The following is a 144,179-nucleotide window of genomic DNA, read 5'->3' as shown; positions in this document are numbered from 1 at the left end:
GGCCACTCATCAAAATCTTTGTAACTGCTTTAAATCAAAATGATGGAAGCATATCTATGGCACCTATGCAGATAAGAATTTTCTGGGACCATTGTTATCCCTTTAATCCAACTCTTCAAACTTCAGACTTAATTATGGACAGATGATCATGACTGATCACACATATTACTTCTAAAGAGTAACTCATGCTTTCAGGAGAGATAAAACATGTAAATCTGACCTCATATTCTAAAAGGGATGCACCACAAAGTATCACGTTCCATCAAGGCATATTTGGGGGCATATTCATGACATATTGTGTCTAATTGAAAGTATCATCATAATTTAAAAAAATTAAAATCTTAACTTCTAATGGATTGTGAGACTTTACCATGTGAGAGTAAAAAGTAATAATAATACTGCTGTATATGCAGAAACTGATCACTGATTCAAGCACCAAATGGCTGGTTCTCAGACTATCTCATAAGAGCATTGTGATGATAAAGGTGATATTTGTTAGCAAATTAATCCTGTCAAGACTCTAAATGAACCTTGTTTCTTCAATTCTATTCTCAAGAATACTATGAGATATTTCTGTTTTCTCTGAACTGGGATTCAGCTTTTATTATTGCTATTATTGCTGTATTCTCACTCTCATCGACCAGCTCTTTGGTACATTCTACTCATTTCAGCTCTACAGGAAACAGGAAAACAATACCTGCAACAAGACTATGAAGAAGAGAGAAAAAAATCCCAACACAATTTCAGGATGCAGAAAAATGTCTACCATGACATGACAGTTAGAGCAGATATTGTGTTTTTTACAAAAAGATCAGTTTTTTCTGCAGCAATTTTAAGAACATGTTGAAGTGCTACTATCATTGCAGGTGCTACCAACTTTTGATCTGTTTTAAGTGAGAATGTGTGGAGCGATGTTAGCTGACTACAGTAAGGAGAACAAAAATGTGAAAAACTGGAATCTACTCATTCCATGAAGCATCCCATAGGTACTGGAGTATAAGGTCACACTTGTATACTTTCTTCCTCAAAGTCCTTAAAGAAAGAGGCACGCAGCTCTTTAAAAACTTAATTTTCTGTTCTTATGTATGCAGCATTTGATGTTGTTCCTTTGTGCAAATGATATGATAATGTTTCTACCTTTGGGAGACAAGTTTCTAATAGCTGAAGGGAAATACAGTCTCTCAAAGGAACTGATCCAAAATCAGTTTGAGTGTAAACAGATTCAACCAATTGTTTTCATTGGAGTTGTATGAATTTTGAGCTAAATTAGGCCTATGATTAGTCCAATACTATAATCATCAGGCAAAATTCCCATTATTATAATCAAAGTTTGTAGGATGTAACTGTAAAAAAGATGACTCAGAAAGCTGCATATCCTGTTTGTCTTTCAAAGGCAAATTGTGAGCATTTTTCCCTTTGATCACAAGGTCAAAAAATATTTTTGTCACTTGAAGCAACATGAAAATACAAATAATGAGCCAAATCTGTAACTGGTGAAATTAAGTACAAATTCAATTATGCCATATCTGAGTTTAGCCTCTTAATCTTTTGACTGGAATTATTAGTGATGACATAATTATTCCCCCCCCCCCCCATAAATGTGAAAAAAAGCAGATATAAAACAAAATAACCTGTCCTCTTAGCTATAGTCTCAGGGTTTGTACATATCACACTTCATCCATGTTATTTAACTATTAAGTACAGCAGTATATATGATTTTTTGCCTATGGAAGCAATTGTATTGTTCTGTTCTCATAGACTGCACCATCTTTTCAAGTTAAGAACTTTTCTGTAGTAGTGTTGTTATGATTTTATTCCAGCTCTCATGGTTTTCCTTACCTTTTTTTTTTTTTTTGAAGCTCCAGCTTCCAAAAATGAATAGCTATGTAGAAATCACTTTTTTTTTTTTTTTTTTTTTTGCTTTCAAACTAAAATTATTGTCCTCTTGGTTATAATAGTGTGTGAAAATAGGACCTCAGTGAACTTCAAAATAAATAAGAAGAGATAAAATATTTTAAAAATCTATTTTAAAATACTTTCATTTTTTAAAGCCAATTTTATTTCTTATTAAAACCACACTTGAGATTTTTTTGAAGACTTGAAATTGGTAAACTTCTATCTCCCCACAGCTTCCAGGTTGAAAATCTTTCCTTACCCATGACTGGCAGATATTGAGAGAGCAGAAAATGAGTATGCAGTCTCCCAGTTGGCTTTCTGTGATTTATTTATAGATGACAGAAACATCAGAGAAGTCCAGACAGCTGGACTGTGTATAAGACTTTCAGGGAATGATTTCATTTAGAATGTTGTTTCAGGGAGATAATGTAATTAATGTAGTTGGGAGATGAGAAATCTCACACACTGCATCTGGAAGTTTCTCCTCAGGAAATCCTTGTAGCTCGCTGTTTCTGTCAAGCAGGGTAATGTGCCTGTAAAACGCTTTTGACAGAAAACATATTACTGCATCAGCAGAACCAGAAAACGACAAAACATACACAACATGGAATAGTGAATGCCAGTGTCTTTGCACCAAGCAAACACACTCATGTAAGAAAAAGAAACCTAAATCAGCTGGAATCTTGTTAAGGGAATTGAAGAAACAGCCTTAGACAAGATGTTCCTCTGGTTCTCTTACTAGGTAAACAAAACACTTTGAAGAAGTGAGGAATATCATTATTAGCACCATAAGCACCTTTTTTTGCACAGAAAATGACAGAAAGCCACTACAGCAGGTAGTAGGTTTGGGTTTTTAAAATTTTTAAAAATTTTGTTTCTTTTGCCATTGTAGCTGTGAGGAAGCAAATAAATCTGAGGGCAAGTACATACATTTTCAGAGAATTAAAATTGTAAATTTATAAATCTCAGTATTCAAAAGGCTCCAGAGAAAATAATCTGTATTTAACTCTGATATTGGCTATTGGCTTTCCTGCCTTTCAAACCACATTTTCAAACTTTTACTATTAGCCATGAATTCAGAAATTTAACATGATCGTAAGGAAATATTTGAAAAATTTAAAGAAAAATCAAAATTAGAATATTCTGCTCAAGGGCCAATGACTCTCTTCCTTCAAAACAAAAATACCCAGCCCCCCATCAAATTCTAGGCTCTACTAAAGCTAAATAAATGCTCTATGCATGCAGTTTTTTAATGTATAAAGATTATATGAAAGAAAAAGAGCAATATAATAGTCACTTATGCAGACATGTTTCTGATGGTGGAATTTGAGCATATGGTTAACTCCAGTTCATTACACACAGAGAGAAAAAATATCATCCTTATGTGGAAAGAAAAAGGCAAAACCAAACCTATGGAAACCTCCTACAAAAAGATGGGGTTTTTTTATTAATTACTAATTTTTACATCCTTTATGTGTTATACGCTTTAAATGCTCAACTTCCACAACAAGAGAAGAAGAAATATTTCATTACTCTGCTTACCCAGATCTCTGAAAGAGCAAAAAGTTAAAACAGTAGTCTAAATGAAAGGACACATTTTTTTAAGCAGCAATCTCACATTTCGGACTGTCTGTAATAAAAAATTTAGTCTTTTTAGTAACAATAATAATTATATTTAATAATACTTGGTTTACATATTATGCTTTCAGACTATATTCATCTTTCTTAAACATATTCAGAGCTCTCTTGAAATAATCCTAATTTGTTATAACCAAAAGATGGCAGCACTCCATGCAATATGCACTGCCTTCCACTCTTATTTATATTCACTTATCTCTCTGCAAATCCCATTTTATAGTGCTGTAGTTTAAGTCATCCTAGCCAGAGAATTATTTAGAAAGCTCTCAAAAGAGAACACATGCTTATTAATTTGGGAAGGTTAACATGGTTTTGGAAAGACTAAAAATTATTTTCTTTAGTATAGTTCCAGACTAGTTAGCCATTGGTATTAAATAAAGGGGTCTGAGAAGCTCCAAGCTGAAGTCCATTTTAGGGAAATCTATTCTCATTTTCTGGAGACTTAAGCACCAGGTGTTTTGTCTCATCTAGGTCTCCTGACTATTTTCAGAACACTTTTTTCTTCTTTTTCTTCCATATCTTCTTTTTGCTCTTCTTTTCCTCCTTGTCCTGTCTCATTCTTTACTGTTCCCTGGCCTTTTGTTGCACAGATCTCAGCATTTGTGCCCAATACCAGCTCTGTGGTGTAAACACCTCCTTTATTGTATGCCACTACCCATCCCGTGGCTGTGTGTCATCTGATGTCTGCACACTGTTGTACCCACAGTTGTCTGAATTCATGTTCCTCTGTGAGACTGAACATAAACAAGGCACTTCTTCCCCAGTGAGAACAGAGTTTGATGGAGGTAGATGCTTAGTGGCTGTGTGGCCTTGACCATGTAATGCAAAAACAGTAATGAAGAGGCTGGTGGCTTCAGTGCACAGTCCTTGCTTTTTTTGGAATGAGATTAAGGGGGCATATACAATGGTCACTAAGAAGGTGGATTGTTGGTTTGGTTTTAAAGATGAAATTAAGAACTGAACTGGTTTACTGAACAAATCAAGGAGTAAAAAGGAATGTAGAAAAAGAAACCAAGATTTACGATACAAAAGGAGCAAAAAAGTGGAATTGTTAATAAATGAACAGCACAAATTTTGCACAGTCACCCTAGAAAGTGCCAAAGACTTAATAAATACTGTGATCCTAAATAAGAGGATAAAACAATGAAGTACATCCTTATATGAAGCCTTTGACAGAATGGAACCATTAGGCAGATGGATGTGAGAGCCCACATGTAAAATTTTGAAAATATACAAAAATTTAATAATAAATGACTATTCTCTACTTTATTCCCACACAGATATGTCCAAATAAGCAAGAGTTCTCCCAGGTGGCACAGGCTGCTAAGCTGTAAAGTGAACAGGTAAAAGCAACTGAGAAGCCAAAGCACAGTGTAAAATAAGCCCATCCAAGACAATCCCAGAGGCAAGACAAAGATAGGTCACTCCAATACATAATTCATTGTACATAAGGATAACTGCATGGAGGAGTAAAAAAAAAATATATATGGAAAATTTTCAGTGGAAAGAGTATGAAAACTTGAGTTTTCAGCTCCATAACATATGAGAGAGAATAATGTGAGAGACTGCAGAATGTGTAAGTACACACATTGTTGGGTTTAGGGGTTTTTTTGCTTGTTGTTTTGTCATCTATGTTTTCCACTGACTCTAACTAGACTCAAGACTAATTTTATTCTTTTCTGATACTTATGCTTATTATCAATACTTGTGGAAATTGCTGATTTTCAGAACTGTTACCACCCTCATCAAGTGAGGATTCTCCTCCACTCTGTCATAAAGTTCTGACTTTTAACAGAGGCTGTGCTGAAAAAGTGTGATTTACAGGCCTTTCCAAACTGAAGTTGGTTTCACTTAATGAGCTAACAAGTGTTCTGACCTTAAACATTGTGCCATGGCCAACCTGAAAAACAAGGCTTTGGTAAAGGGGACATAGAAAGAGGGCTAACCTTGGATATTCTGTGGCCTTAGTCCATGTTAATGTAATATGCCTTACGTAGTTCCTTTGCTATCTGGAAAAATCATGACGTTTTTTAGTGACAAAGAGTCTCATGAGAAAACAATAAAAACACCTAACAGTATCTTTCCTTTTTATATAGAAATAAATATTAACAACTAATCTAATTAAACCAAATTAACAGCTTCATTTTCCGCACAATATTAAAAAAACTAGCAACAATGTAGAGTAGAAGAAAAACCAAAATGGTGAGATTTTAATTATGTTTAATAAGACGATTCTGAAGGTAGGAAGTAGATATTCATATTATGAAAAACAATAATGATCAAAAAATCCAAGGCATGTGAAATTTGTGACGAGTGGGAATCTGCTTTTTGTCAAAAGATGGTACAGGCAGTAGATTTGATGATAATATTTAAGAATAGGTCCCGTCCAATTCAGAGTACTCTGTGAAGCTGTGATTCGGTGAAACCATGTGCTGCTGGCTTACTTCCCACTCCCACCCTGCCTTCCCCTGTGGTGAGCTGGAGAGGAGAATTAGAGACAGAAAAGGTAAAGATCATGGGTGGAGATAAGAACAATTTACTGGAAACAGCAATGTGGTAAGAAAACGAACAGTAACAGCAACAATGTTAACAACTAAAGTGTACGAGAAAGGCAAGTGCTCACCACTGTCTCTGACAATGGCCAAATGCTGTCACACTACCCTGACCTGGAAGGGACCCCCTTACCCCGCTCCTAGAAAATGATGTGAGGTGGTATAGGATTCCTATTCCTAGCCATACCCCTGGCTACTGCAAAAACTAACCCTGTCCTGGACAGGGAACCTGGACATCTAGGTAATGCAATCATGCTATGTAAAAGAACCATCACCTGAGGAGGTATATATTTACATTTGTCCTGGGTGAAAAAAAAGTGCTTTACTTATGTAACTTAGAGTGAATAGGATTATCAAAAAACCTGAGTGTAAGTATAGGACTGAAAAATTAGCTGGGCTTTTGAGAAATTTGCATCTGAGAAATTATGCTGATTACATAATCCTGTGAGAAAATGGTCTTAGTAGTCATTAATTGTCTATGACTTGCTGTATCTTGTGTAACTGTGGTTACACTATGAAATGTCAAGAATTAATCTGAGGACCAAAAAAAGGAATCTTCTTTAGTAACAAATAAAATTATTACTATCATTAAAGATGATGTCCTGTGAAGTCCAGCTCTGGAAATTTTCATGTGCTGGGACCCAACATTTTCTATGCAATACAAATATATCTCCATCATATATTTCTATGAAATCTATGGAGTAAGAAATAATTTCATTTTATTTCTATACCATAAGAGTACAGCAGGTGACCTCCTGAAGGGAATATCAGTGAACCAAATGAAGCAGAAGAATGGTCCAGTCATGCTCCATGTAATAGTGGCCATTAGCCTGGGGAGCAATTATCTCTTTCAATCCTTAACATTTAAATTTGCAGAAAATATCTGGCATTTAAGAATATCAGCATGTGAAAAGAAACCAGAGAGCAGACTATGATGAGAGAAATGGAAAAGTCCATTCCATTTACGCAGCATCACTTTACCATTATATTGAATAAAGTGCATTTTAATTTTTAATCAACTTTGAGTCTGCTCTCTATTGTAACTCAGCACAAGATAAATGAAACAATTATTGTATTGCAAAGTGACCCTCTCTGAAAAGACAATTGTGCTATAAATCCTGAGTACATGCTATGTAAACCTACTTTTGTTCCTGAACTCAGCCCTTTCCATACTCTTTGTTTGTAATATACCTTTCACCAGTTTACCCACAGTAGTAGCTGTGGTCGTAGTAATCAGAAAAGACAATTCCTTGTGAAGATATTCAGATAGGAGATATTAAAGAGGGCTTAGCAAGAATTCATTAACATAGGGACTTTGAGTACCTTTACATAATCTCTGCAAGTTCGTCTGCCTCCTGCTACACTTCATTCTGGATTTTTGTAGGTAATATTAAAAAATACATTTTCACACCATGTTCTGTACACTGATTTTCCCCTAACTGCCCTCATGTGTTTCAAATGTAGATGTTAGCAGTGCAAAACTCACTGAAATAAAAAAAATCAAACTTTCTGTTAATATGATCTCTTTTCTATCTGCCTTCTGAATAGAGAGACTTAAAAAAATGGAAAGCACTTTGTTTTAGTTTGAGGGTGAATGAAGATAGATACTTTGTGTTTTTAAATTAAATAACATCTTGAGACATGTTCCTGAGCTTTCCTCTGCAAGCTTTTCTAAATTTCCCTTGCTAACACTGAGGATTAACAGGTTATTATTGGCTCTTTGTTTTACTGCATATATAACTGTAAGTATTTTTTATCTAAAATAAATATTCCCAGGAGCTTTAGTTTTGACACACAGTTGTTTTTATTAGTTTTCTTTCTATGTAAGCATTACCTAAATTGTAAAGATAGTCTCATGAATAAGTGATTGGCTTATGGTCTGGGGGATTGAGATTTAGAGTCAAAATACAGCTTTCTGTGAAAATCAGAACAAATCCATTGAACTGCCTGGGCTTCTGTTTCCTGAGCTTCTGTTTCCTTTTTGTACCTTTTGGATAGTAATTGCAAGTTTTTATGTGTTTACACGTTAACAGTATAGCCAAACCCCAAGTTTTAAAAAAATAATAAGTATAAGCAAAAATAAGGATAAAAATCTGTCTTTTTTTTTTTTTTTTTTTAGCACTTATGCTCTGTTTTTTGAATCTTTAGATTGTGAAGTTCTTCTTTGTAGCAAAAAGGCATGGAAAACTCATTTTAGATTATTTCTTTCTCAAAGAAATTAAGATCTTGCACCTTCACATAACTTCAGACACCAAGGCTGTAAAAAAACCACTATCTGTGACTATATTTCTAACGAAGTCTTTACTGTTGATGTTCATGATGTCTCACATATACTCTGACCATATCATCCTTGGCACCTGTGAGAACAGCTATCACAGAAAAAATGTGTTGAAAGTACTCTGCTCCAAACTGGCTATGGCCATAGAGCCACTGAGCAACTCCTGAAATTTCTAATTTCTTCCTTTTAATGTAGTTAAATTAAGTAGAAGGAGAAATTCTTTTTTTTTTTTTTTTTGGCAGGGAAAAAATCCTCCAAACCACCAAAACCCTCAGCATTGTTTAGAAAAAAACTCCTCTCATGCATAACAATGTAGCAGTTCTAGTAGAAAAAAGCAACATCTCCACCCAATTTAAAAAAACGCCAAGAAAACACCTTGACTTTATTTCTCTGGTTGTTAACCTTGCAACAGTAATATGTGCCTTGTGATCAAAAGGCATGTTTACTATAAATCTCTAATAGATTATGCAGGCTTTTCTGTTCCCTGCAGCTCCTTGGAATGCAGAAACATGTTCATTTCTTTATCTGAGCATCTCTGATACCACAACCCCCTACCAGCACTCTCTAAATTTGCTGCCCATATTTGTAGAATAATTTCAAGATGGTACTGTTAATTCCTAAAAACTTTTAAAAATTGTTTTAATGAGGTCTGTTAGAGATTTCCCTCCTCTATAGCTATGCTCATCTTTATAGGAATTTTGGTGTTACCTCTTAAATTAGAGCAGTAAGAGTATACTTTAGGTGTTGTAAGCCTGTAATTGAAAGCATATTTCATTCTGGCATTTTTCGGTTCCTGCTTGTCCTTTTTTTGCACAACATCTGTCAATTTGTCACTCGGAGGGTGTTAAAAACTACTGTTTTAGTTGGGTTGTTCTTTTATGAACAGCCTCTTAAAATCCCAAGTGTCCTCCTTTCTTTCATGACACATTATTGATATTGTTCTTACTATATACATATAATTTACTGACCACATTTAGGGTTTGTTTACCCTGATTCTCCTTTACATGAATATACTGAAATTACAAGGTTTTTTTCCAGATCAAATGTCTGCAGCAATGCAGTGCACTCTTCCTATGGAGTATCCTCAGACAGCTTCAATATTGTGAGTCCAGAGATAAATAACCAGAAGGAAAAAGAGAACATATAGTGATGAAAACAATATTATATCATTTACAGTAAACCAGAGAATTCCTATTTAAAGAGAGTAGCTTCTTGCCCAGCTGCCATCAAACAGGTGCACAGTCTGTAAGAAATACCAGAAGAAATGCTACACCAGAGGCAGCTCTAATCTAGTTTGTTTAAGCGTAGAAAATGAATACATGGCAGCTCAGCTTCCATGAAAGTTTTGCAATGCATAACTGGGATTCTGAGTACTGAGGAGGTTCAGTCTTGATCCCAGCACACCCACAGGCAAGATTACACCTGCATCACTTACACTGACCTTCTCTGGAATCAAAACTTCTTTTGCTGAGTAGCTAAACCACAGATGCTGTAAGGAAAAGTAAATGTTCCAGGCCATGCTTGATAGATACAAGGAACAGGCCAATGCAAAGCAGCAACGAAATTGGAAAATGAACCTAAACCAGACAGAATTTGAAATTGTGGTCTCATGAGGTGGTGGCAGAAAGGGCAATACTTCACCCAAAGCCTACAACATGGATACACAGCATTGTGGATCTCAGCAGAAACTTTGCAGTTGATTGGTATAACACAAAGCTTTACGGCCTGCAGAAATAGTTTTACCCTTGCTAATATCTCTTTAGACAAAATCACGTCCATCTCAGCTACTTGAGGATTCATGTAGTATACTCTGATCTTAGTCCTTTGCTCTATTTAGGGAAGTTGATCATAATAACCAAAAGAAAGAATTATGCCTTTGTTGGAATGCATCATTAATTTCCATTCCATTATGAAAGAAGAAAATCTGTATCCCCTCTGCAGGAAGAAACTGGGATCCATTGTGGTTTTTAAAAACACTAAAATAAGTAGTAGATAATGTTTTTGTCTAATGTGAATTTACACTAGAGAGTATAGAAACATTTTGTTTATTGCTGATAAACCTAGCCTAAAAGATATTATGGACATCCTATATATACACGACATGGGTATTATGTATACCTTATTAATGTTTACTTAATGTTTTGATATCTGTACAGCCAATAACTAAAGTTCAATTTAATTATGAGCAGCCACACGAGCATGTAAACATCTAATCCAGAATCTCTGAAATTACATTAATCTGAAAGCCTCAAATATCCTTCATTCTATGCTCGTAAATGTCAGCCCTAGAAATTATTAATGTGTGGGATATGAGGCAATTTAATCCCCAGCTGGCACCAGCACTAGATGCAAAAGAAAAACAGCAATATCTATTATGCCATTTTGCATCAATTGTTAATGATCCGTTTTACTAAATGAAGAGCACACTTACTGCATGTACTTGTCCTTCCTGAAAAGGGAAAATCTACCACCATGTATAGGCCTAACAAATTAATTCAATCAACAAGTATGAAATGAATGAAATGGACCAAACTTCTTCCTTTACTTGGCAGAAGCCACTGAGTTGTGCCCCTGTAAAGAGAAGCAGCATCTTCTGTATGTTATTAGTGCTTATGCTTCTGCCCTCTCAAAAGTGAGGATTTAGTCACTAAGATGCATTTAAGGTTAAGCCCGCTGAAAAAAATGAGAGCTGAAACTTACAGTATGTTGTCTCTTATAGTCATATCAAAATGAAAGTAAGTAGAACTAAGGAAAAGCTTGAAAGGTAAAGAAGGAATAAAAATATTTTTATAAGACTGGAAGATTAAGGATACAAACTTTCTACCTTGCATACAGAAATACAAGGAATAAATATGCTGTGCCCCTTCAGATCTCAAGATAAGTGACCCTTATCTACTGAATTGTGGAAAGAAAACACTCATGCCATTCTGTCAGACCAAGGTCTGGCCTTGCCTCTGCTACTGCCATGAGGAAGCACAGTTACTCAATCATGTAGGCAAGTATTAATTATAAGACTAATGCAAAGTCTGACACAAAATTATTGCTAAGGAAAATCTTAGCATCTTAAAGCACATGCTCAAACAGATTGCTAAATACAAAGGTTCTGCTGGACTTATTAAATTGGAGGCGATTTGACACAACCTTTAAGGAAACCACCCTTACCAAGATCATTTGGAAGCTTTAGGAGGCAAGGTGTGAGAGGAAAACTGGCTCTTTAAAATGAGAAGTGCCTGCAGTACCAGAGAATGTTGGAAAGAAATTAAGTGGAGCAGAATAAACATGAAAATGTGTAGAATAAATCATATAAGAATGTAGTTCTGAGAGGAAAGGTGTGAGGGAGAAACATGAGTGAAAGTCTTGAGCAGAGTGAATTTTCATAATCATGGGAGAAGAAAGAATAAAAAAGTGCTGATAAGTCACTCTCCAGACTCACCAGTACAGTAGGATTTGGTGGTTCAATATGATTTGGTGATGTATACTGGGGCTGTGGCAAAGTCAAAGTGGGTCTGCACAGCTGCACTGGAGTACATTACAACTAATCTGTGTGTTTATGTTTTCAAGTATATCAGAAGAAATTTTATTGAATAAACAACTCTGAACCTCTTGTACCTTTATTTTGTGCTGTGATTATTTCAACACTTATTGCAAACATATCTGATCTCAATTTGTGTTTACTCTTGTATTTTGTCATTATGACACTTGTAATTATAGGCTCTTGAGCTCTTTCTCTTGTTGTTTGCTCTTCTGCTAAACACAATATTAGCCCTTCAGAAATCCATTTATTTCTACTAGCTAGCTATGAACCACTTATTGGCTGTGTCACAAATGAGTAGTCTCTAATTAGCCCGTCCATTAATTGTTCAGATTCTTGAAACTTTGTTTAGACTACCATTGCATACTCAATGGTCAGTGACACCATCTGAGAGCATCTGAGTTTTGTGTGAAAAAAACCCACTTTTGCTCAAGCAGTGTGGAAAACTTACACAAGTAGAGTCATCAGACAGAACTACTATCTTGCACTCCCACAGCTTCCATCTCACTTCCTCCATCTGCTAAATGCTGTCAGCCACAGCTGAGTCTGCCACAAGCAGCTGCAGGGTGACAGAGGCTGTGGTGCCATGCAGAGTATGTTCAAAGCAATCAGAGAACAGATTCTGGGGCCAAAGTCCCCAGATCTTATAACTGTCACTGGTGATGCAAGGCATAGGACATTTCCATCCTGGAAACAGTGGTGGAAAAGTGTGCCTTTTCCAGAATCTTGATTTTTTAAAGTAATACAAATTGCTGAAATTTTGCAATCTGACTCATGTTTTTGCTGAAAAACTCACAATTGCAAAGACAGAAATTGTTTACATCTATTATGAAATAGAGGACTCAACAGGATCTTATTTTTTGCCAGTAGTATTTCTACCAGAACAAACATGGAATTACCTTGACTGTTTCCTTCAGTTTCCTCTCAGACCAAAGGAGCAAATGGCTTCAATTTAGTCAGTTTTGACAGATAATTTGACTATAATCATTCAACATCATCAGGCATATAAATGGTTAATTGATTGCCATATAAAGCTAAAATGTGATGATATTATTTGAGGTAACCCATAAAAATAAAGATGCTACAGATGTAATGACCATGGTGTAGCCACTGTAAGCTCTCCAGAATTCATATGGTTAGTACTGATAGCACTGTAAACCATACAAAAGATGGTTTACTTGTCTTAAATTATCTGAGTATTTATGCTGCATTTAATGGCATTAGGTTTACAGTCTATCTCTTTGTTGTTCAGACTGGTCTTTTCTCACTTACTATGGATCTCATGTTAGCTTTTCAATTACAGATTTCAGGGAATGGCAGTTTATCTTTGAATGTGACTCAGCAATTCATGAATACATAACCTTGTCAGAGCAGCTGGACCATATCTCTTACCTGCTCTGTGGCATGTGCTAAAGACTTTTTTCACAAAGTGAGAGTTTGTTAAAGTGTGACTCCAATGCAGTAAAAATCGCCATACAGAACTGACCTTGGAAGCGGTATTTTAAAAATTTTTTTAAGTCTTTAATGCTTTATCTTGTTCTGAAGGCCTTTAGAAAAGATATGGTCATCTGAAGGTAACCAGAACTCTGTCTTGAATTTAGTTATCTTAAATTTGGTAACATTCTGTTCAACAGAAAGTTGAAAACAGCTGAATTGAGAACATTTCACAGGGAAATGTTCTAATTTTTCAGGAGTTGTTTTGGCAATGTTTGACAGCATTTTTCCTTTCACCATTTTTTTTTGCAGTGAATTTGCAGTGGACATGGCACAAGATGTTGCTTGTACTTACCCAGAAGCTGAATCCCTAATTGCTATGGCTTACAGCCAAGTCTGAATAGCTTCACTGCCACTCATACCTGAACTTTCTGCAATTAAGACCAAATTTTTCATTTGTACAAGAGAGATTTAATGGTGTCACTGTCAACTATCAGACAGATCTGTTAATAAGGCATTCCCAGCATTTCTTGTAACCTACCATAAGTATCAAAAATGAACTTGTTCTGAATTGTGAATCTCTTTCAGTCATACTCTGATAGCTCTACAGACACGTCTCTGAGTGTAGGTGACAGCAGGATCAAGATCTTGCCAGCAAAAAGTCTGTCCTGCTGAAAACTTGTCTTTCCCTATTTTTGCAGCTTTTCTTCTCCTGCCTGCAAGAACATTCCTTCTCACGAGCGGTTTGCCACTACCAATAAGGAATGCCGCAGAAGGTTGCATGTGCCGGATTCCACTTGGCCAAGATAACTTACACGCCTGCCATTGTCATCTCTCTGTTAAAAGAGACAAAAGTGACTTCTGCCTTCCATTGTCACCAACATCACCAAGACTAGTCTTATTATTATCATCACTGCAACTTTTCAGAAGGTCGGGTTCAAATCTAAGTTTTCTCCTAAGGCAGTAAAGCAAACTGGACTGATGTCTCCTGCAAAACCCAGGAAGGAAGAATATCTAGTTTTAGCAGGCTGTCCCTCTCCTTTTGTAGATTTAGAGTCTGCATATAAGACAAGAACACTTTCTCTGGTGGGAGAGGACATGGTAAGCACAGCAAAAACAAACTGATAAAATATAAATAGTATTTGTAAAGTTATACTAATTCTCAAAACCCAACAATGAATGAAAAAAAAAATCAGTCCACACATGATACTTTTTAAACCTAGCAAATTTTAGGTCAAGTTGTATATGATTTGTGAAGGCTTGGGTTTGCAATGCTGTTAATATTTTCAGCAGCTCATGCTAACATTCTAATTAAGGTTAGAAGTGTGTCTAAGCAAATTGATTTAGGTGAAATAGCAGCTTACAATACATACATGAGAGGAGAAAAAATATGAGTTCTAGACACAGACTCCGGGAAACTTTTCCATCCTTATTTTACATTGGAAAACCTAAACACAGTTGAAGGTTTGTATTCCTAAATTTTACCATCTTTTTTTTTTTATATATATAATTCTCCTCTGCAAAATTTTCTGAGTTTTTTCTTTTTCTGATTGTGAATCTATGAGTGAAAATAAGGAGTAACAAAGTAGAAAGTTGAGCTTTATATCAGCTCTTAATTGGAAGCAATTGAGTAATCTATAAACATCTCCATCGGGCTGGGGCAGAGATAATACAGTAAAAAAAATTGTTATTTAGGTGCTAAGGGTGAATATACAAAGATTTAGTTAGGAATAATTTCACTGAGCAAAATTTTAAAACAAAATTTTATTTTAAAAATTTAAAAATTTAAAATAAATTTTGCAAGGTATAGATATCTTACCTATAGATCTCATTTGTTTCTGTTTTGTATCTTCAGCAAAGATATATTATTAACTTCTTTTAAAAATATTCAGAATGAAAAACCTGTTCAAGTACTTCTTATTTATATGTTTTTTTTAATAGAACAAAGGCTTAATTTTGACATCAGAATATATCAAGTAATGTCTCTGATGCTATTAAAACACATATTTTAATGTAATTGCAAGGTAGACTAAGAGAAGCAGAGGGCATGCATTAGTAGAAGCAGCTACTGGAAGCAGCCCAAATAATAGAACACCTAAAGGTAATTGCAAGGGAAATGAATCCATGTAAGAAGTAAAATACTTAAAGCATTCCCCAGTGTGAAAGTCCTCTTTAGCTGTAATGGTGCTAGCAAGTGCTCCTCTAGTACTTTCTTATTCTGTATGTTTTCTACCATCAGATAAGATAAATGGAAATGTCTTTTTGTTCATTGACAGTATTGTCCCTTCTGACTGAAACATTTTATCCAAGTCTGAAATTTTAACCCTACTGACATGAAATCATAGTTTTCTGTCATCATGTCAGTGACCCACATTAATGTTATAGAAGTGTTGTAGAGCAGCAGCACCTGAGTTCTAGTTTTTGTAAAATAAACCTTTGTGGAAACTGGGCCAACAGCATAAATTTAGCACAGACCTTACTGCTAATGCTTTATCAGGGAAATGCTTATCTTGAAAGCATACTGCATGCAACAGACAGGCCATGAAATACCTGGAAGGATTAATTTTTTTGGTAATCCACTTATATAGTATAACAGCATATATATGAAAGGATGCTCTGGGGAAATTTATTTATGTTACAAAATAATTCATTTTTAACAATTCAAATTACATTTTTTGTAGAGTTATATTATTTTCAGTAAGAAAATTATCCAGTACTTGGCAAATTATGAAGATGATTTTACTTCCTTTGGTCACATGAAGTAGATCTTACAAACATTTCAACAAGTACCAGAGTTGTTATTTAACTATAGCTGTTATTCAGATGAGTGGGATACTTCCAATGTAGGCAAGTTTGGAAAGATCATATAGATCTAATTTTCTTCAAGAACAGACTGTTAAGGTTCAAATTCCTAATTTCTGCTCCCTCTTCCCTTGTGTCTTATAGCAAACAATGCTCTACCTTTTTCACACTAAAATGCATGTTCATAGCAATTAACAACTACAATAACATTTTAAAAATCCCAAATGAAGAGAGTTATTATGCACTCCTTATTTACCTGCGTATGAATAGAAACCAATTCTCTCACAGAAAAATGTGGTTTGTATTTGGCTTTCACCTTTACTCTTTATCAAAATGTCTTCTCTACTGCTAAAAAAAATTGGCTTGTTGTAGTATCATTTGCAATTCAGGTGAATTCTTGCAGAAATGCTGCTTTTCTACAGTGTGTAGTATATCTGTTTAACATATTGATGATAAGGAAGTTCTGACAAGTTTAGAATGAAAAGTGTGAAAAACAAATATCCAATTTCTATAATATTTTGTTTACTTTCTTATTCCAAGCGAAACGTTTCCCCATCGTGCAAGTCAGCAAAAGACACGTGGAATTCACAGAAAAAGAATCATGGAATGGTTTCTGTGGGAAGAGACATTAAAGATTATCTAGTCTCAACCCTGCAGTCATGAACCTTCCTCTAGACCAGGTTGCTCAAAGCCCTATCCAACCTGGCCTTGAATGTTTCCAGGGATGGGGCATCCACAGCTTCTCTGGCAACCTGTTCCAGTGCCTGATCACCATCACAGTAAAGAATTTCTTCCTAATATCTAATCTGAATCTACCCTCTTTCAGTTTTAAAGGGTATTCTGTTAGCCTGTGTCCTGAGCTGAAATTACCATGAAGTCCTACTGAATGGGAGACTCTTTCTACCTTACTTGTTACAGCTGCTTGAAGAATCATCCCAAAGCTGGAAACTGGCCTGTGCATTTTCCTAATGGAGTAAACTGCATGCATGTCTCTTCATTTTCCTGCACAAGGCATAATTCTATCAGCACCTAACTTTGTTCACTCTTTAAAGGGCTGGAAAATTTTTCTGTAAATAGTGAGAGAAAAACAGTGAGAATCTTAGGGTGAAAGGGGTATGAAAATCAGACTGATTTATTGGCTAGTTTAAATTTGTAGAACTCTACTGCTGTCCATGGTTATAATTCCCTAGATAAAATAAACGGAATAGTTCTTCTGCTTTGCCTACCTGAATGTCTGGTCCAAGATTTTGCTTTGTAGAAGAAGTGACAGACTAATAGTGTTTCTCTTATTACCATTTGTGTTTTCTTGGTTTTTTATGAAACAAGATGAGGCTCAAAGTAGTAACTGCTTTTAAAAGTCACTCTGTACAGATTAGTACAATTTCTATTAGAATTAATTAAATTGAAAACAGTAAAATGAGTAAATAAACTCAAAATCCAGGTAGTTCTAACTGGTCTGTGTATGTAATTTTGCAAATTTGTTTCTCTAAATGTACAGGGTAGGATAATCAAGAGTGAGTTAACAGCAGACCTGTGAGGGGGTGAGCGACTGGGCTGACAAGCGAAGGATTGGAGTGAGGTGAACACGAAATCACCAAGATCGAACTCCAGTGAGCCACCTCCTGCACTTCCATGCAAGCAAGGAAGTGCCTGTTCTGGGGCAAACACCACTACTGTCCCAACCCTTTCTAACAAACCAGCATGCTGGGGTGCCCCTCTGAAGTGCCTGCACACTAATGCGTACAGCATGGGGAACAAATATGAGGGGATCTGTGTGCAGCTGTAGGGGTACAATCCTGTTTGGATCACAGAAGCTTAGTGGGATGTCTTCTGTGGCTGGAGTGCTGCAACAGAGGGATATATGGTTTTCAGGAGCAATGGGCCTTTATGTGAGAGAACAGATGGAATGCATGGAGTTCTGCCTCAGGATTGATAGGCCAACAGAAAGCTTATGGTTAAGGATTAAAGAGAAGATCAAGATGGATGTAATGTCTGCTAAAGCCACCTGATAAGAAAGAATAAGTGGCCGAGACCACTGGACCTCACGGGTGACTTCAGCCACCCTGGCACCTGCTGAAGGAAAACTCAGCAATCAAGGATGCTTCTGGAGGGAATCCATGACAGCTTCCTGACCCAAGTGACAAAGAAGCTGATGAGTTGAGATGCTCTTCTGGATCTCATGCTCACAAACAAGGGCTCATTGGAATTGCAAAGGTTGGAGGCAGCCTTGGCTGTGGTGACCATGAGGTGTTGGAGTTTGGGATTCAGAGAAGAGGGAGTAGAGCAAAAAACAAGTTCACAACCTGAAAGTTCAGAGAGCAGACTTTGGCCTCTTTAAGGATGTGCTTGGAAGGCTTCCATGGCATAAGGCTGTGGAGGGAACAGGGACCCAAGAATGTTGGTTCATATTCAAAGCTAACCTGAAAATCCTGTTAGGGTGATTGGGCACTGCAACAGGTTTCTCTGAGAAAATGAATATCTCCATTGTTGAAGATATTCAAAAGGAATCTAGACACAGTCTATGTGTCCTGCTTAAGAAGTGGTATTAGATAAGATGACCTCCAGATGTCCCTTCCAACCTCAGCCATTCTTTGATTCTACAATTCTAAGATTCTGTGAACTGGTATGTAAAGATTAAGAAAGAGTTTACTTGACCTACATTTTGAAATATACTCAAGATGGCATGCAGGATAATAAATTTAATAAGACAAATATCAATCTTACTTAAACTGATCACACTATTCCCTTCCAAACTATCCTTTAATCCTATACTTGATATTTGGGTGGTTTTATGCTAAGAATTAGTATCTATTTCTAAAAGACAAAAATAATGTGCAGTATCGAGATAAAGTGATCTATTCTCTTTTTAACACAAGTTATCCTCCAAATGAAATTGAAGCAGGGAGATAATCAGAAGGTAGAACTACAGCTGTGTTTGGTATATGGCAAATCAAAGAAAGAAACTGCTTTGATTCTTATCCTGCTGCCCTGTAAAGAATTAATGCAAGCAACTGACACTCTGAGCATTTACTTTGTAAATGGGGAAATCAAGGAAAAAGACAAAAAACACAATAGCACAATTACAACTGTCCCTGAAAAATGGAGTAACTTAAACAGCAATGTATTCCCTCAAGTTTCAAGGTTTAAAAAAAAAAATTACATCTGAGCAGAGTTATTAATGCTCTTTATTATTTGTTCATGGCCAAGGTTTCTCATATGTAAAAACTCACCTTTAAGTTACATAAAACTTCCCTCCCTAGTGAAAATAATCCCAGAAACCTGAGAGTAGTAGCAATGAATAGCAAACAGAACACTGAACTGTGTCCCAGTTCTGCACAGTGGACATATGAATATATACTGATAAAGCCAATCTGAACTCTTCTCTTAATCCTTCCTGAAGCATTATATTTTTGTTATTCAAACTGGAACTGTTCAGTCTCCTAGGTACAAGGGTCTATTATTCTGTGCGTATGTTTATATTTTTGTATGGATGTAAATATATAAATATATAAATAAACCACAGAAGAAACTAGGGCTCACTGTTCTAAAGACTAAATGTTCCAAAACTCCTTGGCAGTCAGTAGGCCAGATGTGTGTGCTTTTTAAAATAATTTTTTTTTTTTTTTTTTTAAGAAGTGAGATGTATAAAAACAAACATTTTCACAGTCTGGAGAATATGAGCCCATTTCCAAGGTGTGGCAGAGAAATGCATAGATGCTTGTAAAACCTCTTTTTTGGCACTCAGATGCTGTTGTAAGCTATCTAAGTACCAGTGAAAGGTATAGAACTGTACATCCAGAAGGAAATTAGGGCCCTAGCACAGACAGACTAGGAAGGTTTTGAGAAGTAGCTCCATACTGTCATGCACTCTGTTCTGTAAGCTCTATTGGTTTTGTATTTTTTTCACCAAATTCATGCCTGATTTTTTTCCAGTAGGGCAATAGATGATTAAGGCAGTATATACCATGAAAGACAATATCTAATGAGAAACTCAGAGGAAGAGTTGCAATAGAGGGATTCTTGCAGCCTGAACTCCCAGCCACAATATACCTGTCAGGCTCCTGAGGGCACTATTAGGCTACAGTAGCCCTGATCAGTACACATTATTGCCATCAAAATTTACATGTTTTTCAGTGACTACAAAGAAATTTCTGACTCCTTCACTGTTCCATAACTATTTTGGAGAGCTAGAGACCATCTGGCAGAGCAAGAGAAGAAACTGGGGTGTGACAGGGGCTGCAGACTTGGGCTCTGTCTGGTCTGAGATTGAAGAGAATTTAAGAGCAAGACCGAAGGATTTACCAAGTTGTCTTTGTTCATAGCTCAGACTGTGCCCATGGCTGGGCTCAAAGTGTTACACTCATCATCAGATTAGGCCCCTGATGCACCCACCATGAAGGTGTTACTCTCCCACAGCCCCAAAGCCCTCAGTCTCTGCACCTGAGGGGTCAGGTCCCCACAACAGGGTGGTCACTCCTTGCTCCACAGCTGTTCCCCTCTGGCAGCTGGGGCAGTTCATGGACTCCCCTCCACTCCCCCAGTCCCCCCACCACGGCCTGCCAGGGTGCCAGTGCTGTGGGAGGACAGTCTCCATTCTCAGGGGTTTGAAAGCAGCTGATGCTTCCCTCCTGGAGAGGAGCCGCAGGATTCCACAGGTGACAAGTGCGAGGTGAGTTTAATTCAGGCACCCAGGCTGAGCTGGTACTGTGTGTCAGCCATAAGGACACCTCACCCTGTGGATCAAGGGTGTGTTAAATCCCATGTTCGGAGTACGGATGTCAGAAACAGCAGCCTGCACAGGGTCTGTGGCGTGGGATGGGCTTCGGGAGACAGTGGCACACACTGCCCTAGAACTGAATATTTTCATATTTGTGCATGCTGAGCTGCCTTGGAAGGTGAATGAGGAATTGCTCTTTCCTTCATTTATGGGCAGAAAAATTCATGACCAGTGTAACTGGACTTTATTATTTTTTTCTGCTAGAAAACCTAATAAACCTGCAGTAGGTCTTGTCCAGCTCCTGAGTGCAGCTCCTGGGGCTGGCTCCTGTAAAGCCTAAAAAATTTCTCTCTCAGCAGTGTGGTCAGTCGCCCATCAAACTGTGAAGCCTCTAAGACCCTTAATACACAATAAACAGAGACAAGTCTCCCTTTAAGATCAGTTTTCATGCTTTTTGCAACAATGCAGAGAACTGTTAAACATTGCAGATGTCTCTGAGCTAACTATTTGTCAGGGATGAAATTGTGACTTTCCAGTACCTTCACCTCTATTAATATGCTTCTAAGCGAAGCAGAGCTTGAAAAATATGTGAAACTTTTTTTTTTTTTGCTGCGCCATAAAATGTCTTAGCTCCCATTTAATTTTATCCATGATTATTTACAATAAAATTACTTTCATCTACCTATAAATCCTTACCTGGTACATTCTTTTTCCAAATTGCTTTATTAATCCTTAGTTATTAATTAGAAATGGCACAAACAGCACAATAATTTCCTTAACTCTGGCCGACAGCTGGGCTTTAATTGACTACAAAGCATGACTTTGGTATCTGGATTTTATTTCTCCTCTGCATTAGCAATGCCACATGGTTGCAGAAGGCAAAAAAAGAGAGGAGATCTATTTCTGAGTGTCATTTTTAACTATATAGAGACAATGTTTTATTATAACTATAATGGATTAAAACTCGTGGTATACTCTGAAATAATGCAGGCAGACAAAGCAGTTAGCAGCTTTGTATTCACAATTATTAGCTGGGGTTTTTAAATAATTTTTCTAAACCCTCTACCATAGGTATAAGTTTACTTTGCTGCTGCCATCACTGGTCTCTCTCTGCCATGTTTGTGGGACCCACAGATTATATGATGTGTGAAAGAAATTGTGTAACTTCCCTGCAGTGACAATTGAGCTGGCAAAATATTTATGTTTAACAGTGCAAGATTCTGGTAATTGCTTGGTTTGGGAAGAGCATGAATTTTCCTTGGATACTCTTCATGAGCTTGCTGACTGTACTTCTTTGACTTCTTTTAGCCACCTACTGGAAGTCTTATTAATGATATAAAAATCATATAAATTGACGGATGGAGGAGCTTTCAGCTTCTACATCTAAATTGTAAGCAGAAGACTGGAAGCATGCTGATAACACTGAAAATATCTGAAATATTTGCATTTTGCGCATATCACAAAATGTGTGTTTTTTCCCTGAGCAACAGTGTTATTACTTTTACTGATATGTTGCATCTAGACTGTTAACCCACAGGTTAAAGGTGAGACTGGTTTCTGAGCTGATATTACCATATTCTCAAGTTCACTGTATATCTTTCTTCAAAACACAGAAGAATTAAAGAATCCTGATCTTCTTCTCTGTCCAAGCATTTGAAGGTGCTTTGGAAATTTGAGAAAATGACCTACTTCTGAATTAAAGAAATGCTTTAAAATTGGATGTGGAGTTTTTCTAATGTAATCAGGACAAAGGATATAAAACTGTGCAAAATAGAAAATCTGTCAATTAGAGAGATATGAATATACAATGCAAATGTAAGAACTATGGCCCAAGGACTATGAAAGTGATCTGATGAAAGAATTATAATGGAATCTCTTATAAAGGGGTCTGTGTTATTGACATCTAAGACATTTACATAAGTTTTCAAGGAAAGGCAAATGAGGACTAGTCCATATAAAAGAGATTCATTTCAAGAAAAATGAGAAAACACAGTAGAAAAAAATTATTAAAGTCTCATGAATCACCAAGATATAGGAACTTGCTATTTCTTTTAGACAAGGAAACTTAACTTCTTTAGAATAATTTTTAAAAACCTTCCTATTTCATAAATTCTTAACTAAGCTAATAATTTTTATATTGGTTCGAGAAGCAGGGTTTCAGACCTAAGGCTAGGAAAAGTCTACTGTTGCCCCTAGCTGCTTGTGTGACCTTGAACAATTTAATTTTTTCTGGATTTAATATTCTGATTCCTAAGGTCTAAGGGGCATATGCTTAGTAGTAAGGTAAAGATTGTTGGTGAATTGTTGAAATGTTAAAATAATGGGTTACATGTGCCAATACAGCTCACTCAGTGGATGAATAAATATTATTTAACTCTTGTTAAAAATGTTAACATTATTAACGATGAAAGTTAATTTATGTAATGTTTTAGTTCTTCCCACTCTTTAACCATCTTTGCTAATGCAGTCTTAGAAAAGTAAACCCTCTAAAAAACCCCAAACAAAACCAGCTTCTCTCTTCTACCTACAAATTGGCAGATTCACAGAAGTCAATGGTATTGTTGGAGTGCCCAGATAGTCCATCCTCCCAACACTCCTCATTCTATTTTGTATGTTTTGAATTGTACTTTTGTATGTTTTAAAACACGTGCTGCAGATTAAGAGATTCTGAGAACAGAGACTCACTTCCTAGCTCTCTGTAAAACAAAACCTACTATAAGGATTCAGTCCCTGAACGAAGCATATACACTCGTGCTAAAAAGTAGTTACTCAGTATAACAGTATTTCATTGTAACATATATTCATGTGCATTATGTACTTTTGGGCTCAATTTTTGCTATTTAAAATGGGTCTAAAAGGATTTATTTACACCTTAGATGGGGTTCTTGTGTTAAATTTGTCCACTGTATCTGGAAAGGACCAAATATTAAGAGAGAAAGGTAGGATCAGAGGGACTACAGCTACACATCGAATTCCTTTTCAGTACATACAATTCCTGTTTTTGAAAACTAGGAATAAGCTTGATGCTTTCAACCAATTATTCCTGAGACTAAAAATGGGAATTTCCCCCCAGTTTTATTAAATCAACTGAAGCTATATGGAAGAAAGAACCTTCTTTCTATATACAGCCTTGTGCAGAATGCTGTAAACTGTCAGAAACACTTAAGTTCATGCTGAAATGTTTTATACCTGCTCTGTTCCTCTCTTGATATTTGCTATTGTGAAATGGAAAGGACAAGACACCACCCGCACACACACACACACACACACACACAAAGAGAAGAAAAAAAAGAATAGAAAAAAAAGAATGTTTTCAATTATAAATAGTGAATTCTAAGAAACAGCTGCAACATGTTTCTGGATTCTTTGTTTCTGACTGCTTTCCCTTCATGCCTTGAGCAACCAAAAGGATTAATTCTGGGTAGTTATTTAAATATAGTTACTTGCTTAAAATCCTCTGCCAAGATCAGAGAAAAGGGATTAGGATTAAACTGTTCTAATCAAAAGTAGTGTGGGTTGGTTGATTTTTTTTTTCCCTGATAGGAACTCTATTGCTCCAAGAAACAAGTATTAACACTGTAGGGACCTCAGTGTTGTATAGTGCATATATCTCAGTGCCAATAAATATTAAATACAGAAAATTGTTTTTATTTATTTTTTTTTTCTATAGATGTCAGTAGATGTATTGAGGGATGTTAAGGATAGGAGTAAAATACCATGTTGCAAAATAACATCAGCACTAGGTGTGTTTCTATTTTTACCAGTTTGTAGAATGACTTTGGCTTGTTTGACATCCTTACAGAAGTCACACACAGCAAGTATGCAACTAACTTCAGTTAGAGCTCATCCCTGGTGTGACTGTAATTGTAATAACAATAACCAGAATGTTTTCCTATCACATTTACTTTGCTTCTGTAACGGATGAGGTACAACAAAATTGTATACACAAAAGATGTCAATGTAAGGATAACATCCTAAGATCATGCTGTCTCTTTGGGTCTTCATTTCCATTATTTTATACTTTTTTCATTTTTTTGTTTGAAAATGACTGCTAGTGACTATTTGCAGACATAATGATTCTTATTATATTTAAATTAAATTTAGGTATTTAGTTAATTGTTATTATTTAGTGTGCGTGGGTGAGAAAACACTTATTTTAATGAGGCATAATGGACATTTTAATGAAGAATAGTGTGGACATATTGGTATAAGCTGCACTTCAGAAGGATATACTGCATGTTACAGCGGTCACAGTAGGTTGAGAGCTTTTTTCAGTTAAACTGGTTGAACTGCTGCAGAGATCATGTATTATCCATTCCTATGCAGCATGGAAATCAGGAACAAATTTGTATTTCTGGAACAAATAGGAATTTTTAGTGCTTGGCTACCAAAACATCATCTCCATTTAGTGCTTCCTGAAAGAAGTGTTACTGCCTTTATTTCTCTAGTCTTTTGCATGGTCTTGCACCCACAGAGGCAGGTTTTAAGGATGCTTCAGCCAGTTCTTCTACGCTTGGAGAGGAGAACTTACTGCAGATTATTTTCAAGTATTCTATTGCCCATTTATAATCAGAGAATGAAGGGTCAGTGGACAAAAGGGCAGTGGTTGGGGTAGCTGAATTGTTCTCAACTGTGACCATGGAGTGAGGAAGGTCCTTGCAGATTTGGCACTAGGATGTAGTCCCTGCTAATATTTAGAAGTGCTTTGTCTGATGGTAGAAGATTGTCTGAGAGGGCAGAACTGGTGGAAGATAACTGCAAGCATTTTTATTGAGCATCTATGTGAAAGAGAAAAATTGTGCATCTCAGAGTTGTTCTTCCTTAATTTAATAATATGTGTGGCTATAAGTCTGTGTGAGTACACTATTAAAAGTATACTTCCTTTCAGAAATTAATTTAAGAAAATTGAAGAAATTGAAACTAATCTCATTGAAGATAAATACAAAATATGTCCCATCATGTTGCTGAAACATCTTCTAGTAGTAGATGACATTTGGGTCAGATGTTGTGGAAACATTGTTGGGATCATTGTTGATGAGGGAGCAGGTTGGAAGTGAGGTTTGGAAAATATTTCTATGGTCCCATGCAGCCATCCAGCAATCAGTTGGAGATAACTTAGATGTTAATTTCTTGGGGAGAGAAACTGTCTCTTTCACAGCACGTATGGATCAGAATCATGACTGGGCAGCATTAGCAGTATTACAAGTAATAACAATGTTGTTTAGCTGTCCATTCTGTCCTGTGATAGTTGACTAATCTGGCCTCTTGATAGTCTCATTTTGGTGGAGAAATTGATAGGGGAGTTTTTTAAACAGTCTATTGTTTCTCTGAATTGGAAAGTTTCAAACAGGAAACTATCTGTGTTTTTCTCTAAAGTTTTTTTCTAGTGATTTTTTTTATGTGCTTTCCTGGTCTTTCTTGGGCTCTTTTTTTTTTTTTCCCCTGCCTTCCTTTTGTTTCTCTTACAGAGACCTGTGCAAACTTAACTCTTACTTGTGATGCTTGGGTGACTGCCTGAATCCTGAGGCTATCTCATTACTGATTTTTTTTTCAGGAGAGGCTCTAGATAATGTTGCTGTAAAGATCCCCTTTCTAAAAACAATGGGTCCTGATGTAATATTTTCCTTCTTTCAGCTTTATAGGAAAGAGACTCTGATTTTTGGATAATGCTGCTGGATTCTGTACTGCTGGGCTCTAAACATATAATTTTATATGTGCCAGCTCTGTGGAGTTAGTGCATCTTGAGCTTAAATCTTTGCACTATGATTTTCTTGCTCTAATATCATCTAGGTTTAGCATTGAAACAAAATTAAAGTTTATGTAACAATGCTGCTTGTACAAACCCGAAAAGAATTTTAGAAACAAAAATTTAAGTACTTGGTAGCTGGATAACTTTTCAGTTACTTAACCTCTTGTCTAAAATCCCATGCTTTTATCCTTTGAACCAGAGTTTCTCTCAAAACACCTTCTTACCATTGCCCCCTGCTCTGAATAATCTTTCCTGGCATTTCTTAGGGAGGCTCCTTCAGAGTTAGGTTTTGGGACACAATGCAATTGCCTTTAGTTGTTCTTTGGGAAGCCATGTGCTCTGTTTTTGGGGTTCTTGTCAGTCCTAGTGGGCAAACAGATCACAAACAGTGGAGATTTTTTGGTTATACTGAGGGGTGGTTTGCTTCTGCATGAGTGGTCACTTGATATTTTCATGTGTTCTGAATCTCAGAATCTCTGGAACAATACTGGCACAAGCCATATTATTGAACTAGACTGCTTTAATTAATGTTATATGTGTTTTTTGGTAAGGGTGTGAAGAAGAAAACTGCCTTTCCCGTCTCTTGCTGCAGGTTCATGTCACATAAACAGACATTTTGTTTGTTATATTTACTTTATGTCAGAAAATGGCTTCTTGTTATTGTCTAAAATGAAGGATGATACCTTAATCTATCACTACAACCGATACTATTCTTCCTCCTCTTTTCTGTATAGCACAATTCTTACTAAATTGAGCAAGTAAGGTGTCAATTATGCCCTTATATTTGTAACCAGTTGGGTGAAGGAAAGTTCACACAGAGCAGCTTTTTTTAACTTCCTGTTGTCCTCTGTCAAAAGTCCAACAAAAAAAAAAGAGTCCAGCATTTCCTTAAAGAATTAAGTGTTATCCATGTCACAATAACTGGCACAGACTCGCATTATTTGAATAGCTGGGACAAGGCTCTACATATATGAAAATTCTCCTAGAGAAATATATGGGACATATTTAGCTGCTTTGGACTTCCTTTGGCAAAGTAACTGATGTCATAATGCACAGAAGGTGATGTGTCAGTCTGCCCTTCGATGGGAACAAGCATATCTACAAAAGGCTTTTCCTTGGGTCAAGTGGTTGTACCTCACCATGAGTTATTAACAGGAAGCTACAGACATATATTTGGTCTTCTGGCTTATGCATACACTTTCACTGACTTGTTTAGAAATTAATTAAATCACTTTTTATACTGGATGTATTCTCAGTATTGCCAAATGCTTAGTTTCATTTTCATGCATCCAGATGTTTGAGTCTTAGTGCCTTTTTCTTGGAGCCAGATGGAATTTATCCAAGATATGACTAGTCCTGCTGAGCCTTGGCACCTGACTACTCTTATATTGTCAAAAACCTTGGTAGCTCAAGGTCCTTCGAGAGCATACACTGCTCTATTTTCTGACTTTCTGGCAGTGTTTTTATTTCGTGTAGTCTGTCCCTGAAGAAAATGTTACTTTTCCTCTCTAGGAATGGAAACATGTAAGTTCTTCTACCCAATGTAGTTGTGTAATTTTTGTATATTTAATTGTGGTGTGAGATGGTGGACTTGTATAAAATTAGACATGATGGGGAATTGTCCTATGGTGCAGCATTCCCTAGCTACTGAATAGCTCCAATGTGGATGTCAATTAACACTTGAGAATGTTTATATCAATGAGCCCTAAAAATGATGAGTTTAGTGCAGGTCAGACTAACAGATTGTCTTTTTCATAACTCAGCAAGGTTTTGGGATTTTAAAACAGGTGCATAAAAATATTTAGTAGTCTAGCTGAGTCCTTCAGGTTTGCTTTTCTTCTCTTGTAGCCATACCAAAGATGTTATCGGGAGTTCTCAAGAGGTTACCTGGTGTATTCAAGCCTCACTGAAACTGAACAGATGCTTCTCAGCTTTGTTGAAGCTAAGTTCCTAGGAAATTCATTAGCATTTCACACGAAAATCCGTTGCCTTTATATCTGTATCCAGGTGACAGTGGAAAAATTGGGAATGTAGTCTTTGTTTTGCATGACTTATTTCTTGTTTATTTAAAGCTCTATTTTCCTCCTCAGATTTTCTGTGCATTGATGGCTACAGTCCTATGAGCTTCTACCATTGTGAATTACGGGTAGATTGTATGTGAGATGTTATGAGACAATGTGGTGTGAGAGCTTGCTGCTGAGTCTCAAACCTCTGGAACCTATGTTGCAGAGATTTTTAGCTGCCCAGCATGTAATCCCTGTTGAATGCTAATAAGAGCATTGTAGCTAGTGCATCTGTGTCCTTATTTCTCTATAACATGATCTTTAATATTGTTCACATATGTTGGCAGTACAGGTCAGGCCCAAAGGAGCTGATCATTGTTGAGAAGAGTAAATCATGAGGTAGTCAATTTTCTGGACAAAGTGGCAGTGTTCTGGCAATGGGGAATACTTTGAAGCTGTGAAAGCTCGTTCTGAAGTGACAGAATCAATGTCCATGCCACAGATTTGAATGCTTTCCTATTAAGCAGTCAGACCTGTTGCTAGACTACCAAGGGATCATCTTAGCTAATCACTGACATTACCCATGACAGGAGTCTTTGAGGCCATAAATAACTTACCCAATCTATTTAAGTGGGAAATATTGTTGGACAGAGTTGTTCTTTCAAAGTATTATGTAGATTCATAGTACTCCTTACCAGAGCATCAGAAATTCAGACATAGCAGGACCAGTCTGGGAAACCATTTTCACTGTTCAAATAAATCTTTCTTCCTTTATCAAATGCTGCTCTCAGTAACACGGTAAAAACCATAGGGAACTGGTGAGAACAGACCGGACATCTCATGTGTGGTTTAAAAATACTATAAGGCATTAACTCAATGGTGTCTGACCTGCAGTAAAACCCCAAACCAATAATATCTCCATCTCAAGTTTCAGCTCATCTGCACAGATGTATCAAGTCCACGCTTGCTGGCATTGTTGGATTTACTGTACCTGCCTAAATCACTTACTTCACTGTACATGTACATACACAAAGCACATTCCACTCCCCAGGTTCTACCTGAAGGGTCAGTGGAATGCCTTGACAATGGAAGGAGGGACTTGGGCACAGGCCACCTCATGTAACCAAACCAATGCCCAGAACCTTCCAGACTCTCCTCTGTGGGGTGGGGAGAAGGAGCATACTAGATAAATTATTGCGATGATTGCAGCTTGCAGTATCTTTCCTGAGAAGCCTGTGGAGCTTCACTTGTTATGACCTGGTAGATTACCAGATGGATGCACAAACGTGTGGAAAATACATGCACACTAATCTGTATTCATATAAAATGCACTAACTTAAAAGGAAAAAATCTGGCCTCATACTCCAACAGAAAGATTTTGTAAAACTAACATTTTGAACGTATATGATATACAACAGAATGATAATGTTGCACTAATAGAAAAAAGGAAAATGATATCACAAGCTATTTTACTAAAGCAAGTTAAAATAACTGTAGGAACACCATTGGATAGATTTCCAGTTGGGTTATATTGTTTAGTTCCATTGATTTGAGTAGAATTATTCCATTAAGAACTGAGTGAATAATTCACTAGGATTTAATTTGTGAGCTAAAATCAACACACAAAGAAATTATCATAGTTATGTTCAGCCTATTGCTGCAATCATCCAAAAGCCTGTATCGAAGGAAAGTAGGTAGATTTCCTTTGCCATAATTAAAGCAACATCTATGCACCACAGAATTAGTCCATGTATTCACATTGAAAGGTAGATCTGGATCATGAAAGTCGGGTTATCTTCTTATTTACAGAGATTGTGTAATAGACTGCTGAACTGCTAGCATCTTACCTTTGCCAAGACCTTAAAAAGTATAAAAATCCCTAAAAGACATGATAAGTATTTAAGTTTATAACTGATTAAAATATTTTGAATTAAATTTATAGAGCAATTAAATTTATATAATTTATACCATTAATATTTATACTCAATAAATACCTTAAATATGTTATTAAAAGGTTTTTAAAGTTTTTTAGGTTTTTCTTTTTTTTTAAATAAACATATTTCCTACCATTCAGGAAGGCTTCTGTTCTTTTTCTTCAAAGGAAAGAAGACTGTCAAAATACAGTATTGAAAAAATATATTATGTTCCTTTATTCTCACAACTTCCAGATTAATTAATTCAGTTATAAGCTAGATCTTTTTCTGTGTCTGGTAAACTGGATTTTTTTGGATTCTACCCTGAAGCCATACATATTCTTTCCATTCAATCTTTCTGCTCAGATTTATGCAAACTCCTTCAGTCATGGGAAAAGCTTACCCCAAAGGAGTCTAATTTGACTGAAGCACAACATGCCCATGCCTTCTTCTGTAGTTGATTATGTGCACTATGTATTTAGTTCGGGAAAGCATTCCTCCACTGGTTTCTAATGGCTAATTTATGGCCCACGCTGTCCTGAGCAACATATATGATTCAGCACTGGATGTGTCTGTTCTTAAAATACTCAACAGTTTACAGACAAAAACTTCTGAGGGAAATGAATATGAACACTACGAACAGGACCTGTGAAGTCTGGCTTTTGCAAAGTATCTTTGTTCTGTTATCTTTGTGCTTGAAGTTTTTGCACTAAGTTTTTCTTTTAAAACCATTGTTAGAAAATAAACAATATTTTTAACAGTTGCACTTTTTCAAAGGAGTGTTCCACCTCCTTCAGGACAGATGACTGCTCAGCAATGGGTATGGTTGGAAGGGACAAAGGTGGGGTCATCTGGTCCAACCACCCTGCTACAGAAACTTAAGAGAGAAGCAAAATTCCATGACTTAGTAAACTGAGATCATGCACAACTTACTGTTCTGCACAAACTCAGGGGTAGACCGGTTGACCCCCAGGCTTTAATATTTATGGAGGAAATATGTATTTAGTTATAGCAACAGTTAAGCTACAAGGTATGTTTAAACTAATACAGAAGTTTATTTGTGTAACAAATGTGTTTAAGTAATAACTGATGCTGGATCACCTTAAAATATGACCTTAGAAACCATTACTGATGAAATGCTAAGCCCATTTCTGGACAGAGTCTAACACTGCCGCACCACAAAGTACCAATGAAGCCATCCAGAGTGTACACTCCTTATATGCTGGACCTCTGCATCAAAGTGTTAAGAATAAAGTTGGTGGAATTTACACATGAAGCTGCTCCTTTTAGCCCAGTGAAAAAAAATTGCAGCCTTTTTTTGTGACTTACATTATCATTGATTTATTATTTTCAAGTACTTATTGGCCTTTGAGGTAATTCTTATTAGCGTGGAGAAACTGTCTGATTGTCTTAATTTCCTTGTCCAAATGGACATTTTTCATGCTGGCATCTCTGAGAATGGCCACTGGGAGTCTTTTTTTTTCTCTACTTTTTGACTTCTGTCTGTTGTGTTGTGTTTGCAAGGCCTGTTGCTTTCCTCACAGCCCACCAGCTGTCTCTTTTTTCAGTTGCTTGCACAGACTCATGGGATGAAATTATTTCAGAAATGTTCATTCTAATAGAGTTGTTATTCCTATGCAGTGTGTGTTTATTTGGAGGCCTTTGAATGTAAAGACCTGAATGTGTCATTTGATGCATGCTGCTGGAGTCCAGGTTTCATGTATTTTTAAGCCTATGGCATTCTCTGTTATTCTGAGTTTTATCTTTGATGCACTTGAGATATCCTTGTCTCATCAGGTTATGCTGAACTTTGCAAATACTGATATTGCAAAAGCAATTCTACTTTTGATTTCTGCTTCAGACTTTCCTTTGTGATGCTAATTCTGAGATATCTGAATGAATCCACTCATTCAAGTTTCTGAACTTTGATGTAAATTTCTTTTTGCATATGAGAATTTTTTTTTGTCCTTTATGTATTTTTTTCTGTCCTGTTTGATCACCAGTCCATGCGTAGCTTTGTTTTTAGATCTGCTAACTATGGTTCTTTTTCTTCCAATCAAGTTGATACAATCTACAAAGTAGAGATTATAGATCTTTTACCACTAGCTGAAAACTTTGTCCTACCAGAATTTTCAAGCACTTTGGATTTGCTACATTCAAGGAGAATATAAATAAAGATGCTGCCAGGAGAAATTTTTCAGTCAATTCTTGTCAGAATCATTTACTTAATATGTACCCTGTGAAGATTACACTCTTTTAAAGCTTTTAAGTTCTAATGCAATCTGAACTTGCAGGTTTTTAGGAGGGAAATATTTGCATTTGCCTGTGAAGTTGAAGGAGCTGCCTTTCTATCTTCTGTATTGATGGAATATTGCTTTACATAAACATTTCTAATTTTACCTTTGCTCTTCATTTATTTTTGAGGCCTGAAGTATTTAATAGAGCTATACTCCTATGTTTACTACAAGGAATTTAGTGACTCACAATATGCTTTATATCAGCATTCCCTTCCAACCTTAATTGCTGTTAGGTGGAACCTATGCTCTTATCTAGTATGTGGAGCAGGTTCTGAGATCCACATCTGCTTTGGGAAAAGAACACTCTAAGAGCAGGTTATACAAACACTTGCAGCCCATTCTATGCCAAGCCCTGTATTGGCCTGTATTAATCTACCTCACAGGAGAGAAACAGAGTTGTCACTTCTAAATAATCTATACTTCTGTGGTTAGGGCACGCTTGGGCTGGTAGGCAAGGGGTGTGATTTCTAGTCAATGGAGACAAAAAAGGGTTTAAGCCGGGATCTCCCAAATCCCCAAAGGCTGTACTAACTTAGGGGTATTTATTGAGTTAATAAAGAGGCAAGAAAATGGGGCAGTGATGCTGTTTACTTTTTCTCCTTTCTTGAAAGGTCTGACCTGATTTCATTTAATAACCTCAGGAGATGGTTTATAGCTGTGGTTCTTGGAAAATGATGGACATCTAGCTTTATCCAGGTGCTGAGTTTACAAACAAAAAAGTTTGTAAGCATGGTACATAGAGTAGCTCAAGCACGGCTGGTGCACACAGTGAGTGATTCTGAGATACTTGTATGCTCTAAATGAGATATTTATTTTTATATAGGACTGCAACCAACCTTAAAAGTCTTGACTGTCAGCCAGCTCTCCTGCTTAGTGAGGCATGCACGCACATGCACTACTACTGACGTGGTCTAAAATACATGCCTTGGCCTGGTCCTCTTCATGCTCATAATTCTGAGTCTGGACTTAAGTCCCCTGTTGTCCAGATCCTAATGTTTGCTATGCCTTTTAAAGACTGTACAGCAAGGCAAGTTCTCTCCTGGCTTTGGAGACTATGTAAATATACTTGAGTTGATGAATCTAACACTAGTCCAACCCCTCCTACCATTCTCAGTTTGATATAGGCTTATTTCAAATTTCTTCAGTTTTTATGCAGCTGCTACCCAGATTAAACATTGGACAACAGTGATCCTCAGTATCAGTCATGCTTAGCTCCTACTTTACAAGTTGTCATATGCCTGCCCATGCAGTGAAAACCTCACAGATTTTAAAATGATTTATTATTAGTGAATAGGTGAGAATTCATGTACCTGTGGCTTGGAAAAAAAAAGAAGCTATTGAGAATTAACAATTTGTTTGGCACTCAGCACTCATGAGGGAGGTGATAGCAAGAGGAAAAAAATAAAGATCAGTGTACAAAAGTTCAGTGCAGTCCCCCAAATCTCACTCCAAATTCTGACCTCAGTTCTCTTTCTCTAAAATTTGCTTATTGTCTATCAGTCTTACTGCATGTTTAATAATCACTAACTTGCTGAATATAGTCAGTGATCTCTTAGTTGATGTACACGGAGCAGATGATGGAAAAAAATAGAAAAGATTGGATTCATCAAGGGCAATATTTGTGCCCTGGGCTCATAGTCAGTGGGGATGTAGTCAATACAGTGAGTAGAGTCTGAAGTGCAATTTGTCTCATCCTAAAGCAGCTGTCTAAGAGAAGTGAAATGAATCAAACCTTGAAAGTGCTCATTACTCTCCACTGACCTGAAAGGGAGCCGAGGGGGACTAGCATCCAAGCTTCCTTGTAAGCAGACAGATATCAAGGATTAAATGATTTGAGTCCATCCCACACAAATAGTATTATTTAACAGATGTGGAAAAGTGTCTGTGAATTTGTTACAAACAGGCCTATTGTGTGACCAGGTCAGTAATCCCAGTTTGGACAGAAAGTATCACACATGCAATGCAAAGCACTTGAGTTCGGGCACAGTTAGATTCCTTTCTGTTCTAGATATGGGTGGTCAGCACCGATTTGGGAAGAGATAAAGGGGACAAAGCAGAAAAAAGGAATATTATTCCATGTAGTTAAACATATCTGAGTTGTAGCTATGAGATTTCAGTAATACCTTACAACTAGACTTGTGTAGCTAATGTTTAAAATTATGGCTGATCTGAATGCAATGCCAGAATTCTTAGACACGTAGTGCTTCTCTTGCCATGCAAAGAGGTTTAGAGTTATAGAATTATGATTTTCTCTTTGGGACTGCATTCCTAAAACTTGAGTTTTGTTTAGTAATGAAATGTGTATCTACTTCAAGTTCCTCAGGTTAAACTTCAAAACTTGTAAAACATGCTTTTTGTATGGAAATCACTTTTCTCACTTCAAAAGCAGAAAAGGAAAGAAAGGTTAATGTAGAAATGTAATTTATATCAAACCCTTTGCCCCTTATAGTGGTCTTCTGTAATCTGAAATTTATGTCCTTTTTCTCCCTTTGCTAAATAAGAGGGAGAAAAGGCAAAAATACCCAAGCCCCTTGATTTTATGATGTTAGGAAATAATGACAGGAAACAAAAATTTTTGTTTGTTCTTTGGTGTGAATTGGCACAGGCATTATGATGAAGTTAAAATGCAGAGGTTAATTGAAAAATGTGATAAACAAAGCCCCTTGAAAGTATCGGAATAATTTTGCCTGGCAGCATTGTCAGTTTACTCCTGTCAGGCACTAAATCTACTGCAAATTGCTGGAGAGAAAAGGGAAGGGGAAGGAAGGGGAAGGGGAAGGGGAAGGGGAAGGGGAAGGGGAAGGGGAAGGGGAAGAGGGAAAGGGGAAGGGGAAGGGGAAGGGGAAGGGGAAGGGGAAGGGGAAAGGGAAAGGGGAAAGGAAAAGGAAAGGAAAAGGAAAGGAAAGGAAAAGGAAAGGAAAAGGAAAGGAAAAGGAAAGGAAAAGGAAAGGAAAGGAAAGGAAAGGAAAGGAAAGGAAAGGAAAGGAAAGGAAAGGAAAGGAAAGGAAAGGAAAGGAAAGGAAAGGAAAGGAAAGGAAAGGAAAGGAAAGGAAAGGAAAGGAAAGGAAAGGAAAGGAAAGGAAAGGAAAGGAAAGGAAAGGAAAGGAAAGGAAAGGAAAGGAAAGGAAAGGAAAGGAAAGGAAAGGAAAGGAAAGGAAAGGAAAGGAAAGGAAAGGAAAGGAAAGGAAAGGAAAGGAAAGGAAAGGAAAGGAAAGGAAAGGAAAGGAAAGGAAAGGAAAGGAAAGGAAAGGAAAGGAAAGGAAAGGAAAGGAAAGGAAAGGAAAGGAAAGGAAAGGAAAGGAAAGGAAAGGAAAGGAAAGGAAAGGAAAGGAAAGGAAAGGAAAGGAAAGGAAAGGAAAGGAAAGGAAAGGAAAAAGAAAATGGAAGGAACTCTCCCTAAAGTTAATTGTCTTTCTGTTCCTTCCACCTCATTCCAGCCCAATTATCACTGGGAAAAGTACTTCTGTCTAATTTGCATTAATACAACTCTATGGAAAAATAGCTCATACAATAAATTTGATTTTTTTTTTTTTTTGTTTCCCTGGTTTATTATGGAAATATTTAAAATAAAAGGAAATCCTGCAGAGCAAATTGCTATGGAAAACTCATGGAAAAGATTCTTGATTTCTTTCAGTTGTTATGCTGTCAGATAAATTCTAAACATTTAATGTTAGACAGTAGACAGTCTTTAATCACAGGATAGAAAATGTTGAAATACCTGCTGCAACTCCTTCATGTCTGGCTAACTCCCTGTTATTATTAAGGCAGAAAATGTTCTGAGGTTTGTGATAAACTTAGCTCTTTGCCTGCAGTTGTATGTTTTTCATAATAGCTTTCAGAAAAGTTCCATAAATCCACACTTATGCTGTGTTTTGAAAAGAAGTCCAATGCGTGATCCTACTGCATGTAAAGCCTAGTGGTGTAAAAGAACTCAAAAGAGTGTCTGTCAGATTCATATGCAGCACCATGTTTCCACTCAGCATTTCAATTCCCATTTTAATAAACACATTAAGGAGGCTGAGTTGTTGTCAGACCCAGGTTACATCTAATTTCTCATTGAGATGGTGAAGAAAAACAGTATATTTTGCCCTAAATTGTCAGTCAGTATATGAGCTCGGTCTGTCTCTTCTCAGTGCCTTTTATATCAATAGGTAGATTATCTACACAGACTTTATTTACAATGTACTGTGTTTATAGTCCCCACTTGTACTTCTTGCTGGGGCTAACATTTTCATAATGATGACGAACAGCTGGCCACGAACCACTGCTTCTCGTTAAAAAGATGTCTCCTGAGCTTTTGGGGATTCTTTATACTAAACCAATACAGACCACTGACATTTTGCCCTTTTCATTTTCCTTTAGCTCTTCACTTGTGGGATATCTAAGGTTCAGGATTCTAAAAGAATATCAGAAATGCTTTTGAGGGAGAACCGAGGAGAAACCTACTTTGGGTCATTAAAGATCCCAGTGAACTCTGAACAATAAAAAATGTGACCTGGACAGATTCCAGCTTGTAAGCTGCACTGTTATCTATTTAATAATGTATTTCAACAAGGTAATCTCTCCTTAAAAGGCTACTGTACTATGCTACTGAACCTATGATGACCACTGTGTTCTGCTCCAAGGATGGCTTCACTCCAGATGTGGATATAATTTCTTTATAGTGATTTCAACTAGGAGAAGATAAATAATGAGTACTGCACTAGTTACATCAGAAGCTTGTTTTTCATTTATACAGTTTAGCAATCATAGGAGGTCCACCTGAAGAATCATTGGTCTTGGTTTTATTGGTTAAAAGATTTGATGCTGTGATGTAAAAGTATTTGTGCTTACCTACTTAGTCTAAAATTGACTGGTTTTAGTATTTTGTCACTTTAAAAGGAAGTGAATCTAAACTTGAAAGCATTTTCTATGATTTGAAGGGTTAAACATTGTGGAGGGCTTCTGCAGCTTCCATTCAGCACCTGACTGGAATCAATGACCAATTAGCAGAGTTTATGGTGCTGCATCAAAAGACCAACTAAGTCTGCTACAAATTCAGTGGCCAGCTTCTGTTCTGTGAACTGCTGCAAATATTTGTGGTGATTGCTTAATGTTTCTCAAGCTCATGACCATTTCTGCCATTATAAGTCTCTGTGAGAAGGACTAAGGTTATACATGGACAGTCAATGTTCATGATGCACCACATACAAATACATACTTCTGTGACTAAGTGAAGGCAGTGAAAGTGTTTTATGTAGTAGTATTTTGTGTAGGAAAATATATATTTCCCAATACAAATTTTAGAAATTGAATAAACAAAAGACATGCTTAAACTATATTTCCAGCTGCATTGAACTAGACATTTTGCAGAAATTGTAGCTGTGCAGGAATCAAGCTATGCAGTGTGCTGAGTGTATTTTAAAATGGGTGAAGATTAACCAGCATACATGTACAAAAGAGTGAACCTTTCCATATTATACGTAACTTAAGCAGGACTTGGCCACAGTGCCTATAGACCGAGGTCCCTGCCTGATGCAAATAATTTGAATGGTAACATCTAACCCAAAAAAAAATTAAAGACATGAAAGAAAAAGAAAAAGGGGTAGGAAATGATACTATGCTGTTCAAAGGTGCAAGGATTGGAGATTCAGTCAGAATTCTTCCCAATACTCCCTCTGCAATCTTCACTTTCTGTCAGACTCTCCAGTCAGGGCTGTGACTTATACTCATTGCAATATGAAAAAACACATTCTAATTCATTACTGCTTTCTAATCCAATTTATGAATGTATTCAACTGGATGCCTAAAAATGTGATATACATATATATATATAGATAGGTAGATAGATATAGTAATTAAATATCTGAAGGTTTTTTTATTGTGTTTACAGAGGAGCAAAATTTAACAAGTAACAAAATATTCCATAAAGATCTGTGCTCTTGTTGTATCTATTTCTTTTGTATTCATCCCATTTGGCTTTCATTTTGCCTCAACTCAAATTTGGTCAACCCTGAAATTCAGAGCTATGGCATTATCTTTGCTAGTTTTCTGAAAAAGCCCAAACAAAACAAATAGTTATTTGAGTTAGTGTGTCATCATCTGAATAAATCTTTAGAATGGCATTAAGAGGACACACTTGAGATATGTGGAGGATCTAGAGCACATGTCATATGAAGAATGTCTGAGGGATCTGGAGTTGTTCAGCCTGGAGAAAAGGAGGCTCAGGGGAAACCTTATCACTCTCGACAGCTACCTGAAGGGAGGTTGTAGCAAGGTGGGTGTCAGTCTCTTCTCCCACAGGATGAGAGGAAATGGCTTCAAGTTGCACCAATAGAAGTTTAGATAGATACTGGGAAAAATTTCTTCACTGAAAGGGCTGTCAAGCATTATAACAGTCTGCCAAGGGAGTCACTGTCTCTGGAGGTATTCAAAATGCATGTAGATGTGGCACATCTGTAGAGTCAGGGACATTTCTGCTCAGAAAAGTGAATACTGAAGATGTAGCTTGTAATAAGTTTCTCAGTTTGTATTTACAAAAGATAAATGAATGGTAAAAAAGAGCATCAACACTTCCCCCTCCCCTTCTCCCAGTCTCAGGACATGGGAGAAAAAAGGACTAACAAGGACAGAGCAGTAGGAGGTGCTTCATGCTGGAAGAGGCACATCCTAGAAGAGACTGTGGTCTGTGGACAACCCATGCCAGAGCAAAGGAAATTACGTGGAAGGAGCAATGGAAGAAAAGAGCTAGAAACAAAGAGAGACTGAAGGAAATCCCTACATTCCCACCCCACCCTCCTGAGGTGCATGTTGCCTCACCAAAGGGACTGAATGATGTAGCCTGTGGCAACAACATGGAGGATGAGCAAGTGGGGACGAGAGTAGGTGTCTGTAGTGAAGCTGTTTCCCAACACTCAAGTCAGTAACTAAGTGTTTCAAATTAAGTTAAGTTCTCCAAGTCTGTTTTGCCTGTAACAATACTTGGTCAGTGATTTCCTCGTATTTTTTTTTCCTGAACGCATGAGTTTTCACTCTGTTGTTATTCTTATTTTCTCCTCTGCCCCTCTTGAGGGAGGAGGAGTAAGTAGCCCTGTGGGTGCTTGGCTACTAGCTGACACCAAGTCACTACAGCCATCCCAGAATCCAAAATTAGATTAGGGCTTTCTATATTCTGTTGTAGTTTTATGTGTTAGGGGCAGTATGGCAAAATCTTTTCATTTTCACTTGGTTGAAGTAACTTGGAAGGTTCACTTATATCATTAAAACATTGCAAGTTTTCTGTACATACAGATACACTCTTGATACACTGCAGCTATAACAGCAAAGGGAGGTACTTTTTCAGGTACACTAGCTCAGCTACATTAGTTCTGTTGCCAAGACAGGATTGTAGGCATTCAGGAGAGATAGGTCTAAAACTCTAAAATTGAATATGGTACGTAATTTTGAAATAGAATTCTAAAATATGCATATGCTATATATTATGCTTACTTCTGGAACCTTGACTATGTTTTTTGCTGTGTTCCTTCGGTTGCAAATGGTGTATTTCAGATTCAATAACAGAGAACACCCAACTCTGCTATTTTTCTCAGTAGACTAAAGAGCTTTGCCCTTTTTATCAAAATCTGCAGGGAACTTTAAGAAACATTGTGCTTTTTTTATGTGTATTGTTTTTAATAATGGCAGAATGAAGGCTGAGGGAGAGGCAATTTTTATGGAATCAGAATGTGATTTGCATGTCTTATAGGAAGTAGCTCTGCATTAAAATGTTTTAAACATCTTTGTTTTCCTGACTTCTTTTGCCATTTGGATTATCTGAATACAGATATCTCAAACTTGCTCATAAGAATTCTAAACAAATAATTCCACAAGATCATAGAAAAGCTTTTCTCTGAGTTTAACATCTTTAAATGTCTCTATTATTTCTATTTTTGTATTGTCCTTTTTCCTATGTTCTCACCATTCAACACTCCCCCATGACAATGTAGCATTGTTGACATAATGATCAATGAATTGGAAGGCAAGTAAAAAAATACTGCCCAAGAATGAATGACTGTTAATAGTATATATTCATTAATTGCTATATAGTAATTTTATACCCTTTTTGCTCATCATTTTTCCTGCCTTTCAGGCTGTTAGTTCTTTAAACATTAGCATACGTATATGGTAACTGGAAATAGGCTTCGCTTAGTTTGACATCTAGCACTAGCTAAGGTGGTACAAACTGGTTTGGAAATAACATGTGATCAATTTTATGCCATACTTGACCCTGTATCTCAAGTTTTCAAATGTTTTTTATGGCAGTCATAAACATGTTTTTGTGGTAGGTCAAGCTAACGACAAAATACATTCACTTCTTCAAGTGACAGAAGTAAACTTTTGGGTGGTAAACATTACATGGAGAAGCAGACATAATCAGTTACAGTAAAATAATGACATTTTAGCAGTCTACTCTTCCATTTGCAAGACATGCCCTTTTTTAATATACAATGACAGGAAAAGAGGAACTCTAAGAAGAGTTCTCCTCTTATTGTGTAACACGGAGAAGTTAGAAATGTCTGTTTACAATGAAATTCCAAGGAATAAGTGTCATGTACCATGGGCTTATATTTTTCTCGTATTTGACTATAACAACTGGTGTTATACATTTACTTGATTTGAAACATGGGAGTAACTTCATCACTCTTAGAATTTCTCCTGGACTCATTAAGCATGTACACTTTACTATGTAGATGTTCAGTTGCGCAGTGATGTGAGGTGGCTGAATCTTAACAGGTTAATTTGGGAAACAAAACATTTACATCTTCTCTGACTGTCATAAATATATGCACCTTAGGAATGGATAGAGTACTGCCTGTACATCTCCATTTTAGTTTCTTGACTAATGAATGTTTCTACTGTACCATAAGGTTATATTTGTTGGAGAGATCTGAGTTCTTCCTGGGGTACTGGGGGATGTCAAGAAGCTAGTTTTTAGTCAGTTGGCAGAAATGGAGGCGAGGATATCAGGGCTGAACAGAAGGAAGTTATGATAGATGTCCTTGGGAAACTCAGTCCAGGTTTGAGACATTTTCAGTTACCATTTGCCAGGATGACGGTCACTTTGGCTATTTTGGTTAAAATGTCCGAATGTTTTTTCTATCCAGGTCATTGTCCTCGGGAAGGTCTCTAATTGAATTGACAAGTTTTCAATGTGTATTCTGGCATTTGCATCAGAGGTTTGGAATTATTTTGTGAATTTCCTGCTGAAGCCCTGTAAAAGCCACAGTTAAAGAATGTTAATTCTTAGCTGCTCTATTTAGCAAAACTGCTTGTTATTTGGGAGCTATATAAAGTCTTTAAATTCTTCATTAATTTGGCATTCAAACTCCTGTAATCATTTTTTACCATAAAACTTAATGTGGTAATTCTAATTTGCTTGCACAGTCACTTCAGATATTCTTAACACAATTACATTAAGCAGCTTGAAAGATAAGAGGCATTATTGTTGTGAGCAAGTCAAGTCATTAAATCAACATCAGGTTAGCAAGGAAGGTGTGACGTCTGTGATGACATTAAGGTGAAAAGGAAAGCAATGATAATCTGAACAGCGACTGTGTAAACAATTCATATTTTATACTGTACTTAGGACACCAATACAAATGTAAAGTTATCAGTGATAAAAATGGTGACAAATGCAAATAATAAAAAGTCAGATGTTCTTCAACAGAAAAAGAAAATGACTGCTGAAGCAGAGATGTGTGAACTGTAAGACTCTCATGCCCTTTTCAGTGAAGATTAATTTTATTTTCTTTCAACAGAGCTCTCTAAAATAACTCTAGATATTTTATGAAGTAGCTCTTGACAGATTTCTTTGCAGATTTCCACACAACAAGGAATTTGAGAATTCTGAGGTGAAAGCTTGTAGATGAATGATTAGAAGAGTGGCCCCAGGAGACTGATATTTTTGAGTTTAAACTTTCTCTGCTACTTGTTAGCTCTTTTCTTAGGCTAATCATTATGGAATATAATCCAGAGCATCAGGTATTGAGTTTTTAGTCAAGCTATAAATTCCTACTGATTTTAGTAAGCATTGAGTCTCCATCTGCGTGGGTCTGAAGACATTTAGTGAAAGACACTTGATTAGAATATGCATGTTCTTTGAATTTTGCTGAAAACGTTAAACATACATTGGATGGAAGTGCTGGATAATTATGCTCCCTCTACCTCTATTCACCCAACTTTAAAACACTTCTGTGTAGTCAGAACTCTTGAATGATTACAATACTCAAATTGTCTCACATCCTCAGTCACTAGAGTGCAGTGATTTCAGCTGACTTCGAGCCTAAAAGTAAAAATAAGAACCGAGAATTACACTGGTGTAAAACATTTCACAAGATAGAATTCCTTGGGAACTATTGGACAGCTTCCCTTTATTTCAAATGGCAATTTATTGGAACTGACTGTTTGTAGGTTTTGAGAGTTTTTTGTTGTTTTTTGAGGGGTTTTTTTTGTATACTAGCCTAACAGTTTCAAAGCAACTTTCACTTAGTGAGGTGTTCAGATCAAGATGTATTTTCTGGTCAAAAATGTATTTTTATAGTCAAAACCAGATATATGTTGGCCATAGATATTTAAAAGCTATTATTAGATGTTGAAAACCTAAATTATACTCTTCCTTTTGTCATATTTGAAACAGGTAGAAAGTTTAGTTGGGTCTCCCATGGAATGAGTGATTGCCTTAATCATTTCTTTATATTGTCTGTTACTCCCGTTGGATTTTTTCTTTTTTTTGATACATAGCTGTAGTGGGTTTACCCTGGCTGGGGGCCAGGCACTTGCCAAAGCCATTCTATCACTCCCCTCTGCAACTGAACAGAGAGACAAAATATAATGAAGGATTCATGGGTTGAGACAAGGACTGGGAGACATCACTCATCAAATACCATCATAGGCAAAACAGACTCCAACTGGGGATATTAATTGAATTTATTACTAATAAAATCTGACCAGAATGATGAGAAGTAAAATAAATCTTAGAAACACCTTCCTCCCACCCCTCCCTCCTTCCCAGCTCTTCTTTCTCACCCTGGCAGACCAGGAGATGGGAAATGATGGTTACGGTCAGTCCATCATACTGTCCATTGTTCCTGTTGCTACTCAGGGAAAAAAGTAATTTCCCTGCTCCAGAGTGGGGTCCCTCCCATGGGAGATGGTTCTCCATGAACTTCTCCAACGTGAGTCCATCTCATGGGCAACAGATCTGTATGAACTGCTCCATCATGTGTCCCTCTTCCACAGGGTGCTTTGCTTCAGGCACAGGCTGCACCAGCATGGGTCCCTTACAAGGTCACAAGTCCTACTGGGAAACCTGCTCCAGTATGGGCTCCTCTCCCCACAGGTCTGCAGCTCCCTGCCAGGAGCCTGCTCCAGACAGGCCTCCCTCAGGTTCACAGCCACTTCTCAGTCATCCACCTGCTCCAACGTGGGTCTCCTCCACAGGCTGCAGGTGGATCTTTGCATCCCCATGGGCTGTGGGGCACAGTTTCTTCACCATGGGCTGCATCGGACTGCAGAGGAATCTCAGATCCAGTGCTTGGAGCATCTCCTGCCCCTCCTTCTCCAGTGACCTTGGTGCCTGCAGGGCTACTCCTTTCACATGTTCTCACTCCACTCTGGCCACAATTACATCTGCACAATAACTTTTTTTCCCCCACTCCTTAAATATATTATCACAGAGGCATCACCAGCATTTCTAATTGGCCCAGCCTTGGCCAGCAGCACATCCATTCTTGGAGCTGCCAGGGATTGGCTCTGTTGGACATGGAAGAAGCTTCTGGCTGCTTCTCAGAGAAGCCATCCCTGTATCCCCCCCACTACCAAAACCGTGGTAGTCCAATACAGTAGTAAATAGCACTGAGATTCTCTTGAGTGTTTCATAGGGCACATAAAGTACACAAGGGACAAGATGTAAGGCATTCTGCAGAATGGTTGGGTTGTCAAGCAACTTGGATTTAACCCTGTTCTAATTTGCAGGAAAACTTTTGCCATAACCCAAATAAATGTCTTAACAACTATCAAAACAATATGATCTTGTTTCCTGAAACTGTTCATGGTTTACAGTTTGTGTGACAAAAATAAAATTACCGAAAAGACATCTAAAGCTAATAGAAATATCTAGCCCAAATGGTAAAAATATTATATTTGCCTCTTATTATTTTGAAACTTGCTGGTAAATAGATTCCATTTTTCACTGCAACGTTGCTGGTTCTTTCTCACAACTAATTTAGATTGTTAGTGCTATTTAAAAGTCTTTCTCTTTGATTGCCTCTTTCTCATCTTTAGGCAGTTTGGACATCAAGAAAAAAATCTCAAGATGACCTACTTGATAGCAGCATAGCTGTTGAGGTGAAATTTTCACCAGTGTGATTAGTAATACCACTGAAATCTCCCAGAGTAGATGCTCTGTGCAGTTGTAATGTGAGACTTGGGATGCTGGAAATCTTAAAGGACATTGATACAATTATTCTATTGTAGGTTCTCCTAATGCAAGCATGCCTTAAATGTGTCAAATCAGTCAGTGCTTTCTGTAGCTTGAAAAGACATGCTTGGGAAATGATGACTTGAGAAAGGAAAAGCAATCATTTGCTAAGCCTTAATGGCTATTCTGGTGGTCCAGATCAAGGTGACAAAGTAAATGTTCTGAGAACAAGGCTTTGCCTAAAGTTGAAGGTAAAAGTAAATGTTCTGAAGCAATAATTTTGCATTTAATAGTCAGCTCATTCTGTAGTCTTTCATGCTAAGATGAAGTGTGGTATATTTTTTTTAAATAAAATCTGAATATTAGGTCCACACTATTCAGAGCTCAAGGACTTGTCATTTGAAGTAGATTTGATTGATCTACCCAAAACAAATATGCTTTTCTGACAAAGTGCTAATAAATGCCTTCTGGCAGTCACGGAGTGCTTCTTTCAAGATCTTACTGTTTGTTTTTTGAAGTGATGAGGTTTATAGGGACCTGTTAAAAGGTTCTAATTGAATTTCACAGAAGTAGTCCTGGTGTGACCCAAAATGGAGAAAAAACAAATCCTCAAAGCTAGTCTCTGTGGAATCAATGATTAAAAACACTAAACAGGAAAGAGAGGTCCAAGCTAGAAATAACAGTGAGACTTAATGAAGATTTTTTGAGAGAAGTTAAGGTTGATAATTTCTGAAGATGTAAGATAGATGAAAAGATTCACAACAGAAAAGTGTTTATTAGAACAACTTTTAAGAAGCCTTCGGAAATAACAAAAGCTGCTTTAAAGCTTCTTATTAAAGTGAAAACTGGGTGAATTAGAAAATTTTGCCACCTTCAGCCTTAGCAGAACTTTTTGCTCTGCTCTTATTGCAAGGTTTAGCTGACTCTGAAGAACTTTAACAATCATCTTCACAAGGCTTTTTACGAAGATGGTGACTGAATAACTACATGATTCCTATTTTCAATAACTTTAAAAGTGAGATAATAAACTCTCCTGGTTGTGTCAGAGCAATTTATAAGTTACAAACTAGCTTTGTTATCAAGCTAGATAAAAGGCATAAAAGTTATATGAAGACTTTTCCTAGTTTCTGGAAATGTGTCATTTTGGTTTCTGATTCATGATACAGGCATTGCTGCATTTAAAGTTCATACTTTGATAAGATGTGAACATAGGATAGCTTTGTTCTCCCCCATCTTGCCTTTCTTGGACATATGAAGTGTCAACACAACTGACTGTAACAGCTCAAAAAATAAGTGAGAGACAAAAGTTCATTGCCACATTTAGTAAAGATTTTACCTTTATATTGGAATGTGAAAGCATTTGCAGGTAAGAGGAAGTCAGTGCTGAAATCTGCAATGATTGTTAATTACTGGAATAATGATGGTAACTGGAAGTCACAGCCTCCAGTCATGTGCCTGCTATACCAGATGTTGGACAATGGGCAAATGTAATTTCAATATACAAAATACTTTGTTCCCACTCTTCCTTTTTGGTTAACAAAGAGGACACAGAGGAAGATACTTTTTTGTGCCTAGCACCAACTGAAATAGGAGATGTTGTAGAGAATTAGCTGTCTGCAAAGCTGAGTAGCAGGATTAATGGAACCTGGGAACACAGGTAAAGAACAAGATAAGAAGTTACGGGCATTGGTTGCCACTTTTCACTCAGTTGACCAATGAGCTACCTTTGAGGCTGAGTGTCAGGAACTAGAACATGTTAAATTCTCACCAGTGTACTTAAACATTGTATGGGCATGAGCCGGTTTGTGTCCCATCAGTTCAGGTTGTGGCTAAAGCTAGCACAATTTTAGGGCCTGTGCTCTTCAACATCTTCATAAACCATTTGGATGCAGGACTGGAAGGGATACTCAGGGGAGAAGCTGTTGACTCCCTCAAGGGCAGAGAGGTCCAGCAGAAAGACCTTGACAAATTAGAGGGCTGAGCAATTACCTGTGGTGACCCATGAGAGACCAGCCTGAAGCTGTGTCAGGGGAGGTTTAGGTTGGATATCAGAAAAATTTTTTCACCCAGAGGGTGGCTGGGCACTGGAACAGGCTCCCCAGGGAAGTGGTCACAGCACCAAGGCTGACAGAGTTCAAGAATTGTGGACAATACTCTCGGGTCCATGGTGTGATTCTTGGGTATGGTCCTGTGCAGGTCTGGGATTGGAGTTGATGATCCTTGTGGGTCTCTTCCAGCTCAGGATATTCTATGATTCTATGATCAACTGCCTAAGACAATTATATTAAACAATTATCAGCATAATATTCCTGTAGGTCTCTGGTCAACTGTACATTTTTGGCACAGTCTTTACAACTGTCATTCAGTCCTTGACTTAAGGGTTCAGCAACTGCAATACTCAGTTTTTAAGTCTGCCTCTTAAATTATCTGGACATTCCTACCAGTATAGAGATGATGTCTGAGCTACTTTCTGAGCTACAAAGAGAGATGTATGTTCTTTTAACTCTGCAGGTTTTGCCTGGTGGTTTCTGACAGTAGATTGAGGCATTTGGCTTTCATCTGCAACAACCTCACTTTTCTCGGGCCATAAAATAGGGCTTGCTGATATGAAAAACGGATTTTGGATTTTGTTCTCAAGATTGGCAAAGGAAATAGCATATGTATGCTGACCTTTATGACACCATGTGAAGCTTCTGCATTTGAGCTGATGTCTTAGAAAAGCTAAGGTGAAGAGATGGAACAGGAATAGATTTTCACTCTGGCAAAATAAGCTTTGTGGATGGGAAGGTGGAAAATGTGTTTTTGAAAATGTCCATTCATTTGCTTTTTGTGCTTCTGTTAGGCTTCACTCTAATTATTTTGCCAAAGACAACTAGACCCCAGGACCTTCATCTTAATGTTTAGTAGGCTGGCATAAATTTAAAAAATAACAACACTCTTTTGTTAATGCTGAATTCTCCAGTATTCTCTCAAGAATTTTCATGTCTCCTAGTTTCTACTTTAGCAATCACAGATTATCACCACCTGTCATCTTAATTTGCATTACACCTATTGAAGCCACGTAAATGGCGGAGGCGAGAGGGGTAACCTTACAGAGCTTTCAGCATCCCTCACCTTCATTTTACAACTTTATGTAGCTCTCTGTCACTCCTCCCCTGTCAGCTCAGCATCAGTGCAACTAAATATCCCACTGGATAAACATTCATGATTCAAAACATTTAAATGTTTAGATGATTTAAGTTCTGAACTACTTCAGTATATTTTCCAGCAGGTTTATGGGAATCCTATAGTTTTTTGAAGGCCAACCTGGTATGCTATTTGCATGTGTGTTTTAGGAGATGGGACTATAAATGACAATCCAGTGCTGCTGAATTGAGATGCATGTATATTGTGGGTATAGCTATGGTTTCATTATTCCCACAGTAAAGCTAAAAGCCTTCTTTAGAAATTTAGTTGTCCCATAAACCAAGAAAGTAAATCTGATTTGAATTAATTAGTGAAAGACTAAATTAATTTAAATATATTTTGACACTAAGAAAGTAGGCTAATTGATGGCTAATTTTCTCTATATATCTTGTTTCATTTCATTTAGATACCCATTGCTAATAATATAGTACTTTTATATTTATTATTGATGCAATTTTGAGGATATTGTGATAGCAACTGAATTTTCTGAGTGGATTAAATCATAAAAAGGGTCCTTGTAGCAGTCAATTGATTCTTACTGTACAATAAATGCCTGTTAACTGAAGTGCAAATTAAATACTTATTTTCAGCACATCATATAAAGCATTAAGTATATTAAAAAAAAATTATATTATAGACTCACAATGTGGAGCCAAAAGTAGGCAGCTTCAGAGCATGTTAAATATCGTTAGCAAGCTGCTAAAATATGACATGGGAAGCAGTTTACACTTGAGCAATTATCTGATAAGAACCAAGCCCAGTGAGCTCATTGCAGTATGTGTACACAGATAGGGTATATATAATTGAGCATGTGCACAGACACACAGAAGGGCACAGTATATGACTGCTTCTATATGTGCATAATAAAACAAAAGTTCATAATATGTATCAAAATTCAGCAGGCATGTAAAGATTAGAGATGGCAGATATTAGAGGGTTTGAATAAAGAATGGTTTAGTTTAAGGTGATACAGCTTTCTTGTAACTTCGGTGGAAGTATACTGAAATGCAGCTGAAGTAGTAGGGTGGTGAATTAAGACAAAGCATTACTGATGATTGGGATTTAGAGCTTTCCACTTATTTAATGCAAATAAAAAATAAACAGACTTCTACATTTAAGCATTTATTCAGCTTGTTTTGGCTGTCTTTTCAGACTAAGAACATTTTCTGTTCCTTTGGCACATTGTGAGAAAGGCTATATGCCTTCCTTTTGAGATGTGTTGAAAATGAAGTGAAAAGTGTATCTGCTATCTGTATTTCTCAGGTAGTAAGAGACTATACAGATGAGGGAGTTGAATGAAAGCTCTTCTAAGTCCCCCTAGATTACATGATCTGCTATTTAAGGAAAGTTTTCAGAGTAGACTGACATCTTTGATTATCCAGCTTTTTGAGCCAAGCCAAGTTCTCAGCTGGCATAAATCAGCTTAGACCCTCAGAAACACAGTGCAGTACTGAATTTCACAGCTGCAGATCTGGACATGTGAGATCTGTGGGTTTCTGCATTTCTTTTTTTCCCCAGCTCTTAATTTAAGTGAAAAAAATGCATGTTTTGTTGCCCTGTTTATCTGTCTGGTTCTTTGTCTCCAAAGAAATGAATATAAGATCTTTTAACAGAAAGAAGTTAAATCATAATTAGACAGGGGGCTACCCACTCTGCTGCTACAATATTTGATATACTTCACTGAAAAAGTGGAAATGATAAGCATTTCTTAAGAAATAATCAGAGGAATTCTGAATGGGTAATTATATTTAGGAAAAGATAACATCCTTTTATAAAAACTGGAACAATTGTAGGTGATCTGATTATGTTAGCTGCCAAAAACCCACAGGGAAGTCCTTTCACTCCATCTGTGCAGCCAGAAAGATGAGAATTGGCATGGGAGCTGTTAGTCTGGCTCAACATCACTTTATACTGAGACAAACCTCTTGTGATTATTCAAGAAGGTTTGAGAATAAACTGGATGGGAAACTATTTTGTGTTCCCAGTATAATTTAAAGACATAGGGAAATGTTGTCACAGTTGGTTGAGAATTTTAAACCGGGAAATAACAAACTGAAATAATATTTCAGCAGTCTGCTAAGTATAGCTAAAAAAGTGGCCCTAATTTATTTCTGTTTGAGTATAAACATACTAATCTACAACAGACAGTAGTGGTAGGTATAAATGACCCACACTTTTCTCTTCCAAATTACATATCCCTTTTTCATTAAATGTCCAAAAGCTTCCAAAAGCAAAGTCAGATGAAGAAATCTTTCATTATGTCATGGTTTCAGCTAGGATAGAGTTAATTCTCTTCCAGTAGCTGGTAAAAGCTGGTATAATTTTCTTCCAGCTCCTGTGTTTCTTGGATTTAGTATGAGGGAAATGTAGAAAACCCACTGATGTTTTAATTGTTGCTTAGTAGTGCTTGCCCTCAGTCAGGGACTTTTCAATTTTCCCTGCTCTGCTAATGAGGAGATACACAAGAAGCTGTGAGGTAGCATAGCCAGGACAGTTGACACATATGTCCAAAGGGATATTCCATACCACAGAGTATTATAAACAGTATATAAGCTGGGAGGACGTTGCCAGGAGGGACCAATTGCTGCTGGGGGACAGACTGGGCATTGGTCAGCTGGTGGTGAACAGTTGTATTGTTAATCACTTGTCTTCCTTGGGGTTTATTTCTCTATGTTGCCTCCTTTTTCCTTACAATTACTATTTTTGTTATTATAGTATTACTTGACTTTGTTTAAATTCTTAAACTGTTCTTATCTCAATCCACAGGGTTTACTTTCTCTGATCTTCCTCCCCATCCCACCACGGGCAGGATGTGGAAGTGAGTGAATGGCTGTGTGGTACTTAGTTGCTGTCTGGGGTTAAGCCACAATATATTATTGTTTAAATTCAAGATCTTCTCTAATCTCCATGTAGTAGTGAGATGTAGATTGACAAGCTTGAAAGAGGCAGGATGCAGGCCAAGGAGTAGGGCTCTATTGCCATTTATTGAATAGGTGTTCCTGGTACTCGAGATGAGGAATATCTACATTTGTATTCAGGAAAATATAGATATTTCATGTGACACAATACAGAACAACGTGGATAAATATTTATCCTTCCAGAAAATACTGCTTTAAAACGTGAAACTTGTTTGTTGTGTTAACAACTCTCTAATACATGATGTTTGTTTGAAATTTCTTTCTGAATATTGAACTTGATCTCACAGATTGCAAATGTCCTACCTGCATTGTTGTGTTTTCCTGACCTAAACAGAAGTTTGGGGTTTTTTTCTGGAACAATTTTCCTAAGGAATAATATTTACTCTTTCCTGTTTAGTACATACATTAGCATCAGCCTTTGAAATTCTCTAGTTTAATGCCATAGACTACTTTCTGGGTGAATGCTACAATAATTGCATCTTTTTTTGTATTTGCACAAACATTCTTTCACCTTGTGAAAGAGTCATCTGTAAGGAAGAGAATATGACCATGTATTTCCTTTGCCATTTCTGATTCAGAAAAAATCAAATGAAACGTTATTATTCCAAGGGCATAAAAAGAAAGTGCAGTTCAGGTATTAGTTGTGGGTTTAACAGCAGCTAATCTCACCCATGAGGTTATCAGCTTCTGGGTGATCCTACTTAAATCACTTTTGATACCACAGCAGGCCTTATGAAGCATACACTGTCTAGCTTTGCCAGTGAGAATTAATATTATTCACAGCTATCAAATGCATGTTAAAACAATATAGCTTTGTTCATGCAAGTATATTTTCATATTTCTGAGAAGAATTTATATTTATGTTTCAAGAATGAAAAGACCAAACCCCAAAAATATGCTAATTTGTAAAGGTTGAAAGTTGTAATCCTTGCTCATGGGAGGAATCCATACTCAAATGCTTCAACAGCTTCATTCTAAGTACAATTATGTGAGTTAAATCAGGAGATCCAGTGCTTCAATAAACTAATAAGTAACTGAAATTTATTCAAGCTATAATAACTGTAAAGTTTGAAGTATATTTTGTTCGGCACTGGAATCTTCAGAGACTGAAAAAACCAGAATTTAGAAACCTATTGGTTGAGTTTAATTGTGTTTGTAAAAGCACCCATTGGAAGAGGATTTAAACAGCTAGTTAAAATATCACAGAATGGGTAAGGTTGGAAGGGATCACAGTGGATCACCTTGTCCAGTCTCCTTGCTCAAGCAGAGCCATCCCAGAGCACATGGCACAGAATTCTGTCCAGGCTGTTCTTGAATATCTCCGGTGAGGGAGACCACAACCCCTCTGGGAAACCCATTGCAGTGCATGGTCACCTGCACAGTAAAGAAGCTCTTCCTTATATTCAGGTGGAAGTTCCTGTGCGTGAGTTCCCCCTCGATGCCTCTTGCCCTATTGCTTGGCACCACCAAGCAGAGCCTGGTCCATCCTCTTGGCATCCCCCCTTCAGATACTTACAGACTCTCAGTCACCTCTTGTCAAGGCTGGAGAGGCCCAGCTCCTTCAGCCTTTCCTCATAACAGAGAGACTCCAGTCCCTCGATCAACTTTGTAGCCCTCAGCTGAGCCCACTCCAGGAGCTCCATGTCTCGTACTATGGTGCTACATGTCCTGATCTTCCCTCGAAGAACTGATAAATGCAACAAGTGGATGTGAATGCTGTACCTCTTATCTCAGCTCTTCTCCATGGAAACTATGCTAAGGAGTCAGCAGAGCTACTATCCCTGCAGCAGCAGTCACCAGCAGGATAAAAAGAATGCTTCCAGAGGGCTGTGACAAAAGGGGACAGTAAGGATGCAGCTCTTCCCTACTGCACTGTAAACCTGGTACAGGAATTTGTTATTTAGAAAGCAAATAATATCTTTTTACAGTTTGTTTGAAAATTAATTAATTTCTTATTTTAACATTTATTGCTCCCTCATTGGCAAAATTTTATCTATACAGGTTTTGTTTGATGGAAAAGATTAAAAGTAGCATGACATTCTTGAAAAGTGTCCGGAAGTTGGAGCGCTGGCCTGATGCTAAATTAAGACTCTCAGGAAAAAATACAGAAGGTTATTAGGTGAAGACATATAAATTTTTTTCTTTAAATGGAATTTAAAAAAATATTTCACTTCAAACATTAATGATAACTATAATTTTTGCTTTGACATTTTAATTTTATATTTAACTTCTAATAAATCTATTTAAGTAAACAATTTTGATTGAAAAAATGCTTTTAAAAGAACAAGGTATTTTAATTTAAAAGTTTTGGCCATGTCAGAAGGCCTCATTCCAACCATTGTAAAAATAGAACATTTTCAGAATTGTAACTTCTCCCTTTTTCTTTTTTTTTCATTAATATCTCCCACCAAAAAAATACAAAAAACCTATGAGAAAGTTCTGGCTAGTCCTGTTTCAGCTATGTGTGGGTATATATTTTCATGGAGAAAAAAGGAAGCATGATGTAAATCAATGCTGATCATTTGCAGAAATTTGCTCCTTCTAAGTGTCATCTCTCTGCTAATATACCAGACAGTCATAGTGAGAAATTTAAGAAAACTTAAATGATTAGTCCTTAAGATGCTGGGTAAAAGAAAAGACAAGCTGCTTGTCTTGGCTATTGAAACTGCACAGCAGTATGACCTTGCCCACACTGTCAACTTATGACTTCATTGTATTTCATCCTCTAGCTAGGTCTTGTTTCATCAAGAGAGATGATGGATAATTTTTCAACTCCTGTATTTCTGGAACATTTGCTTCTCTGACAACTATTGAAAATGAATATATTGCCTAAAAATCCCTGTGCTCAGAAGTAGTCACATCTCATTTCACTCTTTTCTCTTTTTCATTTATGGGTGTTTGTCTACATTTTTTTTTTTTTTTTTTTTAATATAGTTCAGTATGCTTACTTTCCACTTTCAGGGACTTAGTGAGTATTTGTGTTACCTTGTGTTAGGGAAATGTTTTTTTTTTTTTTTTTTTTTTTTTTATGCAGAACAAAAGAAAAACATTCTCTTTCTTACTTTATACCCCACTCCTCCACCAAACATTTTCACATAAACATGAAAAAGAATTGGCATTTCAAATTTGTAATTTATCTATTCCATAGAGATACATTTTGCAATGTGTCTTTATACGACTAAAAGAAAACTAAAATGTATTATTATGTTTGTTTTGTTATAGATAATAGCACAGTGAATTTTTATGAATGCCATATAGGAAACAGTAATTAAGAATGCCAAGTTAGACATACAAGAGTTTAGAAATAACAGATTTAAAGTAACAGGTGCAGAATTTTCATATATTTTTTAGTTGTGATTTTACATGTTTTTTTCTCCAAAAGTCCCCCAGTTTATTCAGTACAGAGGCTGATTCATACCCACGAGGAGGGACTGGTATGACTCTTCACAGTTCCTTCCAACTATAACATTGTGTGCAGCCTTCAGATGCCTTGGTTCAGAACCACTCCTAAGTCCATGCTATGCCATCAAAAATCAACAAAGCCTCTTCTGTACCTTGAAAAGAAACTCCAGGGTCAGTTTGGCTGGGAGACTGCAGCAGCAGCAGCTTTCAGAATTACATTGGACTGTTCCAGCAAGATGCTTGAATCCCACACTACACCCCCTACTCTGTGCTATTTATTCTCTGACACTGTATGTAATATATCTGGAGACCCCAACCCTATCTCCCTCCACCATGTTACTCCATAATGTCCTAGTTTTCTCCACCCAGTTTCTATCCCAGCCTTGTTTTTTCTCCTTTCATCCACCCCAAATAGATCCTCTTCATCCTTCAGTAAGTAGGAGAACTGGAGCTCACTGAAAGAATGACTATTGTTTTTCTTCTACATTAGAGACTACAGGTGCTTAATATGAAAGAGATGTCTGAGAGAAATTGCAGGAAGGAAATTCCGAATCTTTTTATTGCCTTAAATTATTACTTTATTTAACTGTTTGAGTTTCCTAATCTGTTAAAGTCCTTTTCTTCTAGTAATAGATTAAATACAAATATCAGTTGAAGTTTTTATTTTAGTCATTCAGTCTGCCTATAACAACTGCAAAATTGTCAAGCACAGAAACCAAAGACATTCCTTTGCTGAGGTCATACTGATGTTAAAAAAATGCACAAGACTATAAAAACCTGAGTCAACTTAAAAAATATATATGCATAGGTAAAATTAGTCATAATTACACAAATATATGTATATATGTTTACATAAATATTGTGTTACAATCTTCACCAGATTTGCATAGAATCACGACAAAGAATAAGAGCAATCTACTTGTGTACAACCACAGACATACACACACCAACATACTCACACAAGTTTCCCTTTCTAACTTTTTGTACTTTGTTTGGGATCACCTTTTCACTTTGGTATTGGTCTTTAGGATTCAAAGGGACATGGTAACATAGCAAAACATGCAAATAAATCAACAATAAAGTAACAAACACCAGGCTGAGATGTACCTGGAAACCTCAAAAAAGTGATACTATAGAGTTGTACCCAGGCATTTTGGTCCCTGACTTATCAAACTCAAAATTTTGTGATACAATAGAAGCAAGAAGTGCCATAAAATGATAAATTGAAAGAAATAATGTATTTGGTGATAGTAATCTCACAACTTTGGTGTTCTTTTAGTGCTTTTGTCTTGAGTAGCTTTCTGTTACCGAGATTGCTGCCAACATCTGCTTCCATGTAATGAAAAAGGTATTGCTTGTTGTAAAGTTCTGACACATTTGTGTTCAGAGTATAAATTCACTTTGATTTACTTTAAATTGTGAGACAGTGATAAATTACTGTGTAATTACCATCTTTAAAATGACAAGCTGAAGCAATGACAAGTCCTTTCAGATTTTTCTTTCCACTTCTACTAATAAGTATACATGCCATAGTTCAAAAATACCGCTTCATTTTGTCTCTGTCACAACATCATTTTTTCATCTGCTCTCTTTAATGTTTTTGAATAGCTTCCTCATTCTTTTGCCCCTGAACTGAAAATCTGTAGCTGTTTCATTTTTGGCCTTTGTCTGCATAGTTACACTTAAGAGAATTGTTCTGAACTATTGCAACTAGATTAAGTCCTCCTGCAGACATGCTCAGAAAGATCAGCAATGTTTAATTTGTTGTTAGACTACATAATTTCAAGTAACTTTTTAATTTCTAACTTTAGTTACTATAGCTGTGTTATGTCCTCACATTTAAAATCTCTTAGGCTGGGCCCATAGTTGAATTATGTTGCATTTTACTATATAAAATAGCTACACTGCTACATTGCTCAGGAACTATGTGCAGCTGGACAAAAGATATCCCTAAAAAAACTTGAATGTAAAACTTTCAGCTTCTACAGCTTCCTGGAGTGAGGATGTCTACAACCTAACAGGGCTGAGTGAAGGCTTTTTAATTTTTGTTCTGTCCTGAATTCCTGCTGCTTCTTTCATACTTACACTTAGTTGAGAACTGTATTTAGGATTTTTTTTAAAAAGGCAAAAACCTGGGTAAAAATATGCCTTACTAGAACATGGTTAAAATACACTAGAAGATGAGCATGTACATAAAATGGGTTTTTAGGCTTTTTAGCCATATGCCTGAGGCCAGAGTGGGCATGCTTCCCTCTTTCCACCCCTAAATGAGATTATTAGTCCTTAAAGAACTCATTCACAAATTAGGAAGCAGAATCCAGAATCTACTGCATTGAAATACCTAGGAGATAATCAGGGTATCTCCAGAGCAAGATATTAACCTTCATCCTTTTTGCTGAAGTGATACCAATGAATAGCACACCATCAGTGTCAAAGAGAATTTTGATTCTGTAATCTGGAGACTTATCTGGGAAGAAACACCCTGATTTGTGGTTGCAGGAATTTTGATCCACACTATCAAATGACTGTTACTGGAATGTCTTAAACAGCAAAAAAACTATGCATTAGTCTGCTTTATTTACAGATACAACATTCTCTCACACTTAAGTTCGTCTGGTTTGAACTTCAGTTTTCCCAAGCAAATGACCATTGGTCCCAAGAGTGCTTTTTATAATGGGACACTGCACCTTCAGCTCATATTGGTGACACTTTTTCTTGATCTGCCATACCTTAACAACACTGAAGTAAAAGCCATATAAGCCTTACCGTGGTTTAAATCTGGAAAGCTTTACTAAATGTACACTTATCACCATGTTGCTAAATATATACATATAGTATATGTTTATAAATTATTTTAAAGTTATTTATAAATAATAGTACTCTGCATAAATGTACACTATTTAGAACACATTGAAGCATCCTGTTGCACATCCAGTATGCTTCTCTAACAAAAATAAAGGGCTAAACCCAGACCTAAGATCTCCCTGCCAAGTCATAGGATCTCTTGTTCCCCAAGATGCTGTTTATTTCAAGCACTCAATGCTTGAAAAACAATTATGAAGCCATGGGAAATGGCTTCACAATGATTAATGACAATCAAATTTTGTTGCATGTCTTGAAGTCCATTGGTGGGACAATTCACCTGTACTTGACCACTGTTCAGCATTTCTAGGATTAAGTCTGCAATATAACTATTAGGACATAAAACAGCAGACTCTAGTTGACACAGTCAAGCTCATGTAGTGAATGTGAAAAACAACCGCAAAACATTTCCAGAACTTACTCTCTCACACAAAATCACTTCTGTTGTTGCAGTTCTGACACCTACAGAGAACAAAAAAACACCTGCTCATGCTGATAATCTAAGAATATTTAGGAAGAAATTGCTGTGCCTGTGGGAGATAGGATAAACTTTCCTGAAAAATGTTCCTCTCCCAAAGGCAGTGTCATAAATTCTCTAATATAGTCTAAAGAAATCTCCAGCCTCTGTTTCATATTTAAGGTTACGCCTCATTTACTCAGCAATGTGGAAGGCTGTCAAATTATTTTTATGCTGATTGCACTTAGTCTGCATTACAAAACTTTTACATTAACAATCCTGTGTTTAAATATTTGAAGTAACTGAAAGGACATTAAAATATATGGATTATATTTTAATAAAAGAACTCTTGATTTGAGTAAAAGGACAACACATGCTGGATCATTCTTTAAAATACTTAAATTTAAATCCTGAGGCAACATAAGCTGCTCTTCATATCAATTAACAGCTCTGTGAAACAGTTGACTAACAAAGACTTTTTCCAATGGCCAAAAAAACCCCCCACCACAAATCTGTGTTACTATTAGCAAGTAACAGTGACAATACCTCCTTTTTTGAGCCAAACATAATTTTTTAAAAATAAAATAAGTATTTTCTAATGGGGAATATAAAGTTAAATAATTAATAGAAACAACTGCAATGATTGGCTCTCTAGCACAAGCCTGTGGTTATTTTTTCTCTCAGTTTTGCTACATTCGTAAAGATTTTACTGAAGTCAGTGGAGTTACACTAGTAGAAAATTGGTTTGGGAATGTCAGGGCTCTAGATCAGAAGAAATTTAAGTCCAATTCAAGCACTAATTCTGGTTTCTAAATGCTTGGCATCATTTATAAGAATTTAATTCATATCATATACAATGCTGAACAAATAATCTTATTAAATCAGTGACTAAATAGAGAAAGACAATAATTTATTTCCATTATAGAGACCTGAAAAGTGAGGCTTCAGACACCTCAGAAGCAAAAAGAAAATCTTAAGAGAGAATAACAGCTGGATGAAACATAGTAATTTTATTATGTACTCTGGCTGTTATCACTAAGACATCTTTTTTGGAAGGTGAAATATAGGGAGGTTACAATGAACTTGCTATAAATGAATATTTTCAATGAGAAAATGAGTGCTTAGGAAGAAACAAACAACCCAAAATAGAAATTAAAAGGAGTGAATGAGGAATACTTAGAGATGAGTTCTTGGGTATTATGTGAATCTGAAAACAGCATGAGTGATTAAGTGTGGAAACTGAACCTTATCACTACAGTGAGTGGGATATATCTCTTCTAAATTACATGTCTGAAAGTCAGAAGTCTAGCACTGAACTGCTTGCCCTAGGCTTCCTTTTTAGTCAATAGAGAAATCTAGGCATCTCTAGAGGGTATTTCATCTCTGACTAAAATAGGCACCTGAGATAGGTCAAATGAATTGCCCTCTAGAGGTGCCTGTTTCTCTCCAGTTCAGACTTAGATGTCTAACTTTTTAATGTCTAAAGCTAGGTGAGATGAATTCCACTTCAGATCTTACATTGCTCCTACATTCAACAGTGGAGTGGCCATTAGTAACAGAAAATCCCTAAGGAATGTTGCAATGTGGATAGCCAGTGCTGACCAAGGAGCGAAGAATAATACAGTAGATTGACTCTGCAATTAATGTTTTCAGCCAATAGTTTTAGTGTAGAACTTGGCCAAGACTGTGGCTTGTACAGCCTCTCACATTTCATTCACAAGAGGGCTTCTGAATGAAATGTGCTCTTCTTGATGACTATTAAAGTGTTGTGAGGTCTTGGGTTAGTACTAAATAACCTGTGCTCTGCGTTTGGAATTTGACTATGTTGCTGCCTGCAATGTTACATCATTAGCTGAACCAGTCAAAGTCATTCAGGGTTTCCCTCTTTGGATATTTCTAATTCTTCATTATATATCCAGAGAGGCGATAAAAATCATAATTACAGGTTGCTCCCTTGGAATTTTGACCTCCTTTTCTGGCAAAGGGAAAGCAGAATCTAGTAGGTAAAGTGTTAAGACTGCAACCTCTCTGAGGCTTAATCTTCTCTCTCACTGTAGTCAGAGGGTGAAACATGATTTGTTTGTTCCTTCCACTGGTCTCTGTATCTACTCAAAAAGTAAGTTCTGTTGTACAGACTATCTACTGTAAGGTGCATGCACAACATGGGAGCCTTGAGTTTGGGAAGAGCCTTTATTATAACACAGTATACTTCATGGTACTCCTAGGATGTAACAAGTATTGTTTACCCTTATAACTAGACCTTCTCTGATTCTTTTGTTACTTTTACAACTTCATGTAGTTTTATTTTCTAACATACAGATTAGTGTGGAATTCCATTATTTACTTGTGATTAATCCCAAAGGAAAACATGCCTTTTCCTGCATGGTTCTAGAGCACAGAACCTAAGCTCTTCATGAGACTGTAATACACAAAACAGTTATCCTTGGAATGCCTTTCTGCCTATTACAGTGAACACACAGGTTGCTTTCTACTGGTTTCACAACATCCTGGTGATTCTTCTTCATGAACACAACATGTAATATATCAACCCGAAGTAAACCCCCATTCTCCTCCTCCCCTCTGGCCCCCCACAAAAAAGGGTTAAAAAGGTGTTATCTTTTCCAGTATTTCTTAGAAATTATGCTACATTTATTTATATCTCCTGGGAAACACAATATAATTGATAAAATGACAAAATTAAATAAAAAAAATATTTGCTAGAATAATTCCATAGAAGAAAAAGATGGTTTTTGTAATTTTTAGTAATGTATTAAGGATTTAGAAATGCACACTATATCTTGAATATGCATATCAAATTAAATATCACTAAATTGTGTACATAAATTAATTAAACAGTTGGGAAATTGAATTTAGCAATGGGTCACTGGCTCTAAACTACAACACTCTACCTTGGGCTAAATTAAAAAGTAACCACTTGGTGTTTTGACATTTCATTAGCAAAACTGCCTTTACCACAGACTAGTCTGAATGATAGAAAAAAGTGAATGCTAACTGTGTGTGTAAAGGATTTACTGGAAGATAGAATAAACCTAATCCGAAAGGAAAATAATTGGAAAAGATGGGTAGACTCATAATTATTGGAACGAAAAATAAAGAAAAGCTTGGTTTTTCATATTTTTTCTTAGAAACAGTGATGGATCATTTATTCAGGAAATATACTACTGGCAGCTCTCAATAATGCAATGTGGAAAAAGAAATGGAAGAAGGAAAATTAGAATAAAGAAGAAAATGTATTCGATTTTTTCCTTTTTTCCATTAGACAAAAAATTTAGAGATAAAGAATAAAATCAATTGTTATTTGCTGGCTTATTGGTTCAATATGTGCAAGACATACATTCACATCCTCTTTACCTTGTGGCAAATCCACATGGCCAAGATGCACAGACAGGGAATTTGCATACCTGAATCAAAAAAAAAAATAAAGTGTATGCAAAGAATACAATAAAAATACTTTACACAAGCTGTAGATGTAGACTCTTGATTTTTCTGAGAATCAGTCCTTAATTTCCACACTCTTTTGTAATGTTTTTCTCTATAGTCTGGCTCCTTCCTTGAAAAGCATCTTGAGTTATTAGTAATGATGTCTTACATCAAATTTAATTTACTTATGTTGTCAAGTCTGATAGACTGTTCTCCACCTATAGCTTCAACTACTTCTCAGTTTATTCTAACACAGTTGGTCACATTTTCCTTTTTGACTGTGATTTTTTAACTCTGACCATTTGAACAGGTTCTTATATTCTCCATCTCTGCCCTAACATGAACTAGTGAATACTGTGGTCACAGTCCTATGTTGCAGGGTTTCTCCTCACCCTGAGGAGTCTTTGTATGAACTTGTCTGTCAACCATGAGCCCATTTCCATTGTTATGTTGCTGAAGTTCCTCTTTGCTCCTGAATGGGGCTTTTGTTTTTTTTTCTTTAATCCCAGTTTTGCCTTTTAGATCACCTGAAAGCCCCTGAATGTATCAAATAAGAGGCAATTATAAAGATTCCCATTTCACCTAGATTTTTGAGTGTATGTGTAAACAATACAATGAATATTGGTATTAAAACCTTCTGTCTATAACCTCAAGACAATCCCAACAAAGTGGAAATCCCAACAAAGTGGAAATATTCCAAGCCAAACATTCTCTGTGTTGTGACCACTAAGACAAATTTTCCTCATATTAAATAAACTTCTCAGTGTTTTTAGCCATGTTTTTTATTTTCCAAATGACATGCCAACATGTGTTTTGAGATTCATAAGCATAAGGTTTTGTAGCTACTCTCCTCACTCAGAAAATGATAAATGCTATGTTGGTGATTCCAGATTCTACCATGCATTTTTTATCAGCACAGCTGGAATCATTTGTGGTCGTGACTAATACAAATGTTAGTCCAGTTATGCTGGATATCTATGGTATTATCGTGTCCTATCTTGAAGACTCTCATTATGAAGGCCTGTGATCAGTTGTGATCATGCTAGATTAGGTAAATATCCAAAATACATGGTAGAATTCTTTCATGTGGGGTTCAGTTTCATGAGCGTTGATCATTCCAAGTGTTATTAGTGGTTCTATCCCTGACCTTTCCTTGACTAACAGAAAAATAAATAACATTTCAGATATTGATACATAACAAAATGCAAAGAGTATATAGGCTATGATTCAGCATGCTCAATTTCAGCTATTTGCATGATAAATTTACTATCAAGATTTTTTCTTGGTGGTGAAAGAAAAGATGAATCATACAATAAGCCTGATATCAGATTTATATCTCAGTGAGTACATATCGGTGGCGATGCTTCTTTCTTTCCCTCGACTGTCTTGTAAGACTGTATATGTAACTTAGGAGATGCCTGGCGGTATTTAACTGAATTTTCTGAGTAATGTTTAGCAACATGAGACAATTTTTCAAGGTTATGTAGAATAGGAAGATGCACATAAAGAAAACTCACGTAAATTAGTGCTGAATACAAACATTTGTGTAGGTTCTGATTTTAACTTCTTTAATTTTAGAAATCTGGAAATACCTGCCTAGGGCTCCTACACATAATAATCACCAGGCTATATATTGAAAACACTTTTACAAACCCTGACTACTCATTACACAGGAAAGGGATAAAATATGAGAAATCACTGATAATGCTCTTGACACTTTCAGGCACGTGCGATGAACCAGCTACTTAATTTCATTGTATGTTGATAGTAATATTTACAATTCAAATGACTACCTGGCTCCAATATTTGTGTGTCCAGTATAAAAAATCCCTGGCAAATTAAGGGGTCTGACTAAATATCTGGTAAAGACTGAAGCAAAAAATTCTGAAGATCAATATCTTTCTATGTCTTGCAGCTTGGCCCTGATTTTTATTTGCCCTGAGTGGAATATCTGTACATTCAAGAGTATTGACTAACATCATATAAAACTTCAGAGAGGAGGAATACTTTCAGAAATTGAAGCAATTTAAGATCTGCTTTAAGAATACAATTGCAAAAATTCTCTTTGAAAGAGGAAGCTGCCTGTGCTTTGCTGGTCAGATGCCTTGGTCAATTTTCATTTTATGCTTATTGTTGATAATTATTTGTAGAATTTTTTTCATACCTCAGCTTGATCAGTTTTTATGTTTACCTGTACATAAAGAATGAACATTTAGATTTGAGCATCTTTCTACTCCCTAAGAAAATGTCTGTGTTTATCTGTGCATTTAATTGTCCCCCTTCTGTCTTTCATGTAGTGTATATCTCTTTGAATACAAGCTGTATTGGACTTTTCTATGTGAGTGTGTAGTAGCTAGCACATTGAAAATTTTTGCAGTGGTAATAATTAAGTAGTAATAAAAATAACAGTGACAGTGATAATTACAATAATGAAAGGAAAAATCCTTTATTATAGACTGTTTATGTTGTCATTCATATTTACATGAAGTCTTACTATTGATTTGAAGGCCAAAATCAGGATCAATTGACAGCTACTCATTATCTTGATATTAGCATAAAACTGTACTGACATGATGCAAGAATAAAAGGTATCCTGGGGCATACTAAAGCTGGATGGGAAGGACAGTGCTAAATTAGCCTGTGTTTCATTGACCATAAGTAGCCCTTGGTTGTTAAAACCTGGCAAAATTCAGAGCAAGTAAGAAGATTGCATTGTCATGCAATTTTCTACATTGGATAGAAATATTCAGAATTATATGCATAGAATCTGTAGATCCTTTTGAAAGCTAGCTGTATTTTTTCAAGGGCCTAATCAAAGTAGAATGACAACTGAGCATGTATTTAAAAGATATTCTCATGATTAATGTACTGCTAAACATCAAAATGGTTAACGGGCTTTAACTAGAGGTTAGCTTAATTTAGCATGAATTTGGCTGTTTTAAATTCGGAAGACTTGTCAGTGAAGACAGAAGTCAGTGAAGTGATCTGAAAGGTATTTATTACCCTTCTGTGGTCCTATTTTTAGTCATCAAGCTTAGACAGGAATGAGTGCCTGCAAAGGAGATATCTCCTCTCTGAAAATAGGAGAAAGCAAGATTCAACCACCTAAAAATATTGAAAGAAATTTTTTTCCAAATAATCTTAGGCATGTTTTTGGACGATCAGATTTGATCAAACAAATATAATAAATTTTCTTGGCCACAAAACATCCAGTGGATTTAAACCAGTTAAATTATAGAAGCAAAATGTTATACGGGTTATGCTTTCATGCTTTCCTACAGTGAATATTGCCTGGGCAGAGTGGAAGTCATGCTGTGAACTCAATTCTGTTAGGTTAAATAAAAAGCAATCTTAATGAAGTAAGTTGCAAAATGCTAAGGAGTCAGTAGCACTTCTTAATAACTTCGTATTATGCTTGAAGATTTTAAGGTGAAATTGGCAACATTTATTAACTAAATCTTTCATCCATGAACTGGTGAAGCTTGTGAAATCTAAGGTAAACTTTTGGTTGTGCTGAGTAAGAGCAATTAATAGTGGTATATCAAGAAAAAATTCTAAATCAGTGGTAATTGGAATGACAGGCAAGACTGCTCAAACACTTCATTAAACTTCTATTTTTATGGGGATTTCTTCATTTCCACTGGAATGAACAAGTCAGTACGCATGACTTACTCTGCAATGAACTTTGATGAATTTTTCTAAGTACATTAAAATGAGCTGCATCTTCTGTTAATCCAAAGACCCCCCCACCCATACATATGGTGATAAACCCTCTGATGCACAGGCAAGAAGGCAGGAAAATGGGCCTGAAGGACAATCATATATATGTACGTATATAAATATATTTTTTTGCTTGTCAGTAATAACTCTGAACTGCCTACAGCATTCACAGGGCCTCTTAAAAGTCAGGTATTGTATTGAATTTAAAATTCTCTTATGCAGAGCAGGAAAGGGAAAAAAATCAAACACTTTCTGAATTGGGCCCAAATATCCAAGGTTAATTTTCTGAGAAAGCTGCAGCAGCTAGATAAGGCCATCCCCTGCAAATTAGTTTTGCCTGCCTGGATTACAGCTAAATTTATGCAGCTTGCCTTATCCTTTCAGAAGCGCTTCTGAAGTGTCGTAATTAACTGGCACACATAAAGTGAGAAAATTTTCTGCTTGGTGGCAGCCATTCCTCATTTCATCTCAGTTCTAACCCAAATGGAAAGGTAGTTTCTTATTTTTACTGTCAAAAAAATCCCCACAACCCACTAATATCTTACAAGAAGTCTTTGAAAACAAACATGAAACAGCTTCAGAACAGAGTAAGGGTTTTAAAGAGCATAAATACTGCTGAGGGAGCAAAGTGGAGATTTTGCATAATAGTAAATACAAAATAGTGGATGAAGATTGGGTATACATACAAATATATGTGTGTGCATAGGTATATACACACACACATTTAGATTCCAAAATTTTACAATTCACTATAGAATTTCTGTCTCCTTTCTGTTGGGATCCACATCCAAACTATCAGTTGGGACAAAGTAGATATGATGTATGATTGTTTCTATTTTAACACAATAGTAGACTTTTCCCAGCTGTCTCCTGAATCATATGTGAATTCCTGTGGTTTTTGTCAAGAAACGTCAGGAGTATATTTGTTATTTTTCATGTAATTTTCTTTTCTGCTGATTAGAATATTTTAATATAGTACAAAGAAAATCGTATAATTGAAATAAATCAGAGTTGTTTATATTTGAAGTGAGGCTGGTACACATATGTAAACTTGATGAAAGCAGTGTAGACTGGAGAAAATTTAATCCCAGACTATGTTAATTCCCCATCTTTTCTTTATGGATTTTCACCAATCTTTTTGTTGTTGTTGAGATTACCAAGATTTTTCTATGAAAACCTGTGGAAATCAGTGAGAAGTGCTGTTGGCTGTCAGTTCTGCTGATGAATTGCTGCTGTGCAGCACCCAATAGTATTTGGATTTTTTACCCATTTTCCCATTAAGAAAAGTAATTTTTAGGTTTTCTATCAAATCATCATGTTATCCATTTAGAGTGTTGCAGACAGAGCATTCAATGTATTAGAAAGCATTTTGCACTAAACTACCTCCATTTCAACTAGTCTAGCTTGGTGGAAAGCTGTATTTTTCTTCCTGAAAATTGACATTAGAGCTGAGCTGGGAATTTTCTGCAATTTATATTTAGTCAGAAGTTTCAGCTATAAAACTATTACTCTGTAGGTAAGTAGATCGACAACCATGCTGCAGCGTGTTAGTTGTACAGAGCACACCCCATACAGTAAATCTCCCAACAACTGAGTTGCAACAGGAATCAAAGGGCCAAATTCTGCTTTCAGTTAGGATGGATTAAATCCAAAGCAAATCCAGTGACTTCAGTGGAATTACTTGGGATTTAAACTAGTCTAACAGTTAAGCAGAATGTATCCCTTCCTATTTAAACCATAGTTCTAACAGCTACTTATAACGGGGATTCCCGAGTAGTGAAATGACTGTCAATGGACTTGCACAAGAAGAGAACATGACATGAGCTCATAGAATTTTCATGTACTTAATCTTCGAGTGATAAAGATGAACATTATCACTGTCTTGACCATATTAAAGTATCTTGCCTGAAAGGTCTGCTCTATAGAGAAGACTATCTTGTCAAAACACGGGAAGCTAAAGAAATGTTAAAAATATATGCAATTGGAAATATTTTTAAAAGAACTGAGTGAAGATGAAGACACCTCGGTTTGAGCAGAATCTGAGACCTCATCAGCAAAAATCGTGTGAATAGAAGCCTAATTATTCATAAGAATTTTACAATGGATTAAGTGGTCTTTAACAATGGAGTCCATCAGAAAACATTAAGAATGAATTTCTATGTACTTCAGGATTCGGAAAAACTGACTCCCTAAAAAAAAGGAGATGGAAAGTATGAGGTTTGTTTGTGCTTGCCTTTCTCTCACACCCTTAATATTCCAGTAAAACTGATTGGGTAGGTGTCTAAAAGATCTCTCATGACTATCAAAAGCATTTAGAAACTTTTTGAATCTCAGGTAACATATAGCCAATATCTTTGCATTAACACAAAAATTAAGGGAAAGTACAACTTACAGTAGTCAAATTCCTGTTTCCCTTCCCAGGACTTCACTTGCAGGAGACACCTGTAATGGAGAACATATGATTGAACATAAGAATTTGGACATCTTTCAAATGAAAATTGTGTTCATTTTTATAGGTCAGCAGTGAAAATTTTCTATATATTTCCTAAAATGATTGAATGGGTTTGGAAAAAATGTAGTCTTCAAGGTTTTTTGAGTGTTTCTGTTTTTCTGTGTTTTTCTTCAATGTCTCTAATTTTATCAGTTTATGTTAACTTTCCTTCTTTGCATGTGTTTTATCTCTCCTATCTTTATTCTTGCCGCTTTAGGCCAATATTTTCTCCAATATTCAAGTGTGCATTTTTTTTCTTTTTTTCTCTTGTCTTTCCATAATTTTTACATCTGTCTCTATATTTCGCAATTGCCAGCATTATGTTGTGGCTGTGGGGTTTCTTGTCATCACACATAGATACATATGGTGGAATGGAATCAGTATCTTCTCTTAACATGTTCCCTTATAGGCAGATTTATTGTAAGGGGAACATTTCTTTGTACTGTTTCATTGCAGGAAAGTGACGAGTGGGAAAGGCTGGACAATTTATGTTGCTGTTAATCCATTACAGCAAAAGGTCTTTTCTGCTAATGCATGTGTGCTTTAACAAAAGGCACGGAGAGGGGTACAATCAGAACATCTGTGATTACAGTCAGAATCTTGCTAAAATACACAGGAAGGTCTTAGAATGTATAAAAGAGATTGTGTCACCTATGCTTTCATCCTTTATTTTCCACTACCCCTTTTATAAATACAGTACAGACAAACCTGAAAAGCCTTGTAAATTAATACCAAAGCGCTGCAGCATTATCTGTGGGTTTTATGGAAATTTGTGGGCTCAGTTCATAGTTCAATATCCCATATCTCTAATAGCAGTACTTCTGTAGCAGGAAATTAACTGATGCTTTGTGAATGGTCATTTATTCCTAGTAATAATTATTCTTTTAAGTTGCTATAGTATTTAAACACTCTTCCATATTCTTTTGTAAAACCATGGAACTAGTTTATACCAATACAATATTTTTTTTCCACTTTCATTTTTAAAATATAAACACATTTTAAAATTGGTATGTTTCTTTTCTCAGATTTGTATGAACTATATGTCAAATTTGAAAAACATTAAATTAAAGGGCTTTTGCATTTCTTTTCATGTTGATACCCAAATCAATAGGATGACCTCTTTAGAAATCTGTATTTTATATAATATTATTACATGTGTATGTAAAAGTGATCAGATTTAATAATAGGCATCTTTAAGAATACCAAAGGGAAGAAATTGCTGTTCCTCGTCAAGGTTTTTTGCTGCTTTTTTCTATTTTACATATCTCAGCTATCCAGTTGCTTATATTGAATTTAAATTAAACCTTAAATGAGGAACTGATACATGTATAAAACTAATGAATAAAAATCCTGTTTACCAATTAGTTAAATCCAATTAAAGCTTAAGCTGATAATGGTATAAACCTCTGGTATGAAAAAGAAAAATTGTGCTCAGAGCTGTTGTCTACACTATGTGTTAGAAGATATTTTTATTAGGAACTTGTTACTGTACTGAGACATTGAGAAAAATGTTAACTTAACTGTGGTAAATCAGCGATCCTAAAGTCAAGAGTAGAAGCTTCCTATTGTCAAAAACTGTCTATTCCAAAAAAAGAACATCCACAAATATAAGGGGAGAACCAGCGTTCAGAAGTCAGTATGATTACAACTGTTCATATTCAGTATGAAAAACGTGTCCCTTTCAGAAGCTGCGATTCTATGCTAGTTATCCAGAAGATATCTGTCCTGAACGGCAGATCAGAACTGTACAGTTTGATGTGTTATAGTACAGTGCAAAACCCACATTTCTTCAGCTGTGATTTGATCCTTCCTCACTTCCAGAACTTGTTTTGACAAAAGAAAAGTTCTCTTCTATTTTCACAAGATACAGAGCCCAGGCAGGTAGCAGGCTTTTCACAGAGCAAAGTTCCTGAGTGTCATTTACAGATGCAGGATATAAGCTCCCTGTTGCTGAATTTTGGACTGATTTTGAAGGCTTTTCTGAATTATACAAAATTAACTCAGAAAAGCATATTATAGGTCTGTTGCTCCACAATATCTTTAACACAGCAATAAATAGACTTTATGCTTGAATTTTACCAGCATATTTGATATATTTTAAAGTAAAAAATTTAATTATCGCATTAATAGAATTATTACAATGACATTAATGAAAAACAGAGAAGCAAAGTAATAAGTTCAATTATTTCCTATCTGCTGCATCCTCTGTTAATTAAGGGATGACTGAATGTAAAATGAAGTGCATTTTGTTACATCTGGACCATAATCACTGAGTTCCTCCTTTAATTTAAATACTGAGTGGAATAACTGCCCGAGAAATGTTACTCAGAATTACTGCTATTCTTATATAACAGAGTTCACACAGTCATGGCTTCATTAGTGAAACAGAATGATATCACTTTGCTGAATGCATTATATTAACACTGATAAAAGGAGAAATTGGGTGAATGAACATAGAATTCATGGTAGTTTTTCAGAAGAGTCCCTTGGACTTAAAATGTCTTTTCCTTATTTCTTTCTGCCATAGAGGGAAGGATTTACTTTTACCCCACTAATTTACTGGTCAACACAGCTTATGTGAAGAAGGAATTGCTGGAAGTTGCTAACTTGCCATGGCTAACTTTAGTGTATAGCAAGTGAATTAAAGCAGTCCTCTTTCTCCACTGAAGGGGAAGGGGGATACTCTGTGGGTAAGATGTGGAGCTGAACAGACAGCAGGTCTGCAGAAGGCCCAGGAGTGTCAGTATGGCACAACTCCTCTTTTTGTTCCCATCATTGTAGGGATTTCCCTGTCTTGCTCCTATCTCCTTTGTCTTTCCACCACATGAGATTTTTCCACACTAGATTTACACTCTGTTGTCTGCTAAAGCCAACCCTATTCAGCTCTCAGTGCTGCATTGTTTTGGTAACCTGTACTTGATCTTTTTGCATCCGTGCTTATATCTCCCAGGAATTGTCCTGTTCTTTTACTTTCATGACCTCAGCTATGATCTTGCTCTTTATTTTGTGACTCCCTGCTACTAAGGGAAACTGATTAGATCATGGTTGCCTAGGAAAAGATTGCTGTACCTGAAGATATTCTGTACCCTCACTGTGGAAAGATGGCTGGGGATAAAGTAAGAGGAAACTGGGAAGTGTTATTCACATTCTAACAGACACTATAACAGCATGGAAGTTATAGGACTAAATGCAGCTGCTACTCCCTGGATGAAATGCAATGAACATGCCCAGAAAACCTATTCCACAATGATTCCTCATGCACACAATCTACAATTGTAAGCACATGCTAAGTGGGATGAAATGGAAGGAAACTGGTCAAGCACGAGGGTCTCAGCTTTTGTGGGGCGCTGACAAACTAGCCAAACACTAAAGGTTTGAGGAGATCTCCCCTTTTCACATTTTGTGCTCAGAAATATCCTCTCAAGGCCTCATTTTATTAATATTTATGCACTACAATTTAGTCAAAAATTTTACTCTTAAAAAACCAGACAGTTGTCAAAACAGTATTTACCTTTTTGCTAATTCTAAGTCTATGCCCTGATCTATCAGATGATCAGGTGTCATGTAAATGCACGTTCTTTTGGGTACTTTTGGTTTTCTTTTGGTTGAAGTTTTTGTTTGATGGTTGTTCCCTGGTTTGTTTGGGAATTGCAGGGGGTTTTTTTGGTTTTTTTTAAAGAAGGAAGTTAAAACAGTATACTAGAACTTTGGAGATTTGTGTTTTGATTCTAGGTGTTGGGCAAGTTGTTTAAAACTCAGATCTCCCTCAGTTCTCTGTTTACCTACAACCTGTATTGTCATATATATATACTGTTTCTGTTTACTGTTACTATATTTATTGGTTTTTGATAGTCAGACATGCAGAAAGATAGTACAGGACGGCACCTAGGTATTATAACAGCAACAATAGATATTTGCCAATTAAATAAAAAAGGTTTCGACTTAGATGAAAGACTAAGAATCTTTTTTTTACTTATATATATGAAGTACTAAAGCAGACATTCCTCCAGAACAATTTTATTTCAACAAACTAAGTATGAGATGTTTTCCTTAATTGCTCATAAGGGAACAATATTTAAGTATATTTTTGTCATTCATCATGACAAAAAGATTATCAGAGAAAGAAACTGGAAATAAATAGTTACTTTTAAGTGTTTTCTTAAATGGGAAGAATGTGAGTAAAAGACATGAAAGAGAAAGAAAAAGACCAGGAACAATGGCACTTCCCTTCCATCCTAGCAAAAGATATAATGCTTTGTATGCTACTGAAATGCAGATATATTAGGCAAAATGCTATTGTCAGAGATGTCAATGTCAAAACACTAATTTCTCTCCTGGAGTCAAGATTTTTCCCATTGTTTGTGAATACTGAATGAAAACAGTAAGAACAAAAAAACTTTCACTGGAGTTATGGTTTTGAAAGTAAGGTGTGTGGTTGGATAATCTAGGGCAGTCTTAATAATATTCTGGTGTGTACAATCCATTCTGATAAATAACTTGTGCTTACAGTATTTATATATATGTCATCTTGATTATGTCATGTTCCTTCAAGATCAGCCATAAAAATGTTTAATTATGTGACAGAAACATTTACTAAAGCAAAAGGTTTGAGAATGTTCCATCTGAATACTACAAATGAATGCATGCTATCAGTGCGACCGCTGTGTAGAGAAAGGGTTTATTCCATTCTGCCTATTTTTCTAAGATGACAACTTGTGTTGTGCCAGTGTATTCATAAGTATAAAGGCTTTAGCCATTCCAAAGTTTTTCCAAACCTTTAGCCTCTAAGGAAACGGGGCAGAGAAAGTTTAGTTCTTAGACAGAAAGACTGTTGTTGTCGAGCTGCAGGAAAACCTTCCAAAAAAAGAGTATTCCAAGGGAAAAGGTGTCCTATTGCTGCATAGCAGCTCTCAAAATTGTTCTGACAGTGGTCAGGAGTTTAAAACAGTTCCCTGCTGTTCCCTCCCTTGCTGAGAAGGAAGTTGGAAGAGTCTGAAACTCAGATGGCCAGAAGTTCATCTTCTAAATTACACCCTGAGGGTCACAGATCAGATCCTTTTTTCAGGTCCCTAGGTATTCATAATAAGACACTTATGTGTACGGCAGTAGCTGAACTACTGTTATCCAAGAGGAATAGCCACTTGTAAATCACAGTTCATTTGACCTGTTTTAGATGCCCACAAGAGTACAATATTAATTTTACTGAGAACTGACTATTTATCTATAGAGACTTAAAGTAATTCAGATGCAGACATCTATATGGTAAATGTCTACAGTTCAGTGAGATGAATCTTACTAAGGATTAAGCACCTAAATCCTATTAGAGATAGCCCTAAAGTTTTCTAATTGTTATCCCTTTATCATCTCTAGACTCAATATCCAGTGGACATCTCCATTGCTTCATAAGCATACACTACTGCTGGATCATTTCTTGCCATCTAAATCCACTGGAATGTCAAACATTCCTAACAGTCATTACAAATGTACACCAACAGCTAAATTTCTGAATTTTTTAAACAAGTACATTTCTCCCAGAAACAGAAAATCATTAGGAGATCATTATGGGGCCAGAGAATAAGTATATTTGATCTGGAGGATTTTTTCTCTAAGCATGTAATTGAAGAACAAACATCTTTGGAAGCTCACTTTCTGCAGATTAAAAATTCTGTGGTTCAAAATTATGGTCCTTGATGGCACAATGCATGCCCATATTTCCTTTGTAACAAATATTTGCTCACAGGCAAGATGAAGCAGTAAACATAATTAAACAAACTGAGATTATCCTCTCTTCTTTTTACTGTAGAGAAGACAGATGAACTTCCAAAACAAAGACCCGGACCTTTAGCTGTCAAGGAAAAGAAGAGCTTGCCTTTTATTCTTAAGCTACAGTGTCACAATCATTGAGGGCAAAGATGCATTTGTACTCTTACTATAAAGCCAAACAGTAATTAGAGGTGTGGAAACAATCAAAAAAAGGTGAAAAGGCGCTTTTATGATAATTAGAAATATTTTTTTCTCTTTTGTTTCCTCAAAAACCCAATCTACTCAATCTATATATAAATAAAACCTTTGCACATTTGGAGAGAGCCTGCTGTGAAAAGATGGTATGCAACTAAACTATATCGCTTTGGTAACTCTTAAAAAAATGCCCCTCTCACGTACTTTTTGCTTTATCTCTGATTTGTCTTTTCTGCCAAATCCATTAAAAGAAAGTCTGAGTTCCAGATAGGTTAAATGGGACAGTAGAAATTTTCAAAGTACTTTTATAGCAACTTCAGGTCAAGATGAAAAATAAGCCAGCAATTTTCTATGTCCAGGGATGTAACACCTTTTTTACATTTCCTGGTCTATATTTTTATTTCAGATTGGGAAAAGAAGTATTAGAAGAGGTATTCTAGGTAATGAATAGGAATTGGGACTTTTATGTCTCACTATCCTTTGTGGTTCAGAAAATATTTCCCCCAGTGTATTTGAGGCTTGATCTATCTTCCACTGAGATCAGTGAGTATTGATTTTTAGTGAGAGCTGGATCAGGCCCCTTTTACATTAGCTAAATCCTGACTAGCCCAGTATGTGTATGAACTGACAGTGATCACCTGAAGATGAAATGCTAGCTTTAAAATCCACTTTGCTGTCTCTTCTAGAGCAGAAAGCAAAAGCAAAAACAAAAAAAGTGTGCATGTGCTGGGGAGAAATAAGGTGCTGCTGGCAGTTCTGAGCCTGCACAATTAGTGTTTTGATCATCACTCCACCAGTCAAGAGAAGATATAAAACCATAGTTAGTGTGTTTCTGCACGTAATGAGATAAGTAGAAGTTTTTAGTTAGCCATTCAGAGCAGACATTTCTACTGACCTCCTGCAGGAAATAGGTTCTTGATGCAATCTCGTATTGATCGAGCTGCCAGCCATTAACTGATGGCCAGACTTTGAAGGATACTGTTTTAAGAAACCTTGCAATTCTGTTTCACAATTCCTTGTCATGTGCTTAGATCTGAAGTATCATTAAGGAGAAAAAATGATGAAAATTGGAGTAGTGTCCTACAGATTTCAGCTTCTCATTAGGACCAAAGTGAAACGTGAGATCAGGACACTAACACAGGGCCTTGGTTTGTGAACAGGGAGGGCACTGACTACGTATTAGGACAAGGAGACATTTATTGTACATTGATCTGCATCTAATCTGTACTGTTTGCAGAGCAGATTGGCCAGACATCAACTCTTATCTCTGTCTATTGACGTTTTACATCTTAAGGACATAGGCAAGTTTGGAAATTGGTCTCAATGTTCTGTATTGAAAACATTAAGATATCCTAGTGAATATTCTCTGTAGCAGTTCCTAAAATTAGAAATTGGAAGAAGTAAAAAGTGTAATAGCAAAAAATGACATGAGAGAATATATTCCCCAAATATCTATATCATCTATATCTATATCATCTATATCTATACCTATATCTGTCTGTATCTATCTATATCTACCTCTATCTACCTTTGCACCCACCGCCATTAATGAAAATTTATCATTAGAAATTATTTTGGATCTTAATTAGAAACTATTATACACAGCACAGTACCAACTGCTTCTTAGGATAAACAGAGAAAAAACTCTGCCCAGTTTTTAATAGAATAGGCACTAGATCAGAAGTCAGAAATATTAAGTCATGTTTCAAGGTCAGATTTTCAGAAATGGAGTTTGACCAGAGGAACAGTGCATAAGAAATAAAATATTCAAATTCTACTGCAATTTTGTACAGAAAATTTGTAGTAGTTCTCTAAATGTGCATAAATTTTCAAAACATTTTATTTTATTAAAAGGCTTTAACTACTGAGATATGACCCTGGTACATGCTAAAATCTAAGTGCAGTGATGGTCAAGGAGAGTACAAACAGAAAACAAATGCCAATTTTAAATTGAAATGGACTCCTTATAAACTTTTAAAATTGGTCAAAAAACCCCTACTGTGCTTAAAAAAATAATGGTTTTTTTACTTCACTGATCGTCAGACTGTTGTGTTTTATTACTTAAAAATATTTACAAAGTTATATTACTATATAGTGATTTCTCTCACACTTTGTTTTCTTGATAAACTTCAGAAATTGCTTCTTATTTAGTTATATTAATTCAATTTTTTTTGAAATTAAGTGGATAATCTCCTTGTAATAGAAGTAGTTAATTATCCTGCATATCTTCCAAAGACAGGAAAGGAGGAAGTGGAAACTACTGGTCCATTTACAGTTATTTAGGCTGAGGATCTAGGAACCACTCTATTTGAAGGCAGAAATTTTTGAGAAAAATAAATGATTAATACACCAGAAGAATATATTAAATATTTGTAGCTGATTTCTAACCCAGAAAGGATCCTGATCCTGGAGCCTGTTCTGTATAGATACTATGTCCATATGGAACAGCTTGCAGTATCAGGTGAAATTTGTAAGACATGTGATATACTTACCAGTTTGAGCAGGCAGCTCTAATTTGGGTTTAGGCCAGAATGAGCAGCGTGCTTTCATGGTATCATTTTTTGCAAGATGGTGATATTAAGAAACACCATGTTGTAGTTTGATGAAATAACCAAAAAAATGAGAGAACTGTTAGAAACAGTAGTAGTTCAGAAGTATTAAGGAAAGGCAATCTGTCCCATTCGATGACAAGCAGTTTCACTTTAAGTAAGTAATAGTTTTCCATTTTGCATTTTGCAGTGAACTATCTAGTGATTGTGCACCATCAGTTAAGATCATCATGGTTATATGTGTTTGCAACACAGAAAAAAACTAATTCTAGCTCTTCCAAGCTACTTTGTAGCTTGTTCTGATTCACACTTTTGCTTTTAAAGAAAGCATGTGGTTCTATTACTGGGTTTTATGTCTGAATAGAGACAGCTACAACAAGGAATTGCACCCTTTGTGTAAGGTAAATGAATGTTTGTTGGATGAAACACAAATGATTGCTGAAGTTCCCTTCAAGACAGAGCAGTAGACAAGGAAGCCCAGTGGAATTTGATGTCATCGATAGCCAGGCTATTCCAGGTGGCATTAATGGAAGACTTAGAAAAATGTAGCATCTGTTTGTTGTCTTCAGATTTCTGAAATAATTCAGGCTTTGAATGAAGATGAAAATTTGACTCAGATGATGAAGAACCCAGTGGAAATTGTTGCTGATCCCAAAATCCAGTGGCCTGATCAATTTCTTCTGAGAATTTGTTAATTATTCATAATTTGGTTTAAGTATCATTCTCTGCCCACAATGTCAGACAGTGCCATAAAATATAATCCTGTGGACTAAACCTGAAAGCCATCCAGAGCTCTTTGTAGCATGCAGATTCTAAAACCATTTACTTCCTACTATGCAAGCACTGAAATTATGACAGAGCCATCTGGACTGCTGAATCTCTGAAGATGATCAATGGGATCTTTCTTTGTTTAAGAAAAACCCAAACCACCATCACCATGAAATAAGAATTTTAGTATCAGTTTTTGCCCATCAGCTCAAAACAAAGTGTCAGCCAAGAGGCAGGAAACGGATTAATGCATTCAGAATAAGGCAACCCATTGGCATTCTCATATTCTTTGTCTGCTGTGAAAGTAACACTTAGTAGTAACTTCATAACAGTTAAGTGGCATTTGTCACTGTTAGATGTGACAATCGTCTGTTCTGCTCCCCTGCCTTTTTGAACTGTGAGTTCATTTGCTAGTATATGTCAGTTAATCAATTATTTTATGACTCCATTTTATATTTCCTTTTTACATTACCTTACAAGCAGAGGGAAAAGAAAAGGAAATCTGGTCTATAAATCAGCTTGTCTACCCAACAGTTACAGTGCTACAATATACCTGCAGCAATCGTATCCTCGAACCAGAGGCCGAACAGAAATGTGTTGTGAATTAAAAAGAAATAAAGCAAAATGCAAAGATCCCTACTCAGGAAGACTGGAATTTAGGAGCAGCAATTGGTGTTTACAGCCAGTCATTTAATTAATGACCCACGACCAGGACAGAACACGCTCTGCTCCCTCCCCTTCATGCTGAACATGATTAACAAAAATTTTTTATGTCATGTATATCTACAAAATTAAGTGGTTTCTTTATTCTCTCCTTTTCCATCCATTTTTTTAACAGAACAGTAGGATTATTATAATCTCTGTATTTTCTGTTCTTCTCAGCATTTCAGAACTGACACCATTGGCTGGGAGAAATACCTTTATTTTCAGGTGAGAAAATCTTAAGGTCCAGAAGTGGGCAGGATGCCTTCTGTAACCTGTTCACTTTTCAGGTGTTACACAAAGTCCTGGGGAATGCTAAATGAGTCACTGTAGCAGGTGTCAAGAAGGATCTGGAGAGAAGGAATATGTGTCAACTGCAATATGCATTCCTTAAGAGGAAACCCAAAAGGCTGCCAAGTATGAGGAAAAGCCTTGGTTATTGTATTGTGTCCAGATTCTTTGCTGCTAGACTTTGATCTGTACCTACAAATTTTGTTTGGAGAAGCATGCATAGTGATACTCTGTAGGAAAATGCCCTTATGCTACAATCGTGTAACATGTTACCTGATGTTATGAAGGCCACTGGTTTCAGATAGGTCAAGACAAGAAATCAAATTCTCTTCAAAATTTCAAGGGTGTAATTCCAAACAGGTTAAAAATAAAAATGACAGCTACATCACTGCAGTTTCATATCAATATAATAGTAACTATATATTTTTTTAAAGTATGGTATTGATCTTCATTCTAATAATTTCCATAGGAACATATTGTTCTGTATTTCTGTTGCACAGATTTTGGCAGATCTATCTGTGGAAACATACATTAGTGGATTATGTGATGATGAATAACATACTCACTGGATAGATCATGAAAACTTTCATCAGGAAATAATTTTTATTTTTAATTAGAGACAATGTACTTGTATCTGCACAGGCTGAGCTCTGCTGTGCTATTAGTCTGTGCTGCCCAGGCTGAAGTGACTCTTCTGTTTCAGAGACCGTACTTAGTAGCCATTTGTCGTACTTAGTAGCCATTTGTCATTCTGTGCTTTGTTTTACTGCGCTGTGTACACAAGCTCTATGCAGACTTTATTGTTGGTAAACTCCATATTTTCTCAAAACCTGCAACTGTTCGCTGGCATCTTCTACCAGTTCTACCACTAACATTTCTACCACTACCTATTTGAATTAAGAACATCAGTCATCAGTGCTTTTTCTTGGAAGCATAAGTAAAGCATGAGAAAATGTGTTTATGTATGAAAGTAAACTACAGCAACAATTGTTCTTGCTAGCACGAAACCAAAGCTAAATCCTTAACTGTTTTTCCACCACTCATGAAATAAAGTGAACACATTTACTTCATGATTATTCCTTCTCCCTGGCTAATAATGATTCAGGATGAGAGTTTCCCTGACCTTCTTTTTTTTCTGCACAGCAACAATAATTCGCTTTCCATTGCATCCTCATGAGGCTGAGCAGAACTTGTCTGCCTTGGCTCTGTATTTCTGTGTGTTGCAGCACTCTCATCATAGGAATGACTCTCCAATGACTGTCTTCCCTCTTTTGTTGGTATTGCATTTCCACTGACAAGGCCCAAACCCAGATACAAGGCTCCAGATGTGATCTTCTGAGGGCTGAATTGAAGGAAATAATACCTTAATCCTGGTGATTGTGTTCTTACTAATTAATGCAGGTCAATGTGCTGTTAGCCTTTGGTGTTGCAACTGAACACTGACTTGTGATTTTGTGAGGATGACCAGAACTAGATGGACTCCCCACTGGCTACTCTAGTACTACAAGGGGAATGAGTGAGACATTGTGATTATCCTAAGTAATTACAAGAAATTTGAAAATCAGTTCATTCAGAGATACCTAGAAGCAATAAGATATCTCCTGCCCTTGTCATGACCTGTCAAAGCTCCAGGCAGAGCTAAAGTACTTGCAGGAAGAAGGAAGTGATGGGGCCCATTTTAATGAGAAACTGCTAAAAGGGCTGAGGCAGTAAACACTGGTTTGAAAAGATCAGATAGTACTGATGTCCTGCCCAGAATAAAAGTGAGGAATCAGAGAAAGCTTGCAGGAGGAACTGCGGTGTTAGTATCCTATTCTTATACAAAGGACTACAGTGCAAAACTAATGATACATTCTGAAATCTTTTAATTGAATTTGTAAAATTAAAGTATATTTAATTTCTTCTAGACAGGCGCAATACATTTTCATAAATCACAAGAATTCAGCAAAATATCCACTGATGATGAATTGTTTTTCTCTTGTATTTTAACAGAGGAAATTGGTCTGACACGTAAAAAGCAGTTCTTGGTGGGACTTCGCTGTCAGTACTGGAGGCTCATCTGCACAGTTATCCCATGATAACTGTGATAGTGGGCATAATAGGCAGACTGCTAACAAGTTAATTTTTAAGATAAAAGGATTAATATTCACAAGTTGGAAGTAAGTAGACAGATGTCCAAGAGACACTTAATCAAAAGCTGTTCATCCAATCAGCTCTAGCTTTAGAATATTTAGAAATTATTTTCAAGACCTTCTGTCCATAAAGGTATGCGTCCAGGACCATCAGGATCAGCTACTCCCCAAGGAAAGGAGAGCTGAATGCCAAGGGTGATGACAAGGTATGGTACTGAATATCCTTCTCTCACTATGGTACAAAGCTGTTTGTTACAACTTAGTCCAGCCTTCTTAGTGACACAGCACTACAATCTTTGCTTAATTTTTTACCAATAAAGAAAGTTGAATCCTCTTCCTGCTTCCAATTTGGGAAATAAATTGAGCTCACAAACTGCAGAACAAGCACTTTTTTTCCTCCTTGCAATGTGGTTTATTCAGATACTTAAAAATGAAGCCTATTCCACACACAATCGAAGTGTAAGCTGCATTTCACCCATGTCACTTTATCAATTCTTCCATTCTAATCTCACCCAAATGGCTTAGAGATTTATACAGTATATGGACACACAGAAGTAAACAAACATAACACTGATAAGGTATGCTCTCTGACTTGCATTGTCTGTCAGGCAATTGAATGAGATAAGAACCTGTTCTGTTGTTACACATAGTATACCACTTACTGCAGAGCTAGACTCCACTGTGTGAGAAAGAACAACATATCCTCATACAAATCATGTGTTTCCATGATCTCCCAGTCTGGGACCACACGCTTTCAGGGGAAAAAATATTTCCGGCATAACTAGTAGGACAGTTTTAGAGAAAGTAGACTTAAACTTGAATATAATTTTGCTAATAACTTGGTCTCACATGAAGTTCAACTCTCCCTAATCTATAAATCCATGCCATTTGTAGCCTTATACAAATATGGGAGATATTACTACTGAAAAAGGTACTTGGTACCACATCTGCTGGAACTTAGCAAAAGAGCTTGCCAAGAACCTTGGCTGTCAGCAATACACCTTGTGTTGCAAGTAGTCAGAGGGATGGAAAGACACAAGGACATGGAATTTGCAAGTACAGCTGCAAAACAATATGTGGTGAAGGTGTTCTGCATTATAGAAACTCATCAAGATCTACTTCCAGTCTCATTAGCTGTCTCCAGATCTGTTGGAGAACATGAATGTCATGAACATAAACAATTTGCATAAGAAATGTTCAAGCTATGAATTGGAAACAAGATTAAAAGAAGAAACAGCTGTGTATAATTGTCCATCCCCTGTGGAGATTAATATAACACATTATATGAAAAATCAGATTTTGAAATGAGGTTAACAGAAGAATTAACCAGAAGAGGAAGTGAGTAATACCTCCTACATAGTACCATGTTCATTCACCACCACGTCTTTATCCCTTTTAGAGGCTACTCTGTCTTGAAAAATCTTCCTCTAGAGGACTGCAGGATTTGTTACCTTGCTACATTTAACATATTTGCTAACGACAACAAATTGATTTTTATTTATCTGGCAGAAGCAAACCTTGGTCTTTCCCCGTAATATTTAATCCTCTTTAGCAATGTAAATAATGAGAAAGACACTTGCAGATCTGATTAACCTGCAAGTTTCTTTTTAAGCAATGAGCAATCGATACCATTACCAACTCCATTAAACAATCCTTATCACTGCTTGAGTCAGTGGATTTGAAAACACAAGCGTACACTTATTTTTATTATGATTCAACAGTGGTCTAGTTCAGAATTAAACAAGGTTAAACAAAAGAAATAATAAAAATCCAGATTCCGTAGACTTTAAAAATTCTTTATTAGCCCAGCCATGCATTAAGTTAGAACTTTTCCCCTCCTGACAACCCAAGGAACATGTTTTGCTCTTAACACTGCACTTAAAATGTAAAACAGCTTTTTAAAAGTACATCTGTAGAACATGGTGTTCTCATAAAGTACTAAAATGTCAGTCGCCATCAGATGAATCTCTTCTAATTATCTATAGAATAGGAGGTGAAAGCATACCATTGCTGACCTAACAATGTTTTAAACCTAATCTGAAAAGCAGTATTTCTACAACACAGATTATCTGAGTTTACAAACTAGTGATTTCTCAACTGGAACTACAGCCAAGGAGCTATGGCTCACTGCTAGTCCTTGAGACTGTTGTGAATTCTTAGCTATCAAAATTTTAATTGTAAATATTATATGTGGGCTATTCATGGACTTCTTAGAATAGCATTTCAAGCCATAGCCAACCAACTATTTCTAATATTCTTTTAAACATTGTTTTTTCTTATTAACTGGGGAAACAAAGTAGCTAAATTAGGCTGATATGTCCTTTCAAATGGTAAATGGCCACATAGCCTATAATTTTGGGCTATTCTCCAGTACGTGATATTCTTCCATTCTCATCTGAAAGGAGACCCAAGAAATGAAGATTATGTTCCTATAATGACAGTGTCTTCTTATGGAAGCATTGTTCAGATGACATCCCTTAGAAGCTTTGGTAAAGACACTTAACTTCTTGTGATACAGACTAGTGATGACTTGATTCACTGTATTTACTTGTTTGAGATTTCCAGACTCATGGCAGTGTGGCCTGCTGGATATCTGGAAACTGACAGCTTAATATCTTGTGTAAAATGATGAGAAAATTTGTGTCACATGTCACAGCAGATGATACCAAGATAGGACACAGTCCCTTGGTCTCCTGAAGAAAGTTACCATTAAACAGAGCAACTACGCTGACGTTGTTGGAATACCTCCTAGCTTGCAAGGACAGAACCTGTCTTATGTCCCTGATGACTCAATTCAAAGGTGAGAGGTTCTGTGCTATTCATAGCACAGGGATGAGATCCTTCGTTCTCTTAAAGCTACTGTATATCCTGTCTTAGAAAACAAAACTGTAAATCTGCAGCTAGATGGCAGGTACTCAAAACTGATGAAACAAAATTCTTCCCTATTCATACCCATGAAACATATTTAACTTATGCTACTCACAGGAGCACAGTATGCATCTAGTAGGTATCACTGAGATTCACAGACTAGGGTGATATTTAGGAAGTAATAGAACTCTGTATTAAAGTCCCAGTATCCACATTTGTTTTGGCTATACACAGTAGACCATGCTTTTCTTTAGTACTGAGTTTAGTTCTGTAGAATAAATTTCATCTCATTCCTATAGCATATAAACAAATAAGAATCTAAATATGCCAAGTTTGACCTTATTCTTCTACATCATGTGTGCTCATCTCTGCGCAGTTATTGGCTGACTTCCCGTACATCTGAGTACAAGCCTAAAAGCCTTTTAACTGTAGAACCCTTTAGGTTTAGGCTGAGAAGAGAATTGCAAAGGTGAAGTCAGCAGGTAGGCAAACATCCTCTGTCACCCCCCTCTGTCTCTTAAGTTTAACTTACATCTTATTACTCCCACTCCATTCAGCTGTATCCTATTGATTCCTGTCCCTTATAAAACTTCATGCTTTAGGATCTACATCAGTTGTTTACTATTTGCAGTTTGAGAGAACTGTGTTTGCTGTGCAAAAAACACTGAGTCTTATCCATAGTTTCTGAAGAAGCATTTGAAAAATTACATAAAATATCTGGGTTTTGTCTCAGTTGAAAGTCTTCAGCAGTAAAAACGCATTAGAAGGAGGAATTACAAAGCAAGATGTACTAATGATATTAATCCACAAATGGTCAAACTGAGATAATCAAATTTGAAAGTTTAAGCAAAAAGTAAATAAAGGGAGTATTTTTTTTTTTTTTAATTAATTACTTCCAAGAATCGTGTAAGCACTTGGTCACTTACTGCCTCTGAAAATGAGTAAGTTCAAAGAGTTGTTTAGTAGGATGACACTTTCATAATCAAGTTGAACTGAAAGAAGAAAAACATACTCAGCTTCATATCAGCCATGTAAATTAGGTGATTATACAAACCAGTTGTCTAGGCCTCTCGACATTCAGTGTGTCTGTCTTTGGTAGAGAGTTACTATTGCTTGCAACAATCTTCATCCCCAATCCCATACAGAAAGCCCCCAAGCAATATATATTGATTTAAATGAAATCTTTTCAGCAATTTGAATCAGAACTGTTCTGCTTCTCTGGTAATGAATACAAGGAGATTTTGGAAAAGGAGTTACGTCTGCTGCTTGATTGAATATTCAGGAGAACAACAAAAATGATGTTACACGAGGGACAAACTCGTCTTCAGGTTAGTCCCCGTAAACTGAAGTTAAATTGAAAGTTTGAAATCAGCCCTGCATAGCTTGAGGCTTTTGATCCTTGTAAGATGCTCAGAGAAAGCAAACAGAACAATTAGGAAAACTTTTCCCCACTATGATCCTTTGAATTTTCTGCATGGACACAGATTATGTCCATCTTGCTGAACATGCCAAAAGGTTTTACACTCTCAGAGAAGGCACAGGCAGAGAGGCCTGTCTTGTAAGTTGTTGCCCATTGCCTGCTAGCAGGAATTCTTTTCCTAGAAAGAGAAGCATGTTTACTGTTGCTTATTTTACCCTACAATATTTCCTGTTGCTACAAAGGGGAAGGGAAGAATTTTACTTTAGATTTAACAGAAGACATTACAAATAATATACTGGTGTACAATGTGTATGCAAAAGTGTAACTGTGATAAAGCTCTGTCCCTGAGGTTTCCTTTGCTCCTGTTGAAAGATCTATCTATTGTTGATACAAGGGTGGCCCCATGGCCATTTTCAGCCAAAACTAAGGTCTGCCGCTCAGACTGAGGAATGATATTGAGGAACCTTGGATTTGCAGAAACCCAGTATTTCCAGACTCTATGCCATGAAGCTGTGAAAGGCTGAGTCCAAAAATTATCAGGTCTTTAGTCTGACATGGAATTGGAAATCTAGACACCTTGATATGAATTCAATATAATCCACTTAGGTGGGTTCACACTCAGTTCAGCTCACCTAGAAAGTATATTTTCATGTTCTCAAAAGCTTACTTTTGCTCCACTTGAATAAGTGGTTAGTTTGGAGAGGAAACAAAACAACAAGAAGAAAAACTACCTTTTTCATCATTGGGCCTGTTTGGTAATTTGTATTAAATTTTGAGAAACAAATTAGTATTAATTTCTAGACAAATAAAAACATTAGTTGTCCCCTGAAAAATTCTTTAGCTCACATGCGCATAAAGAATACTCACCAACGTGTAACTGTTTTTGAGCTTTCACCAAATTTTTTCTTTCCTCACTTTTAATCAGAGAGATGCTTTGAAACACTCTGACGAGTTAGATTAGCCTTGTGATAATAACTGTGTCCGTCTGCGGCGCCAACTGGGACTTCCCCTACTTCAGGGAAGTTGCTAGGCTACTATCTTAAAGAGACAACTCACTTGATTAATTGCAAATACAGATTGCTTTATGAAAAAGTTAATACATTTATAACAACAAAGTCTGAGGAAATAGCAGACTGATTATCAGAACTGGCAGTATTCCCTGAATACAGGATTAAGGAAAAAAAGTGCAGCTTTTAATAACACTTGCAAGTCTGCACTAACTCCAGTCCTGCTTTCAGTGGTGTGGTATTACCGTGCTACTGGTAAATCGCCATTTCATGAACATCACAAAACATTTGTTTCTAGAGTGTGATATCCAAAATAAATATTATCTCACTCACTGTGTACTAATGTAACTGGCAAAGAACTGCTGCAATATTCTAGGGTGCCTTTAACCCAATTATGCCTTGGAGGAGAGTATATGTCTGATATGTGTTTGCACTGAATGTCAGACTGCTGATACTTTGCTTTTTCATTTAATATCTTATTACTTGAAACTCTTCAAAGGGCTAAGCAGCTTTCATTCCTCAGATCATGCCATGATTTTATGAATAAATGTAATATGGTAATACATATGATAATTAAAAATATACATTAAAAAAAAATGTAAGCACCTGGTTTCTTGTGAATAGGCCTTTCAGAAATTATTTTAATTCCCATTAAATTGTTGACAAAAACTGGAGAATAAAGTCTTTGAAATTTTCTTTGCCTTTTTTTTCAAGCTCATTTTTTTTGTTTGTCAGGAAACCCAAAGAAGCACCCAAACTCTCTTTGATGTTTCAGTATTGCTTAGAAATCTGAGAACATTTCAAAAATACTTTCTGGATTTTTAAAAGCTACTTAAGGCAAATCAAATATTTTCAAGCAGCTTTACATGTAAATCTTTATATAAGCAGCAGATATCTACTCAACCTGCTTCTGATTCTTCTGAAATCTTCATTAATAACTTGTTTTTCCTTTAAAACTCCAAATAGAATGTCCATGTATGATTTGGAATCAGTTTGGTTGCTTTTTGTTTTTTGTGGTTATAGGAATGTGAATACATTAGACTTTCACTGGTAGACATACCCCAGTTTAACCAGGAGATGTTAAGAAATGAGCAACCTGCAATGAACTGAAAGAGCAGGTGAGGGAGTAACAGCACAGCACAAAGCTTCAGTGGGCAAGCTACAGAGTAGAAAACATCGAAAAAGCTCTGGAAGGAATGTGACTTTCAAACTCAAACCTATGGAGCTTGAAATCATTGAGAAGATACAGACACTGTGAAAAGTCTTCCTGTTTAATATGCAGTCTAAGGCTGACTTGAGGATTTCTCTAAGTTGCATATGTTTATATGGATTGGCAGTAGATGACGGGGCACCTACAGACTCCAGTGTATTAATAGTCTTTATGAGAAAACCAAGGAATTAAGATGCAGATCCTCTTCTGGTGCTGAAAGATGGTGGGGAGAATGCAAGGCTTTGTGCTGCTGGTTACTTTAAATCATTTGTGAGAGACTCATCATCTTTATTTGTGATAGTTTTCCACACCCCTTTCACTCTCAAACAAATCTGGAGGAAGTTTGTACATAATCTGCAAAGGCTGGGAAATGTAGCATAGTTTGGGGGCTATCTTGCTTAGAATTTTCCTTAGAATGTCTTAAGACAGAGCTGAGCTGTGAGCACTCTGTAAAACAGGGTGTTATGACATAACGCAGCAAGGAAAAGGATGCCAGTGGTGGAGAAGAAGGACTCTACTCCTATACTGGCCTTATGAATGTGAAGATGTTTGGGAGTCATAGCACTTAGGGTCTGGTTTAGTGGAACTAAAATTCCACAGAGAAGTGACCAGAGTCTGTGGATTCAACAGATAAATAACAAAGGAAAGTTTTGTTGAGAGGCTGTTAAGGTATAAAGAAAAATACATGTTAGCAAAGTTCTAAAACAGGTCCAATAAAAGTCCAGGTGTTTTGTATATAAACTGAAAATATATTCTAGGTGAATTTTTTCAAAAAATCCTTTTCTTTTAAAAGTTAGAATTCACTGATATCGAAAAAACTGTTTGGATTCGTAGTGAGTTTTACTTTGGGTAGGTAAAGGGAGGAATTATTTTCTGGTTTTTGAGATATATTTTCATACACACTGGGTTAACTTTTTTTTAAATGGGACTTTAAAATCCATCTTCTGCTATTCATGAAATAAGACTCAGCAAATGTACAGGGCCAAAATAATTTGTTTTCTGCATGTAGAAAACAGGTGCTTGCATGTAACTAACAGAGTAACACTGTTGCAAGCCGCTGTAAGATGCAGCTGTAGCACTTCTACTTACTGGCTGAATCTGAATAGACAGTAGCACAAAATTTTTCTTCAGACTGCTAAACATAATGATACACAATAAAAATCGTCTTGCTGTTAATACTCCTTTAGTCACCCGTTTTCAAATACTGGCTATTCTTTCAAATGATTTCTGTCCTTTATAAATAAGACCGAAGTATAGTAGAGGTAAATGTAGTTTTTAACTCTCCTTTTAGTCTTTCAGCTGCTCTTTTTGGAAGTCTTGAGTCAATGGCCAACTGACAGCTTTGGTGACTATTACAAATTGTAATGAAAATTTAGATGATTTAAGTCAGAAAAAATAATTCCTGAGTTCAGAAAATAGCATTATTTCTGGTATTTTCACAGCTGGATTTTCCAGTTACTGTTATTTTAGTATATTCAGCTACACTTGTAAATAGCCTGAAGAGGCAGGTTTTGGATCCCTACTGAAAACAGTACAAGTAAAATCTGTTTAAGAATGACAACATGAATTTCTTATGCTAAAATACTAAGGAAGGACAAGAATAAGGCAACAAAGACCTAAACTAAAGAGCTCTAAACTAAAGCTCTAAATCCAAATTTTGAGTAACAGTATTTTTTTCCATTCTAGGTGTACGGAAAGTCAAATATTAAAAAAAGGTGGATAAGCAATAGAAATCTTTTTATGAGCATTCTCCAAAAACCTGTGAGAAGTATGGAGCTGAAGTGGTAGAGCTAATGCTCCTTCAGCACAAGGGGATGGTGTAGGTGACTTATTTTGCTATGTTTATTTTTGCATTCCAATACATGGTGTTAAGAGAATGTAACTTGGACCAACCTCACCTAATTTTTGAAGCTCCATCTAACTTTCAAGCTTGGAGAGGAAGTGCTGGATCAGATGACCTTATGAGGTTTATCCCAACTGAATGCTTCCATGTTTTTTCCCATGGATTTATGATTATGAATCCAGATATGTAATGCAAATGGTTTTTCCTACTGTTTGCTTGCAACTGTGGTATCTTACTTACAATCATTTTCATGTCAGATTTTCTGACAGATAGTCAGATGTTTTCTATGCATACATATATATACAAGCACACATGAACACATATACAGTACACTCACGTATGCATATATTACAATGTGGCTTTGTATCTTGATTCAAATTGAGAACAAAGAAATCTATCTCTGTAAAAATCTTCAGGTTTGTCAAAAGGTTTTTGGATTTAATATTCTGAAAACTGAGAATTTGGTTGTGAATTTCAGAATTTTATAATGGTAATACAAGAAAGTATGAAAATTTTCAAGACACTCCAAAATATTAATCTTCCAGTGTTTGGGAGACAGCGAGGAAGATGAAAGGAAAAAAATGGCAGTTTTGTAATCATCTCCAGTCTGTAGAAACATACAAACAAAAACTGCTTCTGCCATAATGTGTCACAGTGGAGCTAGTGCTCACTTTGTCTTTTTTCCATCTTTGTTTACTGAGCTGCAATCAGTATAGCAGCATTAAACAAGCCCTAAGAAAAACATCAAAGTCTACCTTTATTTTAAGGAAAAAATAAAGGACTCGTCAAAAATCCAGGAAGTGTTAAGAAATGCCACCAATCCATGTCCAGCCAACCAGCACTGGCAGTTTCTAGCTTGCAAATGTAAATCTATAACAACTGCTAAAATCTAAAGGACTGTGTCATCAGGTGGCATAAATCAGTGTAACCCCACCAAAGTCAAATTTTAATGAGAATAGGAAGGACTAGCCGTTTTCCTGAATACTGAGATATATTGCCAATACCCTGCTTATTTTTCTGCATACTTGTCACACAGAAGAAAAGCCACAGTAAATATTGTAGCATGTCAGATTACTTGCTTCATTCTGAACCCCAAATAAATAAGTATTGCAATCTTCCTGGCCTGATGCTTATATTCTTTGTATACCCTGCCAGTATTTCATCCTTGTTCAAGTATTTGGAATTTCCCACAAAAGCATTTGTAGTCACTGTGGAAAAGCCACAGTGAGAGATTTAAATAATGTGTCCACCAAATAAATGCAAAAAACTTATCATTGTGCTGAATAGAAAGAGTGCTTACTGTGCTGCCTCACTGCTGCTAATAAACCCTATTGAGTCAATTTACTCTGTCCATTCAGGAGTCTCGAAGCATCAAACCTGCAGCTTCAGTGCTGATTTCACTGTTAGGCTGAAAAGGTGGCAGCTGCTGCAGTGAGGGAAAAATGCTTTCCCTTTCTGAGCAGTTGCATAAAATACTTCCTTCTGAATTTTTCTGAAGACAAGGGAGAAAACCTTATTTTTCATTGGATCAACAAAATAAAAAATAATCTTATTACATTCCTTTGCTTTACTTGTATTTGTGCCTTGCTAGATAATATTTAAATAAAAAAAAGATGGCCCTTCATTTCTTTTGGATTTTTTTCAAAAGAAGTTACACAAGAAATTGGAAAATATATGTTCTATCTGGAAGACAAATAACAAAGCTGAGACCTGCCAACAAAACAGTGGGGTATCAATGTTCATGAAATTTTCAGTTACAATTCTTTCATAGGTGTATGTTACCTGCAGTATAAATATTCTGTAAATAGAATATGACTCTAATCTCATATCTGAGATGACATCACCATCGGATGCAACTTGAAGTTTAAAGTAACATATTAATAATTTTGGCTACCCCATTGTTACAGGATGGTTTTAAGGATGCTGTTACACAAACTATATAATTACTGAAATTTAGGTGGAATTGCTCTCCATACTGAAAACCTTTCTACCTTCATCTTGAAAACCTTGTTTAAAAATATTTTGTACTGCATTTCTTTATCTTTACTTAATTCTAATCAAACTTATAATTAGAGAACTTTAACATTAAGTATATACTTAGATGGTATTTTCAACTCTTGTGCAATTTTTTCCTATCAAATATAAGCAGAATGTGGGAGAAGACATTAGCTTCAACTACAGTGGGGAGGATGAAGCATGATAAAGTCATTTGATGTGATTTGCACTTAGAAAACAAATCTTTCTTGTCCTACAATTCAGCATTAAGGAACAGGACAAAAAACAGCAAAAAAGTGTCTGCAGACACTAGCTCATTAATTCAAGGATTACTTAGGTTATTAATGATCTTTTTTTATGTTTAAACCATTAATGCATGTTGGCTTTGTTTCAAATTATGGCTTTATAATGTTACTTACATTGAATTACCAATGAAGGTGAAATCAGCCAGGAAGAAAACACCAGCTTCTACTTACTGTAGGAAATAACAGCAGCAACAACAAAATATGTTAAAGCAGCCCCAGAACTGATAGCCATCTTTACTTTTTTACCTCATGGCCTGCTTCAGCTTCTTGCCATATGTTAAATGTTCATTCTCTGATGAGCCTTTGAGCTGTCCGTCTGTCTTCCTAGCTTTTCTCTCCAGTATATATATTCTCTTCAGTATAAATGGCTATTTGCTGGAAATTGTTTTATATCTTGCCTGACCATTTGACTGCAGGGCATAGTTAGATCTCATGTCTTCTATTAGAACGACAGTGAACACAGCAGGCAAGCTAGGCCAATTAAGTGGCCACTACCATTAAGATTAACCTTTTTAAAAGTCTGAGCATTATGTATTAGAACATATTTGGTTCTAGCATTACTGGATCAGTACCCCAGGGCAAGAAAAGTGCAATTTAATCACCAATTTTCCACTTTTTTCCCTCAGTATAAGGGTGAGGCAAAAGTGTGTTTTGAAGGGCACAGTCATCAGCTTGTGGGTCAGTCACTCATCTATGTCACATCAACAGGAGAAAGTTTAAAAAGCTCCTGATTTGACTGCCACCAGTGCAGCAGTAATATTCTTCTGAAAAGTCTGATGCTGCTTTACATCGATATAAATCTTCTAAACGTTTGTAGCTTTGGGATAAATTTTCACAATTTTAAATATGTATCTGAATATCCAACCTTTTTTTTCTTTAATTCATCTTACTAATAGTCCTGCTTTGGGAATAATACGTTCATTTTTCATTTTCTGCCCTTGTCATGTGCCATTTCATTTGGAGGTAAAAGCATGGTAGGGTTAGTATTCCTGTGTCTGTATTTCTCTAGATGGTGCTCTGTGCCATATTGTTTAATTCTTATTATCCTTGCCTGATAATCTGATTTCATGCAGAAGGAAGAAGTTAACTCTCTGGTGAGTTCCCACTGGTACCTTAGTACTTCCACAGCTGATGAATTTCTGTTCATCCCAATATGATTAGCAAGAAGTGTTGAAAGGAGAGAATCACTTGTAGTGTCATTTGCTGCAATAGAGCAAAGAGCAGTAGACTTAGTATGATGGGTTTCCTCTGGGCTGTGTCTGTGATTGAGTTCCCCAGGTGCACTGGAGGATCAGGAGCTTCTGAAATAATTCTCTATTTTCTGCCCTTCCTTCTTTCCCCTCCCAACAGTACCTTTATCTGCTGTTTTTTTCAGGCCTTACATTACTAAAATAAGTTATGCTTCTTTAATGAAGCAAGGCTCTAGCCATATTTTTGATTGTAGCATTAAAAAGTTTTGAGATTCAGATCAGTTTTAACAGTCTTTTGAGCATCTAAGTGTCTTTGCCAGTGATGATATAAATAACCTTTAATTTTGCATATCTCTTCCCCTTGTTAAGTTGGTTTTTTAACTCTGAATCAAGAAATAGTGCAGCAAATGTCAAGTTGAAAACTAATATGGTATGAAAATAAAAGAAGTTGAACAAAGGAAAATAATGTTCAATGAATTTTCAGGTAAATCTATGGTTTTGAACTACTTCTTCTGACACATGCTTTTATTTTGTGGGGATCAATTACAACTCTTTACTCCTATTTGTTTCAAGCACATTATTGTGAACAAGTGAACACAGGTGAACACAATGCTTGCGTGTCTTCTTTTCTCTGGGTCTGTTCCACAAATTAATGGTATAACAAGAACCCTGTATAGGAGAGCTCAGCACACTCTGATCTCCAGGTGAGTCCCGATCTGTCAGAAGCATTTCTATCTCCTTTTATCTGCTATCCCCACTTGGATCTCTCTCGTATCTTAGGACATGTCAGACAGCACAGTGAACTGAACAACTGAACTGAGAACTTGCTGACTACCTGAGAGTGAACTGACTGTTACCTAGAACTTGGTGAATGCAATTTCTAGATCTCTTTCCTCTGTTATGAAGTTAAAACTGCTGGGTTACACGTAGAAACATACTTCTAAACACATATCCCATGTTGGCTGAAGCCTCCTGTTGGGGAGAACAACTCTCAGGACATGGCCTTTTTAGCAACATTTTTTGATGAAAGGCCTTCCAGAAACTTTGCTCTATTATTTATGTTTCAATAATATGCCCTATGTAAAGTCTGATTTATACAAGATGATTTTCACAGTTGCTAGTTAGTAACGTATGCAAACAAAAAGCTCCAGATAGCTATTTATAAGCATTCCTGCTATAGTAAGTAAACCAAATGAAGAGACCATCTTTACACAGCTTACTCAAGTCCTTAAACAATTTTCCATGAAAGATTTGCAACAGCTGTAGGCACATGGAGCATTTTCCATTACCTTTGGGTAAAATAAATGTGCCTGCTACATTTTTTCTTGACACCATAGCACAATTGTTTGCACAACAGTGATACCATGGAGAAGGAATTGGTCTTTTGAGTAGCATCCAGTTCATAGCAGATTTAGATGTGGTACTAGAATTGTCAATGTGATGATTTTGTGGGAAGTGAAGTACTGACACACTGCAGAACTTAGTCAGCTTGAGCTGGTCCTAGCAAAAAGAATAGCTGTGCAAGTCAGTATGATGAAAAAAAAAGATTTGTATTTACTTTCTTTTTGTCTACAGAAGAAAGACATTTCAAAAAGCAATTTATTAGTAAGCATATAATTCTGATTTGTAGTTACCTCCTTCCCCTCACAGGAATAAGATACTACAAAAAGCCATTTATTAGTGAGAATGTCATTCTGCTTATGTGAGTTTGCAAGGAAAAGAATGTATTGAGACTTGGCCAGAAAGAGTGAAGAAAAGAATGGTGTCAGTGTGAGCTGAACATTCAGTTGTGCTTGTTACAGGTGCATTTTCTAAGAGATAAGTCAGGTCAAGAAAGCTTCAGTTGAAATGTGTTTGCTGAATGAGCAGACAACTGCAGTGAAAGGATGTAAAATGAGAGAAATAGAGCAACCCACACTGCTATAAATGTGAACTACAAGCCATGTAAATAGCATAACTCCCACTGAGAATGTGACAAGTCTTTCAGGCACTTACTTTTATTTCTAAGCTTTGCCCAGCCCCAGCTATCAGTGTTACAGATTCTAGTTAGTTCTTAGCAGACATTTTATGAAAATTCACACACATATTTCAGAAGCTAATAAAACGACATTTCATTATTATTCATCAATTGTATGTACCACTAACTGTTTTGAATCCATTGTAATTTGTATCCCATGCACTAAACACTACAGCAGCAGGGTTTGAAATTAGTGCCATTAGGTGGCTTGCCTTGATATATGTATGTTAAGAAGCAGCTTTTCATTGAGGGCAAAAAGGTGTATTATTTAGTAAACTAAGTGCTTTTTTACTGTTGCTTTTCGAAGTTGTGTCACTGCTGTTAAGCAGCTCAAACTTGTTGGCACCAACTATGTGCAAACTTAAAAAACACCCTTTCTAATGCAATTTTCTCACTTCAGAAACTGGGATGGGTTTTTTCAGTTTTTATTTTTATACCTGTTGGCTCCTGTCTCATCTTTTCTATCTAGTTGCTTTTGAGTGCAGTAAATGACCAGGAAAAAAGTTTTCTCATGAAAAAGATAAAGTTTCTTGTCTTTTCTGCAAGGTGCAGAGGTCATGATGAGAGATCAAAGACAGGAAGCAGCTTATCATTTTGTGAACAGGTACAGGGACTCAGAGCTTTGTTACAGTCTAGCAGAAGCCATTAGAGACCTGTAATAAGCTAGGAGCACCAGCATGGGGCTTGATTTTAGGCTGGCAATGAGGTGTAGTTTTGTTCAGGAATAGCCAGGAAGAATGCACTGGCACCTGTTTGGAATATACATGTGTGTTTTCATACATACATCTGAGTCCATGTGGATCTTCCTTTTGACATTTGATTCAACACAGAACAAATATAAAAGTTTTGTTGATCTTCACCCCCCCAGACCCACACGCCTGTCAAACACAGCAGATCAAAAGATATCTCTCTCTTTTTTTCTCACGCTGCTAAGCTACTTTGTGCCTCATATGAGGTGCAGCACTGACCTGGCCTCTGGTTCCTAAACTTATGGGGGTAGCATAATTTTAAACTTGTTTTTAATTAAAAGATTAATATTTTCTTTCACATTTTCTTGAACTCACTCAGGAATGAGATTCTTGTGAGTCCTAAAATAATACTACAAATAGTAAATATTTTTTATGATTGATTCTATAGGAATTTATAGTAATTAATACTGATACCAATTAAATGTCTATGGTACCCTGTTATTTTCCTCTACAATTCATACCACTGGATTTTTCTCTGAAAATCAAAATCCTCTGAAAATATTACCCCTCTATGGTGGACACCTTTTTGGAAATTGTTATGCAAATCCAGATCCTGCAGACTTCAGAGGGAACCTGTGACAAAAGTGAGACAGGCACAGACACCTCCACTCAGGCACTTCTTTTGATTAAGGCTCTCTGCTTTAAAACAGAGTTTAATCAAGGATAGAAAAACCAGAGGAAAACTGCTTTCCAGGTGTGCCTTCTTGTGCAGATGGTGTGCTGCCAAAGAGAATCAAAGGAGGCTTAATTACAAGAATGATCAGCAGAGTCAGACAGGATGAGAAATTGTTCGCTCTGATGGAAGTTGTTCATTACAAAACAACGGCACTGCTTGGCACGTAGGGAAGGACAAAGCCACTTCTGATGGATGACAAAGGCTTTTTGAAGTCTGCTGGGACTGAGTAATCCATGCTATAATGTTTGAAGCGTTTAGAGGAGGTGACGATCACTTGTCCTTTTTCTGACAAGTCCAAACCTGCAGGGGAACCCATGCTGCTCACTTTCCTGGGGAAATGGACAGGCAATAGCCCTTGCCAGTCTGCTTCCTGACAGCCTTTAAAATATTTCAAGGAGTGGCACCAGTTCAATGCGATACTCGTGTCTGTTTTGCAGGGAGAGGTAATGTTGCGTCTATATGAATGAAGTCTATTGGCTAAGATAGATCTGAGGCCCTTCCGTGATGCCTGCTGCTGCCACAAGTATGTGGGCATGGTCTCTGAAATTTTGCAGTCTCAGTAACCTTTTGAAACTGCTTTTTGAGGTAGTTGAACACACCTTACCAGGTACCTGTACCAAAAATATCAAATGCTTAGAGTTTAGGCAAAAGCTAGAGGGAGATGTGGAATCCTTCCTCATCAGCAAAGTAATGCATCATTTAACTTTGATATTCACTCCTGGCTTTCTCCAGCAATGATGGTTAAACTACGATTTTTGCAACTGACTGTTTGAGACTGCACCCACAAAAAATCCCAGTGGGACTCCATTCAGGTACAGCATCTGGCCACAGGGAGCTGCAGGCAGAACAGCCTCATTAGTATGTGCTGAGAGATAAGCCCTGTCTTACTACCTGTCTTGTCTACTCTGGAACATGTAATCATTGGTCCATAAACAGTAATGCATTTGTCAAGGTACTTTTGATGAAACAAATTGTAAACTCTGTTAATTGAAATGAGATCAGAGCTCTTCCTCCACGGCCTTGGGACTGGCACAATGCTCTGCACTGGCATTGCAGTTGCATGCCTAATTTGGTGACAAAAAACCTACATCTTCAATCAGCTCTCCAGCAAACAGTAATGCCAGTTTCTCCTTGGATAGCATTTTATTTCTGTTGGGTTTTTTTTTTTTCAGAGGGTACTACAGGCAATATGCAATTAATTTTAGCAACACCATGGAGTGCACAGGGGCCTAATCCTCTGTAATCAAGGGATAGATTGTCAGTGACTTCAATGAGCTTTGGATTTGGCCTAGATGAATATGGCCTAGGAAAGAAAAACAGCCCTTCCAGCAAGCAAGTGACAAAGTTGGGATTCAGATGCCAGTGGGTCTAAGTAACAGCATCCTACTTAGCTCCCCAAAAGGGACCATGATGGTATTCTGAGGCAGTAGGTTGAAGAAAAGGGATTAAAATGTTCCAATAAATCTCAGAGAAAAATGGCAAGCAAGAGGAGAAAGGCAGTAGAGAAAAAGTCCATCTGTAGAGTGAAAGAGGATAGAGGATGAGCTTATCTCTTGTCTCACCATCAGTTTAGTCTTCTTTCCCTTACCATCCCTCTCTCTGGACTATTTACTTCAATAAGTTTTGTTATTCCAGACTTCCCAGTACAGGTTGCGTATCTGCCAGAGCTCTTTAGTCTGCCTGCCTGTTGGCAATTGGCAAGACACACAGCTTATGGCAATACTGAGTTGCTAAGAGAAGGGAGCTAGCAGGACACCTAAAAATACGGGGACCTAACAGCAGTTTACAAACATTAGTTAATTAAGTCTTGCAATACCTTTCTTAAAAAGGCAAGACGTATTAGACATCCCTTCTGGGAAAAGAGAATGACTAAAGCCATCTTTCTCTAAAGTGTTAATATCTTTTTATTATTTGTATGTGTAGTATATAGTTATGGAATTATAGGTGGGCTGAATTTCATGCATCTGCCTGCAGACCCTTGTATGAACAACATGAAATCATGGCATGCAGAATTAAAGTACTCTTCTGAAACACTTGAAATGCATAGCCTTGGAAAAATCAGTAAGTCAGAAATAGAGTCAAGAATGTGAATGCTTCAGCCTACTTCCACCAAGAAAGGTGACAACGAATGAAATTAAACCCAGTGGGGTAAACTCTGTATTGATATCAAGCAAGTACATTGGAAGGCATCAAGTGAAATTAGGAAGGTCTCAAAACACCATTGCTTTATTCTAGTCTCACTTTGGATATTTAGGAAACCAGACACATAACCTCTATCTCAGCAGGAGATCTAAATGCTTACAGTTTTTTGTTTCTGCTACTGTCTGGCTTTTTATTTGCCCAAAGACACAATAACTATTTTAGGAAACTTCACACTGTGACAAGGCCTGCATTATGTAAATGAAATGAAGACGTTCAAGACTGAATTAACAGATGATTGTGAGGCAGGACAGTTTTGGAAAAAATGGTGGGGTGATTTTTAGCATCATCTAAAACTTGCTTTGCAATGTTGACACAAGCACAGGCTCGTTTCCTTGTTTATCTGTCTAAATGGACAACAGCTGGACAGTTCACTTTATCTCCTAACACTTGCCTTTTTGCCTCAGTAGTTTGTTCACTCACTCCTGCAAAGACTTCTCCTGTAAAAGGTAAAAGGACAGATCTGAAGTTACATGTAAGGGATAAAGTGTACATTTCAGGCAAGAAACTTTCTGTGTGGAGACACAATCATAGATGGCATTTTTAAGAATGGTATCCTGATAGCCAGCATATGGTATACTCTGGATATTACATAAGAAACAATCCAGTATGCACAAGACCTCTGCATAGAAGACCATTACCTGCAGCAAATATTCAGGAGCCAATCTATTTCAGAGCAATGGAAAGTGTAATGAAAGAGAACAGAAGGCGAGAATACCCTTTTCATAGTGAAGGAAAGGTCCACCTGCCTGAAGCCATGGTTAGCACGAATCTTATGGGGAAAGAATGGCAGCCTATGTAGACATCTTGTAGAGCTGGAGAAGCAGCCAGGGCTTAGGGCAGTAGGCAAAAGAAAAGTCCTTAGGCTAAACTGCAGGTGCTCAGATTTCTGGCCACAAACATCTCATGTGTCATTGGCCATGCCCTTGCACAAGCTGTTGTTGGACAAGGTGTTTGCTGTCTGTCAGTTATTCATCTGTTTTAAATTTATATGCCAAACTTCTGTGCTCCCGTGGCTACAAAAGAATCTCAGTATTTCAGAAGACACTGCTCTGCTTTACATCTTAAGTCTGTGTTTAGGGAAAATGGTGAGAATCATGTCTTTTTAATCCTTACTTTCCCATTTGAATAAGAAGCTAATTTTCCTTCTGCACGATCAAATATTTCGTTAGATTTGTACAGTTTCCCAAGCCCGCAGTGGTGTGGTGGAATCTAATAATTCTACTTACGATGAAAGGCCACAGTTGTGCCCAGAAGTAACTGCCAGCCGGCTCTAAGGGATGCAAAGCCTTCCAAATCTCAGATTTGCTCTTCTCGAGGAGGAAAGATAATTAAAGTTAGAACACAAACTCTATTGCTGGAATTCACAGTTTACTTAGGAACATTTACCATAACTATGAAGTAGAAAATACTTCAGTGAAAAAATGCACCAAGGAGACATGCACTGCTATGCAAGATCAGTGTCATACATGTGATTCTGAATACAAATAAAGAGCAACACAATTATAAGCTAACTGGGAAAGTCAGAATTAATAAATGGATTTGCTACAAGTAGCAAAGTAACACATTGCATAATTAATTTTAGTACATTTTTATTCTTATTGTGTGAATGTTTGATTTTTGCACATTGGCCTGGAGACTAATCCTCTGTATCAACCTGTTAAGCTTCAGCTTTTAAAGTTCAGATGCTTCCTGCATAAACTGAGCATATAACTCCTTTATGCTGAGCATTTTTTAATCCTTGCATAGGTAAAGGAAATGAGCTGACTTTGCTCACATTTATCAAAAATAAAATAAATTAAAAATATTTGCCTTTGGGTGTAGAAAATCTGAGTAAAAAAGCAGAGCTTTCCATCTAGGTATATATGTGTGAAAATACAGAATTTTAATAAGAATGTTAATATACTCCTACAGCCCAATTGTGAAATTGAAATATAAACTTCTGTATCAGCATGATGGAATACCTTCAAACCATAACCCATTCGCTACTTACAAGGTTTATGGTTGGCAAACAACTAACAATACTCAAGTCCCTGCCCAGAAATACTGAACATCTTCCTTAGATATTTGCCTTCTTTGTCCAGTTACAATTTTTGAATCTTCACAAGAAGCAAGGAAATAATTATTAAGGAGAGGAGTTTGGTAACATATCTCAGAAATGTTCACTAGGAACTGTGTTAAAGCATTGTCTTGACAGTGATTTTGTTGACAGCCTTCTAACTTGGTTCTCAGCCTACTGGTGTTATCTAGCTTGTGCAGGTTTATTGTAGCATTGCTTTCCCTTCTCCTGTTTTTCTAGCTGTAAGAGTGAACTGTGGTGGTGGGCAGGCCTGTGTGCCATCTCTTACAAGTGCTTTTCGGGCCAGTTCAGAGGCTCCATTGTTTAATGTAGCCAGGGAGATTTGAACTTTATTTAACAGGTTTTTACATTCTACCTTGCTCCTCATTTTGTCCTGCTGCTGTCAACCGCAGCATCAAAAACCCCCTGTCTTGTATACAAGAGTACAGAGGCAGAACAGTAACCTACATTTTCTATGTCCTTTCCAAACTTAACATCTCACCTAAAAGTAGGCTTGCTTTTCAACCCTCTTCAATCTTCTTACAACCTGTTTCTTTCAGATCACTGCTAGTCCAAATGTTTCTGGTTGTAGTGACTTAAAACTGGCTGGCAACTAAGTACAATGCAGTCACTCGCTCACTGCCCACCTCTGTGAGATGTGGAGGAGAACTGGATTAAAAAATCCCCAAATCTGTGGGTTAAGATAAGAATAGTTTAACAACTGAAATAAAGTAAAATATAATAATAAAAATAAGTATAATGAAAAGTAAGGCAACTAAGAGACAGAGAAATAAACCCCAAGAAAGAAAATTGATGTAAAATACAACTCCTCACCGCTTGTTGACTGATGCCCAGCCTGTTCCTCAGCAGGAATCAGTCTCTCACAGCCAGCTGCCCCCAGTTAATATACTGGGCATGATGCTTTCTGGTATGGAATACCCCTTGGGCCAGTTTGGGTCATCTGTACAGGCAGTGCTCCCTCACAGCTTCTTGTGCACCTGTTGCTCCTGGCAGTCAATAGGAAACTGAAAAGTCCTTGACCTAGGTTAAGCACTAATCAGCAACAACACAATCCAAAATATAGAGCACTGTACCAGTTACTAGAAAGAAAATGAACTCTATCCCAGCTGAAACCAGGACGTGGGTAGAGACTGCATGAAGATATAACTGGAGATACTGCTTTTTAACAGTGGAGATGGACATGTCTGTTTCTTTAGAAGCATTGTGCTTTGGAGCTTCTGGAGAACTGCGTGAAGTAAATAAAGCACCAGTTTTTCTTTTAATTTATCTGAACAATGGGTTTATTATCTTTTAGTGATTCAATGGGAGGTTTACAGAGGGTTGGATCGGAACATGCAGAAAATGGATATCTGACTGTCCACTTCTAAAAGAAAGATAAATAAAGAAGTCTCTTCATGAAATGGATCGTAATTATACTCATGTGTTTCACATAAATACTGATACTTCCAGATCTCAGAATATTGTTAAGAACCCCAGGTGTTACACAAAATATCCAAGACTTTATGGTGGTTATAATGAAATTAGGTACTGTTCATAAACAGAGGTGATGTGAATATTGGTGCATCCATATTTAACAGTCAATACAAACACCTGTGCAATTTATTTGGGCTAAAGAAATGCACCATCTATATGAAGTCATAAATTAAAGCTTTAGTGGTTAGTCAAAAATATATTCTTAACCTAAATGCAACGGTATTAGCACACATAATCTGAATTACCTCATTTCTATGGTCACTAATGTAGTAATACAGGTAAAACTAATGTACAAAAACTTCCCAGTAATTGTCTCTTTCTCTGGTGTTGTTCTTCCCACGCTCCTTAAGAAAAATAAAAGAAAGTTTAATGATGAGCAATCACTATTTAAAGCTCTTCACCGGGAGAACTAGGTTAATCGCTGGGGGTTCTTCCTCCTCTTTGCCAGGAGGGGAATGATGTTAATGGTGATGATTTCTTTCTGCTCACTCTGGGGTCTGTTTGTATCTATTTTTATACATATCCCAATATGTAGTACTCCTTATTCTGCAATTCCACATTACATCCATATTATTAATAATGATTAATTAATCATTAACATCATCATCATCATCGTAATAAGAACAATAGTAACAATTAGAATAATTAATAGCTCATTTTAAAAAACAGCGGTGTTCTAGAGGAAACACATGTATACAGAACTATAGATACATCTTGTTCTAGTAACCTGTTTTTACCAAATCTACAAGTTACAGCATTATCATTGGTGCATTATGAAAATTTCTACAACATGCCACATTAAATGCCTTGGTTTGGCAATGTACCTTTACATAATAAGGTGATGGTTTCTGAGGAAATATGAAAATTGAAAAAATTTAAGAAGCCAGTATACTATTCTAGTATTATTTATTCTATTATTCTATTATTCTATTAACTTAATATACTTCCTCTTTTCAGGCTTGGGTTTTTTGTCTCTTTGCTTTTTTCTCAGTCTTTTTAGTTGCTTTGGGTTTTTTTTGAAGTTGTTTTTTCAGGGTTTTCTTTGTAACTAGAAAGATTAATTATGGAAACACTTAGATACATACCACCTTGCTTTCAATAGGATTTAGGCAATTTATAAGAAATTAAAGGGAAAACTTCAACTCTTGCCCAAACAAGCCATAACTTTATATAGAGTAGCAAATAACCTGAACTGAATTTTCAGTTGGTAACACTGAATATGTAGCTTGTACTAAGTTCAGATTTTAAAGTATATATCCTCTTCTTGCACCTAAAAATATAGCCTGAGTGCATTAAGAATACTTTGGTCATTTGTCTGAGAATCTAGAGGTTTTGCAGAAGCAGTAACAGTAGCAAACGCTCCTTTTTAAATTGTCATGTATTATTCACACCTTGCCTTAGGAAAGAATGGTGGTTTCTCAACAAATTAAAATGACAGATTTTTGCCCTGAAGTACTTAAAATCAAAATTTATGGGTCTGACTAGGCTATTTGGTGTCCGAAAATCCAGGACAAATGGCCTCTTCACATGGCTCATCAGTTCTATGGGACATGCTCACTGGATACATGGGAGTTTTTGAGCATGAACTGTACACAGGGCCTCTGCAACAAATCTAGTGCTTTTTCAATGGAATGTCAGGAACTTTGTCTTGTCATGGTTTAAAACAAAAGTTGTCTGGTGAAATATAGTCAGAAGAATAGGAAGAAAGTTTGAAAGAGGCATGTTCATATTGATATGATGCTGAGTAAATTTATTTTAGCAGATTGTTTGGAACATAGATTTGATAAATTAGTGTTCAAGGAGTGTTTAATATGCATCACGTTACCTGTGTAAATGTCACACATTGGGGGATGAACAGATAGAGACCAGCCCTGCCAAGAAGGACTTGGTTGTGCTGGTGGATGAGAGGCTGGACATGACCCAGCAATGTGAACTCAGCCCAGAGAGCCAAACATGTCCTGGGCTGCATCCACAGCAGCGTGGCCAGCAGGGCGAGGGAGAGGATTCTGCTCCTCTGCTCTGCTCTTGTGAGACCCCAACTGCAGTGCTGCATCCAGCTCTGGGGTCCTGACAACAGGAAGGACACTGATCTGTCAGACTGAGTACAGAGCAGGCCACCAACTTGATCAGAGGGGTAGAGCACGTCCCTTATGAAGAAAGATTGAGAGAAATGGGATTGTTCAGTCTGGAAAAGAGAAGGCTTCAGAGTGATCTAATTGCAGCCTTCCAGTACCTGAAGGCAGCCTACGAGAAAGACGGAGAGAGATTATTTACAAGTACGTGTAGTGACAGAACAAGGGGGAATGGTTTTAGACTGAGAGTAAATTTAGAATAGATATTAGGAAAAAAATTCCTGACTGTGAGGGTGGGGAGGCACTAGAACAGGTTGTGCAGGGAAGTTTTGGATGCCCCATCCCAGGAAGTGTTCAAGACCAGGTTGGATGGAGCTCTGAGCAACCTGGTCTAGTGGAAGGTCTTTCTGCCCATGGCAGGGGGCTTGGAATTAGATAGTCTTTGAAATCACTTCTAATCCAGACCACTCTCTGATCCTACAATTTCTCCTAGTAAAGGTAAGCAAAAATATTTGCTACCATTCTATTGTTTCTGTTTTCTTTCCAGTTCTGGAGATTAAATGTGACAAATTTTTAGACATTGCTCTGAGGGATGCACTAGCTGGTCTAGTTGTGCTCTAAAGCGCATGCAAGAAGCTCCATGTAAGCTCAGATGGTGCAGCCAGCTTTCCCATCTTTGGAGCAAGTACTTTGCCAAGGGACAGCATCCTCGTACATAATATTTATAAATAAAAAATGTATCTTGGCCATTAAGGCCAACCTGTTTAAAAGGTTTATTTAATTTTTCTTGCTTTTCAATTCACTGGCTTGCTGCAAGCCCTCTGACTTGCAAATACCTTCTTTATAAATTACCATATATTATTCATTCAATGCCTTAGGAAAGAATGGTGCTATCTAGACAAATTAAACTGACTTATTTGTGCCCTAAGGTGCTTACAATTTTTATAAGGCATAAAAGTACAAGGGATTGCATCAAAGGAGGGGACCTAGTTAACGGGAGATGAACCTACAGAAAATAGTGTTTTTCTCATGGATGGCTGAGAATTTTCAATAAAAAAGTCTGGAAAGACATTTTGAGTCCTCTGTAAACTCTCACACACTGAATCATGGGAATTGATGCTCTTTTATTCTGGTAATTGACAATTTTTTTATATTTTTATTTTGTATTCATTGCATCAGTAAAATAAATGCGGTTCAAAAAAATCTTATACCTATAAACATGAATTTTTCTCTTGAATTCCAGCACTCTCAAACATTACCTCAACTGGTGCAGAAGGCAGTGAATAAAAGCCTTGACAGAAGTCATCAGTAGGGAAGGAATACTAGGAGGAATTGTGCCCAAAGTTTGGAGTTTAGAGCAAAACAAGGACTGCCCTCAGCTCCACAGTTCCACAGAAAGGTTGCTATCTAAGAGGGCTTCAGAAAGAGAGGCCTTATTCCGGCACTTTTGTTTCAGATAAGTTATTGACTTTTCCAACCTGACACTCTCTCTTAAACAGCTATTAGGTGTTCAAAAAGACATTGATTAACTCGCTTGTTGCTAATGGAACTGCTAAAATGAAGGCATTGCTTGATGTAGCACGAAGTCTTTTTGTGAAATTGTTTTTATTAATATATGAAAAGTTTCTCTTGTTGTACAAACTGCTTTTCTTAGCAAGTGGCAAATCATCTCTGGAGCTCTCTGGTATTCCCACTGAAGTTTGTATCTAACTCCAGTCAGTGTTACTAAAATGCTAAGACTAGCTGTCAAAAACCTTGAAACTACAGCTTCTATGTCAAAATGTCTTGAGGCTTCCATCCTCCATTGTAACACCAGCTGAGGGGGATATTCACTAAATGGAAATGTAATAGTTTCCCAGTCCCAATGCAGAGTAATTGAAGAAGTCTGAACTATTAAATTTAAATACAGGCACTTCAATATTCCAGCATTCTGTAGTATCAGGCTGGGGACAGCATATACGGAACATTCATTTGAGAAGCACTTGAACAGTCACAGACATGCAAGATATCATAACTGTACTGTTTTAAGTGTGTTAAGTTTTCCAAATTCAGAAAGGATATATGCAGGCTTTCATACTCTATATTATACATATTTCACCCTGTGTTCCACACCGACATATCCTTAGGTTAGACAGTCTGGTGATGTTCTGAATTTGCTGTGTTCTACCAATCTCCAAGTTTTTTGTTACCTCAAAGTAGAACCTGTCAAAGCCAGGAGAGATGTGGCAGGGAGAGATTGAATAACAGTAGTGAATGTCAAGAATAATTTAGGATGGTTGTGTGCCTACGTGTTGTCTGTCATATTATAGTACTAAGTTATGCACGCAGAGTCAGAATACTGCAATACACCTACTATAAAATATTAGCCAGATGAAATTTTTTGTAATGTCATGAAGACATCAAGTTATGGTTCTTTTAAAGTATTTTAGTACTTTTGCATTTTAAGCAAGACTTTCTCCAGTGATTTGCACTCTTCAAATTTAGCAAATTTGACCAGTATTTAGACAGATATCATAAAAGAGATTTTTGTATCAGCTCTAGATAAAGTGAATATTTATTCAGAAGTATGTAGTGATTATTGAACTCTTATCTTGAACAAAGGCCAATGTTCACAAGTAGAAATCCTGAAATGTATTATTAATATTGTCCTGAGCATCTGTGGCATGAGGAAAACATCCATTCTTTTTGCCAAAAAAAGACAGCAAATCAAAAACAATAGGATATTTATAGATGTTTGAATTCTTTTCTCATAGTTCTACAAGTAGTGAAATTCTTTGAAAACACTGATTGTTCCTAAGAGAAGATGCTCACACAGAATTTAACCATCATTACTGTGTGATTACCAGTTAAGAAGGAAAACAAAAGTTCCCTGGTGTAATGGATGTAACAGGAGAGGCTTGGACTATATTTCAGTTGCATACAGGTGAAACAAAGATTAATAATTTATCCATGTGACTAAACTGCAAGCTTTTTTGTGGAAATGTCCTGTTGGCCTGCTGAACTCTTGTAGAATATTTTTTTGTTAAAAAGGTATGACCCACAATTTAGCACTTGATGTGGTTTTGAAGTTCACAAGAACTCAAGAGTTGAAGGGAACTCAAGTAAGAGTTGTGTTAGATTCAGGCAGAAACAGATGCCAGTCTCTGATGAAGAAGGAAAGGGGACTAGGGGCCTCTCTAGGCCTACAGGGACCTGAAAAATTCAAAACCCCAGAGGAATCAACTTCCTCAGAAAGTTCTCTCCTGGACTCAGAGGAAAGTATGCATGTGAAGGAAGTGGCTGAAAAAGAGAAATGTGGCTTCTTGTCTCTACAACTTTTCTCCCATCACTGATAATTGCTCCAAGCCGTGAGGACCCACAACTGGTCCTGCAAAGGCTTTGTCAATTCCTTTCATTACACCAGTGATGGTTGGTGTAAAGAAAGGAAGTAGCTAATATGAGAGCCACTCATTGGCTAATGACAGCAGGTATATATTTCTATATAACCTCTGCGTATTATCTGAAGAGATTTTAGTCCAAAAAGAGTGATATTAAACAGAAATTGTGAAAATTTATGGAGAAAATTAATGAAGAAAGATAAAGACACTGAAAAAATAGCTTTTATAAATGAAATAGCCACAGTCAAGGTTGAAAATCTATATCAGGAATACAGGGATCCACAGCAATAGCAGGAAAAGAAAGAAGCTGTTCAAGAGGAAGAAACAAACATGTATCCTATTCTTAAAATAAATGACAAAATTACTAGTAAGGAGACAGAGAAGACATAAGTGTTCAATAAATCTAAGTGTTTGTAATGAAACAAGTAAAATATAGCAGACTTTTTTTTCTGGCTCTTTAGTTGAAGAGTTGAAAAGTTAAAAAGAGTAGTTGAAAATACTACTCTTTAGTATTTTAAAGATGTCTGCACTTCTAAGGATGTCTGAGGACTGACAGTATCAATATTTATTAAATATAGGAATCCTTGTAAGATTTTGACTATCCGAGATTGTTGATACTGTGTGAATGCAAAATTAATGCGTCACCATGTGCAGAAAAATAACGGAAAAGATTAAGTAGGATTGAGTTCAAAAGTGTTTAAAACTAAGAACATAATTAATGGTAGTCAATATTGTGGGTTTAGATAACTGGTCTCATAAAATAAAATTATTTATGTGATAATATTTTAACTGTGTTTGAAAATGGTATATATGTTTATCCTGATAATGTGGACAAGTGTCTACCTCCTTTTATCTAACTAAAGAACCTGACACAATACAAGGTGTCAGTAAGATATGAGTTTAAACTGCATGACTGACAGGTCTTCAAAAACCAAGTGTCAGTGTGAAATATCTCTTTGGAAGCGGTATGCTGCTATATTAGTGATAATTGTAAAGGGAATGGTGAGAAGAGAATAATGGTAAGAGCAGTTTATTCAATTACCAGTAAACTGGGTACATTGTTATTCTAGTGAACCCTAAAAATGCGGAATTTTTTTTTTAAAATTACATCTCGAAGGACAAAGAAGTTAGGCGAATCTTGGGAAGTGGTGATCTTGGAGAAGAATATGATTTCTTAATCCCCAAGGGCACTTCCACAGTAAAGAGCTCTGACATGGTTCCAAGATGCATAAACAGCTGGTTAATAGATAGCTCACATGCACTGAGGAAGCTAAGACTGGATGCTTCTAGGCAGCTTTAAAAATTAGCAAGTACTTAAAAAGAGCCACAAAATTGATCTGAAAACTGGAAAAGTCCCCATAATATGAACTTCAGAGCTTTTGCTTATTGACTTATCACAGGAAAGATACTACAGCAGATAACGCTCTTCCAAGGGAGAAAATATGACATTCAGAAAGGAGATGTGTAACAAGAACCAGTGGCTTGTAGTGCCAGGCAGATGCCGAGAAGTAAAGCACAGAGCATTAATCATGGGAGGAAACTGCCAAGCAGATTTTCCATCTGTAGGTGTATGCTGGTTTTGGCTGGGATAGGGTCCATTTCCTTCAGAGTACCTGCTAGGGGGCTGTGCTTTGGATTTGTGCTGGAAACAGTGTTGATAACCCAGTGAAGTTTTTGTTACTGCTGAGCAGTGATTACACAGAGCCAAAGCCTTTTCTGCTTCTCACTCCATCCCACCAGCAGGGAGTCTGGGGATGCACAAGGAGCTGGAAGGAGACACAATCAGGACACCTGACCCCAACAGACCAAGGGGATATTCCATACCACATGGGTCATGCTTAGCATCTAAACTGTAGGGAAGAAGAAGGGGAGGACATTTGTAGTGATGGTGTCGGTCTTCCCAGCTAATGGCTACGAATAAATGCGCCCTTGTCTCCTGGAGGTGGCAGAACACCTGCCTGCCCACAGGAAGTGGTGAATTAATTTCTTGTTTTGCTTTGCTTGTGCATATGTCTTTTGCTTTACCTATTAAACTGTCTGTATCTCAACCCATGAGTTTTCCCACTTTTGCTCCGGGGATTCTCTTCCCCATACCATTGAAGGGGAGTGGACAAGTGGCTGTGTGGGGTGAGCTGCTCCCTGGGGTTAAGCCGTGACAAGATGTCATTCAGTTCAGATTGAGTGTACATTTTTTAGAATATACCTTTTACACAGAAGTTAGATTTTAGCCAAATGCAAACTATTCAAATCAACGTAAGAACAAATTCTGTATATCCAATGACCTTTGATATGCTGCATTTGACTAGACGATCTTATTTTCCTCTTGACTTTAAATTTTATAGCTGAATTTGAAAAAGAAATGTAGAGAATGAAGGATGGTCGAGAACTAGGCTTTTGGTCTTTAAGTGCTGTAGTGTCTATGGGGGTTTCCTAAAGAATATAAAATATAGGCAGAAAGTCTCCACAAGAGACAGTATCTATAGTTCTTCCTAGCATTTCAGCAATGTGGGCTTAATTTATGCATTCTTCAGTCAAGCAAATTATTGATTTCTGATTGTAACAGTTTTGAAAATCAATCTGATTTCTGGAACTTCAAATCTTTTGAAGTTCACTCTGAAGTTGTAAATATGAACTTGGACTGGTTTCAAACTAAAACTGATATTTTTTCCTTGAGATGATATTTCTATTTCTATTAAACTCATAAAGCACTCACTTTTTACAGAATTAACTTTCATTTGAGCTGTCTGACTTAAAAAAAAGAGAAAAGGAAAAATAATTTTCAAGGCCTGCTGTATCTTTTTACAGAAGTTATGTTGTCCAGGCTATTTGGCTTATGGGAGTATGGGAAAAAAGTGTAGCATGTGTTGAATAAAATGCTTTGCTGAAAGATTTTTCAGCTTTCAATAGCCTTCAGACATGATTAAATATAATGCATAAAATATGTATAATATTCAAGCATAAAGACCAGTTGGGTTTATTTTAGGTGAGCTAGAAAGCTATATTGAAAGAGTTTTTCTGGACTTGTATACATTGAGGGGTGTCTTCAGGTGGCCACAGGTGAAGTGATAAAGAGATTATCACTCTCACATGGACAGAGGCTACTGTGCCCATAAGAGAGGTAAAAATGGAAAACATACACTACTTCTTAAGCCACTCCAAGTTATAGGGGTGCATATCAGCTTTAACTGCAGGGAACAAAGGTGGTAACCTGTGCTAATAGAGCAGGGAAGAGCAGGTCTGTTAAATTTATTGGATATGGATTGTACAGTTATCTGGACTCACTCTAAGGGCCAAGATAATCTTATGCTTATATTGCTCATGTCACTCAGCAGTTTGGGGGATTGGCACTATATTCAACTATTTCTGCTTCATATAAAAGTGACTAGGGTACAAATTTGGATGCAAAGTCTGTAATCATTGAGGGAAAGGATTCAATGCCTAAATAATTTTTGCAAAACTTCAAATATTGTTGCCTAGATGTGCTAACTGTTGGTCAAAGTGGGAACCACTATAATATTTCACTTATTGGGTATCTATATATGAGTAGGTACTGCTTAAAATAAATTGTGTTTCGAAGAAGTACACATTCAACCTAAAATATTACCTATCACTTTCTTATCTCCCAGTAAGAATTTAGAAACTGAGATTTATTGAGACTCACCATCATTACTATGACACCATCTCACATACCATTCTCCAAAGCATTTATTAGTGCATTTGACATCTGAACAACATACTTTTGAACATTCATTTTCCTAATGGCTTTGTTAAATTGACCTATACACTAGAAAGGATTCCTTCTTATTCTTTATCTATTTCTAGGCACCAATATTCCCCTTTAATGAGAATAATACTTTAGGTTTGGCTTTTTTCACAACTGATTTTTACTAAGGTGGCAGTAGTAGCAAGATAAATAACAGCAATAATATAATTATGTATTGCTGCAAATAGATGAAAACAAATCACAATTAGAAAATAAATGAATAAAATTCTGGTCTACAAAGTGTTCATTTACTCTGTAGTTTTCTATATGTCTTCCTATGCACTGGTAAAAATTAGTGAAGTCCCCTTGTGTTGATAAATAAACCCAGGAAAGCATGTTTTTTTCATTCTACCTGCTAAGATGCCTCAGGGTTTTGCATTAGAAATTTGCATTTGACCCACCGAAGGGGCAAAGCTCTACTGTATATAGACTGTACACAAAAATACATTTTGTCCTCTATTATCTTCACCTTTCTTCTTTTTTTATATTATTTATAATATTATTTTTTATTTCTATATTTATATAAGGGAACAAAGGTTAGATAAACATTTGATAAACAGTGCAAAATTTATGCACAGGAAAGCATATCTACAATGTTGTCAACTAAAGTGGCCACAGCTGTATTTCTATGACACAAAGTGCCACAACTCTAAAAAAATAGCAGTTAATATTGTGAATGACATTTGATTTACTTTTTTTGTTACACAGTCATCTAGCTCTACTGTTTGAAAATGGTACAGTGATGCTTTCACTTTCTGTCAGTTCTCAGATAGTGAAATCAAGATAATCTCCATGGATAAGGCTTTTCTTGTAAATGAAGGGAAATCTGGCTCCATTCTCTTCCAGTTGCAACCTTTCTCTTTCTTTGTTTCTCAAAAACCTAAATGTCTTTCTACATCCTTTTCATGGTCTCATTTGAATCTTTGATCACAATATCAGAAGGATACTGAACACCATCTCTGATAACTGTACCAGTGTAGTAGGACTTTCAGACTGCCTAATTTTGACTCTTCTCAAGGGCCTAATGCCCATCTGTCCTGACTAGATGGCAGTGAGGGCTAACAGTGCATACAGGGAGCACAGAGGGCATTCTGCAGTTAGTGCTGACCTACTGAATGGGCTGGCAGAGTACGAGCAGTGATGCTCCCAGGCTGTTGCCTTTGAAAAAGGACAAACAGGGACAGCAGTTGACTGCGAAAGGACCTCATTTCAATTCTTGCATCAGGCCCCAGAACTAGCGTGCTACTACTTTGTTGCCACTTTAAAGAAGTTTGAGAGATTTTATTTTTTATAAAGGCAAATGTTTCTTAACTTAAAATAATTATTTTTCTAAAAATAAGATCAGCAAAACCAAGGGAAAATAAGAAAAATTAGCCAAAACAGGCTAAAGTTCTCTATGTCTATGCTTAGCTAAGATTGTGTGATAGCAGGATTTGAGAGAGAGTTTTAAATTATGTTAATAAATATGCTTTGAATATACATAAAGTTTTTGGAGCAGCTTTCTAAATTAAATCAAAGGATGTCTTTCCATTGACTCTTTTTGGTTTTTGATCAGGCTGTAAAGACTTGTCACTCCATTTTAAATTAAACAGTCTGAACTCTCTGACTCAGCAGTAGCAGGGAAAGATGAGTAGAAAAACTGCTGAAAAAAAATGATCATTTTAAATCATGCAGCCAGACACTGAAAAAAATATATTAAATTTTAAACTGCAAATCTATCTATATACCCTTGGTTAGTGTGAGATATCTACCAGCACAAAACAGTACTCTGGAAAAACTTAGATTCACTGTCATTTATTTGGAGATTACAGTTGGATTGCTTGGGGATCTTCAGAAGACTAAGCAACACAGAAAAAATAAATTTATAAAATTAGCATATTCTGAAAACTCCCACATTTGGGGTTCTAAAATGCACGGACAACAAAAGAACACAAAAGCCAACATTTGCATTCAGCTTCTTATGTAAGAAGCAAGACAAAGAGTGACCGAAGCATTGTAGAAGAAGAAAACATTTTTGATTTTATGTTAACAAATAGCAAAATGGATTTGAGAAAAGTCCCAGTATCACTTCTATTGTTTTAAATAAAATTAATTAAGATATGGATGGCTTTATCATATAAGACAGTTATTTGTCAGGGGTTTATAATATAATACTTCTAAAAGTATTATATTATAATATATATATATATTTATAATATAATACTTCTAAAAGTATTATATTATAATATATATATATATTATAAGTATATAATACTTATAAAAGCATATAATACTTCTAAAGGGGATTTTCATAGTCAGCTGCAACATGGGGTAACTGAGGAAAGTAAATGAACATCTTTTATGGAGTTTCAGAAGGCATATCTGATAAAAATAACCCTATCACATATTCAGAAGAGCTCTGATATATAATTTTACTGTTGTGGTACAATCTCTATTTTAATTGTCTGACTTACCTGAGACATTCATGCAAACAATGGAAATTACCCTCAAATTACTTCTGAAAGATCGTATCATAACTTAAACATTGTCTTAAAGTTAATTAAGCTGCAACTAGTAGGGACCTTCTAAAATGTCAACAGATGCTTTGAAACATCCTCTTTTCCTCTTTCAGTGGCAGTTGAAAAAAATAGTTAGAGATGAAGAAATCTGCAATTATCAAGACACAGACAAGAAATTTCATAGCCAGGGATCCCTCAGGGAGACCACTCTGCAAAAAAATAGACTGTCTTGCTGAGGCATCCTTGAATAGGAGATAAGAACTCCACAGGAGGCTCATCCAGCTCTTCCTAAAATTGAAGAAGGAGACTGGCCCCAAAAACCAGGGAAAGTAAGAGTCTCTCAAATACTGAGATATTCTTTTGCCTCTTTGAAGAGGGTCCTTACCATATTCACAACTTCTATTAACTGGTTTCCAAACATCTTCTTAACACTTCAAAAACCACTAGTGTTGCCTCCTCAGTTTCTGAATTTGTAAAATTTTTTTTATAGTAGGTATAAGAACTCATACACAGTTGAAGCACTTACAATAATTGCCAATTAATAAATTGGAAAAATATTTTTTTCATATGTGTATGAATGTAAAAATCATATTTTCCATATAGATCCAAGCATGTAACAATGTAATTATGAAAGTATTTAAAAATATGAAGTCTGTTCTTCAACAATAATAAGTTTTCAACATAAGTTGTACATAACTTCATGTCCGGTGGGCAGCCATAGAGATTTCATGATTTATATGCCTACTACCAGAGGAATATATCTGGGAAATTGTATTCCTTATATTTCACTTTTGTCTTACTAAAATTTGCCTTCATCTTTGATCTGTGATGTGTGTGTGTGTTTGCCCCCCTGCTTGCATGCCAGCTGTGCACCAGGAATAGATTACACAATTCTGTTCTGTACCTAGCCATAATCTGTGTGCAATATTCAAAGGTTACTGCTCCAATTTTAAGTGGCCATTTTATTCCCATTTTGCCAAGCATGATGGGGAGGAGCTTTTCACAACTCACCAGATGTTTGAAATACTCTTTTTGTCTCTTGGTGTGCTATTACATCAACATTCTGCACTGGACTCATGTGAATTCCAAGCTCCATTAAGGAGTCCTACAAGAATAAGTAATGTGACTTTCTAGATAATTTTCACATCATGTATGAGGCAAGGGAATATGGTATTCTCTCAGCAATGAGATCTCTTCAGGGGTGTTGCCTTGGGAGAGAATGTGGCAGTAGTTTCCCAGAGGAATCTGATGGAAACTGCTTCATTATTCTGGCCTAATTTATGAAAATACTTTGAGAGGAAATCAGATTTTAAATGATAAAATTGCTAATGCATTGCACATAATAGGCAAATTTCCCCTGTGACTCAGCTCTATGGAAGGGGATGACTGGAATAGACTCTTTGCTGCTGTAAGCACCTTCCAAACTCCTCCTTGTGGCACAGTGAGGGAGGGTGCAGGTATTCTGACCTTAGGGGATGCACTGATGCAGAGAACATGCACCAGATGCCAATAGAGCTGTATTAGCTGTATTAGTCTGAGTCCTGAAGGCAATATATCCATGTTCATAGGTTCTGTGTTTCAGAGTCTTACCTCTGAGCAGAATCTACCAGCTTTCTTAATGGCACAATGAGAACTTACCTTGTTTGCTTACAGTTTCAAAGATGATTTCTTCACTCTGTGTTATGGACATAGTTTTAGGTACAGAAAAAACACTGGCAGATAGGGTAAAGTACAGCTTCCCCACTTTTGCTTCCTTTCTTTAACTAAAGCTTCAGATCAATTCTAAAATATAGAAGCATTTAAAAGGACATCTAAATTTATGTCACTGCATAAATATTAAATTTAATAATAAATGTACTACTGGTATTATCTATTTATATTTAAAATTTGCCATATTCAGGGCAATAAATACTTTGACATTGTATATGTGTAAAATAACCTAGCATGCCTTTTTCACCCTAACTTATTTTGTGTAAAACACCATCAGGAACAATCATAACAATAGCCGAATATATCCTGAGGGGCTGGTGAGCACTAGCAGATGCTCACCTTTTACTTACTGACTGATGGAAGTTGAAATTATGGGAACTTTGCCATCCATCACGCAGGTGCTGAGAGACTAAGGTGATAAGTTCAAAGAGCTGATGGTTAATAATTAAATATAATAAGCATCTGCTATTGTTACTACCCAGAGGCTGAAACGTGCTGTTTAGACACAGAGTAGGGTTATGGACGGCATAACTCTGCATTGCCTCTTGGAAGTATAATTCATACAGGTCAGTATCAAGAACTGCTACTGACCTGTATGAAACTAGAGTTTTCCCAAGGATTCCTCTGCAACAATTTTTAAACTCTTCAGCCCATATTCTGATCTCCTAACTCATTCTGATCAGTACCAATATAATGTCAGTATAATTCCTGTTGGAGCAAAGGGATAATGAGATAGACTGTGCAGTGATGACCCTTAGTTCCATACCTGTACCTGGACTGGAACTCACCTCTCCTACCTCTAAAATTTGCCAAGCTGGACATGTCATTTAAGCCAGCTGTTCAGCCTGCCTCTATAATCAATTATAGTCAATTCAGAAAGAATTTCTTCTCTGAAAGGATTGTCAAGCATTGGAATGGACTGCCCAGGAAAGTGGTGGAGCCACTATCCCTCAAAGTGTTCAAGAATCAACTGGATGTGGCACTTAGTGCTATGGTTTAGTTGACGATAGTGGTGGTTCAAAGGTTGGACTCAGTGGTCTTTTCCAGCCTTAGTGGTTCCATGATTCAATAGAAAGAGACAGACATCCTCACAGGGAACTGAATCTGACCCAAGATAATTTCTCTGAACTGTCCTTTGAAGAAACTGTCTCTTTCCTCACCAACTGGGGAAATTGACTTTTAGATTTTTACATTAATGAAACCCAATCTAATACATAGGCCAAATTAATAAAATTGTTAAGGTAAGTCCATACTTACTGACAATGCCATACTTTTCTGAGTGGAGACCTTAACGGTCTTTGTTTTGTTTTGTTTTGTTTGAAAAACAATGAACAGCTGAAAGGTTCCAAATTAAATGTTTCAAGGTTATTGCACAAGCAAAATAGGTTTCTTGGTGACCCTGATGATGCAACTCTAGACATGCCTAGTAGGACTTTACTTTCATTTTCATTACTTATGAGGTAAGTGATTCTTTCTTTTTTTTTCTTTTTTTTTTTTTTAATCACAGATATCTCATTGATTGAGGAGCCTAAATAGAAATACATGCTAAATTGAACAATTATTCAATTCACACTACTGACTTGACGATTCTTCAGGTCATTTCAGTTACCCAATGTTTTTAGAATTATTTGTGCTTAAAATGCGTGGTTACAATACATGGAAGAAGCAGAGGCAATGCAAAATGCTAATGACTTTTATCAACTCTTGCAAACTGACTTAATATCATTTACGTATGGGTATAGTGAAAAAAAAAGCCCAATAGCTAGATTTCTACCACCAAAAAAAGCTAGCATTAATTCTAGAAGAGTTTTTTCAGGTGTGTAGAATTACTTAGGCAAATATGTCTAAATCTGTATTGTTTTAATAGACATATACAGAATTCAATATCTTTTCACTGGTATAGCTGATTTTTTTTTTTTTAATTGATTAATTACCTGTTATTCCTGTTCCATGGGAGAGAGGAACCAAACCCAGTCAGGCTCAAGAGAAGTATTTCTCAAAATACTTCATTACTTTGCTAAGCTCTGACATATGGCTTTATATGAAAGACAGCCTAACCTAGCGTGGCAGAGAGGGACAGAAAATCAGTTTGGTTGTACCATGTGGGCATTTCCAGAATAATACTTTCTGAACTACAAAGTGGTTTTTGCAGACACAAAAAACATACTGTGATTAATGTTGTACAAACTCATGTATTTAAATATGACTCAGTGTCATTGGAGTTAGATCATGCCATAGGAGTGCCAACATGTTTCCATATTTTGAATTCATAGTCATTGGATAAAAGACCAGTTCCTGGGAATAGGTCACAGATCTGGAACTCTTCCTTTTCCCTTACCCATCATCCTAGACTAATATTTGTGTTTGCTTGCCTCACCTCTATCTGACTTTTTATAACTAACTGTTGCTTCTGTGGCTGTTCAACTTGAAGGTGTAAGAAAATTTTGTGACTCCTTCTCCATCTGCTACCCTTAGATCTTCTGCCTCCTCAAGAGTCTGACATTCCTCTGAGGAGGGGCTGTCCCTAAGACCATAATCATGGCAGTAGACACAAACCCTGGGCTGTTAAGCAAAAATGTTGCTGCCTCTCTGATGTCAATGGAGTGAGTTAGGAGATAGGTACCTAATTCTCCAGCAGGGTATTAATGAAAATGTGGAGTGCCTAAGTTTAGGCACGTGAAGAGCTTGATAATTAACTAAGGAATTTAGAGTCTGGCTTGGGGGTTTAGGTATGTTTGGCCAAGTGTGCTGAATGAGCAATTTTGGCTGCCATTTTAAAAGTTTGCATCTATGACTCACCAAGCTCCAAGGCTAGTGTAAAACACCTATTGCCACGTTCTCCGATGCTTACAAAGAAGTGTTTTGCTTTTGAAAATAGTTTTCTATTTCTGGCTTCTACCAACTTAAAAAACTGACATCTGGAATTTAAAAATTTTGCAGGTCAGAAATCTAAAACATAACTTGTTCCTGGTCAATATTGCCCAGTTTTGACATATTATTTGAAATAGTGAAGAAGAAGGTACCATGACCATATTACCTCTAACTTTGCAAAACTTAAAATACTTGAATGGAGGGAACAAACATAGAGCTGCTGAGATAGTGACTGTAATAGCAGGAACTCCACTGCCAGATTATGTATGGGCCTGCATGTCTTGCTAACAGACAAAGACTTGATCTTTGGTTAAACTCATAAGGATTTTCCAGTTTAAAAACTGTACTTGTCTACTTCATGGGAGCCTTTCTCTATGAAGAACAAAAAAAGAAATTAAAAAATGTAACTTTGCCCAAATTGTATTTGAATATAGTGTCGTGTGACAGAAAAGGAAGATGAACCATAGTGCTGATGCCTTGCATCTGAAATTAATTAGTACATTCAATTCACACACCCATGGAAACTGGCAAAATGAATAGGGAATGTGGGCTAGACTACACACTTCAAAATCCCTTGCTGAGCTCTGTGGAAGGTACAGTGAATAACAAGAGTTTGTGAAGTTCAGTGATACAGTGCATGTGGGGTAAATACGCCTTTGTTCTTCAGAAAATATTCATCTGGTGCACGCTACTGTAGCTACTACAGGAGCATTGGTAGAGTAGAGAGCACATCACCAATTCCAAAATCAATTACTTTCTTGTCAAGCTGTAATGGTTGTAGTCTGACAGAGCAACATGGATAAAGTAATGCCCATGCCTCAAAAACCAAGGACCTTCTAAAAAAAACTTTTAGGATGCTTGGCAAGTCACTTGGATCTGAATTTCAGATTAAAAGCAAATTCGGATATTGTGTCAGAAGTTTGAAGGGCGAGTTAGCCCTTGGAGCAGTCTTTCTTTTGCAGTTACTATGGATAAAATTGAGTGTCCTAGTTCAGGGCCTGTATTAGTTCTCTAAAAATCTGAAGTCTGAATTGTTCAACCAGGCTACAATTTAAATATTATATAAGTAAGGACTAGACCACAAAGCCTCTAAACTATGAATGATGATTCATTTAATTTCTTTGTGTTTTATCATATCTGACCATCTATGAAATTTGCTGTAGTCTGAAAAAACTGAGAATTCAACTAGGAACTATTTATACTAAAAAGTATTAGTTCTGTAGTTACAATACCGGAAAAGACAAAGACTTTCACTACTTTAGCTATTCTATTTGTTACAGAATTTTCATTTCTTCTGTATCAAAAGGTGCAGTGGGAGAACTTCAAGGAATTCTTAGGAATTCTCGCATGGCTGTGGTCAGGTTCTACATTGTTTTTGAATTTTTAACTCTTCTTTTTGTCAAAACTATGTTGGATTGTTAACCCAGTTATTAACAAACTTTGTGCATGATGACATATTTTCTTCTTTTATATTTCTCTCAATTATTCATATGCACCCAATACTTGCTTACATTTCTTTTTGTTTTGCTGTCCATTATATTTTGCTAGGTAGCCAATTCTGTAATAGTGCATTGCTCAGGGTTAATTAGATATTGATCTCTAGTGTTATCAAGTTCTTTAAGACATTTATCATGATCTGAATTTATTTTTGAGCCACTTATTTGTCTGAGTAAGTATTCTAAAGGACTGGTGATTGTTTTGATTAATATAGTATAGTCAAGAATTTCTAATTTCTACCTTTTTGTTCTAAACTACAGTTACTAATCAGCAACCTCTGCAATTCAAGACCCCTGTTTTAATTTCATTTGGACAAACACCAGCATTATATTTGAAACAGATAAAAATACCATAAAGTTTGAGAATACAGAGATATGACTTGCAAGATCATAAATGAAACTGGTTAATCTTCTCAAAATGTTCCTGCAAGAAAGCAGCAGATAAGTACCTTCAATCTAGTTTTTATCCTCAGCTTCTATTAAAAAGTTCAGTATGGTCAACAGTTGGTTATGGTGAAACAAGTCAGTGCCAGATATATTTTGAGATGCACAAAGAGCTCAGTGAGGGACTTATGTTCATATAACCACACAGGGTTAAATAATTCTTCTTCAGAGGAAAGCAGAGTTAAAAATATTCCTAAAGGTCACATGCCATCTCTTCAGACCATTTAAGGCCTCTGAAATGCCACTCTGAAGTAAAATAACCTCTCCAGTAGAGTCATTCTGTTAGAGAGCCAGCTAAAATCAGTACCAAGATAAATGGGAGTGCAGAAAATTGATTTTACACTCGTACTTTAAGTGTGGTCAAATGTTGTAGGCCAGTACCTCAAACACAATTCTGAAGTACTGCTGTGCCTTAAAAATAATAACACAGAAGATAAAGTTAAATAAATGTTAATCTACCCTCTTTTTTTTTGCTAGCCTTATATTAAAATGTTCACTTTGAAGTTTTATTTGCTATGTGACATAAGCTTAATTTTCTTTGTACTTGCTTCTCTCTGTTGATAATCCTTATAAAGAAACTGACCTTTTTTCTTCATCAATCACTTCTTCTCATTCAAGTCTCTCTTACTGCAAGCCAGCTCCTGCAGTTTGAGGTAAATAAATGCATATTTGCCTTCACGCAAGACTGCAAAAACCTTAAAAGGAGGTTTAAATGAAGCAAGGTTTTAAGATATTTCACTAATTATTTTTCAACATGATTGTTTCACCATTGAAAGACTGTTGAGATTAAATAAAGGCTATATAATATATAACACATAGAATGTGATTGTACCAGATCTGTTAGCAGTTCTGTTTGAGCTTCTGGCTCCTAGCCTGCTTTTTGTCTCCTCTCTAATTTCAATTTTAGATGCTTCTGATTTGAGAAATCTCACGTCTTTTTTGGCTCCTTGCCTTAGCTCTTACTAGTAAAACTACAGTATTATCCAGCTGGGACCAGTCATATCTTTTCAGGTGTTTCAGACTTCCCCATGGTTGAATAACAGCAAGAAAAATTAATGCAATATTCTATTACTTTCTCCTCCCTGCAGTGTTAAAGTCTCCAGGGTATGTAGGCAACAGGGTGATGACATTTTTGAGAAGCCCTGGTGCATTCCTGACAGCTTAAAAAGAAATCATTGGGCCTTCTTTTCATACATAGAAATGAAGAGGACTCATAACAACCCTAGCACTATTCAACATATATCTTAGGATGTAGTGTTAGTGACAGTAGTCAAATAAGTCCTTTTAACAAACCAAAATCATAAGTAAAAATAAATAAAATAAATAATAAAGATCTACTCAGGCTAAACTGATAATCGGGACTGTCTGTATGACATCTCTTACTCATCTTGATTCTTGGTGCATATCTTCTTCCAATGATAAGCAGGAAGTCAAAAGAGAATGTGGTATTTCTTGTTTTCTAGTTCTCTGGCAATGCTGAGAATCTTGTTTTGGTCTTTTGTTCTTGAGTATAAAAGGAAAATTATGAAAGTTTTCCATAATGAGCAAAACATACTTTCTCTGTTCCAAGTCTATTATTAATGTTATTTTGTTTACCCAAACCATTATTTTTGTCATTTTGTAAACATTCATTTTGTACTTTTTGTACTTGTTATTACTTATTGTACTCACTAAAATTAATAGATCTCTATTATAAAAGCAAAAAAAAAGATTTTATGTAAAAAACATTTAAATTCTTTATTTCACATGAAAGTACATTTAGGTGCAGTTTCAAAATCATAAAAGCAATCACAATTCCAAAAAAGATAGCTGTCACCCAAAGAGAATTAATGGGAATTAAGGTCCTTTCCAAAACTGCTTCAGCGAGTATCGTATATGTTCATATTCAGTGAAAAGTGATTTCATGCACTACCACAAACAGGTTTACTCAGTAGTTCACACCAGCCAAACCCAAAATGTTACTAAAAAGTGAGGATATTTGCTTCTTTCTCTTTTATTTGCCTAGCCCACAGTGTTTTGAGTTGAAGGCCTCATCCCTAGGCTCTGGTAGCGGTAAATGAGTCCAGAAAATCCAGAAATATCTGTGCTCTTTTACCTTGTTTGTAATAGTGCTGTTTTAATCAACCCTGGGTAAAAGCCATTAAAAACCCCCCAAATAGAACTACAGAGCTACAGTCCAGCCACAGGTATTATTATTGACTATTTTTAAGAAGTATTAAATCAATACAAATATCAATGTTTAAAGTTTCTTTCAGTGAATGTATTACTTTCACAGTGGAACTAGTTCATGAGAAAATCTGGAAGAAGGGATTATTAGAAAACTCAGGGATACTGAATTAAATAATCTTATTTTAGCTAATTGCCTACTGCCATCTTCCCTTCTGAATTTTCAGCATTCCTCAGCTTGTTATCATTCCTGAAGAAAGTTTACAGCTTCCTCCTTTTATATCCAAAATGCATAGGCCTTTCAGTACCAGAAGAGAAATAGTATCGATAGTTGAGATGTTATTGTGCTAAAGCTGCTCTTCATATCCTATTCCCAGACAGTATTTCCCCTGGTCCCACAAAAAAAACCAACCAAAAAACCAAAAAAAACCCACCAAACCCAAACCAACCGACCAAAAAAACCCGACAAAAACCAAAACAAGCGAAAAAACCCAACCAACCAACTCGCACACTTTTCTAGTTTCTTGATAAACATCCTGCAGGTTTATTGACCTAAAATTATAATGGGATAAAATCCTGCTGAATCCTGAGTCCTGCTGAAGTTTGCAGGTTCTGTTTTACTTAGGCCTACTTGAAATCCCAGTTGGAAGTCAAGGATTACATTGAGTCTGGTTTCATTCTGCACAATTTGTTCACTTTTAGTCTTAGGGGAGATTCCCTGACTCAGCATTTATAATCACGGAATAATGTCTTGAGTGATAATTGCTATTTTTAGTTTACTGATGACAGGATACCTTAATACAAATAATTAGCTTTAGAAACACAGTTAAAATTAATTAACATGTGCATTGCCCTTAAGGTACAATATTCTCGTGCTCTGTCTTGCTTAATTTGTTCCGATTTTAGTTTCGTACAAGAATTTCTAACAAATTAAAACTGTTTAGATGAAGTTCATGTATCACTGATAAATGTGGAAGCTAAGCAGAAGTCTTACTGGTTGGTGTCTACTGACACCTCAGTTGTTAAACTCAGGTTAGAGGGCATTCCAACGGAACAATAAACAATGGCCACTTTACGTCTCTTTTAAAAGTCTGCTTCACCCACATTGTTTCATTTATCAGCAATGGCTCTGCACTTTTATTTATAGTAATATTACACTGATGTCACATCACAGTCGAGGCTGTTTCTCTCTGAAAACACCCAAAATAAAAGCCTTGAAATGTGCATGCTGGACTGAGCAATTACTGTATTGCAACATCAGCCTAAAAAAAAACCCAAACCATGAAATAATGACTTGTTAATTCAGGTCTAGAGCACATTAAAAGGAAAATCTCTGAGAAAAGAGATATCTTTTAACATCCAGCTGAGAAAAAGAATAGCTATAAAAAGTGGCACCAGCTCAGCAATTTATTTATTCACAGGTGCTAACCAAATAAGCTAGAACTGTCACAGCAGGCTTTTCTTGTACATTTACCATACCCTTCTTTAGCAAGTTTCCTATAAGATAAATATAAATCAGAATCATATTAGATTGCTTGTAGAACAAGAAAGGTAACAGCAATGAGACTACACCCAGTTCCTGGTGTTGATTCTAATAGATCTTATTTTAGGATTGTGGCCAAAGGTCCCACATAATTAATTTAGAAATAGGTTCATACAAAAACATAGAGAAAAGAGCTGCAGCCTTTGAGAAAGTTCAAATGAAACTATTGATCTAAGATGAATTAAGTTCTATAGCACAGTGTCCAGTGCAAGACTGATCCAGTAGAGACAACATTCCTTTTTTTCATGTTTGGCTTTTTTTTTTTTTTAGTGAATAACGGAACTCAATCTCTGCTTCTGTTTCAAAATCATGTGAACATAAAGATACAGGTTTTGATCAGTTGAAAGTTATTATTGAGATAGAAATGTCTTCTTGTTGCTGGGATTTTTTTGGTTTTTGTTTTCAAATAGACAAACACAGATTTTAAATATGCTTTGTCAGGCTTAAGTCTGTGAAATTTTGCAGCCTGCTATTTCTTTAACATATCCTCAACTCTATGGAAAAGATTCCCTGGTTATTTTGATATATGCCAAACTATGATAAGGATTTTTGAAAAAGGGTGAAGGGAAAGTAATCTCTGCTTCTGGGAAAGCCCATTCTTTTAACTGAAGGTTGACACAACCTGCATCTAATGATAACTTTTATTTCTGACTCATGGAGATACTTCCTAAGAGCTATTTTTTTCTGAGGTATATTAGATTACAGCAAGTGGCATTTAATTCTCGTTCAAGGCATAATAAACACCCATAGATTCCTTGTAAAACAGAATTTGTGCCATTTGCTGCAAATTTACTACTACAACTGCTAAGACATGATATGTCCAAGGTCTGTGAATATGGGATAGTGTGCTGTTTCTTTTCTTTTTTTTCTCTCTGCAATGAATCAGTCAGCATCAGCAACTGGCACAATGAAAGAATATTTAAAATGCATACATCAGCATGCTCTGATCTTTGCTGTTGTGAGATAAAGTATAGGCACATACTTGGGCTTTTTCTATTACAAACATTTACATTGGTACCTACAAAGCATGACTGTCAATCTATTTTAAATATTCTGCTTGCAAAGAAGCAGAGCACAATCTCGCTGTGAAACCCAAAACTGTGTGAGAATGCATGCAAAGTAGCACACAAATTCACATCAGAACTGTGAAATGGTGTTTTCAGTTGTATTTCCCAAGACACCTTTTCTGTTCCTGGACAAATGGAAGTGTTATAATTTTGAATGCATTTGCTTTTGTTGCTCATGTTGAAGTCCTAGAAGTGTACACAGAGCTTTCTGAAAAACTGGAAGATGTGGCTCTTCACTACAGGGAAAGAAACTGCAAGAAATAAATAATTATTTCCCGAACTGAGGACAGCTATAGGGAAAAATAGTAAGACATAAGTATTTCCCATGATCTAATTTCAGTACAGGCTATATATTAGATCATTTTTATCTCCATATGTTCTCAGAATATTTTTCTCGTTTACACATAGATTACTTTAATTTTCTTTATCTACTGCTTAAAGAAGGTTCACCTACAAATCCTTTAGAATTCAACAGCTTAACCTCCTATGTAAAGAGAGGTGCTTATGTCATTCTAAACTGATAAGAGACACATACTTCTCTTACTTCAGTTCTTCTATTTTAATAGCCAAAGATAAATTAGAACTAGCAAGTAACAGATTCAAGGAATCACTGTTCAAAAGCTCTTGTAATCCAATGGTAAACTGAGATCACTGCAAAGAATTCTAGAGTGCCTTAATCAGATATCTGAGACTGCATTACGTCACAGTTTATTACTAATATATCTGCAAACATTAGTTTGAATAGTTCATGAATTATTTAGCATTTTTATTCAGAAACTCCTTAACACTGAAAGGCTTTCCCTTTATAAAGAAGCATTTGTTTCATGAGATCATCTTCATTAACTGACTATATAGCAAATATTTCAGGAAGTAGAAGACAATACCAAAGAAAGCACATATATAGAGAGAAGTATAGGCCTTTTAAAAGGAAAAATAGTAATTTGATACATAATCTTAAGTAATCAGATTTTTCTATAAACACTCATTATAGATTTAGTATCTTTTTGACACATCTTTATTCTCAGAAATGCAACTTTCTGAATCTGAAAATCTGAAAACATTATCCAAAATCTGCATATTTTTACTCAAAACATCTGATTTTTGCACATATTCAAAATCAGATTGCATATTTTTTCCTTCAGTCATCTTTTCCATTCTGTCCTATACAGTCAGGATGATTAAAAGAGGATGAGTATAATTTTGTTCACAAATCAGAACTGTGAAAATTAATTACTGAATGGGAAATATTGCTGGGTTAGTGCTCTGAGGATATCAGTGATGCATTTTCCTGGTCTTAAAATCAAGAGTCATACACAGTGAGAAGGGGAAAAGGGATTTTACCTTGGTATTTATTTTAAGGATTCTTAGGTGCACACGTCCAGGTCACATGCATTGAAATGCACCCCACCAAAATGCCCACCCCAAAAGATCTGGTATAACATTACAGGTTTTACTAATTAGCATATCTATCAAAGATTCCCCAATGAGAGCCTCAAGTGAGCCCCCCCTCCCCAAGGAGCCTTCCCTGGATGGTTCTATCTTGGTTTACAGAATATGTTCTGGAGAGGACCTTGGGGTCTGGGGCACACTGATCCCTAGCTACGAAGCTTCTAAAATGTTTAGTCTCTTAGCTTGACAAACAAGTCCAAGAATGTAGGCAAAAAGCACTAGGAATACAGAAGTTGTAAAAAGTATAACAGGGGTGTAAAAGAAAAGGCAAAATTCTTCATGGCATCACTAGGAGTTGCTCACTGTTGGCAGGCATAACAATTGAAGATAATTTTAGGGATGAATTATATAGAGCTGCAACATAAGAAAGTACACACCAGTTCAGATCCAGGATCTGTCCAGTTCAGCATACCAATGGTAGTCTTAAGTAGAACCTGGGGAGAAATAAGAAGAGATCAAATATACATGACAGCTTCTCTCTGACACACAGGATTTCCTGAGTCTAGAGATTAGAGTGTTTAGCAATTTTTAAAATACCTGTCTTCCAAATACTGGTTTAGTTCTCCTCTTGAACCATAGCACCGCTTGACTCTCTGTTTCATCACTGGCTAAGTTAACTCTATGACGTCATGAAGAGTCCTGCCCTACTTCTTTGCATGTAAGAAAATAATTTGGTTTGACAATTTTTATTGCCCTCTGAACATTTCCTAGCATTAGAAATTGAATACCTGTTGGTAGAATTAAAAAAAAAATAGCATAGTTGAAGTTAAAACTGTGGTGTAGCGTGTTAAGGGTGGCTAGAAGGAGAAAGATCAAACAAAATGTGGGCCTGCTCCTGAATGGTTTTGGTGTTGTAGTGCCAAAGAGAAGTCCATCTACTGCCTTCTTGGTCTTTACTGACAAGGTTTCCTTTCAGGCCTCCCAAGTCTCTGCAGAGTTTGAGGAAAACATACTACTTGCAGTGGTGAGGAAGGTGTCAGGGATTACAGCTGCATGTATATGAGTCCCTGGGATCAAGCCGCATGTACTGGAGTGGGCTGGTAGAGCTGGCTGATGTCACTGTGAGGCTCCTCTTATAACACTGAAGTGTCATGAACATTCAGAGGGTGCCCAAATAATTGGAAAAGCAAGTTTCATATCATCCTTCAGGGAAGGCAAAGAGGAAGATAGAGGGGACACACAGCTGGTCAGCCAAAACCTAGTACTGTAGAAAGTCGCTGAATCATACAGCCTGACAGATGTGAGGCTGCAGCAGTTCTGTCACTAGTAGCTCTACATTCAGCTAGTAGCAAAGCTACTTTTTCATCCTCCAAAAGCATGTACATACCCACATCCAACACATGCACACAGAAGCCATGGAGCATAACACAGCCTGAACATTACTTTCACCAGCAAACACATAAATGCCCACAGCACTCACACAAACATGAACACCATGGAAGGCCTGATCCCTGTACTCCACTCTGATGGATTAGCATTGAAGTGATTAGCAAAATATATAGACTGCTGCTACGTATTACTTCAGTAGATGCTCTTGAAGACTTCAGGTATACTGATTCCTGTGTCTCCTGGTCTTCTCTGGGACCTATGAGACCCTGGAGATTGCAGTCCCACTCTAATTGCTGTTAGTCAGGCATCAGACTGTTTCACACAAACTTACACAGTTTAGATCACTCCAACTGATCTGAGATACCCACTGGATAAATGGGTAACTCCTAGATGCTGGTACTTGGATCTGCGCGCTGCTGAGCTTTATATTTCTACTTTAGTTGGTTGTAGTCAGGCCAATTATTTTTTTTTTCCCATTCAGCTAAAAATGTGCTATCATTCACATTTACTCACTTGGAATACAGAGGACAATCAGAGAAAATGGTTAGAAATATGATTTAATGGGAATATGATAAATGCATGGTTTAGACAGAAAAGCATACTGACAGGCAGCCTGTTCATCCTTGACTGGCCCCTTTATCACCCTTTTTTCCCCTGCTTGTTCCTTCTCAGTCCTTTTGATCCCTCCCTTACCCACCTTTGGGAAACTTCACAGAAGGAGACTTCCACAATCTCCTTAAAATATGCCAGAATCAGCTTTATACAATCTGAAAATACCCTTCTCCCTGCATGTCATAGAAAATCCTAGACCCATTTAAACAATTACAAAAACAACCTGATGAGGTTTTCTTACATAGTCTGCTCTAATGCTGTGGGTTATGGGTCCCTAGAAGTTTCCTGTGTTATTTAACTCAGAAAACAGTGATCAGTGACTCGAAGTCTGACTGACAGCTGTTTATGAGGGTTCCTCAAAGGTAGGTACCAGGTCACTAATATCTAACACATGCAGTACTGATGTGGATTATGGGAGGGAATTCAGCATGTCCACAGACATACCACACTGAGGGGAGCCATTGATTGTCTGGAAGGAAAGGCTGTCAGATGGCCCTTGACAAGACAGAGGAATGGGCTGGCAGGAACCATACAAGGTTCAGCAAAGACAAATACCACAGGGCCCAGTGCCTGGGAAAAAATAAATCTCTTACAGTAACACATGCTTATTACATGTACTTCCCCCCTCTTTTCTGCTGCTTTAGGACATCCTGTTGATTTTGGAACAGCTCATGCCATACTCTATTGGCATCTGCTGCACACAATCATGACGGCTGGGAACTCAGCAGAGAAAAGGGTAGCAAAACCTGGCGACAGGAAGGACAAAGTCTGTCAGTGAACTTGGCCCTTCCTTTCCTCTGAAGGACTAAATATTTTTTTATTAGAGAGATATGGATCAGTTTTCAAAAAATGGCACCACTTATCTTCTTAGTAGAGATGCTATTTTTCAATGAGAGATGTATTAGGTTTCTTGTGTCCTTGTTCATTTTGTGAAGGAAAAGGTTTCTCAAACTATAAACTATCCTCCTGGAAGGAAATATAGAGCTGTGCTATAGCATGGATGATTGAATGAGTTAATGTGATGTTCTGTGCTTTAAAGATGCTCACAAAAGGAGACCTGATAGAGAAATCTATGTTTTATTCTGATTTTTAATTTATTGATATTAGATCTCAGCTTGAGCATTTCATTTGATAAATTTGTTTTAACAAAATATAAATTGCAAATAGATTTCTTACAGTCAAAATAGAATTTGTGGTCAAGAACAAACGCCATGTAGATCTTGATGAAAACAGCCAGTATACATCTTAGACAATGCATGTATAAGATACAGATCTGGGCTTCTACTTGGGTTGCTGTTAGTCATTGCACTAAGCCGTGGGAAGGTTTCTAAGCTAAATCTATGCTCTGTCTGCTTTAGTTTGGCAACTTCAATTTTTGCCATGACATCTTTTGTACGGTATAATGCTGAGGCTTAGAATAGGCCTCCTTTAGCTTCACTTGCGGTTAAGTTTCTTCTTTTCAGGAGTAAAAAGAAATATTAAACTTTTGAAGGCAAGGAAATACAAGAAGCAGTTGAGACTAAGTTATGACTATAAAATGAAACAAAATAGAATCTAGTACAAGCTGAGACAATTGTTTACAAAAACATATTGTTCTAATAATCCCCACAAAAAAAAAAAAACAAACCTAAACCACAACCACTTGGCTGTTTGAAAAATTTAGTATGGTTTCCCAATATTTTGTTCTAGTTCTACATCAGTGTATGTCTATCCCCACCGGTGTCACATCAATTCAGTGACGATGTACTTGTGCAACACAGGTTAATTTGGAGTGATTTGGTGTATTATCTCAACTACCACTGAGGGACAGAGTATTATGTTCTACTGCAGAGAGGCAGAATGTTTGACAAGATTGTCAGCATTTTCTATTAGAAATGTCATGTTGATATAGTGCAGAGAAGAGCATTTCTTAGCAAGGTACTTGCAATTTGAAGTCCCATTAAAAAGGAATAACTTGGTTTGCAACAGTTAGTAAGGAAGAGGAGTTGTGAAAAAATGTTATGAGTTTTCTCTTAAAAATTAGAAAATATACATTCCTTTCTGTTCAAAAGTGCGGAAAAGTTTTGTAAAACATTATAGGGCACATGAAAGTACTATTCATAGCTTACCCAGACTGTGCATGAGAATGGATGGAGGCACAGGAAAGTTGGAGAGGAAAAGAAGATAACAAATTTCTAGGGTCATGAAGTCTAGTATCAGCACAACTACAGTCCCCTTGGGTGTGAATATCGTTAAATGAACAACTGGAAAACAGTATACTTAGTCCTGCTCACACTGACCAGTAGGCCTGAGTCAACATGGAAAATTGAACGTGGTGCAACTTTAATTAAAGAGTATAGTGCAGTCTTCCAAAATAATACCACAGAATTAGGGTAAACTCTTGGCTTGCTTCTCTCTCGTGTGCAATTATATAACCAAATAGCCACAATAAAGCCATTTATTTTAAGTCCTTAATGTTATTTATAATTCAGAAAGTGATACAGGCAAACATATCCTTAGCAACAACTCTAGGGATGAGGAAAAACTGGTAACTCAGTAGATCTGGTCTTTAACTAAATGTCTGAGAAAGCTGTATGGTAACCCATGGGATTATTTAAAAGAGTCTGTTTAAGAAAAAAACTGATTAGCTAAAGTATGCCTTTTACTAGTTTAGTGTGTGTTTCAGCCTTATTTGTATTATGACAGAGCTGTGAAACTACACTGAATTTGGGCTAGCTGTTGTTATATAGCATGGAGTAAAGATAATGGATGTCATAAGGAAACCTTTGTGTAGGAACCCAGAGTGCAGAGAATATTTCTCTGCCTGTTTTGAAGGATTTTAACCTCCTGAACAACACTGTTTTTGACCTCTGTCCTTGGAAAAAACTGCGTACTCTTAGAGAAGAACTAGAAACTACACTGGTGTAAATTAGGTGATAGACTACTATGTAAGATTGTCACAGGGTGAAAAATTTAGAGGTTTTGGGTTTGTTAATGTAGTAAATAGATAAGAGCAAAAAACATCAAAATGGAGGATTGTTGTTCTCCAAACCTTCTTCTTCTTCTTCTACTATTCCATATTCTACAGTAAAAGTAGTTTGGGATGATTGGACAAAGAATTCCGCAGTTCCTGGCTGCGTTACTAAATAATTGGTAGAAAAATAAATATAATGTACATTTTTAGTAACCATTGGTTAATTTACCTTTAAAGAGGCTGTGTAATCTTGATAATTTGGCTTTCTCCTGTATTCTCTGCTTTGTACTATGTCTGGGTCATGCTAGTGACTCTGTTTCTCTGATAAGACTTAATAAACAACTATCTAGAAGCAGCGAAGGCTGAGAGTCCCGTTTGTCTCTTGAACTCCTGGCAAGGACTTTAAAAGATCTCTCCCATCAGGAGAGGCATAATTATGGCATGATTTGAGGAATGGAGTTCTGAGTGACAGATACCCCACAAAGCTAACTCTCATGGGTTATTGACTAACCTCTCCTGTTCATATTGTATCATTTAATTCTTTAGATATTTCTAAGACACAAATACTCTATAAAGCTTCTTTGACAATAAGTTGTTAATTAAAAGTCTGGTGATGATTTTATTTGAGAATTATAGGCTGATTTTCAGCTTCTACAGACAGACATAACTTCACTGAAACTAGTTGATGATTTTTCCCTACAGGTCTATATTAGTTCTACAATAACAGAATCATATAATGGTCTGGGTTGGAAGAGACCTTAAAGACCATTTTGTTCCAAGCCCATTGCCATGGACAGGGGCACCTTTCACTAGACCAGAATGCTCAGAGTGCAATCCAACCTGGCCTTGAACGCTTCCACGGATGGGGCATTCATAGCTTCTCTGCACAACCTGTTCCAGTGCCTCATACTCCCAGAGTAAAGAAATTTTTTTTAATATCTAATCTAAACCTACTCTCTTTCAGTTTGAAGCCATCCCCTCTTGTCCTGTCACTACATGTTCTTGTAAATGGTCTCTCTCCATCTTTCTTGTAGGCTCCCTTCAGGTACTGGAAGGTAATAGTAGGAAAGTGATCAGAAGATCAGCTTAACTGATTTTAGTGGGAACACTTGACACATTTAAGCAATATGTGGTTTTAATAAATAAGATTTGAATGCATAAAGGGGCTTAGGTGTCACACTACTAATATTGTAGCACTTTTTAAGCATCACTACAAAGTGCTTAGAGTAGCACTCTAGACCACAAGAGAAGCATTAGTACCACAACCTGCTGATTAAGATGCTTTCCAACAGAAAGGTCTGAAGATGTCTGTGACATAAATTCACCACTAAATAATTACAAAACCAAGAAGATGCAGCAACTTCAGATCTACCAAACCAGCAAAAAGCTTACAAATATTAAGCAAGGATGAATTGAAGTAAATAGTATAAAGAGAAAATGATCAGCAATTGATTTGCTTCTTTTACGCAACAAGGCAAAAAAACCCCCCAAATCTAACATGCTTTTTCTTTAAAGAAGGCAATTGAAATGAGAGAGACTGGATACAGAGGAATGCTGCAGTTTCCTAAGGTCAACAGTATTAAAAAACCTGCCTAGAACTGTATCTTCATAAAAGGAAGAAAACCCTTTTTATGGTAAACCTTCAGTATCATAAACTTTCTAAGGAGACTATTAGCAGTGAGTAAAGACTCCACAAATGGAAAAAAAAGTAATAATCATCAAGAAAATTGCATCTGGAAGGTCAAAATTTATCCAACTGACAAAAGTGAGAGTTCAGCATCGCAAGAAAGAGTAAAGAAATATTAAAAGATGTTGTTGCAGTCATATAAATAAAATGAGTCCAAAGAAAGACAGCAATGCTATAATAATGATGCTATGAGGTAAAAGGGAATTTAAGTATGGTTCTCAACTAGGTATATATTTGTCTCAATATTGGTAAAAACTGATCAAAACAATACCTTTTAATAGCAAAAGAGAATGACTGCATGGAAATTACTCCATTCAAAAAAATTTAAAAAAATTCAAACTGTTTATCATTCTAGTTATGATAAAGAAGCCAAATTGCTACTGTACATATTTTAAACAATTAGCAGAGTAATTTATGTGTCTATTAGGAAAGAAATATAAAAAAAGTGAAGTTGTATTATGAGTGAAATAGTGAAATAGTGAATACAGTATTTATTTTTAAAAAGAGATTGAAACGATATGGAAATGAAAGATTATTTTTTTCTCAAATAATAATTTTTTGGTATAATTTTTTGTTAAAATAAAGGGGGAAATGAAAACTGGAATAAAATGCAGTGTTGTTTACACACGGTTCACAGATTAAACTAAATAGATCTAATTTGTCATAGAGCTGATTTCTAAGTAAATGAAACTAGCCAGTCACTTTTTTTTTTTACTTCAGTAAATATAAATGCATTTATAATGAATCTCATACAAAAACTGAAGCACGCTAATCAAATTCGATTTAAGCAAGACAACAGAAGGAATTGCCTAAAGTCAGGGAATTTTCCTCTGAAAACATGAGGTAGCAAACCTTGATTGGTAATTAGGCACAGGGTGTCAGAGTTGGCAGTACAAGAACGCTGTGAAAAAGGCAGATGCAATACTGCAAAATTATCAGGTGTGATGCTCCTACTAGAGAGGAAAAGTAGTATTTCTAACATACTGAAAAAGTGTAAAATTCATGTTCATATTAAGCAAGATTAATTCAAACTGGAGCAGGTTTACAAAATGACTGAGATGTCAGACAGAATATATATATATATATTTATATTTATATAACATTTCATACATATGCATTATTTATATATATACACATCCAAAGAAAGGAGGAAAGGTCAGCTTATTTAACTGAGCAAACTAGGAGTGGAGGGAAAATACCTCCTTTAAGTTAATGCATCAAGGCAGTATGAGGCAGGCAAAAAATGATTCAAACTAAAGTATAATGTTGCTATGGGAATAAATAATTTTAATTAGTCTAAAATATATTTAGGATGCCTATTAGAAAAAAACCCAAAACTGTACAAATTACTGATGAAGTTGTAACAACTTGGAATATTTAAACATAAGGGAGTTACTGAAGTTCCTGTAACCTCAGTTCATGTGTGGATTCACACATGGGAGAAATACCAACCAGAGGTCAACATTACATAAACGTTTACTGGCAAAATATAGACAAACACGGAATTTTGGCAAAGGATATTAATACAACAATCAACTCAACATAAAACACTTATCCATAGCAATAACTTAGTCCATTTAACTTAACAACCTTTAAACCTGTTCAATTTTACAACACCCAAAAAGTTCAATGAAATAAGAATTAAAAGAAGAGAGTCAGAATGACAGAAAAAATACAGAAAAACACACATACGGCTACCAACTCCTAGGTAGATTCCAAAAGGAGGCAGAACCAGACACATACTCACCTTGGTCAGCCTTTTAAACCCCAGGATCTCCATGGCCTTCCCCCCAGGTGGGACTTCCAGTCACTCGGCCACTCAGGAGCTGGGTTAGGCAAGACTGGGGCAGCCCCCCATGTGCCAATGATTGACAGACACAGTGGGGTCGGGATGCTCCAGCTCTGGGATGGGGGTGGGCATTTCACTGCCTCACCTGGGCAAGGCCTGATCTGCCCCTCCCACCACACACCCCCAAATGTCTCAAGACATCTGTCTTTTCCAGTCTCTGACAGAAATGGAAGAAGGAAACCCGTGATTTCGAGAAGAAAGTAGGTACAGTTTTATAAGATTATACCATGTGTTTGATACAACTTTTTGACAATGACAAAGGTTTCCTAAAGTCCCAGGTTACTGAACCAAAACTCCTAAACCCATGTCAGAAACAAATGCTTGCATTGTTATGAAATAACAATGGTCATAAAACAGAAGCACATGATGGTGATACCAGATACCCTATTAAAAAGTTATTGATAAACCCCCTAAAGTCTTTTTAGGATATGTTTAAACTGCTTTGAAGTCCTGAACTTTTCTCAAATGGCATCTCTAGGCATATATCGGGAGTGCAAAAGGAGTTGTGTTTACTCAAAGCAATTCTTCATGAGGAAATAAATGAAGTTGACAACACCTTTTTCTGTTTCTTGTTGTTTTTTTCCTGTGGCATATATGCAGAGTGCCTTCATAAGAGAGGAAATATTGCTCATTAAAACCATATGCAGAAAAAAAATCTCAAATTTCTGTTGTGTGGAAGAGAGGAGACTCATTTGATGGTTTTCTTAATTTTAAAATGACATTTGACTCTCTCTTCTTAGTACTTTTAGCCACCAGAGAAGTATGGGGTAACTGCATTAGATAGTATCTCTTCTCAAGATATCTCATCATTATTGCTTCAATATGGACTACAATTAGGTGGCACAAAAACAACAAACATCTTGATTATCTTTACCCAGACTAACATTGAATTATATATTGTATTTCAACTGAATCTTATCTTGATTTGATTCACAAATGCTTCCTTCTGTCAAATCACAGAAACACTGGACTGACTGCCCACTGTTAGTCTCTATGGATTTTTCTCTAGCACGAGTCAGAAACCTTCCATATTTTGAGAAAAATAAGGTGAACAACCTCTACACTAGTTTGGAAACGAGTGTCTTGGTTTGAAAGACAGGTGTCTGCTAAGGAAGGCAGGAGCCACCCTTGGAATGGCAGATGCGACCCCCCTTCCCTCTGAGTTATTATAATTTTGAAATCAAGGGGCTTTTAGACAAAGATGTGGGAAATAGGAATAACAGTTCTTTACTATTATATATGTGTATAACCAGTCAAACAAGCAACAATAACTATGGCAGTAACAGCAAACAATCACAAACCCAGTGCCAGCCTTCTCGGCTGTCGGGCCCTTTCCCCTCGGGTGCAGTTCCGCTCGCAGCCGGCAGGGGCGCTGGCGGCTCCCGGTGAGCAGGGCAGGTGCGATGGTTCCCCCGCGGCTGCAGGGGGCGCTCCGGAGCGAGCTCGGGGAGCACGCAGCACTGGTGCCCTGGGATCCTGGGAAACGGATGGAACAAAAAAACTTCACAAACCCCTGGGCAGCCGATCCCGGTGTCTGGCTGGACCCTTGGGAACAGCAGGCTGGAACGGCAGACTGGAACGGCAGGGAGGAGCAAAAATCCTGGGTGGTAGATGAGATGTATCCAAACAGAGAATCCCCCGGAGGCCTGGGCAGGCAGGTCGAGCAGGGCTAAAACGTAGCGAAGGCTTGAAGCAGTGGCGGGGCAGGGAAGGCGGGCTTTGGGATCCTGGGGCTTCTCCAGCAGAAGGAAAAGCAGCTGAAGAAAGCAGCCTCCTTCTCTGTCCAAACAGCCAGGGACCGACTGCCCACACACCCAGGTGAAACAAAAGAGTAGCCAGCTCTTTTGTTTTTCTTAAATACCCTACCATTTGTCCCCCTAGCAACATGTATGGAGAAAATTCCTTTAACAGAAAAATAACCAAACCAGGAGAGCTCCTAAAACCCCAACAATGAGCAGTAAACAGGCAAACCTGCTTATGAGGTTTTATTCACCAAAAGATAAGCCAAACAAATTCAGCTAAAATGGTTTTCTCTAGTAATAGACAACCAGAAGACTTACCAAGCCCTCACACACTATTTTCTTTAGATGAATGTTGGGGTCCCTCCCCCCGGCCATGTAGCCCTGGGAGAGGGGCCCTGAGGGGACAGACACGGGGTTTCCCTGCCCCTGCTCAGCCTCGTTCCCATTGGTTGGTTTGTGTTCCCCTGCACAGGCAAGGACCCTCGGGTCCCGTGACTGTAACAGTTCCCCGGCAGAGCCCCGGCCATGCGGCTGGGGAAATAAACATCTCCCTGAAACATCTATCAAGAATCTGTCTGTCCATATATATATTTCCTTTCCATGGGACTCCTGGTTTGATATATGCGTGTTACAGTAAACCCCACTGCAACATAATGGTGGTGAATTGAGAGCAGAACAATCCCCGATCCCTAAGCGACTGATTTGTGTGAGTAACTCTGGATTCCTCTTCTTGGTTTTGTTTGCTATTCCATATCTAAACTATGGAAGAACTGTGGGAAGACTCTTGGCTCTCAGAGCCGCATATGGACATTTATCTTAAACTTAAAATGATTCTTGAACAACGATTTGTAAATTTTAGCTTGATTCAAGCTCAAAAAGAACTGAAACACTTCCTGGCATGGTTGTTTAAGAACTTTTTCTATGTTTCTTGGGATTTAATTCTCACCAAGAACTTTTGGAAGGCCGTTTGGACACAGTTAATATTGAGTCAAAATATATGCCGATGGAAGAATATTTTCGTGAATATTATTTAATTACCAAGACTGTTGAGCAATGTCAGCTGTGTCCTGGCAAAGGGAAGCCTGGCTCAGGGACCGTGCGGCCGAGGCCACGTGCACCGAGCGCTCTGTGAGCAGCACCGAGGCAGTTCCTGCGTGCGGGCGGAGCCAAGCGAGCCGCAGTGTCGGCAGCAGAGCGAGGCACCGCGGGAGCGGCGGGACCCGGCGGTGCCTGCCCGGCCCTGTGCAGCGCGTGGTGGAGCAAGCCCCGGGAACGCCTGACCGAGAGGGGCGGCGCGCGGGTGGCGGCTGGCGGCGGTGGCGGTGGAGCGGAGCCGCGCCCAACCGAAAAGTGCGCTGGAGCAGGGCGTGGGGGGGCCGCCACTTGGGGGCCCAGCCGAGACGTGGGTGCAGTGCCTGGCAGCGGCAGCGAAGCTACGACCAGAGGAGGCGACGCACGGAGAACTGAGCAGCGCGGCCCGGCCCAGCCCGCGCAGCCCCAAACACGACCCCGGGAAGAGCGGGCAGGCAAGAGAACCCCGGACAATTCCAACACAGGACCGACCAAAAGAGAGAGCAAAGACGCAGAGAGACAGAAAACAACAGCTGCCAGAAAAAAAGGAAAAGATCATAGTAGCTAAGATCTTAGGGATAGTAAAATGGTATAATGTTAAGCAAATTACGGTTTTATAACAAGGTATGACAACCAGCAAGACATATTCGTGCATAGAACTGCTATTAAAAAGAATAACCCTGAAAAATGCATCCCAAGCTTGGGAGATGGAGAGGTGGTAGAATTCAAAATTATACAAGGTAGAAAAGGGTTACAAGCAGCAGAAGTCACTGGGCCTGATGGTGTTCCTGTAAAAGGAAGTATATATGCAAAAAATCGTAGTCATGTTAGACAATATTTCCATTGTAAACTCCCCCTCCAGTCTCCCTTTCCTAATCCCACCTTTCCCTTTTACCCTATATCCTATTACCCCAGTGTATTCCCAATCCGTTTTTTCATCCATGGTTTCCCTCACAAAACCATGCTTTTGCCAATTGTTTCCCCAAAAATCCCTTTCTAATGCCGAGTGGGGGATGAAGAGGGGGAGGGAAGAAATTAAACCCTCTCCTGCTTCAGTTTCCCCACAAAGCATGCTCAGAGAGTTCTGTCTCCCTTCTGTCAGCCCTAAGATGTTCCACAGCATCTGTTTGGACGTTTAAAGACTCAGGAGGGTGGCTTGTTTTGTTTTGAAACTGTTCTTGTTATGTTTATCCAGTTGTTTTCATTCTCCTTTTATTAAAATAAAACAGGTGAGGTATTGGGGTCTCCTCCCCTGCCGTGTAGCCCTGGGAGAGGGGCCCTGAGGGCACAGACACGGGGTTTCCCTGCCCCTGGTCAGCCTCGTTCCCATTGGTTGGTTTGTGTTCCCCTGTGCGGGCAAAGGACCCTTGGTCCCGTGACTGTAACAGTTCCTGGGCAAAGCCCCGGCCATGCAGCTGGAGAAATAAACATCTCTGAAACATCTACCAAGAATCCGTCCATACATATTTCTTTTCCACGGGACTCCTGGTTTAATATATGCGTGTTACAGTATCCCCACTGCAACAGATGAAGGCTAATTGCATCAACAAGGAAAAGTTGTATGCTTCAGCCATTTCTTTAGAAAGAAACTTAGGTATTTTTTTCATTGGTCCTCTCTATTTAAAGCAAAACTGAAGAGAGGAATGCGGTGTTGCATTTCCGCCCTGCTTTTCCTATCAAATTGTCTGCCTTCCACATTGTCCTCCACTTCCCCTGCCCCAAGTCCTGGCCACACCCTCGGGTTCTCCCCACTGGTTCCAGTACCCCAACTCCACCCATGTACCGCCCCTGCGTCCTGAGATTATTTGTCCATGCAATCTCTCCACCCCCCTCATCCCCAGAGAAGACCCCAAGCTCCCTGACCACATGGTCTCTCTGCCTCTGGGAACTGGTTTGTCACCATGTAATAAAAGTTTCTCTGAGGTCTATATGGAGGGACCCTTCTTGCCTCCTTTACTGTCACCATGTTGCGGAGCTGACAGCTAACCAGAGGAGGAGCGCAGGGCTGTCCGGAAGGAGTACGGGAGAGCGGAACAGCCATTCTATCCTAAGCAGCCCCGCAGCGCTTTCTGGGAAGGTTGCATTTTGCTAAACCAAAACAAACAACACAACTGAAAAATTTTGAGGCTATTGTCTGGTGAGGAAATACAGGTCTTGGCATCCTACATAATTCTAACTTTTGACTTTAGCAGGAGATTATCTCAACAAAACCTGTAAAAAAAGTTGGCATGTGTTTGAAGTAATCATATGATTCATTTTTTCAGTTAATCCAAATTACTCCTTGTCTTCTCTTCATCACAGAATATGGAGGGTTCAGTAGAGAGTTCAGCAGAAGGTGAGAAGAATAGGAGAGAGACGAGGGTGTTTTTGTGTCGGGGTCCCTTTCCCCCTGCCATGTGGTCCTGGGAGAGGGGCCCTGGGGGGGAGACACGGGGTTTCCCTAGCCCCTGGTCAACCTCATTCCCCATTGGTTGTTTTGTGTTCCCCTGTGCGGGCAAGGACCCTCGGGTCCCGTGACTGCAGGAGTTCTTTGGCAGAGGTCCAGCCATGCAGCTGGGATAAACATCTCTGAAACACCTATCAAGAATCGGTCCATATATATATTTTTTCCATGGGCCTCATTGTCTGATACACGTGTTGCAGTATCTGCACTGCAACAAATGGTGATAATGTGAGCAGAACAATCCCCGATCCCTAAGGACAGTGACTGTGACTTGTGAGTAAACTCCAGATTTCTCTTCTTGTTTTCGTTTTGCTGTTCCATCTCTAAACTTTGGAGGAACTGTGGGAAGACTCTTGGGTCTCAGAGCCACATATGGACATTTATCTTAAACTTGAAAAGATTCTTGAACAACGATTTGTAAATTTTAGCTTAATTCAAGCTCAAAAGGAACTCAAACATTTCCTTTCATGGTTGTTTAAGAACTTTTTCTACATTTCTTGGGATTTGATTCTTACCAAAGACTTTTGGAAGACCGTATTGACACAGCTAATTTCTGAGTCAAAATATATGCCGATGGAAGAATATTTTAGTGAATATTATTTAATTACCGAGACTGTTGAACAAAGTCAGCTGTGTCCTTGCGAAGTTAAAACTGCTTCAAGGACCATGTGGCCTCAGCCCCATGCACTGAGTGCTCTCCGAGCAGCAGCGAGGCAGTTCCCATATGCAGGTGGAGCGATGCGAGCTGCAGCGTCAGCAGCGGAGTGAGGTGTGGTGGGAGCCCGCCTGGCCCTGCGCAGCGTGTGGTGAAGCGAGCCCTGTGAGAGGAGCAGTGTGCGGGCGGCGGATGGCGGTGGAGCAGAGCTGCGCCCAGCCAAAACGCGCGCTGGAGCAGGGCGTGGAGGGGTCGTCGCTCGGGGGCCTGGCCGAGATATGAACGCAGCCCCAGGCAGTGGCAGCGCAGCTGAGAGCAGCGGCAGCGGAGCACAGAGAGCTGAGCAGTGTGGCCCGGCCCACGCGGACCCGAATGCGACCCCAGGAAGAGCGCGCAGGCATGAGCAGCCCTGACGGCCCCAGCAGCCCTCTCAGTTCCAATACGGGAGTGAGCAAAAGTGAAAGAGAAAGCAAAGATGCAGCGAGACAGAAAACAACAGCCACTCAGAAAAAGGAAAAAATCACTGTAGCTAAGGTTTTAGGAATAGTAAAATGGTATAATGTTAAACAAAATTATGGTTTTATAACGAGATGTGGCAACTAGCAAGACACATTCGTTCATAGAACTGCTATTAAAAAAAAACCCTGAAAAAAGCTTAGGAGATGGAGAAGCAGTAGAGTTCAAAATTGTGCAAGGTAGAAAAGGGTTACAAGCAGCAGAGGTCACTGGGCCTGATGGTGTTTTTGTGAAAGGCAGTATATATACTAAAAATCATAGTTATGTTAGACAATATCTCCATTATAAGCGTCCCCTAGAGTCTCCCTTTCCTAATCCCACCTTTCCCTTTTACCCTATATCCTATTACCCCCAGCGTATTCCCAATCCCTTTTTTCACCCATAGTTTCCCTCACAAAACCATGCTTTTGCCAATTGTTTCCCCAGAAATCCTTTTCTAATGCCAAGTGGGGGATGAAGAGGGGGAGGGAAGAAATTAACTATTGCTGTTTAGAGTTCCAACAGGTACAAATGGAAGAAACCCTCTCCTGCCTCAGTTTCCCCACAAAGCATGCTCAGAGTCTTGTCTCCCTTCTGTCAGCCTTAAGATGTTCCAGAAAATCTGTTTGGACATTTAAAGACTCAGGAGGGTGGCTTGTTTTGTTTTGAAACTGTTCTTGTTATGTTTATCCAGTTGTTTTCAATATTAAGTTTTAAATCTCTTTTTGTTAAAAATAAACAGGTGAAATGTTGGGGTCCCTTCCGCCCTGCCATGCAGTCCTGGGAGAGGGGCCCTGGGGGGGAGACACGGGGTTTCCCTGCCCCTGGTCAGCCTCGTTCCCATTGGTTGGTTTGTGTTCCCCTGCACAGGCAAGGACCCTCGGGTCCCGTGATTGCCTCAGCTCCTCGGCAGAGCCCCGGCCATGCGGCTGGGGAAATAAACATCTCTCTGAAACATCTACCATTAATCGGTCCATATATATATATTCTTTCCACGGGCCTTGTTGTCTGATACACATGTTGCAGTATCCCCACTGTAACATTTTTGGATTTCACCACAGAGGTTAAACAGTTATCAGGGCACTACTGGAGCTGAAACTCCTGAAAATATGGCCGTCAATCTTCAGGTGCTATGCCATGGGACAGCTGACCTGAGGATTCTGTTAAGTATTTTCTCTAATGAAGTAAATCACTTACACAATGTTTCTGGGTGCTCTTTTTGTGGAAAGCAGTTATTTCAGAGACTAGGTTTTGAGGATTTTTCTCTGGAATGTTTGAAGATCAATGGTCTTCAGTGAGAAATAGGAGAGTTTTAAGTGAATGAGTTACACTTGTTACTTTTGACCCGAAACTGAAGTGGAAGTCTCCTTGGGCATTCACCAGTGCCAGCAGAGTATTGTACTTAACCTTTACTTTCTCACTGTAAATTTCAGATTCAAAAATCTCTTCTGATTACATGTAAGCCGACTATGACTCTATGACTTGCTTTTTAAACATGGCAGTGTACTTGAGAAATTAAAAGAAGTTTTTTAAACTCTTCATATCTCATTCATATGTACAAGAAAGTCAATGAAAGACACAAATGCAGGATGCATTCACCTGAAAGTAACTCATCCAAAGAAAAGCTGCTATAAATATACCTGGTTGTCATATTCTGCCTTTTATACTAAATTTCACTCAAATGTTTTCGGAATGGGAAACTTTGGTCAGTTTGTGATGTGATTATATATGAATTTTTAATTTGAAATTTTAAACTCTCTCTATAAGCAATTAGTTTGTGATGTGATTAGAAATATATTGATACTTAGTTGCTATTCAGAGTAGAAGGTGGGCAGTATGAAAAGTAGATGGATGCATGATCTTATACAGTGGAAGTCAAATACAAATGATCATTGGAGAAACACAGTATAAAATTATTAGTCTGACTTTATTACTGATTTACTTTGAAAACACCCACTGAATGTATTGTGATCCTTCCTTGTCTTTAAATAATTGCAAAAGTATTGCTAAGTTGTTTGTTTGGGTTTTTTTGTCCTTTTGCATCTGGAGAACAACATGTAATTTCATACTTATTTAGAAAAAAAGAATCCTTAACATCATATTTGTCTTCTGTGCACATTTTCAGCTTTGTAATATTCACACTTAAAATGCTTATATAGAGGAGAAGACAGAATGAAAAAAATTCTCATGCCTGCATTACCTATCTGAATGCTAGGTAAGGTCAGATGTGACTCTGGATTGGTTTACTTCACAAGTGCAGTAAATGCAAGATTTTATCTTATGCTGTCTTCTCATATATAATCATCAGCCCAACTAGGATACTCTTAAAAGTACTACTCCCTAAAAATTTAGAGTTTGGCTAATCTGCACCCTTAGGTAAGAAGAAGTGAAAGGGGGCTGTCTAACAATGTTCTATATGTCTAAGTCTTATGTTCTGCAGTTTTTAATAGCAGTTCTGTAGTTCGGTTTGCCAACCCTTACCGTACTTTTTCTGTGATCTTGGTTATAGAACTCCACTTTTGAATACATATTTTACTGCTTTTGATTTTTTATGTGTTTTGGAGAGGTGGAAGGAGAGAGATGACTATGAAATAATTTAATACACGTATATCCTGGTCATTAGAGATCCTTTCTAAAATTGTGTTTGTACAGATCTGGCTGAAACTCCTTAGTTCACAGAGAAAGTAGAGAAAACTTTCCTTTAAACATGGTACTAGGAAAAAGAGGATACAAATTTGCCACTAGAATATTGACAATTTTTTCTATTTGATTGCAAAAAATATGTTAGCATCCAGGTCATAGTAAAATTATACTTTTATGATTTAGAATAATGTGTTTATGGGACAGAGAGCACTTGAACAATATCTTTCAGAAGTTTTCCAGAACTATTGCCTCACTTTTGCTTATTGTATTTAAGATTTGATTAATGTCCACTTCTTTTACTGTTGAAAGTGCATTAAAATCAGGATGAGCAGCATAATCTAATATTAGAGCTGCATGATTTTCTCATAAAAATATTTTCAACTGTAATTTTTCATCAGTCTTTAATAATTTAAATTAAATTTTCCCTGTTGATAGGTCCCAATTTACACGAAATATGATAATACTATTAATTATTATAAGACAAGACCCTGGTTTGTACAGTGGTAAATAGCCCACAAAGAAATATGAAAATTCAGGCTGCTAAATCTAAGAGGGTTCTGTTCTTAATGAATCTAGTCCAACCCCTCAGAACATCTGATAATCACAGCAAAAATGATCATTTTCCAGTGCAAGGCTGAAGGGATTAAGCAGGACTTACAGCTGACTCTCTAAGGAATTCTGAGTTAAGACTGACCCCAGAGCTGAAGTCTGCCTCATGTATGGTCTTCAGGAGTATCCTGTTAGGACCAAATCAGAGAAAGAAATCACTGATTCAGTTCAAAGATAATTCACGTTTATGAGGGTATGCGGTCAGTTCTTTTTTGCTGGGATGGCTAAGGCAGTAAGATTGGCAGACATCAGGTCTCTGATAACCAGGGTAAGTCTGACTCATTCCCTTAACACTGGCTCCTTCAATATCCTTCTGCTGAGAGCACTTGCACCATGGGTGGAACTGGCCAAAGACCATGCAGACCTCCTAGATCTGCAAAAGGACAACGTGGTATCATCATGTAGAAGATGATACCACATTGTAGAAGAGCTTCTGTTTGCTTCCTTTTAAAACCCTTTAAAAGTGCAGAAGCTACCAT

The sequence above is a fragment of the Coloeus monedula genome (assembly GCF_965178545.1).
Source record: "Coloeus monedula genome assembly, chromosome: 1".
NCBI classification, from domain to species: domain Eukaryota; kingdom Metazoa; phylum Chordata; class Aves; order Passeriformes; family Corvidae; genus Coloeus; species Coloeus monedula.
The sequence above is the reverse complement of the archived record's forward strand: the minus strand, read 5'-3'. Positions refer to the sequence as shown.